At 39.0% G+C, this 144,179-nt stretch overlaps 4 protein-coding genes across 5 annotated transcripts; 2 read left to right on the forward strand and 2 right to left on the reverse strand.

The window, feature by feature from the left end:
• Nucleotides 1-32,406: 32,406 nt before the first annotated feature.
• LOC111147235 (P2Y purinoceptor 3-like) lies at nt 32,407-33,510 on the forward strand. Its single transcript, XM_022503158.1, has one exon. The coding sequence runs from the start codon at nt 32,407-32,409 to the stop codon at nt 33,508-33,510; it is 1,104 nt and encodes a 367-aa protein (XP_022358866.1).
• A 12,060-nt stretch (nt 33,511-45,570) lies between these two features.
• Nucleotides 45,571-64,087, reverse strand: LOC111146083 (major facilitator superfamily domain-containing protein 1-like). The gene is made up of 9 exons (XM_022501469.1): nt 64,042-64,087; nt 53,567-53,758; nt 53,007-53,118; nt 51,843-51,899; nt 51,332-51,488; nt 49,969-50,066; nt 49,288-49,400; nt 47,547-47,594; nt 45,571-46,038 (listed from the first exon to the last, which is right to left on the reverse strand). Exons 1-9 carry the CDS (start codon nt 64,085-64,087, stop codon nt 45,977-45,979), a joined length of 885 nt encoding a protein of 294 aa, XP_022357177.1. The 3' UTR covers nt 45,571-45,976.
• Nucleotides 64,088-65,482: 1,395 nt separating this feature from the next.
• Nucleotides 65,483-66,586, forward strand: LOC111147231 (P2Y purinoceptor 3-like). The gene has a single exon (XM_022503145.1). The coding sequence runs from the start codon at nt 65,483-65,485 to the stop codon at nt 66,584-66,586; it is 1,104 nt and encodes a 367-aa protein (XP_022358853.1).
• Nucleotides 66,587-75,956: 9,370 nt separating this feature from the next.
• Nucleotides 75,957-99,389, reverse strand: LOC111147930 (major facilitator superfamily domain-containing protein 1). Of its 2 annotated transcripts, XM_022504197.1 has the most exons (16): nt 99,132-99,389; nt 98,511-98,563; nt 97,263-97,375; nt 95,074-95,116; nt 94,695-94,762; nt 93,024-93,132; nt 88,555-88,657; nt 86,641-86,739; nt 86,081-86,192; nt 84,917-84,973; nt 84,406-84,562; nt 83,043-83,140; nt 82,362-82,474; nt 80,621-80,668; nt 79,057-79,114; nt 75,957-77,772 (listed from the first exon to the last, which is right to left on the reverse strand). In XM_022504197.1, the coding sequence occupies exons 1-16, from the start codon at nt 99,301-99,303 to the stop codon at nt 77,769-77,771; spliced, it is 1,407 nt and encodes a 468-aa protein (XP_022359905.1). In that variant the 5' UTR covers nt 99,304-99,389; the 3' UTR covers nt 75,957-77,768. The 2 variants fall into 2 exon arrangements, with proteins under 2 accessions (XP_022359905.1, XP_022359898.1); XM_022504190.1 differs by lacking the exon at nt 75,957-77,772 and having other exon boundaries at nt 78,647-79,114; nt 99,132-99,378.
• Between the last annotated feature and the right edge of the window lie 44,790 nt (nt 99,390-144,179).

Consider the following 144,179-nt stretch of genomic DNA (forward strand, 5'->3'; position numbering starts at 1 on the left):
TACAGCATACACGGCCTCACTAGCATCTACTCCTATGACATAGGCAGCTTCTCCAGCACCCAGTTCCCATGGTGTACAGCATCTGGCAGTTCACAGTGGCCAAAAGCTTTCCCCAGCACCCCTTCAGGCAGCATCAGTAGCAACACGTATGTCCATGAATGACTTTCCCCAGCCTCCCTGTGGGTCACCTTGAGGTGAGTTCCAAGGTATGGTACCTTCCTATGGATGCTTTCCTAAACCTCAAAGGGCATATTTCCAACAATTCTGTCAGAACAGCACAGCACCTAAATTCTTAGATAAAGAGAGAGTGGGAGGGAGGGGCAGAGGGAGAGAGAGAATCCTAAGCAGGCTCCACGCTCAGCATGGAGCCAAACATGGGGATCTATCTCACGACCCAAAGATCATGCATGACCTAAGCCAAAATCAAGGGTTGGTACATAACCAACAGCCACCAAGCTGCTCCTGAATGATATATGGTTTTGATCCCTGTCTATTGTAAATATTCATATTAAAGTAAATTTTAAATGATGTGAAGCAGATATCTCGAAATATGACTCTACAAGCATTTTTGTTGTCCTCATCATCCAACTGATGTTCACATCTTTATTAGCTCTATACACACCTTGAAAAGGTAAAGAGCATTTCTTAAGCCTCTAGCAAGAGACAGGAACTCAATCTTCACAGAAAACCTACTACTGACCCATTTTATAGATGAGAATACTAGCTAGGGGAGCTAAGCCATTTGATCAATATCAAGTAGCTAATAAGCAGCCAAGCTAGAATTTGAATATTGGTCTTCATGGTTCTAAAGTCCAAAGAATTCTAGAACCATGAACAACGAATGAGAACAGAAGAAAAATAATCCAAAAATAATACTCTGACCCTAAAAATGAGATCCACTTCAATTCAACTGTTCAACATTTGTCTGTTTGTACTAAAGTAACATTTTAAGATGGCATCAAACCTTTTGTTCCAGAAATTCTGCTTTAAGGAATCCAAGTAAGAAAAGTCAATAAGCTGCAAACATATATGAACCAAAAACATGGGCAAACCCATATGTCTATTTACAGGTTGAGTAAGTTACGGCACAGACCCAATATCAAATATTATGTAGTCACTAAAAATAAACTTTTCTAGAAGTTTCAATGAAATGGAAAGTGAAGAAAATCATGATACAGAACACTGTAAAATGTAAAATTAATTATGTAAACATACAACACATATATACACATTATTTTTTAAAAAATAAAAGGCCAGATTTACACAGATTAGTTCAGCCTAATGGGAATGCAAAGAAATTTTTTTTCTGTACAGTTGTCTGTTTTCTAAAATATCCAAAGTAAGCATCATTATACTTATAATAATAAATGCAAGCTGTTTGTAATAAAGTACTTTTCAAACTTTCTAAATAGGCAAATATTTTATTTTCCAAATAATTATTCTATAGGAAATAATTTTAGAGATGTATAGTTGTATTTATAAGGAATATTTATAAGACCAACATTCTAATGTTAGTTCAATAGCCAAAATTTACATTATCATATGCAAAGCATGTATAAATTTAATCATAGCCCTACTAATCAATTTATATATATGGATAACAACCTAGAAAACCTGACCTTAACCCATGATACAGAATTCTTATTTCAACTTCTGAGAACTATGATAGTAAGCTCCAAGTCTCTCTCTTCAGTTCACTTCCTTGAGTTGAATTTTTGTTATAAAGACAAACCCAGAAACTATTAGTTCTCTATGCCTGAATGCAGCCTTTCTCCCTGTTCCCCCTGATAATGGCATTCAGCTCAGGGCAATAGATTATGATAATTTAAACCACACACTTATTTTAATTACTTTCCACATTTTCCATTTGCCATCTTGTCAGAACAATGTATGAATCATAGTGAACAATTAGTGCACTGGAAGAAAAGATGTGCAAAGCTAAATGAAAGCCTAGCTCAGTTAGCTGCTCAGGCCAATGTCATGATGATTCTGACAGTCACATTTCCTTAAGACTGAAGCCACCAAATTACATTTGACTTGCTCTTCATGAGAGAGAGAAGGTCTACTGATTCAACTACCAAGAGCTTCCTCTCACTTTCCCTAGGTTTTTGAGGAACCACACAGAGCAAAGCCATGTACTAAGAAAACTTCTTCAGGACTAACCTAGGACTTACCTTCCCATCTTCACATTGCCTAGTGCAGCCCCTGCACAAAGCTGGTATTCATATATGCTGAGAAGATTAACCTACATGGCATACTCATTTGGTGAGGGAGAAAAGCTGTTTGCAGCAGTCTAGGATTTCTTCCTTGTTCTCAACAATAAAAGATCAATGTGTTTATGTCTTGTGGAATATGCAATTGCCAGCTGACTGGTGGTTTAGTTCTAAGAAAAGAAAGGCTTTGTTGCTTAGGTTTTCTCAACTGGGAATAACTTCTATTTTTGTAAAGCTATAGAACCATTGGGGTTTTTCTGGTGGCTTTCACTTATTTAATTCAGGAACCATGAGCAATAGAATTTTTACTCTGTTAACATTTGGGATTCTAAATAAGACGTGGATATGAGTAAATAACAAGCCAAAATGGCAACTGAAGGGCAACAAAACCCTTCCTACTGAAACCTTCTTATTTATAATCTTTCCAGATTCCAATAAATTACCCCACTGTTTACTGCTTTGGATTCAACCGCTGAAAGGATCTGATTAAAAGGCAAGAGTATAATCTGAAATAAATAATAATATATTGGCATGAAACTTTATAGTTTTGTTCTTATAAACTTTTTAAAAAGATATTTAAATTATATATTTTTTTAAGATTTTATTTATTTTTTTTGGCAGAGAGAGAGAGAGAGATCACAAGTAGGCAGAGCAGCAGACAGGGGGGAGGGGGGGAAGGGAGCCCAATGCAGGGCTTGATCCCAGGACCCTGAGACCATGACCTGAGCCGAAGGCAGGCACTTAACCCACTGAGCCACCCAGGTGCCCCAGTTCTTATAAACTTTTAAATTCATTCTGAATGTGTTTTGGAATTATGAGTGCTGGTTAAGCTTGGATTTGTTACTAGGAAGTGATATGCCCTCTAATAGAGAGTTGTGTTCTGAACCATGTTTATGAGTTTTGAGCTTCAGTGAAGTGGTTAATGAGTACGTTTAACCACTGTACTTAAATTATCTAAAAATTCCAACTAGCACCTGGCAAGATGGAAGGGAGAAGGAAACTCTATCTTAGTTGCTAAGAGAGATTACAACGTTATCCCACTGATTGGGAAAAAGAGTACCTGGGAAAGAGAGAGATGAAGGCCCCCACCACTATGTCACCTTTCCTTTTGGCTTCTGTTAAAAATGGAAAGGAAACTCTAAAGGGAACTAGGTTAGAATTATGAGATAATGGCTTCGCTAGCAGTTATAGCACAGTTAATGAAATGATTCACTAATTTGAAATAGTCATAGGTACTACAACATGGAATTTCAAGAAATTCTGGAGCCACACTGGTCTACCATAGCCAAGAATAGCACCCAACTCTGCACCAACAAATAGTAAATTCAAGGAGTGGCTATAACAAAACTCTTGGGTAATTTTTCCAGAAACCACTCTGGAGTACTCTCCAGATACCTGCCTAGTAAAATGAAGAATTTCTGACCACCTGCTTCATAGTAACACCACTTCCTGGCCTTACACTTCACAGACTTTTGCTGACTTCCATATAAAGGTGACCAGAACATGAAGCATATAGAAATAAACCTTGATGAAATACTGAAAAGGCAACTTTAACAAAATGATAGATAGATAGACATAGAGATAGAGATAGAGAACAATAAGAAGGCTGGAGCTTAAAGAAAGAGAAAAGAGGGAAGGGGTTATGGCCTTCTAGGAATTTTCATTTTATCATTAAGGTCCAATTCAACTGCTCTCATCTTTTGAAGACTTCCCAAATGTACCCCCTCACCACCACAATTAATTGGTTCCGTGTTTCTGTAGCATTTCCAGTATGATTCCTAACAGCAATTTTGCTCTATATTGAGCTCAGCAGACTTTCATAAAGAGCTAGGTAGTTTCTGTTGCAGTTATTCAACCCTTCCATTTTACCATAAAAACAACCACAAATATATAAATCAATGGGCATGGCTGTGTTCCAATAATTTTATTTCCAAAAACAGGTGGCAGGATGGACATGGTTCATGGACCATAATTTGTCAACCCCTGCTTGATATCATATTTATTTCTGTATTATCTCTCACTCATCCTACATATTCCTTGACAGCTTATCACATGCATATTGAATCCTCTGTGATTCACACACAGTAAGTGCTATGGACTGAATGTTGTATCCACCCCCCCCCCCAAAAAAAAATCCTGCGTTGAAAGTTAGTCCTCAATGTGATGGTATTAGGACATGGGGCTTGTAGAAGATGATTAGGTCATGACAGTAAAGTCTTCATGAATAAGATTAGCACCGTTATAAGAAAGATCCCGGAGAGCTTCCTCTTTCTTCTTTCACCTTGTGAAGATACAACAAGAAGACAGCCATCTATGAACCAGGAAGACAACTCTAACCAGATACCAAATACGCCAGTACCATAACTTCTTAAAACTGTGGCAAGTTAAGTTTCAGTTGTTTATAAGCCACCCAGCCTGTGGCATTTTTGTTATATGCAGCTAAATCAACTAAGACAGTAAGGGATAAATAAGTGTTTTCAGAATATATAAACTGACAGAAGCTATAAGAAAAAGCATTGTCTCATGCCTTTCTGAAGTCCAGATCAACAATGACTATCAGACTTCTCTTATTTACAGCTGGGAGCAGAATAATTCCTCAGCAATTACAAGCATCAGTTTAAAAATTCATAGAGAAGTTCTTCTATGACCCTGAATATAACACAGCCCCTTTTAAAAAGCCAGAGGTATTATTATAACACCACCTCCCATCTCCAGCCCCTCAAACCTTTACCATGGTCCGTTCTACGTTTCAATGTCCAAAGAGCATTGTTTGGCAAAGATTGACAAGATAAGAAACAACAAATTTTGGAGAGGTTGTGGAAAAAGGGAAACCCTCTTAACACTGTTGGTGGGAAAGCCAGTTGGTGCAGCCACTTTGGAAAACAGTGTGGAGGTTACTCAAAAAGTTAAAAATAGAGCTACCCTGTGACCTAGCAATTGCACTACTGGGCATTTACCACAAAGATACAGATGTAGTGAAAAGAAGGGCCATATGAACCCCAGTGTTCATAGCATCAATGGCCACAGTTGCGATGCCCTTCAACAGACAAATAGATAAAGAAGATGTGCCATACATACAATGGAGTACTACTCAGCCATCAGAAAGGATTTTTTGCATCAACATGGATGAAACTGGAGATTATACTAAGTGAAATCAGTCAATTAGAGAAAGACAATTATCATACGGTTTCATTTATTTGTGGAACATAAAGAAGAGTATGGAGGACATTAGGATAAAGAAGGGGAAAATGAAGGGCAGGAATCAGAGACGGAGACAAATGTGAGAGACTATGGACTCTGGGAATCAAACTGAGGGTTTTAGAGGGGAGGATGGTGGGGGGATGGGTGAGCCCAGTGATGGGTATTAAGGAGGGCATATATTGCATGGAGCACTGGGTGTCACCACAAACAATGAATCATGGAACACTACATCAAAAACTAATGATGTACTGTATGGTGACTAACATAACATGATTAAAAAAAGAAGAGTATTCTTCATGACACAAAAAAGAGAAAAATAAATATAGATTGAGAAGATCAAGTTTTTTGCTGAACAATCAACATTATACTAACCACTTTTAAACTGTTTTCCCTATCACAAGAACATTTTCATCTATTTTCTTCCACTACTGCATGCTTAGGTAAGCAAAACCAAACTGTACTAGAAACTTATTTAAAACATTGTAGAATGACGTTTTAAATACAGTTTCAATAAACTTTAGGAGTCAATACTATAAAGACTTGAAATATAGTGACTCATTAAAAAAACACTCCCACTTAGAACCTTCTCTAGTGGCCAGTCACAACTTTGGGCTGCTTTGATTTATGACATTGGCCACTGTGGCCCAGCCATTTAATCTTATAATCAACATCAATCATCAATTTTTATTACAACATTTTGCAGGCTGAGCAAAAGATATTTCTCCTGAGGACAAATCAGGCACCCCAAAGTGACTCTTGCAAATAAATACTATTGGCCATAACTTGCTGGGCTACAGTTCACTCACAGCAATTCATTCTATAAATGCCACAAAAACCAAAGGCAAGTGTATAATTTTTAAAAATAAAAAAAAATGTCCAAAGAGATTCATATAATATAATGGCTATCTAGTGACTGAATAAAGATTTTTAGTGGTTCAATGACAACATGTACATTCACTTATGCCTCCAATGGTTGTCATCCAAAAGATATTAAGTGTGTCCAAATATCCTTCAAGACAGATCATAACTCACCATTAAGATGATGCAAAGCCCTATTAGGCTGACAGGCAGACTTCCCCATTGGTTCAAGGTGATCATCTCTGAGCTTGCACTCAATAGTGAAAAAGTAACAGCTAAACAAAAGACACTATGCAGAATGGCTAATTGCCAGATATACCACCAATAAATCAGCTGGACCCCATTAATAAGTAATGGTGCTCAATTTTCTGTTAATTCAGATACTCCCTGCAAACCCAGGGAGCTCTTTAAAAGTGACTGCAGTAATAATTTCCCTTTATGTAAGTCAAATAAAATTATCATTTAATCCTAGAGTTGTATCCTGTAGAAATAATCATTATGATTAATTATTAAGTATTTCTCAGCACAGATTCTAGGAAACCAGAGTCCTGGGTTCACTATTCCAGCCTGGTTATCAATATGCATGCAGCTTGTTGTCTCTAACTTCCCATGTTGCTGTTGATAAAACAGGAAAGCCCAAAATATTACATAAATAATATATAAGTCTAGATTTAATCACTATTGACGATAAGAACAAAATAGTTTGTTTCATCTGACAATCTCTACATGCTTACTTGATTCTCCAGATTTGACCATGTCTGGCACAAGAGGGATATAGAAAAGTGTTTTTAAACAAGAAGGATATAAAGAAGTGCTCAACAGGGAACCCAAGGGTTTGCTGTTAATTTCTGTGAAGTGGAAGTGGATCCCTTAATCTTGCAGTTTTTCCTCCAAAAAAAGCACTTCTATATTTTGCTTTTTTTTTTTTCTTCCTATCGGGCAGAAGAAATGATGAAATACTGTCTCTCCCTGGAGAGTAACATGTTCAGAACCAATCTAAGCAATTGCTATGACACTGGTCAAAAATACAGTAAAAAAAAAAAAAAAAAATGCTAGTGTTTCTATAGCATCTTTTTTCCCCCTGCATTACTAGGATTTTATCTCCGGCAAAGGATTTCAATGTCAACACTTGAAAATATCTTAGCTTTCTTGCTGCAAGGAACAAACAAGAGGACGTATGCAACAGCACTCTGTAGAACAGTAGAGTGTCATATGCATGCTGGACATGTGTAGGATATTATTACTAATACAGTTTAGTAATAATAATAATATGCACTTAAACTGTCCATAAAAGTAGCCCTCCACAGTCTATTAATCCAAGCCCTGTCTGCAGCCTGGTATTTATATGTGCAGCATATCCTTTGAGAGCTATTCTAGACTGAATGCATACATTTTAAAAATATAATCACTCCCAAATTACAAATTATGAATTATTTTTCAAAAGACTACAGTGGCTATTATAATGGGTAAACATATTTAAAGAACATTAGAGTGTGGTGCAAAAACAATGAATACTGTTACGCTGAAAAGAAATAAAAAAAAATTTGTCATGACAAAAAAAAATAAAGAACATTAGAGCTTTTTAAAAACTGTATTAAGAAATATCACAGTGATGGGGCGCCTGGGTGGCTCAGGGGGTTAAGCCTCTGCCTTCAGCTCAGGTCATGATCTCAGGGTCCTGAGATCAAGCTCCGCATCAGGCTCTGTTCAGCAGGGAACCTGCTTCCCCTTCTCTCTGCCTGCCTCTCTGCCTACTTGTGTTCTCTCTCTCTCTCTGTCAAATAAATAAATAAAATCTTAAAAAAAAAAATGTCACAGTGATTGTTTTGTTGGTCTTCAAAAGACTGAGTTGAGATATATAAAGATAGATAGATAGATAGATAGATAGATAGATATTGAGTTATCAGAGCCTTCTTCTTTGCAAGTTGACCAAATGGCATCTCCCAAACTCTTATTTTCCTGGGTCTTGTAAGACGATTTCATCTTCCCCTACCCATATGAACCATGAAGATAACTCAATAAAGTCAGTGCTTGGAAAGACACTGGGATCCAGACAATGTGAATTTCTAGTACCTAAACCACAAGAATTCCTGCTTGTTTTAGTGTTACTTTCAGTACCCAGATATTTTTAAATAAATACATAAAAATTTTCTCACTTTATCTTTAGTACTTGAAATCTATTTTAAAAAGGATCAGGACCTTTTGTTCAAATTAATAACTAGCTTATGATGTGCATAAATTTGCTTAATTGAGTTCAAAAGGCTCAAAGTCTAAATATATAAGATAAAATAAATGAATTACTGCTACAACTCTAAAGCACATTTAAATTCAATGTTCAAGACATGAAGAATATTTTCCTACCATCTTTTAAACCAATCAAGGTAACATTTTGGGTCAGAGAAAATAAATATTCAAATGACAGTTCCTATTTTGAGTTCTTATAGATGGATTACCAACCAGGGATGAACTTAGATTTCTCCACAAAGCCCAGTGAAGAATGCAGGTCCTCAGTCTTGGGGCAAGATCACCATAAGCGCATAGGTCATTATATGTACCCAGAACATCCCATGTCCACCAAAGCACCAGTTTTTCCCATCACCAAACAAAATCCTTGGAAGACCTGACAGACTACGAGAACTACACAGATGTTGCCAAGTCCCCCAATGATTTTGTTTCACGCCTGCTATATTATACATTATACATTTCCAACACTGCACCAAAGAAACCCACTGGTGACATAGACATAAAGAGCTACAATTTGCATGATTTTTCCATCAGAAGCAGAGTTTCCTAAACAGTAGCAAATGTGTCATGATTTAAGATAAAACACAAATGAACCTTCAAATGAAATTAGTAGTTACATATTTATTTTCATGGACATTTAAAAAATATGACTATCAAACCAACTTCATATTTTTATTACTTAAGATGTGACTATTCTTAAAATTTTTAAATTCAAATATAAGTTGACACATTAAAAATTAAAAATATGTTAATTTAAATTTGAATTTTAGAATTTTAAGAATGTAATAGTAGGTGGATATGGCTTAAAAGATGATGATGGTTTGCAAATTTCTGAATATTTAGAAGTGCCAAGGCCTTTTGTTGTTACTAAGAATGTATCCGTTTTTAATATTTAACGTTAAAGATGCCAAAAGTTTAAATTGAGAAATTTACAGGTGTAAGTAGTCCTGGGGAATTTTCCCCCTTGGGGTCCCTTAATGGCCTATTCATTGATAGGGTGAATATGAGTAATAATCCTGATATTTGTGTGCTAAGCTGTGACTACAGACATTTACATATATATCTAACATATATGTAAATACATTTTACATATATGTAAATACATAGAAATTATATACATTTCTCTATATAGAAACATTCAAGCTTAAAACTGTGGTCATGCACAATGCAGGCAAAAAATTTTTTTAGTTCTCAATTTTTAAAAAATTTTAAAAGGTTCCTGATGCCCTGCTGGGCTGAGTGACTGAGACCTGAGGCATGTGTTCTGATCCTTCCCAAGGGCTCATCTGCAAAACAGGGGCAATTATAATCCCCACTTCAACAGGTCATGGTCAGGTGTAAAGGAGTGATTTCTAAAAAAGCTTTTTAAATAAATATGTGTGTGTGTGTGTGTGTGTGTGTGTACACATATAGATGTATGTTTGTGTGTGTGTGTGTGTGTGTGTGTATATATATATAATTCTATTATTATTATAACCTTTATATGGGAAGGTCCACAGTTTTCCAAGAGGATTTAAAAAAGAAAAAAAAAAAAGACTTCTCTGCCCCTAATTTTAGGCTGCAATTGAGCTCACCTCCAGGGAGTTCAGGAGCAGAGCAAACTGCAGGGCCAGACCCATGTGCCATAGCACCTGCACTCAGCAACAGTTATCCCAATAGTTACCTGGGGTCGGCATTTGGCTTCCCAACTCCTTTACCTGCAACAAAGTCTGCAGGACAATGAAGCACAGAGCTCTTCCCCAGGAAGACAACAGAGGGCTGCTACAGAGGATCAATCAGTGGCACATGTGGACCAGGCTCATTGAGGGAGCTCCTGAGGTAGTAAGGGTTGCAAAGGGGACACTGAAAAATGTGGGAGCTAGGGGGGACACTGTGTCAAGGGTCTCAAACTCAATTGCCTTCTGAGGCTGAACAGATCATAAACAAAACCAGACAAATTTGGGCCATGCTGAACTGGCAAGCAAATCCATCAGCTAAGAGAAACAGTCATTGTCCAGTACTAGCTGACTGTCATCAAATGAGACATCGTTTCATTTGTCACCAAATGAAACTGACTTTTCAGGAGAAGTTGGAAGTCATTTTTATGTGAAATTCCCCACTTACTAATCAGGAACTAATTCCCCCCAAAATGTTAAATCCTCTGCAAGCCAAAAAAAAACAAGTCTGTGGGCCACTAGCCATTCTAGAGCTGCCATTTTGCTAGCACTATGGTCCCAACCCAGGAGACAAAGGGAGAAAAACCAAATCACAATGAGACTATTTTTAGGCATTTTCTAATGTCACACCAAAACAAAGATAGCCAGATTGTAAGCTAGAGCTGACAACTCCCTTACAGGAGTGTTCAGAAGACTGACCAAAATGCTAGTTTTCATAACCGTTTACCAGTGTTTTCCTTTGGCCCGGATCAGTGTAGTACCATTACCCACTGCCCTCACGGCCCTGGATTTTGAAGTAGGACGACAAACCGAACACCGCTGCAAACATGCCCCTCAGCCACCTGGCTTCCTAATGAAGAACTAAGAGATTGTCTGCATTTCCCAGCCTTCCCCTTAACCTCTGAGATTCGGGTCTCATTAAAGACCAGGCCCGAAGCATGGCGCACTGGCAGCGTGAATGCAATGACGTTCACCGGTTAATTCCCGTTCAGGCAAAGCTAAATGGGGCCGGCTCATCTCTTGCTCTGCACATTTCACTGCAGTTGGGGGTACTCTGGAATCCAAGAAAGAAGTTTCCGAGAATACCCCATCCGCTGCACACCTGACCCCAACACCACATCTGTTCTCCCAGGACCCGTTATTTGTGAACAGTAACTTCATGACCTGCCTTTCCGTCCTGGAGGATGCCTTCCTGGGCAACAGGCACACAGAAGTGCTACAGCCATGAACTTCCTCCTCCAATGCAACTGCAGCCACGGCTTGTCAGGCGGAGGTGCTCTCCGCCCTCATCCTCGTGCGTCGCGCCTGGCAGCGGAGCGCGAGTCGCATTGGCTGCTGCCTCCTCGCTCCCACAATGCCCAGCACCGGGCACAGTGTCCGCAAGGGCCGCGGGGAGGACTGGCTGCCTCCCACGCGAGGAGGCGAGGCGGGGCGAGGCGGTGTTTTCCCTCAGGAACGGAAATGATTAGTTCCCCCAATCTTGTGTGTCTAGTAAGGAAGAGAGGCAAAGGTTTTGTGGGCTTATCTGTCCTGGTGAACCAGCAGCACTGTTTGGAAGATCATGAGATGTCTGTGCAGGGTTGTTAAGATCTAAGCTATGAAACTCGAACGTATTTTCCCAAGTATTTGGAGGCCACATTTTCCCCCAGTTCTACAAACCCTACTTAATCCAGTTTAAAAAAAAAAAAAAAAACACAAACATATAATAAGGTATCAGATATACTTAGTTTACATTTCAGCTATTAGGTGGTTCCTTATACACTATATGCTAAGGAATTTTTTTTTTTACTGGTGAGTTGTTGGTTTTTTTTTTTTTAAAGCATATTTTCTAGCTTAACAGTTCCAGAAACACTTTCAGTTCTACTTTTCAACTAGTATTGCTTACTAAATGCAAGTTGTGATGTATGTATGCATATGTACATATATACATATCTTAGTCTAACTGTATTTTAGAAATATGTCCTTAACTCTCAATGTAGACTCAAAAAACAATAGCACTGAACAAATATTAGAGCTCAATCTTCCCAAACCCTTTATGAAAGAGAGAAAGAAAGAAAGAAAGAAAGCCAATATTCATCTGGAAAACTTTACTCTTCAGGAAACACAGGTGGATAGGCTTAGATGAAGAAAATATTATAATCACCTATTACCAGGAGAAAGCTTTTAAATAAGGAAGAACTTGCCCTACTGGGTAAAGCAAGTAAGATTAAAAAGACCTCGATGAAAAAGGCAATTACAATGAAATATCATCCCGTGTATGCTGGGCTCAGGAAAAAGACATGCCACTGTGCAGCATTGTACAAAAATCCAGCCAACATAGGTATGTTAGCACCAATGGGAGAAAAGCTGAACAGACATCTTCCTTCACTCAGTTCTCTAAACAGAGACAAGACCAAGGAATAGGGGAGGGACTGTGGAAATGATTCCCAAAATCAGTCCTTCTTTTTCAATGACTGAAAGCCTCAAATCTGACAGTACCAGCTCCCTTTTCTAAAGACCACCATCTGGAATGAAATCTATCTCATTCTGTGAGTGACAAGGCCCTCATTATTACTGACAGACTTTTTTTTTTAGTGTGTTTGAACTCCCAAAGACTAAGCAAGAAATCTCTTGCCAGCCCAATTGAGACGCAAAAATAGTGCCTGCTTGTACCTCCTGTGGTCTGCTGCACAGCCTCCTGTGTGACCATGTCCCAGCCCATAGGACAGCAGCTGGACAGGGTAGAGGGAGAAAAGTACAGGGAGGACACCTGAGCAGAGCTGAGGGTAGTGTGTCTGAGAATAAGCCCCACAAGTGGGGCATGCTAGCCTGGCAATCCCAGAGCAGAAACACCTGGAAACCAAAGAGCAGCACAACAGGGTCGTAAAGTGCTCTTACAATGCCAGTCCTGTAGTTATAAAAAAAAAACCAAAAAAGTTGGGGTAATCTTACAAACACAGCTTGCCTGTCCCCAGACCCTCTCTATAATCTGTTTTCTGCCACTCTCCTGACCCCCAAACAGCAAAGATGAGAATTCATGTTGGCAAAGCTCAGGATCCAGGAGTTGCTATGACCTTCCCTCTGAGAAATGGCTATAGAAACAGCAGCCTGGGGATAGGGAGGGAACATAATGTTAAAGCAGCAGCCAGAAAGCAAAGAAGGAATGCTGGAAGGCCACATTCCTCCTGTCCCTCCGTTCTTCCTGAGAAGTAGCTACACAAATAACGAGCCAGTCACTTCCCCAAACAGTTTAGTTCCCTGAGTATTGTTTAGTGCCAGGTTACATACCGAGGGGACAGTTCTTTCTGAGGGAAGGGGGAGAGTGTTCAAGAGAACTTTTAGAACACAGGCAAAATTGAGCTGGCCAGTAATAATGATGAGGATAACAGCTAAATGTACTGAGTATTTACACAGTTTAATTAACTATGTTCAGTGCTTATGGGATTATATAATGTAATATAATTATGAAATGAAATTGACAGGCAGGAAGATGCATAGAGAAAGCATTGCAAGAAGGAACAGCATGAGCAAAGGTAAGGAAGAGAGGAAGTGTTGTCACATTCAAGAAATGATGAGGTGAAAGAAATAATGAATAGGTAAGAGAAGAATTGGGGCAGGAATAGCAATATGCTTCCAAGAAGCCCTCCCTCATGGAAGTTTCCCATTCTGATTACTGCTCTGTATATAGTCCCTTCCACACTTAAAATGTTCACTTTGCAGGATGTGTCTGCCAAGATTATATTTGGTTGGAAGTATCAGATACCTAAAATAACAGACAGATGGCAGTTTATTGCTCTCTCACATAGAAGCCCAGAGGTAGGCTGCCCAAGGCAGTTCCATAAACACAGGGCCCCAGGCTCCTTCCAGACTTCACTCCTCCATTCCTTGGTGAGGCCCTCATCTGCAAGGTCCAATATGATCACAGGAGCTCCAGCAGTTACATCCACATCCAGTGAGCAAGAAAAAGACATGAAGAAGAGGAGTCAAAGGGGACACGGTGGACAAATAAGGATCTCAGTAGCTGTCACAGAACAGTTCCTTTTACACAGCATTGTCCAGCCTTAGTACTGGCCACATTTATCTGCAAGGGAGGCTCAGAGATGCATCTTTTCTCTGGGTGGCCATGTGCCAGCTAAAAACTAGGAACTCTGTTACTGAAAGAGAAGAGGAACACAGATGCTGGGGGACAAGTACCAGCCTCTCCATAGTAATTTATATCATCTTGCTTGCCTCTAGAACATTTTCTTTTTTATTAACATGTAAGGTATTATTTGTTTCAAGGGCCTAGAACATTTTCTTTGACTCAACTAGATCACAACTTCCTTAAGAGTAAAGACTATCTTCTACTCTTTAACACATTTCATGGCACCTAGTACATACCAAGCATCCAATAAATGATGTAGAAAATAAACTGATGAATAACAAATGAAACAAGCAAATTCATAAAACCTTGGTAGACTCTACTTTCATGGCTGAGCTACACACAAATAGTGTGACCATATGATAATGAAACTGATTTTTTTCCAATATGTATCATGGGAAGATAAAGACTTTAAGAGCCATAATCATAATATCAGTAGAAACAGAATTTTTTTTAACAAACAAACCAGCCCCTGTGTACCCAAAGGAGAGTCTTTATTGTCAATGCAATCTTTATAGCCTCATGAACACTGTTTCACAATAACCAATTATGTTGAATTTTCCATCTTCCAAGGGTCTATTTGGAATTTGGAAGCATGGAAAAGTGATCCAGAACCAAGTCTGATAAATAATAAGCTAGGTCATCCAGTATAATACACTGAATTACATTAATAATTACACTAATAATTATATTATTACATTTTTAGATAATGGTAAAGTAACTGGACCAAATCTCTCACATGCTTTAAAAATACCTATGGGACAAAGAAAATAAAAGAGTACACTGATTGTGAAAAGCACTGAGTATTTTATAGAATTGTTTTGGGTTTTTTTAATCATTGAATCACTATATTGTACACTTGCATCTAACATTGGATGTGAAAATAAAAGCATATTCATGATAAAAAAATAATAAAATAAAAAAATTTTTAAAAATAATAATACTAAAAAAATGCCTGTGGGAAGTAATTTTAGGAGGGCAATTCTGAAATCTTTTCAAGAATGATGAATTACCTAAATGTCACAAATAGTAGTTACTTATCATATTTATTATTTCAGAAGAATAATAATTCAGACATAGATAAGCATATTAACATGATATATATATATTTATTTGTCCTATTATTAATGAACAGGATTATGCACTATAGATAATGCAAATTAGATTTTAAATTTATATATACATATATGTTTATACATATACCACACATACATATTATATATATTCAAAAATATTATATGATATATATCATATATACACACACACACACATATATATATTTGCACAAATACACACACATCTGTGTCCCCCTATTATTTGATGACTAGGATAACCCAGAATGGATAAACAAAATGTTTACCAATCCAGACCCTCCATAATGTAAAGCATTTACTGGGCTCAACTTTACTATACACGGTAACTAAAAAGCAAACCAAACCAAACAAATAAAAAGAAAATACTCTGATAGGCAAATAAAAATACAGTAACAATACATAATTAGTTTAAATCATGTAATAATGGTTTTTTTTTTTCTCAGAGAAATTGAAGGTAGTTTACAGACATCAATTTTCCTTGGGGAAAACAAAGGCCATATCTCTTCTGCCAGCAATTCTTGGCTGTTCATGCAATGCTGAGCCATTATCTGATCTGTGGAGAATTTTATATTAACTAACAAGGAAAAAATTGAATCAATAATGTTGCTTAGAGTGGACATAGCACTTCTCATCTTCCTAGCACTTTACCAACATTGATGAATTAAACCCCCCACCATCCCAGTGAGACTAAAACAAAGAGTCCTACTCTTTCACTCGGGGAAGGAGGCAGAGAGAGGTCCAATTAGCTGCCCTCAGCAGTGTGGGGAGTTAGGGTCAGGGCCAGCGCTGAGGTGAGAACTGCCTTGTAGGGGAATGAACACCCAGCACACTCAAGCCTTCCACCGCACTCCTCATACCATCCTCAGAGAACAGGCTTCAGGCTCAGGCGCCCCACTGTCTGAGGCAGCGTGGAGAATGTGTTTTCAAGTCAAATATCTATCAATCAACACACATTGATTTTCTTTAATTATCTCCACAGAGCAGACTTGATTCTGAGGAGCTTATGTGATTTGAAAAATGTATCACCTATTTGTCAGACATGTATAATTTATGAAGTCCTTTCACTCAAGGTCTGTAGTCCAAAGCTGGCAATTTGTAAGTTATTAACATGTTATTAGACATACCCTACTAAGATTTGCAGACTTTCAGCCCCTTACACAAAAACAAGAGAAACGCTACATAAATTTTCACTTTCACTATTAAGCTCAGAGCATTCTGATTCTAACACCACCCTGTGAATCCTCCCCAAGGAACTACCTGATAAAAGAAAACTATCAAAAAATGATCCTTACTTTAACAGTCAAGCTCTTTGGTTTAAAACAAGACTCCTTCAGATAGACTTCTACTTTCCTAGACTGTGTTTCAGTACTTTTTCCCCACGCATAGTGCTTGCCAATTCTGATATTAAACTTAGAAGAAATGCTAAGGATTTTTTATTACCCACGTATGCTCCTGAATTGGAGCACAGATCAACTGTTTTACAGGTACCTGACTTAAAAACAATGATTAATACTTACTTCATGATTCCCTTTACACTAGGTGTCACTTACTAAATACTAAGTAATATTTAATTTAGGGATGTCCAAAACCCATGGTAGGAATTTCCATTAGTCTGGTGAGATAATTAACTTTATACCTATTATTGTCTTATGATAGCAGAATAAATAGACATATCACCATTCATAAAGAGGGATAAGTAGGTGTTAGGGTGCAACCTGATTCATTTAATCTCTACAATTCTAATTTCAGGTTAGTGAGAGTTAATAAATATGTATTGATCACGTGTCCTAGGAACTGTGGGGATTGAGCAGAGAATGAGACCAACACAGACCCCAGAGAGGGGGTCAGGGCCAATGACTTAAAGAAGCACCTAGAGCTTAAAGCTGAAGGGAGATGAGAGATAAAGTAAACCAGGCAGAGCTGCTGATCTGTGAAGACCCTGGAAGGAGAGAACAGGGAATATGATAGGAGAAGACAGAAGTTCAACAGGCAGGGGAGAACCTGGGTCCTGATGCTGCAGGGCTGCAGGTTGCCAGGGGCTTCATTCTAAGGATAACAGGAGGTCATTAGAGAATTTTGAGCACACAGGTGGTAGAAGTGGGGGAAGAGCCTCTGGGATATGTGAAACAAATCACTGTGAACAAAAAGTTCCCGGTTGTCCAACTCTTTTTCAAAGCCAATCTCGAATCCGAGTTTGAGGTGATGTTTTTAAATTTAATAGAAAGAAAAGGTCACCTTCTCCAAATGACACGAAGTAAACCCAGACTTCTAGAAGTTGTTTTTCACATGCGATGCTATTACATTGCTTGGAGGTTGGTGGGAGGAAAAGGGAGCTAATAGGGAAGGCGGATGAACTGTTGTATTATTAAATATTTCCCATTTGCGAAAAAGCATAAAGAAACAATAGTGAGTACCCTCATGTTCACCAGCAAGATTTAGCTACAGTTAACAGCCTACAATACTGGGGTTTTGTTTTTTGAGAAATCATACATTATAGATGTAAACTATTCCCCCTATGTATAACTTCCCTTCCTTCCCCAGAGGTAACCATTATTCCAAAATTCTTGTGTACCCTTATTCTACATTTTATTTTTAGGATTATTATAAATGTGTATATCTATATATATGTAGTATTGCATTTTGTTTTTGAATTTTAACTAAATGGTTTCATACTGTATATATAATTCTGAAACTTGTTTTTTTTTCACCTAATGTGTTTTTGAGATATAGTCGTATTGATACACATAGTTCTAGCTCACTCAATTTAATTGCTGCATGAATATTGCATAATCGTACTACAATATATTCATCAATTCTCCTATTGATATTTGGGCATTCTTTTTTTTTCTTCTGATCACAAACAATATTGCAGTAAATATCTTGTCTTTATCTATCTCCTGATGCACATGTAGGAGAGTATCCCCAAGGGACAGTATCTTTGTAAAAATGTTTTAACACATTAGAGAAAAGTAGCCCACTAAATTGAACTAATATCCTAATTGCTATAATGACAACAATGACGGTGATATGTTTAGGTTATTGGAAATAGTTCAAAGTCACCATTTTCAGCAAACATATGGGAAAATATATGAAATCACTATATGGAGATGAATGGGCATGTAGAGGTCAACCAGAACTTGGTCAAGTGTTTAATTCAGTAGCTGAAGCTCTGCAGGGTCTGATCTAAGCTGAAAATCTGTTTGAAAAGAGCTGAGTGTTTCTAATTTAAGACACATGCCAACTAGACCTAAATAGCAAGGAAAAATGGGAATAGATGTACTGAGAGAGAAAAAAAAAATCTTGACAGGTTCAGGTTAGCTTCTCACTGAACAAGTTTCCCATAACCCCTGAGGCTCATCCAACATGAAAAGTTATACAGAATTAGTTGCAGATGGATGACATTTTCAAAGTCTGATTTCATTTCTCAATTTTTTTCTTTCCAAAAACTAACAGTTTAGGGCCAGGCTGGAGTCAGGATTTCCATTCACATCTTACTGCTTGTTGCTTTTTTTCATCATCACTCATCAACAATACTCAAACAACCACCTTGTCAGAACTTGCCCTCTGGCTAAGTGAACTGAGAATGAAAAATCCTTTTAAACTGAACAGTAGTCTCATGTGGGCAAGTGGCAAGGCTTCAGTTTGGAAGAAATTAAGTACAGGATCCATCCCCTCAAAGTTGGCTGAGGGTGAAGGTCTTCGATCTTCCCACGTGCCTACAGAGTGCAGAGTAATGCTTTCAAACAGCCCTAAGATGCCCCACAAATTGAGCCCTCAATTCTGCCACCACTCAGACCATCATTCATCATGTACTTGCTATCAGAGGAGTGCAGACATTTTTTATTTATAATGAACTTGGAGATAATCTCATTTGAACCCCTTGTTTTGCTGAAATGGGAGCCCAGCGGTATTAAATGTGTTGCCCAGGCTCACACAGTAAACTGCTGGCATACAAAGACTCCAGATCTTACATTTCATGCTCTTTTGTCCTACATTATTTGATTTGCACATAATGCTAATACATCATAACAGTTAAAAATACTCATTCTTTTTAAAATTTTCATTCATCACATATTGCCATAACTTTTCAGCAAGGGTATTTTAGGTCTTCAGTAGAAAATTCCTGTGGAAGATTATATTAACATTCTCAATCATTTGCTCTGCCTTTCTGCGAGAGGATTAAACCTCCTTATTGGCATCAGGTTTGGGTGATTTACTCTGACCAATGACATGTGACTAGAAGTGAAGCATGCTATTTCTAAGCAGAAGCTTTAAAAGCTATTTCATGTTTCCTCTATCTCTCTTTTTCTCTCTGCTATAAGACAAGCATGTCCCAGATTGGGACTACTCCTTCAGCCTGGATCCCAGGATGAAGAAGAGACACAAAGAAGACCTGAACCTGACTCACAATTAGCACATTGTGAGTGAAAAACAAGACTTTGCGATTGTAACCAGTAAGAGAGCTCTTTGTTATTGCAGCATAATCTGGTAAAAGCTGGCTCTTAGAGTTACCAACAAAAGGCAAAAACAACAGGGGTGCTTGGGTGGCTCAGCAGGTTGAACATCTGACTTTTGGTTTCAGCTCAGGTCATGATCTCAGGGTCTTGAGACCAAGCCCCACATTGGGCTCCATGCTCAGAGGGTAGGTACTCTGTTTGAGATTCTCTCCCTCTGCCTCTGCCCTTCCCTCTGCTTGTGCGCACACACACACACTCTCTCTCTCTCTCTCTCTCTCTCTCTCTCTTTCTCTCTAAAACAAGAAAATACATTTTTTTAAGAAGCAAAAACAAAAACAACATGTTTGGTCAGTTACCATAAACAACTCAAAAAATTGTGAATAGAGAGACTAACACAATACACTATTTTTAAAGATGAGAACAAGCCAAAATTCATGTTTTTTCTTTTATGTATTCACTTCCACATTGCACAGAACTTCCTTTCCAAGAGCAGTGTGAAAAGTTGGTGGTTGGATTACTCCCGGTGCTTTTTACTTATCCTTCTCAAGAATGCACATCTCATATCAAAGGTAACAAGACCTTTGCATGAAATTAAGATTACTCTAAATTGCTCTAAATTGGTTTAGAACTCTAAATTGGAGGTTAAAGAGAAGAAGCCAGAGAGAAGCCCAACACTCCCAGAGTCAAGGCCTTGGAGGATGAAGGCTCAAGCTATTTCTCTTTATGCCCATCCATGATGGTAGTCATCCAACAACCACTACCTCAGAAACTAGCCCGTTATTGTCTGTATGAATCCAGCAATAAAGTCCATTCTGCTGGGATGGGAGAGGTCACATGACCCTCAGCAGAGCAAGCCACTTGTCTCCTTCCCTTCTAAGAAAGGAAACAGAACAATCCCTCATTCAGCTAAGATCCACTAAGTATCTATTATGTGCAAGGCACTACTAGGCCCAAGGATACAAAGAGTAAGACAGACAAGGTCCCTGACCTCAATTAATTTACATTTTAGTAAGAGACGCACAACAAACAAGCAAAAGAATAAACAAACACAGATTTCATAAAAAACAAACATATGTATGTAATACACACACACACACACACACACACACACACACACACACACACACACACATAAAGTAAACAAGGAACAAGGTCCTATAGTAAGGGATTACAGCACAAATTGTTTCAGATAGTAAAAAGCCCTCTCAGAACTAACATTTTAGCTAAAATCTGAAGGATATGATGAATTCAGCCATGCAGAGAAAAAAGCTATGGTAAGTGTGTTCCAAGCAGTGGTGGCAGGAATTGTAGAGACTCTGGTGCATGAACTAGCATGATATGTTCAAAGAACAGACAGGCTTTCAGGGAAATGGCCTTGTGATTTGAGTCCTAGGACCAAACGCAACATCAGAACAATCTGGACTAAGGGAATGTCAGGGAGTGGACTATGGGCAAACAGTCCCATTTACAGAAGTTATGAAGAATGTTGAGCAGAGAGACAGATTTGGTGGCGGGGGTGGGGGTGTGGAGGAGGAAATTAGGAGCTCACTCTTGGCCACACTAAGTTGATGAAATCTGTAAATATCCAGATAGTGCCAAATGGGCAGTTGGATACACAAGTCTGGAGTTCAGGAGACAGAACTGGGCTGTGGGTATCGATTAGGCAGTTATCAAGATATATTTAAGTGGCATGAAAAAAATAGGTTTCATATACTGGTTGGGTATTATTCTTATAGAATCACAGATTTATTTTTCTCAAATAAACCTATAACAAGAAAGCCAAGGGGTGCCTGGGTGGCTCAGTGGGTTAAGCCTCTGCCTTTGGCTCAGGTCCTGGTCTCAGGGTCCTAAGATCAAGCCCCCCGTCAGGCTCTCTGCTCAGCAGGGAGCCTGCTTCCCCCTCTCTCTCTGCCTGCCTCTCTGCCTTCTTGTGATCTCTCTCTCTCTCTGTCAAATAAATAAATAAAATCTTTAAATTAAAAAAAAAAAAAGAAAAAGAAAGCCAAGAAAGGGTTCTAATGGCTTCTGACTAGAAATTAGGTTTATGAATTTATGTAGAAATAGAGTTATGGAATAAAGTTAGTGAGGTCTTCAACAGAGCAGGATGGCATGCAACAACTTAGCTACATAAATCCAATCTTCCACCCTGACATAGTCTAATATATACAATTTCTTATAATAGACACATAGTGAATAAATGCAATTCCTCACAACAAATATGTAAAGCAAGCTTTGCAGTAACCATAGCCTCAGGGTTAAAGATTATATTCCATAGATGATCACAATAAACCTCTGCAAGAAAGAAAGAAAATATCCCAGGAGATTTCTTTACCTCCCCAGCAAATAAACAGGCTAGAAATTCAATTTCACATGGAGAAGAGCACGTATATATAGATATAACCTTAAGAGGATTTTTAACCCATCTGACTAATAAAGTTTATTCTTTGTGAATTTACGTATTTGTAAATATTTTCCAATCTTGTCCCTTATCTTTGGAGCAAAGGATAAGGAGAAGCTTGGTCGTCTGCATTCTCAGATACATTTATGTCAACAATTATCCCTTCTATCAAGAATTCCCATTCAACACTCTTACTAAATTCCATGCCTACAATTTCAACTACCATGTTAGTCAAGGTTAACTCAAAATGTCCTGGGCTATGCCAATTTGCTTTCACAATGGACTGAATAAAATCACCTTGAGAGTAAATATAGACATGGAAGGGGACAAGGTCTGGAACTGGGCCCTGAGGATCAAGTTGAGGAGGGCAATACAGTGAATAAGACTGAAAAGAGTGAAGTAGGAGACATACTAGGGCATTATCACACCAGAGAAGTTGTTCTAGGCATTTGTTGTTTTTGCTGCCTGGTATTCATTCCCTTTCCTGTAAGAAGACCCCAAATGTGTTTTAGGAGAGCCACCGCCCCCTCGCTCTAAATATACGGAATTTGGATGAAGCTAATTATCTCCACTGGGTCAGAGGGTAGGAGCATTTAACCAAAGCCTCCGCCAATCAATGCAGTCACAATGGTTGGTTCAGAGATAAACAAAGAACTTAAAACAAGACAAGAGGAGCAATCAGTGCTAATCCCAGGAACTCCTGGCTGAGGCATAATTTTTCCTGCTGGATTTGCACATCATTAAATGAAAGAGTGGTCTGTGACAGCCATCCTGTCACTAAAACCGAAGAGTACATATGAAAATGAAGCCAATTTGGAAAAAGTGGGGCCAGGAAATATAGAGAAAAAGCAGTCTTGGTAGCACCATCTATAAAAGCCAGCCTTATGATGTCAATGATTATATGAGCAATAAATTATTGTTTTACTTGGTCACCTTTGGCATGGGTTTCCCTCACCAGGAATGAAATCCTAACTAGTGGAGAAAACTGTTTCAGTGACTGCAGCATATGCTGGTTAGAGATTTAAATGGAGTCAGGAAAGTTCCCATAGGATTTGGCAACACGCAGGCTAGTGAGAGCCTTGACAAGATCAGCTGCAGTACAGTGGCGGGTTGGAAACCAGATTCGAGTGGTCCTGTGGAATGTCCTCCCGGCACATGCATTACTAGTCATGGCTCCCAGCTGGTATAACAGAGCAGAAAGGGCCCTGGACAGAGAATCAGGATGTCTGGAATCAGACACAGCTCAGCCATTAACCATCTACCTGAGCTTGGACAAATTGCTCAGTTAAGAGTTTCCTCATCTATCAAGTGATTACACTTGCTTGGTACCCAAGGGCCCCTATGGCTCTAAAAATCTTGGTATGTTCTTATTCTCAGCAAATTTATTCTGTTCTGGAACGTAGGGAAAGAAGTAGTCATCCGAATCCACTCGGGTCTTCTTAGCATACTCTCCTATGCTGCTAAATTAAACTCTCCTTGGCTCAATCTTCATTTTGTAGAATCATTTCATTGAAGGCCTTATCATCATTGTGGTTGGCCTGTGTAGACCACAAGGGTGTGCCCCTGCCTCTGGCATTCCAGACTGAGTCTCTCCTCTGTGGTCACCCATGGCTGACACATCCCCAGTATCCTCTTTGTCTTAGGGTCTCGTGCTAGTCTCAGAGTTTACTGAAGATATTTGTTATGAACTCCGCAGTATCTCACCCAGATACTTTTACAGGTCTTTTGATCCTCTAAAAGGCAAAGATTTTTGCTGAATAAATCAGCTTTCATTCTTGTCAAAGTCTTTTCTGACGAATGGTGAATGCGCATTGCTCTTTACTTCACACTGCACACTGGTCCCATTGCAAACTCAGCTTTGTCCATGAAGCAAAACATACACAAAAGGTCAGCAGTGTTGAAATGCATCTTCCTTATTTAGTGCAGAAGAGGAGAGGTTAATTTTTCAACACGGTAACATACCGTATATATCAGCACTAACAATCAGGTTTTATTTCCCTGAGTCAGCTTTAAAAATAATGTTGACTTTTATGGTCGATACATTATAGATCACCATATTTATGTCAGAACATATTGGCATGAAAATAAATCAATGAAAATATTAATACAGGAGCCTCATGTTTAAATGAAACCCCTTGCCACTCCAACACCTTCCCGTCGTATTTTACTGCAGTACTTTCTGAGACCTCACCTCTAACATGTTTTACTGAACGTGACATCAAGCCCTATTTTCATTCTCTATGACTACTGTTTTTAATCTGTCTTGCATATGATAAGGTTCAAAAAATATCCACTTTGTTCTTTTACCATATACATACATAACTGCATTCCATCATTAGTAGGACTGTCAGCTTAAATTTATGGTTTACGTATGAACGAAATATCTCAGAGTCAAAGCTCTGACAGGCATACTATTAATAACTGAAACTCTCTGTGTTGGAGACCAGCTTCAAATATTATATTTGCTATCCACAATTGTTTTAGAGTCATGAGAAGTTTCTATTCTAAGTATGTGTTCTAGAAAGCAAGTTCATAATTTGGACATTATTAAAGAATGCTTGGTGAAAAAGAAAATCCATTCTCATAAGTGGGTCTTCTCTTTCTGAGTAACAGTGAATACCTGGGTCAGTCAGAGTCTCTTGGAACATTTCTTTGGCTCTGTGTGCAGAGTTAGCCAACTGCAATAGTAGTAGAAGCCAAAGGATGCCCAGAGGGAAAGCGGAGCCAGAAGAAGCAAGGAAGAACCAGAAACTGACTAGAGAGAAGCAATAAAATAGAAAAATAATAAACAAAAGGTTGAAAGCATTGGTTGGTAGCAACAGAGAGTAAAGTCACTGGGGTTGTCCTTAATCCCTCCTTCACCTCCATATTTAATCATCATCAAGTCATGTTCATTTACTTCCTAAGTATCAGCTGAATCCATCATTTGTCTGTTGCCACACTTACCACTCAAGTTAAAGCTACCATCTTTTTCCTCTTAAACTAGAGCAAATGCCTCCAAACTACTTTACAATTCTGCCTGTTCTCCACCCTTCAAAAAGTATCTAATCTAAAGTTGTGCATTTCTCATACACTTATGTGTACACACACATACAAACATTAAACCCATTAGTGGGACAAAATCACTTAGATCTAAATGTGGAAAGCTAATATGCTAATATAGGGGAATATCTTTATGACCTCAAAACAGAGAAAGATTTTTTTAAGATTTTATTTATTTATTTGAAATAGAGACAGAGAGAGCACACGCTCAAGTGTACAAGCAGTGGGGAGGGGCACAGGGAAAGGGAGAAGCAAACTTCCCACTAAGCAGGGAGCCCTATGTGGGGCTCGATCCCAGGACCCTGAGATTATGACTTGAGCTAAAGGCAGATGCTTAACTGACTGAGCCAACCAGTCGCCCCAACAGAGAAAAATTTTTAAGCCAGATACAAAAGCATAAGCCATAAAAGAAAAACTGATCATTTCAACTATGTTAAAATTGAGAACTTCTATTCCTTAAAAAATACGTATAATACATATATACACACACATGTCATTAAGCCAGCAAAGTCACAGAGTAAAAAAATATATATATTTATAATAAGAATAACTGAAAAGACTTATCCAAAATGTGTAAATAACTCCTAAAAATCAGTAACAACAAAAACAAGACAACACAATATAGAAAAATGAACAAGAAAAACTGGAAGAATGACTTCACGCAAACAGATAGGGGGTCAGATACAGCAAGAGACCCTCATTTCCCATGCAAAAGCAACATAGAAGTGCATGTAAAGGAAGAGGCCAACACCTTATAGGGCAGAAAAATGGGTTTGGAGACAATATGCATTCTCTTCAGTGTTTCCTCTTTCTGATGTTCTTCTCCACTCAAAGGACACACCCACCACCATGGTCTGGCCAGTGGGAGATAGAAACTGGTAAACAAATGCCTCCTTTCTTCTGGCCCTGGGAGAACCTTCTTTGGATGTGGTTGATTCAAGATGATAATCTCTTGGGATTGAGCACTAAATTGCTTTTTGTGGGGGCCAACTCAATAACCCATCTTTGAGTCCTCCTATTAGTCCTCCCTCATTCACCAGGTAATTCCCCTTTGTCCCTCACTCTTGCTCCCTAGGACTGTACTTCTAATAAAATAGTTGCACACTAAACCTCCACTCTGCTCTCTGGGAGACTCAAGCTAAGACAACAGCATTCTCACACCTCCCCCATGTGCTGAGTGTCCACAGCCATTGTGGATTCTTTCTACCACTGCCCCCCACCTTAGCAACACTATAGCAACAGGAAGGGCTCCAGTGATGGACAGCATGTCAGCATGTTAGTGATTTTAAACAGCAATCTGTGAGGGGAACTTGCTGCCTGAGGGTAAGTGTGGATGGAAGGAGCGGTCCTTGGATGCAAGCCCTCCACTGGGCAGATGCCTTGGGCAACTTTCCCACTAGTCCTAGAGCCCCAGGCTCTGCTACTGATCTCTGCTCTTGCCTCAAACTAAACCAGCTTTCTACATTTCTTGACACAGAACACAGGGAAAGACAGACTCAGCTGTACTGCATTTAAAGATCTTTGTCTGATGCCAAATGAAAGGAAAATGAAAAAGTTTCATAAAGATCCCCTTTCAAGGTTGTGAGCCCAAAGGCAATGATGAACTTCTACAAGCACAGGACAATATAGCTACAGTTATTTTTACTACAATGTTAATGTTAAAAATTCCGATTTCAAAGTTAGTTTGAGGAGATCACACAATTGTACAGATGGGGGAAAAATTAATTTTTTAGTAGTGATTATTTTTCTAGACAAAGTAACATCACTTTCAGAGCAGCCACCTAGGCTGTTGTGACAGTACAATGTCAGAGCAATGCTTCCCAATCACTCCCCATGTTTACACTAATTTGAAGTTGCCAATTATGTCAGATCCCTGTCAACAGAAAACAAAAATGTGCAAGCTGCTATATAAATTAATTATTGAAATAAAGCATTCACTGTCTCTAGACAATCCTCTAAATTATTTAAAGGATCCAGTTTGCTTTCCTTGAAGGAAAAAAAAAGCCTTGGATTCCAATGTTTTGGGACAACTGAAATATGTAAGAGGAATCCAGGTACACAGCTGGGGAAAGCCTACAGTATAAAAATATAGTAAAAAATCATTAAATAGCTAATGTCAGTGCCTTTTATTTTAAGACTCAGGTATAGTTTAAAACTGGATAGAAGGCTGCTATATAGGTCTCATTCTTGATAGGTTTTTTTTAATTCTATTTATTCTGTTCTCTCTTTGCCATTATTTCCAGATGATGCTTTTTAAACTAGGGTTCTGTCATCTATAACAAAGGCACTACATAAAGTTACTTCAGGGATGACCTGCTCTTTTGTTTCTGTGTCTTCTTTGTTGTATGACTTGGGGGTTAGGGGAGAGAAAACATTTCCTGGAAATGTGGGAATGAGCTGAGTCTCTGCTTTGTAAAAGAAGTCCAGACTTTCCCCCAAATCATCACAGATAGGACTTCCATCAACCTCTCTGAACCTCAGCTCACTCAGCTGTAAAATGGGGTGGGGGGGATGACTGCCACATTGCCTGTCTCACGAGATCTTTTTAAAAATCAATCACAATACTAGGCTGCTTTTGGCTGTCTGTATCTCCATTTCATTGAACCGAGCATAGTAACTGTAGACATAAGACAATTAAGAGGTTGTTTGGTGGGGTTTCCTATATGTCCTCAATGAATTATACCTCGTCCACAGCTGCTGTTCCTGGACCTGAGCCCAACCCCAGTTTCTACTTCCTTCCGTGGGAGGGGGTGGGGATTGTAACCGGTCGGTCTTCATCGCCACCCACTGGTCTGCTGGCCAAATGACACCAAGTTATCTAGTGAATTTGAAACATAAGAAAAGTAATTCAAAGTAAACCACCAACTATTTTCATCCACCACCTCATAGAATGTACCTGGGGGCCTCATTTTTTTAAAAAAAAACTTGTCAAAAAATCAAATAATTACACTGTGGTATTCATCTTTGTAGTTTATCTTTGTAAATTCATCTGTGTAATTCATCTTTGTAAATTAAGAAATACACATATTAATCAACAGTTTTGCAGAATAACTTGTAAAAATGAACTTTCACTGTCTGAAGGTATTTATGAGACTCCATTAAGTAGTTCCATCTGTTTAAGCAAGAAAAGTCTCCAGATATAGGTAAAATATTAAATATTAAAATCAATTCATAGATTTAAACATGTATAATACAATAGTGGCATTTTAAAATGAAAATGAGCAATGCTCACTCCTTTGGCCTAGAATCTTTTTTAAAGATTTTCTCATTCAACAATCATTCCTCCACAATCAAAAGGCAGTAACATAGGGGGTGCCTGGGTAGCTCAGTGGGTTGAGCCTCTGCCTTCAGCTCAGGTCATGATCTCAGGGTCCTAGGATCAAGTCCTGGGATCAAGCTTCACGTTGGGCTCTCTGCTCAGCAGAGAGCCTGCTTCTGCCTCTCTGCCTACTTGTGACTTCTGTCTGTCAAATAAATAAATAAAATCTTTTTTTAAAAAGTAACATTTTGTCGTTACTCAAATTTATTCGTCACTTTTCTTTTTTCTGAACTCTTGAAATATGTATCTTATAAACTTGTTAAAGGAGAGAGAACAGTTCTTTCATCACAGGTGTGCTTTTCCCTGGGGGATGATAGCTATTTTAGGCCATTAAGATGACAAAGACTTCCCCATCCCTTTTGAAAGATGTCCAGTGTGATACCGAGATCACTACTGCTCTTGGGAAGGCTTGATGAGGCCCCTGTCTGTATAGCAGGGGGCCACAAAGAGACCCAGGCTCTTGGAGACTCACAGTGGGAAGACCCTGGGCTCAAGGTCAGAAGCCATCATACCCACTTAACTATACACTGGGGACACCTGCTTCATTCTTTCCATAAGGCCCATCTTCCCACTGAGCCCATTTAAAAGAAACAAATTCCAACCCTAAATTGTGTCAGTCTTTTTGAAAGCTCTTGGGGAAATGGTGATAAAGAGGGGAAACTGTATAATGCAGTACACACTTTCCAAAAGTGCGGACTTCTCCTTAGAATCCCATTCATCATGGCAGATGCCCCCTCAGTTCTCATCTATTGTAAAACCCCAGCCTGCCTCTCCTCCACTCCTTTCCTTTATTCTATGAATAGCTACATGGCCCTTCAGTTCTGCATCCCAGTGAATGGGGAGAATTAGAAGTTCTAGGGAGGCAAAAAAAAAAAAAAGCCAGGGGTGACACAAGCCAGGAAAGAGAGGCTTCTGGGAGGAGGGGATGGTCAACACTGTCAGGGCTTTCAGCTAGTGAATTAACCCTTTATGACCTGACTTTTTCTTCTTCCTCTTCCTTTCTCCATAATAGCAACCTCAATGATACACTAGTCTAAACACCATGTAGTTCTCTACACTTATCCCTTGACTAAGATGGTCATCCTCTCACCTGAAAAGCTGTCTCTCCACAATAGGTAGGCCTTGAAGTACATATACAGTATCAGCCTGCTCAAGCTGCTGTAACAAAATACCAGACTGGGTGGCTTAAACAGTGGAAACATTTCTGGAAAGTGAGAAGTCCCAGATCGAGAACTGCAGGGTTTGGTGTCTGTTGAGATCTCTGTTTCAGGCCTGCAGGCCACCTTCTCACTAAGTCCTCACATAAAGTCAATGCTCTGCTGTCCTTCATTACAAAGACACTAATCCTACAGAATTAAGGTCTCACTCTTATGACCTCATCTAACCTTAATTACTTCCTCACTCCAACTTCAGTCACATTAGGGGTTAAGGGTTCAACACCTGAATCTGTAGGGGACATAATTCAGACCACAGCAGAAGTTAATAGCCACAGAGAAACAAGGGACTTTCTCCAATTATGGGATAGCAAAGGCACACTTGCCCTCCCATCCTCCCACACAAACAAAAGAGCTCAGGTTTTCAGGGCACCATAGTCCCTAGCAAAAGAGGAAGGTGTGAGAAGAAAGCTAAAATACGTTGGGTTTCTCCCTTGCGGCAGGCCAGTGGGTGCTGTGTGCCTTTCTTCTAGCTAATTCTCATGGCAACCTCACCTCACAGAGAGACTGCCCCATTTTACAGCTGAAGAGACCACAGCTCCAAGAGACAAAGTGGCTTAGTTCAAACTGTGCTAGTGGCCCCTGGCAGAGCTAGATCTGAGCACTTTCCACCACGCCACAAGGCGCTCTGAGGGAGCAGAAACCCACAATCCACATCAAGAACCAGCATACTAGATTAGAGGGCCTAGTGAGCCCCATAGAGGGGTCTTCTCTAACCCTCAATTTCCTCAGCAGTAACCTGGAGCTAATAATGCTTCCTCCACAAGCTTGTTCTGAGGATTAAATAAGCTCACAGTGTGAACTAACTGGCTGAGCCTGCACTAAGCCAAGTTGGTTCCCCTCTTTGTCTTCCCTCTGAGAGCCCACACCAAGCTGGGAAGGCAGCTTCGCTGAAAATAACTAGGCATTTGCCAACCCCCCACATGAAAGATTACAGGGAACAAAATGAGAGAAAACTACATTCCTTTTACTCACCCAGCCAAAAAGCTTTGCTCTCCTTAGTCAGGTAGATTGTAAAGCCAGTTAACAAGGAGGTGAGCCCTCTGGCAAGCTGCAGCCTGGAGAGCCACTGTCCCCCAACCTCAGAACATCAGGCCCAACGTTCAAGCTTTAGGCTTTGGCTCAGGCCCTGGCCTCACCACCTACTCACTCCGTCTCAGGGACACCCTCGACTCCTCCTCTGGTGCGTGCCCCATGTCCACGCAGTCCTGTCCTTCCTGCCTCAGCAGCATCTCCAGAGACCGACCCTCCACCCACCCCGCATGGCCTCACTTGGGGAACTGAACAACCCTCACCTGCGTACACTGCTACAGCTCCCTTACGGTCTGGCCGCTCCAGGCCTGGCTCTCAGCTGCTATTGGGGATCTTCCTCACACACAGCCCATCCCATCACCATCTTGCTGAAGAACGCCCACCCTCCTTCTGGGGGCACCCCCACGCTGGCTTCCCTGCCACCCCAGGAAATGCGGAGGCCTTAAGCTCCACTGCCTTTCGTGGGCTGCCTCCCCAACCCCAAGGAAGGCCCCTCACCCTTCTTTGCCTAGCGAGCTCCTCTGTTCTTTCCCCAAGCAGCTCAAACAGCAGCTCAGCAGAGAACTGCTGATCCTGCTGGTCTTCACAGCATTTTGCTGACCATTCTTCACATTGTTACAATTAGCTGTATTGGTTTCTGTCTTCCCCACCAGACTGAAATCCTAGAGAGTAAGAGCTGTATTTTATTCATCTTTGTATCCCTAGTGCCAGACCCAATAGATGCTCAATAAATGTTTGTTGACTGACAGAGTGAATGAGGTCTCTGTTCCTTTTGTTATGAATAAAGCTCTGCGTTACAGCTTATAGTCAGCCCTTGGTAGCACTGTGCTATAGCTTTTGGTTGACACTCAATCTATGCCAGTTACCTATTTGAAACCTTTCTCTCTTGCCCTGTATTAGCTTGTCTTTCTGAATGTCAAACCCTAGAAATAAATTTTTCATTCCTATAGGCTCCATGGTGGTTGGCTGACCAACCCACTGACTTCCCAGCGTGACAGAAATGTGCAGGCTCCACACACAGTTTCCTCCGCTATCTGGATCTGCCTACTGGATCTGCTTCCTCAGCAGAGATGGGAGTATGGAAGAAGCTGCACCTGACCTCATGGCTTAGATTTGGTTTTGGATGTTCAGGATGCTGAGGTGGTTAATAAGCAAATCAGCCTCGGTATTCAAATATGCAGTTAAGAAATCTCGAAAGAGATACAAATCCAAATGCCCTTGGAGATTTCCTGACTCTATACAAAGGATTCTAGGCAGAGGAGTCACAGTGCTTGAGGTTGTATGCCCTGTTGAAATTACAGCACCTCCCTGCAGCATGTGTACTTGAGCTTCCTAATCACATCCCAGCCTAGAGCAGAAAGCATACAGGATAGTGGAAGGTCAGCCCTTTGGAGCTGGTAAGTCTACAAGCCCTGCTTTAAAAGACTCCTGTGCCCTTGGGTTTAATTTTTTTTTTCTTCCTGGAGCTGGCCTATGTCAAACAAGGACTCTGACCAGACTGGGAACACAGAGTTGAATGCCAGATCAAGGGAGAACCTAAGACACACGCAGCCAAGTTCATGATGCTATGCTGCCCATTTTGTTTCCTTCCAGGTAAAGCACAAGCAGAAGCAGCTGTGCTTCCGGAGGGAGCATCCCAGGAAATGGAGACGCTGGATACTAATGCCTCGAGGGACCAGCAAGTCTGCAAGTTCTCGGAGGACTACAAGCAAATCTACCTGTCCCTGACCTACAGTGTCATCCTCATACTAGGACTACCCCTGAATGGCACGGTCTTGTGGCTCTCCTGGCGCCAAACCAAGCCTTGGAGCTGTGCCACCATCTACCTGGTGAACCTGATGGTAGCTGACCTGCTTTACGTGCTGACGCTGCCCTTCCTCATCATCACCTACTCCCTGGGTGACAGGTGGCCCTTTGGGGAGCTGCTGTGCAGGCTGGTGCGCTTCCTGTTCTACACCAACCTTTACGGCAGCATCCTGCTATTGACCTGCATCTCCGCACACCGCTTCCTGGGCGTGTGCCACCCGCTGCGCTCGCTGCCCTACAGGAGCCGCCGGCACGCCCTCCTGGGCACGGCCACCACCTGGGCCCTGGTGGTCCTCCAGCTACTGCCCACCCTCTTCTTCTCCCACACAGACTACATCGATGGCCAGATGGTCTGCTACGACATGACCGGCCCAGAGAATTTTGATCAGTTCTTTGCCTATGGCATGGTTCTGACACTGTCTGGCTTCGCCTTACCTTCGTTGGTCATCTTGGTGTGCTACTCGCTGATGGTGAGGAGCCTGATCAAGCCAGGAGAGACCCTCAGGAGGACAGGCAATACAGCCCGGGCCAAGTCCATCCGGACCATCTTGCTGGTGTGCGGCCTCTTCACCCTCTGCTTTGTCCCCTTCCACATCACACGTTCCTTCTACCTCACACTCCGCTTTCTATCTTCACAGGACTGCCAGCTCTTAATGGTGGCCAGCATGGCCTATAAGATATGGAGGCCTCTGGTGAGCATGAGCAGCTGCCTTAACCCAGTCCTGTACTTTCTATCGGTTGGGAATAACAGAGTCAGGCTCTTCCAGGAACTCAGGCATAATAAGGTGGGTGAGCAACCAGCTGGAGCCAAGGGAGAGAAACCCAGGGGTGGCCAGATCTGGGTACTGACAAGATGAAGTTTGGGGAAAATGAGCTCCAAGATGTTGATAATGACTTGTCTGAACACAGTCATGTGGTATCAGGAGAGGGGCTCAAGATCTCTGAGCAGTATCCTGCTACAAAGGATTTTATACTGATGTTAAGAGATTGTAAAGGAAGAGTATGGAGACAGCCACCAACACAAAGGAAAACTCTCATTTTAATCAGAGCTGGAATTTAGCTCTTATCACTCAGGCCTAAGCTTGAACATCACCTCCTCAGAAGCTCCTACCCACCCTAGTTAACACTGACCTCTTTCCTCATAACCCAGTCACTATTTCCCTATCTATTGTCTTTTTAGCACTTATTAGTGCCTGACCTTGTTAACTGGTTTACTCATGTACAGTCTGTTTCTTCCCCCTAGAATTAGGTTCCAACAGGACAGGGACCTCATCTGTCTGACTGCTATACCCCTAAGGTGCCTCCGCAGCAGGGCCCCGCACACAGTGAGTGTACAATCAACAGGAGTGGAATGAATAAGTAATGAGTGGATGCATGGATAAGTGAACAAAGCCCTTACCACGGAAAAGCACTTTACATGCAATAATTCATTTGTTCCTCACAACAGCCCTTGGAGGTGCGAACTACTGTTAGCCCCGTTTACAGATAAACAACGAGCCTTAAGTAACTTGCCCAAGGTCACCCAGCTGCAGAATGGTTAGATCCTCATGCTGGATGGAAGCTTTGAACCCAGGCACCGGCCTCTGAAGCACAGGCTCCTAAGACGGACGCATATGGCCCAGTCCAAACGCTGCTCAAGAGCCAGCCGAGCGCACCTTGGCAGCACCCGCTCCTCGTTCACATCAGCTCAGCTCTCACACAGCTGCTCGCAGGTGCAGACCACGGGGTATACAGCGTGCGTTCTTTCACTATACTTCTTAACCAGGGTTCTAAGGTTAGAAAAAAACTCTGCAGGGCAAAGTGGAAAAAAAAAGCAGGGCAACGCAAGTGCATGAATGGCGATTCACCTTATCCTTATTTGAACATAATGTTTATGACAGAAAAATTTTACCACCGTATTTAGTCATAATATGATGTTCATTCTTAAAATATATATATATATAAAGGGACACCTGGGTGGCTCAGTTGGTTAAGCTGCTAAGCATCTGCCTTTGGCTTGGGTCATGATTCCAGGGTCCTGGGGTCGAGTCCCACATCAGGCTCTCTGCTCAGTGAGGAGCCTGCTTTTCCCTCTGCCTGCCATTCCCCCTGCTTGTGTGTTCTCTGTCTCTCTCTTTCAATCTAACAAATAAATAAATAAAATCTGTAAAAAAAAAAAAAAAAGATCCATGGTAATCTGAAAAGATAACCTTAAAAACCTCTCATATTTGAACAATAATGATCTCCAAGGAGTTCTCAGATCTAAACATACATTATTTAATAATTCATTATAATCTCCCTATGAAGAGGTAGATAAGCCTTTTTAATAAAAACCAAAGAATAACCCGTCATTACTACCCCACTCTAATTACAGGAAGTGTCTGAGTAAGCCATGTATATGTCTACATTATAAAATTTTATTCTGAAAGCGCAGTTTATTGCTTTCAAAGGCACACAATAATTAGAACTAGACAAAGTGTTGCCTAGCAGAATTCTTTAGGATAATTAATTTAATGAAAGGCAAGGATGTTTTCTCATTAGTAGGTCAGCTGTTTCCACATAAGTGCCTCTATAGCAGCTAAAAGAACTTAAAACTGTTTGCTCGTTTGAATATTCTCAGCTCTCTTGCTTATATTATTCATTTTTGTCCCTTCCTTTGCATAGCACACACAGAAGAGTCAGGTATCCAAAAGTCCCAATTGTCACACCTTACAAAATAATACGGTTTACATTACTGGAAAAATGGTGCACGAGGCTCCTCAATAAAAACATAAAGCCAGGAGTGCCGGAGTGGCTCAGTGGGTTAAAGCCTCTGCCTTCAGCTCAGGTCATGATCCCAGGGTCCTGGGATCGAGCCCCACATCGGGCTCTCTGCTCAGTGGGGAGCCTGCTTCCCCCCTCTCTGCCTGCCTCTCTGCCTGCTTGTGATCTCTGTCACATAAATAAATAAAATCTTAAAAAAAAAAAAAAAAAAAAAAAAAACATAAAGCCATCCCGTGTGTCCCCTTAGCACTTACCTCGAATGTACACCAGCCTGCCAACCCTGGAGGTGGGAAGAAAATTAATCTAGAATCCTCAGGTTACATCACCTTTATCTAAAAAGCACGTGCTTTAACACCCCAATTCAAAGTTTTCCAGCCTTTAGTCTTTGTTAACTTAGGTGCTTGCAATTATTTCTCTGATCTATATAATGTTAATTTTGCTTCTGCAGAGTCTTCCAACCTACTTAACAGCAAAGTATAAGCATCCATTTTTAACTTAGTTCTGTATAGTTGGGATAAAAAAAGTTTAACTTGGTTGACATCACATCCTGGTTTTCAGGGACAATTATCTCAAGACAAAACTCAAACTAGACTACTCCCTTTGAAAAAAAGACCCACTTGTAATGGGAGCTGGGAACCCAATATAAGTCAAGGGGATATTCCTGACTCCTCTGTGGTCACTGGAAAAAAAACTCACCCACAGAAGGTACAATAAGACTAGAAGAAACAAAAGTTCTTCCTGGATCTAGTCATCCAATGCCCACCATCCTGGTAAAAGCTGGGATCTTCAAATATGTTATTGCCCTGGGCCTCAAGAATCTTGCAAAATCTGCCTGGCTGTTCGGAAAAAAACTGAAGGTCAGCAAATATTACCATGTTCCAAACAGCATGACAGGGGCAGTAGCAGATACCCATATCTTGGCTGTAGCCACATACAAAAGTGTCAAGCATGGGGCCAGCCCTTAAGGACATTATAGACTATTGGAGAAACAAAACTGAAATGTTCAACAGCAATATGAACATTAATTCCACAGTTTCAGCAGCTACAGAAGAAATCATGCCAGCTGTTGATTAACCAAAAATAAACAGTACAAGCAGTACACATTAGGGAAGAGCAGGGGTAAGAATACTACTACTGACTGAGAGGGCCATGGAAGGCATCATAAGCATGCAGAAGGCTGGTGAAATTTCAATTAGCATAATTTCCCAAACAGTGTTCGAGAAAAGGAAAAATCTGTGAGAGCCCATGTTGGTGCTTGAAGAGGAGGAGGAGGAGATAATGCTGGAAAGGTGAGCTGAATTGTGATTACGAAGGCCACCCCAGAGCCGGCCAAAGAACCACTCAAGGCACAGGGAATCTTTGGGGGCATTTAAGCGGGAGAGGGATATGATCAAAGCTGTGACCCAGAAACTTAACCTGGCAGCCTCCATGTTTTGAATGAATTAGAGAAAAGAAACAAAACTGTCACAGCCAACTTGTGTGAGGTCCCAATTGGCCTTTCTTTCCTTCAAAGCCAGCCTACACACCACCTCCACATTTTCTTTAAAAGAGCATTTTTCTTATACGACATTCTCCCCAGCTCTGTCCATGCCCTCTCTATATCCTCACTTCTACAGGACAAAGCCCAGACTTCTCATGCAGGCATACTACACCTATCACAGTCCAGTCCCAACTGAACTTTTCAATTCACAGCTCTCCTGCCACACCATGTGGATTTCTACCCCTCACATGTTGACCACTCAATACCTTCCCCCAAACCTTCTCCACATGCTTAAGTACCCTTCCTCCTCCAGATGCCATCGGTCTCACTCTGCACTGCTGATTCTGCCATTGCCTTATCACCGTGGAGTTGAGGATGGTCTCCTTTCTCATTCCAGGTCTGTTTTCTCTCACCCACTAGTTCATTTTCCAATCTATACAACATGGCATGTTAGCAACATTTTGAACATAGTAGACACTCAGTAGGCAATGGTGATGCTGATAATGAAGAAGGCAGTCCACATTTAGAAGACCACTACAGTGAGCCAAGCATACAGATAATGGGCATGAACAGAACTAAAAAGACTGTAAAACATTAGATAGAATTAAGAGAAATAAAATACTCCTTTAGATGGGTGGTAAGGAGACAGAACAAAAATGACTCTAAGACTCCAAGCCTAAGGAATCAAAGGAATGATAAACTAGCACCTAGCACATAGTAGGCACTCAACAGTCAACGGCAAAGAAAAAGGAAGGTGGGGGGGAATCTGTACACTGCAGGGGAGAGTTCAGATTCAGACAAATTAAATGTGAGCGGCTAGGGAGGCCTCAGCGGGAAATGCAGGATAGAGGTTCAGAGACAGCTTAGGCTCAAACTCAGTTTACGATTAACCATCCAGGGAAATATTCAAAGCTGAAGATGTAAAGGGTACCACTGATAAAGAAGGAAAGAAAGAACGAAGGACCTAGGAGATATGGGAACCATAAAAGTCTTGACAGGTAACACAGGAATGTTAATCCAGGTGGTGCTGGATTCTAGAGTGCTAGAAAATCAAATGAGGGAAGAGTTTCAAGAAAGAGAGTAATTAACCAAAGATGTCACATGAAACAGACTAGTCAAAGAGAATAAACAGCTGTCTCTCAGAAAACAATTCAAATGCCACCTCTTCCAAGAAGCCTTCCCTGACCCTGCATCAGAACACCCTTTCCCTTCTCTCACCCACTACCCACACCCAAGAAACATCTCCCCTTCTACCAAGTATGAGCAGCAATATTTAAATCCTCTTACTTCCCCTCCTCCAGGATCTAGCAGACTTCAACATATGGGTACCCACTAAATCTTTGTAGAATAAATGAACACACAGCAAATGGTTCTCCTGTGTATGCTTTTCTGGAATTACTGCCTAAATCCAATTTATGAATGTGTGCCTATAAAATTAAATCATAAGTTGTCTGGGATTTATTTGTTCCAACACTCACCAACTCCAATTCAAAGCAATTCCGGAATACACAATACCTGTAAGCATGCTCACTTTTTAGCCCATGTTTTAAAAACAATAAAAAGTAAGGGAAATGTTTCACAAAGTTGTTTGCAGTTAAGCATAACTTAACCTAACCTTATAAAGTTATGTATTCTCATTATCTTTTACGTTCTTGTAAACCGGCCAAATCTCTTTAGTATTTCAGTTTCTCAACTTTTTGTTTTGTTGAGATTTTTTTTTTTAATGTATCAAACAATTTCAAAGGTAATGGCCTTAAGAAGAAATTCATGACGAGAAACAGAACTTACGTTCTTGCAGCTAGCTATAGCTGGCAATGTTTAAAGTGGTTAAACCGTGAACAAAAAGCAAAAAGAGCCACTTCAAGAAAATTAAAGAATCACAGAGTCTGAGAATGTTCTACTCTGCAAGTAGAGAATCACATTAACAACGAGACCTTTATAAAGCGTTAACCTCACGATCAAAAAAACAAAAAACAAAGAAACAGCCACTAAAGACTCCTCCTTATGTTCTCTTACTTTATAGCCTACTTTCTTGCAAGAACAGGCTACACTTCTTTAGTGTAATTTCTACCATGGATTCATACTTCAAATCATTGCAAGCTGGCGGCTCTTTCCGGTTAAATGGCCCCCCCATCTACTGAAGCTGGAAATTTGGGAGTCGTGCTCAATCCCAGCCTCTCCCTCATCTCCCATAATCACATTGTCAGTTCAACCTCCCAAGCATCACTAGAACTTGTTTTTTTCATCTCCTTGTCACTGCTTTAGTTCAAATTCCCATCACCTCTCATGGGCGTCACTGCTCCAACCTATTAAACATCCTCCTGACTCTAGATCTGTTCCCTCAACCTCTACTTCATTTCCTCCCTTCTGCTCCTAGGGTCACCTTTCTGAAATGTAAACACTCTCTTAATCCCCAACAGAAGTATCTTCCAAAAATTCCCATTGTCTTCCAAAACTTTCCATTTGCCTTCAGGATTAAGATCATGCTGAACAAGGGAGCACCTGTGTGGCTCAGTCAGTTAAGCCTCCAACTCTTGGTTTTGACCCAGGTCATGATCTCAGGGTTCTGGGATCAAGCCCCAGGTCAGGCTCTGCACTCAGTGGGAAGTCTACTTCTCTCTCTCCCCCACCCCGCCTCTCTCCGCACTTGTATACACACTCTCTCTAAAATAAATAGGTAAGTGTTAAAAAAAAAAAACAAAAACAAAAAACCATGATGAACACAGAATGAAAGGGCTTCACCAATCTGCCTCATATCAAAACTTTCAAGCTAAACTCCCCCTGCATCCCCTTCATTCCATTTTCATTACCAGCAGGCTCACTCAGGATTAGCTTCATGATCTCTTGCCCTCCCCACTCTCTCCTCACTCCTTCCCTGCTTAGGTGAATCATCCTACTTACTCTTTATGATACAGTTCAAAGACTATCTCTTCTGGGAATCTTTGACGTATTCTAGGTCTTCTGAACCCCATTAACCATCGCTCTAGGACAGTGCTCATCACACTGTAACACAATCACAGAACCACTGATCCTTTGTCCATTTCCCCATGCATCCATGCAACTCTTGAGGAAGACAGTCAACATTTTCCACATCTCTCAACAGCCACCTCCAGTAAGGAACTTTAGGTTCAGTGATGCCAGAAACAAATGATGACACAGAAATCTATGCATATCTTATATTATCAAGCATCATCACATTGTTATAGCATCATGCTCGATTTTTCCCACATCTGGTTTCCTTTGAATTAAAAGATGATGTCAAACATACATCCCAATTTCAGAGATGTTTAAGGTGAAATATTATAGTCTATGAGATACAGCATATTAAGTAACATGATCATAAAAACTTTATGTAGTCATCAGACTAGAATAGCATTTTCCCGGTTCAAGTGTCGAAAATAAATCAAACTTAATTCTTAAATGAAGATACCACATGTACATTACCTTAAAATATTGTAATATTTTCCCTATGAAATGATCATTGAGTAACTGTTTGTTCTGTATCCTAATTGTGGTAGCCTGAACACAAATCTCTACCTATTAAAATTCACAGAACTATAAAATAAAGTTAAAGCCATGGAAAATACTTCTAAACATCCACTAAATATGTCTGTCCTCTTAGGCTCATTCCCCCACTTTCCATCCACCAAGTCTGGACTCCACCTCCAAAGACCCCACCAGAACCCAAAGAGGACACATTTCTCCTCTGACACTTTCACTCCATCTAATGATCAGCGACCCTAAAATCCGTGATAACCTGTCTCCAGGCCCATCTGCCCACTTCCTCTGTGTTCCAGCCCAGGCTTCCCCTTGCTAATACAGGGCCTGTTCTCCTTCCAGTCATTTCTCTCCCAGCGCAGTTGCTGCTCAAGCCCAGCCATTCTCTTCTCAACCTCCTCCTCACTCACTCCATCAACTACCCAACTCTTGTGCACTGTACCCTGTGAAATCTGGGCTCTAATGCGGGCAGGAGGGGGGAAAAAGAAGAGGGGTTCACCTTGTGTCCTGACACTTGTATTTACCTCTTCCCCAGGGCAGGCAGGATCTGCTTTGAAAGGTTAAAAACTAACTGAACATGCTAAGACACAGAACCTGAAATAGTCAGATTTCCCTCAGAAAACTGAACAAGCTTCAATACTGGGGGAGGAGGGAAGGAGTTGGATAAACCTCGCAAGAAGCTTAAAAGTGTCATCAGCCCACACTTTCATCTGTTCGTGAACAACCCACTGTGTCCTAGAAATTTCTCAGCATGCTCTATTTATTTGCCAGAGTGCCCAAAGGAATCCGAGCAGAATCCTAGGAGAGCCATATTCTCCAATTCATCAACTAAATGCAAGGAATGGATGGATATTTCTCTAGACAGTGTTTCAGGTCATCATCCACCAATGAATATATATCTAATATGTGGTAATCGACCATATCCGTATGTTTCATAAATTAAGTACATGAGTGCTAGAAGAAACTCTAATGATACTCCATTTTGCTGATCAGGAAATGGAAGCACAGAAAGTTACAACCTAGTAAAACTTAGGAGACGAGCATAGAAGATGATCTTCTTCAAAGAGACCAAAAAAGACAAACTTCTACAAAGGACATACTAATCCCAAACAGAAATACCACTGATTTTCACTACACAATTAATTTGCAAAGATATGGAGGAAAAAAATCATTTTAAGAAGCTGAGTGAGTTAGGCAGGGTCACTGACAACATGTGGTACTGATAAAGATCCACCAAGGAGAAGACATATATACTTGAGTACATGACCTTATATAGGAACAGCTCATGAGACTATGTGGTAATAAGTTTGTAAACAGTTTGGTTGTCTGGCCTACCTGCATGATGTCAAGGACTGTTCAGTATTTCCTACAAAAGATCAAAGTTTTCCCCCATTAACTTCTAGAGAGCAAATCTCTGTTCGGGGCCTGAACTCAATTTTCCCCTGGTGCACTCCAAGAACAAGTTAATGGAAGGGAGTATGAGGGAGTATGAGGCTGAGGTTGAGACAGTCCAGAAATCATGGATAGTCTGCAGACAACTTGAAGCTGTACTGTGCCACCAATGAGATCAGAAAGTGTGTTATTAGCCCTTACCCCATTCTCTATTCTGTCTCTCAAGGTTCCCTTCACATGCAATTTTTTTCCAGTCAATGCAAATTCTAACTCAGGGACCTGTTAATTCCCACCTACGTCTCCAAAGTTCTTTGAGAAACACTATCTGTTACCTTCCTCCTTTCTGAAAACCAACTACCACTTTCCTCAAAAGTAGCACTCAAACTTGTATTTAATTTTCTTCTTTGTGGGATTTTAAAAGCTTCTATTACAGTATTTACTGTTGAAAAATTAGAAAATATAAATAAGCCAAAAGAAAGTCCTCATCCAAAGGCATTTACATACATATCCTTCAGACACGTTTGTTTGTTTTTATAAAAACAGCAGCATTCTGGGGGCACCTGGGTGGCTCAGTCAGTTGAGCATCTGACTTGATTTTGGCTCAGGTCGTGATCTTGGGAATTATGGGATCAAGCCCCAAACGGCTCCACATTCAGCGCAGTCTGCTTGGGTTTCTCTCCCATGCAGGCAGGCTCTCTCTTTCCCTCATAAATAAATCTTTAAAAAAAAAAAAAAAAAAAGCAGCACTCTGAATCTTCATATAATAATAATAATGCCATCATTCCATGTCAATGCTCTCTAATGAAACCATTTAATGACTGTTTTAATATTTCACTTAAAGCATATGATTATGATGTACTTAACAAATTACCTATTCTTATAAACGTGGGTGACTTCCTATTTTAGGCTATTATAAAGCAATCTTGCTATGAAAACACTTTCTTAAAATACATTTATGTGTATATTTGCCTGGTGGTTCCCTTGGGGTAAATTATTAGAAATGAAACTGCTATGCCAAAAGGTATGAAGCCCATCATCATTCCCTTTATAGGTCTTTTTATTCATATTGCCAAATTATCCTCCAAAAACTTATTTCATTTTATTCTTTTTATTTATATATCATTCAAAAAAATATTTATTTTGTGCCTACTTTTGCTAGGAACTATCAACACAATCATAATGAACACATTAGACATGGTCCCTGCCCTCATGGAGCTTACAATCTAAAGGAAGAGCGAGACGCCCCCACCCACACTATCACAAATTCTTCATTATAAGCTGAGGTGAACAAAGAAGGAAAAATACGGGGCTTTTCAAAAATCACAAAAATTTTAGAAGAACTTGATATAGCCTGAAGGTCTGGAAGAGTTTCCCTGGGAAAAATGCGTCTGAGCTGGGGCTAAGGTTTCTGTTGTAAATCAGGTAAAACCAGGTTGTAAAGAATCCTGGATGAAATATTCTAGGCAAAGGGAACAGCAAGGACAAAGCCCCTGAAAAGGCAAGGAAGAGGACCCATCTGAAAAAATGTAATGAAGCAGCTCGTTATGGCTGAGGCACGGAGGCAGTGGAAAGAGTAAGGCAGGGGCCAGACCACACAAGCCCTCCAGCAGCAGCAGCAACTGGCTTCTTCCACTCTCACCAGCTGGTAAAGCCAACATTCAATAATCTGGGCTACAAAAGTCACATGGCAGTCAAAGTCAAAAGAACAAACAATGAATAATGACACAATAAAACTGTAAATCAGAAAAATGGATGTAAATAAACTTGACCTGAACAAGGAATGTACTTTCAATCTGTCCCAGAACTTTCAAGCATACAATCTTATGTCCTATATTTTGAACAATACAACTAGCTAAATATGACAGTTTAACAGTTGTCTAAAATATCTGCATACTCCTGGAGAGCAAAACACATGAAAAATTCTTTGACTTTAATATATAATATGCTAAAACTAAGTCAATTAAAAAGTTTTTAAGTTTGTCAAAAGAAATTTTATAATTGTATTTTATTTAACCTGGAAATCATACATGTTACTTAGGTTCTACTCTGGAGAAAACAGTACTCCATTGATTTTCAAAGGCAAATTTTCTTTACTCTGACGTTGATTATCTTACAGAAATAGTCTTCCAAATAAATAAGACTTAAAATCAGTATTTTCATATTTTTTAAAATAAAGTTTTAGAAGACATCAAGTATTCCTTTTGCAGTGTTTTTATTCATGTAGATATGCAACTATCATAATTTAAAGGACACTTTTTAGTAATTAATTAGATTATAAGAAAAAACTGTACAGAAAGTTTATACCATAAAATTATATCCCTAAGTGATCAGTGTCCTCAATAATGGAGAGATAAAGAAGCTCAAGAAAACCTCAGCAACCTCTTCTAACTAAAGATAGCAGAATACAATCTGCTATTTGTAAAAATGAAGAGACTGCATAAAAGATATCTTTCAAATATTCCCTACAGAAACATGGAATGCCTATTAAAATAACATTGTTTATTCTGTATAAAATATCCCTTCTACCCTCTCAAAAGCTTTTTTTTGTTTTAAGATTTAAAAAAAAAAAAAAAAAGCCATATCCTTAAGAAACATCTTCTGAAAATTATCTCAATGCCAGATCCAAGTTTTCCATTATTTACTGTCCTTACCAAAGTTCACCTGCATATTCCAGAGGAACTTTCTAAACTTTACTGTTGATTAGCCTAGTCTAAAGCAGAATTCATTAGCAATAAACAGTACATAAGACACAAGCTAAAATATTCCTCACAAACATACTCTGAAATAGATGCTTTTGAAATATAAATATAAATTTCCAGACCATTATTATTCCTGATTAAACTCTAGATTTAAAAAAAAAAAAAAAGTGAGGTTTTCAGACCAATGATGTGTGCAGCTCATTCTCATGACACAGTCATTTAAGTTTCTCATCTGCAAAACAATGCAGTAAATTATCAGAAGGGGGGAAAAACAGCAGCCTCATCTGGTTTACAAAATAAAAACCATTAGCATTACAAAACACATACTGCCAAATGTTAAAGGTTGAACACTTTGCTGAATAAACTCTTAAATCTTCTTGATTATAAAAGTAACATTAAGATCAACATAGAAAATCTGGAAAATACAGAAAAACAAAAGGAAAAAGTATGCCTGTAACCTTACCATTCAAATAGAATTGTTAGTATTGGGGGTTTTTTCTTTCAGTATTTCTTCTATTATATACAAGTATGTAAATAAGAAATACACGTGCCTGCATACTTTTTCCTGAACAAAATCAGAATATTACATTTGCATTTTAATCTTTTGTCTACTTAACATGTGGCATGGTAAGCAACTCTGATTTGGTGCAGGGAGGGAATTACTTCTGACTTTTAAAATCCTCAAACATGACTGTAACAATGTATTATATGGATGTGTCATCATCTATTCAACCACTTCCCTACTTTGGGACACTCACGCTGTTTCTAATTTTTTGACATAACAAACAAGACTGTCATAAAGATACTTAAAACCTGTAACATTTCTGATTATCTTCTCAAGATATATTTCTAGAATTACTATGTTAAAAGGAAATTTGAAATGGCCAAGAATCACCTCCCAAAAAATCCTTTGTTCTACAAGATTTTAACCTATATAAAATTCACAAAACTTATAGTTACATAATATATGTTTACAAATAAATGTTTTAAGTCATAAAAAACTGAGTACCTAAAAAATCAGAAATCATAATAACAGGAAATAGAATCACTATTACGTTTTAGCATACACTTATGGAAAAAATAAGTTTAACTTAATGCCACACTAGATACTTAATTTGTTCCGAGTCAGAGAACAGAATATTAGTAGCGGGAGAAGATGAAAAGTTATCTCAAATAGTTAAGAAAAACAAAAGATAAGACAATGGAAGGGTAAGCCCAGAACATAAGCTTAGGACAAAGACCTTTCCTCTAATAAATTACAAATACTACAGGTCTCCCTTTCTCTCAAAAAGCAATTTAAAACCCAGTTATTTTTCCCCCTTCACTTTAACCCTTGATATCTACCCTATTTAAATTTTCTATAAACAAGAATTTTGTTGTAGTAGTTCCCAGATAATCGCTAGCTCTCGAATCTCAAGACGACTAGTTTCTTAAGAGCCCAAACCTGATACTTGGAAATAAAATGCTAATGTTTCAGATTTGCAAAAGGAGAGAATTTTTCTCTTTCAGTACTTACTCAGCATGAGAAAGTTTTATTTCTTCCCTTTGTCTTGCAGAATAATTTAGGTTCCCCCCTAAAATACAAATAAGCATAGAACTTTTTCTACACAACTATTAAAAGTAAAATTCACACACACACACACGCACACACACACACATGCATTGGTATACCTTAAAGTAACAGAAAAGGCAATGGGAGATGACAAAGAAATGGTTTATCTCCTGGGGCCTTCCCAAGGGAAAAAATGTTTTTTAAGAATCTTTATATGAGGGCGCCTGGGTGGCTCAGTGGGTTAAGCCTCTGCCTTCGGCTCAGGCCATGATCTCAGGGTCCTGGGATCGAGTCCCGCATCGGGCTCTCTGCTCGGAGGAGAGCCTGCATCCACCTCTCTCTCTGCCTGCCCCTCTGCCTTCTTATGATTTCTCTGTGTGTCAAATAAATAAATAAAATCTTTAAAAAAATAAAAAAAAAAGAATCTTTATATGATACAAATACAAATAACCACTTCTTAATTTGAGCATTTTTTTTTAAGTTTGGACCTACATACTTCTTTACATCTTGTTAACTCAGACATTGTATTAATAATCAGTAAATAGTGGAAATTAAGAGAAATGAAAGGAATGACCTAAAATCATTTAAACAGCAGGTTTACACATTTTACTAAGTACCTAACAACCTTTAGGGGCAACCTAGTTAGAAAAATTAATAAGAGTAACATCAAAATCTTATACAGAAGAAAGAAAGAAGTACAAATGCATTTAAAAAATACTAGCAAAAGAGGGGCGCCTGGGTGGCTCAGTGGTTTAAAGCCTCTGCCTTCAGCTCAGGTCATGGTCTCAGAGTCCTGGGATCGAGCCCTGCCTCGGGCTCTCTGCTCAAGCGGGGAGTCTGCTTTCCCCTCTCTCTCTCTGCCTGCCTCTCTACCTACGTGTGATCTCTGTCTGTCAAATAAATAAATAAATAAATCTTTAAAAAAAAATACTAGCAAAAGAAAAAAAATCTGTAACACCTCATTCTGTATCAAACACTTTCAACCTTAAAATACAAACTATAACTATAAATTTGCTTACTTATTTTTTTATTAACATAAAATGTATTATTTGCTTCAGGGGTACAGGTCTGTGAATCATCAGTCTTAACGTAATTCACAGCACTCACCATAGCACATACCCTCCCCTGTGTCCATAGCCCAGCGACCCCATCCCTCCCAGCCCCTCTACCCACCCCCCACTTCCGCTTACTAATTTTTTTAAATATGAGACAATAACACAGTAATGGCTTTAGGTTATTTTAAAACTGCCATACTTCCTTATGCTAACATAAAAAGAACATCTAAAATTTTCTATTACAAAACTTAAATTGAACTGGCCAGAAAGAACATGACAATGATTTAATAAGTCTGAAGTTCCAAAATGCATAGTTATATGTTACATAATGAAATGTGTTTCCATGAACATATGAACAGATTGTCATTATTACATGAACTAAAGCACTGGCCTCTAAAGAGGCATGCAGACAATCCAGGGACCCCACAAGATGATCCACGATGGTTTAAGAAGAAAATGTCTGAATTCTACTTACGTCGGGCACGATTCACCACATAGAGTAAGACCACAGATAAAAGTGACACTGCAAGTGAAAAAAATCACAGGGTCCTTAAAAAACATGTACCTCTTCCCAACGATTCCTATGTAATCATAATTACAAAGTAAAACTCAGATAAATCTTCATTGATTGGCATTTAAAAATAAAAACACTATTCCCATTATTTTCCAAAAACCACTAAAAATTAATTGCACACCATTTTTTTCCCATGGGCTACATGAGCCCAGGGATAGCAGGACCAGAAAAAAAGCAGTTGAGAGAAGGGATGGAGCTGATCCACCCAGAGATCACCCCTGCTGCTCTTTACTCTCTAGTTTAAGTGTTAGTTTTCCTGGTACTTCCAAAAACTCCTGCCAGCCCCCTAACTGTTTATCTTTTTACAGAGAACCGAACAGAAACAATCCTTTCAGGATTTTAAGTCTGAAAACACCACATCCATTTTACAATTTAACCAAGTGTTAGAATGTGGTCATCTGACTCCCAGAAGCCCAGAAAGCCCAGAGCCAGTGGAAACCTCAGAAAGTCATGGCTTGTCTTTTTACCATAACAAGTAAGGCACACTAAATTTACTTTAGGTTAATATGGCAACAAAAACAATTCTAGGGGCGCCTGGGTGGCTCAGTGGGTTAAAGCCTCTGCCTTCAGCTCAGGTCATGATCCCAGGGTCCTGGGATCGAGCCCCGCATCGGGCTCTCTGCTCAGTGGGGAGCCTGCTTCCTCCTCTCTATCTGCCTGTCTCTCTAACTACTTGTGATCTCTATCTGTCAAATGAATAAATAAAAAAATCTTAAAAAAAAAAAAAAACAATTCTAAATAGCATGGTATTTGGTTTAAGAACCAAATATATATAGAGTTGTGGACTGAAATTAAACCACCGTCGCAGCATCAAACAGACATAAACACTTCCATGACCTGAGTATTTTGAATTCTACATGATTCACTTTTTAAAAACAAATAACATATTTTTAAAATTTGATGTGTTTACTTCTAAAATTATGGGATAATAAAATGCATTCAGGCACATCATAAACCACATTTCAAGTATAAACTGTCTTTTATCCATGTAAATGTAAATGATAAAATCATTGCTGGGGTTTGCCATTTTAAACACATGTCAAAGCATAAAAGACAACTTGATATGTTTATAAGAATTTATAAGATGAATACAACTATCTGTATGGTGAAGCCTACCACAGGAAAAATGTTTATTTTTGTAGTTTTCAACAGTTTCCTAATACTTCCTATTTTTAACCAATAAATCATTACAGGTAAACGTTAAGTAACCGGGCCAAGAATAAAAGCAACTTAAAGTTGCCTTATGGATAAACCATGAGCACTCACACCTGAATCTTATCAATGTCCACACACTCACACCAGGGACATACTCACCACTCTTTAAAATGGTTTCACTTTAAAGAGGATAATGTTTTCTAAAAACCATAAATATCTAAAATAGAATAAGAAGCAGATTCTACTACTACTTTTAAAAATAAGAATCTCCTTTAAAAAATGCCTGTGAATCTTCACAGAACCAGAAAGCCACCAGCTGGGAAACTCTGATGCACAGACTAAGAAATAGGCAAATCTGGGAGATACATCTTAGGGATTTGGTTTAAAAGAGGGAAAAAGAGAATAATAACAACAAAAACCTAGAAGTATAAATGAAAACATTGTTATCCATTAAAAGAAACTAAATGTTGCCATATCACATACTTACAAGAAACACAAGCAATGAAGAAAACTTCTAAAAACAAATATCCCCGAGTATCCAATATCATGCCAGCAATGATGGAAATGATTGCCAGCCCAAGATTCTGAATGGACTGCATGCTACAATTCAAGAAATATAAAGACACATCTTCATACACACAGTAACAGTTCACTTTAAATATCAGTATCTATAAATTACATACTATTAGTGTTAAGAGGTGTTTTTACCTAGGGATGACCTGATCAGGTATTTTTATCCCATGACTATTTCTGCTACTAGATGTTATGCTCAGAGGTAAGGGAGCCTGTCTTATTAAATGCAATATAAGCTCAACATTTTCCTGCTGATTGAAAGTAAGAGCTAAGTGAATACCAACCATGGGTGCAGTTTCCCCCTTTTGCCCTTTGGGTCAGACACCAGAACTCAAACTTCTCACTAAGAAGCCCTCAGATAAAAAGGCAGTCAATGGCAATGTCAGAAATAACTTCTGGATTAGCTTAATACCAACTCTCTTGCTGGAAGACTAAGGCATTTCTGTTGCCACAATAATATCATAAGTAGGTAAACTGACTTTTCTGGTGGTTTCCAGGTTCAGAGCTGTCCCAGAAGCATGATGATGACTAGGTTCAGGAGACCTGGAGTTTCATGATTGCTATAGCAGGGAGACATTATGGTGTAAACACTTACAAGCCATATGCAGTTCCCAGCTGGTGTTCAGGAACTACAAATGCCACCATCGGCCACAATGCACAAGCAAGCAACGAATAAGAGAGTCCCAGGAGACACTGCAGAAAGTGACACAGAAAAACGTAAAAGTCTTTTAACATTAACCAAAAGGTGATTTTCCTTTGATGCAGATTAGCCAGAGTGACATAACAGCAAATATATGAACATTCATGCAAATTTTACTGCAATTTTGCTAAAACTCATTTGATAGAAAAAAGTCTAGACCCTAACAGTATCCCTCTAGTGACAAAACACACTATCTTAACCATATTATATTATATGCACACATAACTTACTGGTCCCAGGGTACAATCAAGGACTAAGCAAGAAAATAAAGCTAATTTGCAAAAAGTTACTACCAATGTTTCAGGCAAGGTAATTTTCCAGTATTTATTAACTACAAATTAAGCAATCAAGGCAACATCACACCAACAGTCCATTATCTTACTTCAGATCATCAACACCTAACTGGAGGGCAAGGCAGAAAACTATCACCTAATGCTGACTTTTTCTTTCGTTAAAAAAGAAACCTTATGATTTAAGTTTAAATAAGATCATCTACACCTATGATACTGGCAAAGATTGAAATTGGGCCAATGCCCACCATGGCTAGGATACTAAAAACACACACACATTCGTATATTATTGGTAAAACTATAATGGGTAAGAACTTCTTAGAGAAGAAGTTTCACAATGTCTATCAAGATGTTAAATGTGCAAAGCCTCTGCTACAGCATTTATACCTCCAGGAATCTGTCCTACAGAAATTTTACTAAGTGTACAACAAACATATATGCCCAAAATATTCTTTTATTAATAGGTAAGAACTGTAGCACTTGAGCCTGTGGTCTTTAAAATGATATTCTAAAGGATAGTAACAAAAACCTGACGATGAATTCATTATCACTTTTTAACTGCCTAAAGGTCAAAGACAAAAGAATGCAAAATCATGAATCCTGGGCTGACAGACTTTTTTTTTTTTTTGCGTGCCACCTATGATGGAAGAATTTTTTAAAGAAATACAGGAAAATAAATGGAACTGGTAAGCAATTTGGCTTTTAAAAGACTACTTTATTTCAAATTCTATTTCAGCATTGAGATTACTACGTTAAATAAGCCAAATAAAATTAAAAATATCTTATTCATTAATAATTAACATTTATTTACTTTAAAAATAGTTATTTTGTAGAGACTGCAATCACAGCATTGTTCCTCCTACTGTCACAAGCTCGACTTTCAGAGGAGCAGAGTGTGGCTCCTGACGTGCACTTGACAGAGTCCTCCCTGAAGCCCTGTGCCCTGTGAGCGTCTACAGTGACATTACCATAGCAATCCAAGGGTTCCACAGCGTGAAGGCCAGCATGATGTGGGCAGCGAGAGTGGTCACCACGGCACACAGAACCCAGATGATGTTCTTTCCTGTTTTATCCACCAGGATCCCAAATATTGGGGACATGGGAGCTGATATGACATATACAATACTGCCCAGAGAATCAAAAGATATTTAATGAAATGTATCACAGCTCCCAAAAAAAAAAAAAAAAATCCAAAAAGTTCCTAAAACTATTAGGCAAAGCAAATCCTAGCTTGTTTAATTAAACATTCTTCTAAAATTGTCATCAGTAAACAGAAATTTAAATATTAAAGAGTGGTCCAAGATTTCTTCGATTTTCCGTTAATGCGTAGATGGTCTCTCAGGATCGAGTGGCAACATGCTCTTGGTTTCACATTACAGATGTTAAGTCACGTGCCTTTTTTGTCTCTTAGAACATTTGCTTATAATTAAGGACACACGCTATGCACACAACAAGCACTCAAGAGGATTAATGAAATACCTGTTAATAGCACTTGCTGCCTGGGAAGAAAATCCAAATTTTTCTGTAAAGAAAACTCTAAAATACAGAGAGAGAGAGAAATAAGCACTTTAGAAAACTACTCTGTTTTTAATAATTAAAGGCAAAATAAAACTACATAAAAGTAACTCTAAGTTTAGTCAACTTTTCCTTCTTGATACTGTTATCCCACCTTATATAACATTCATCTTTAAGCAACTGGTGCTAAAGCTTTAGGGTTTACATAAATATTTCACTAGCTAAGTAAAATACGCTGATGTGGATTTTTTTCATTTTATTATTCTTTCTTAAAAGATTTTATTTATTTGAGAAAGAGAGATAGAGAGGGACACAGAGAGCACAAGCGGATGGGAAGTACGGAGGGAAATGAGAAGCAGGCTCCCACTGAGCAGGGAGCCCGATGCAGGGCTCAATCCCAGGACCCTGGGATCATGACCTGCGCTGAAGGCAGACGCTTAACTGACTGAGCCACCCAGGCACCCTGATTTTTTTCATTTTAAATAAGCACCAAACAGTATGCATAAATTTTCAGAAAACCAAATGAATTATTACAACACAAAATTAAGAGTGCTTTTTTTCCATAAAGTGGGACTGGACAGGTTCTTTGCAAACAGAGTTTCAAATTATTGAAAACAGTCTGAATTTAAAGGTTCCGATTATAAAGACGCACCCCTATAAGCACACTCACACACTGCTCTGTTCGAACAGCTGCCAGTGGAAAGAAAGAGGTAAGTGGTAACACAAAAAAGAATTTGATTTTGAACCCCGGCATATTTATAGTCCTAGCAAATGGAAATGTGCCCAGGCATAATGAGCCAAAGTACTGTTTCCATTCTCAAGAATAGGCTTCCAAACAAAAGAATAAAGAGGAAATAAAAAAGAATACTAATCTGATACAAAGCATTAAAATAAATCTACATTAGGCATCAAAAACTATTAAGTATTTCATCAAAAAAATAATGAAAGTTATTATGCCAAATATTAAACCTTAAGAAAATCAGTTATATCCCAGGATATAAAATAATTCCTATGTAAATATAAACTATAACCAAAAAATCAAGATTTATAACTAACAAAATTGTATTTGTGTGATTAAATTCTCATTATAATTTAGCCAACAAAAATGCAATGCTACAGAATACTCACTTCCCAAGTCCAATAAAAGGGAACACTGCCACATAATAGCAAACACAGATGATAAATATCAGCCAGAGGGGTAAGGAGAAGTCCTTCACATCAGTTACCTTAATAACTTCACCTTGAAAAGAAAAGGAAGAAACTACCAGCATCATTTTGCATATCTAGGTCAAAATTGTTTTTCTTTTATCGTGTGATTAACCTTTGCCATCCAGTTTACAAAATACTTTTCTCAGTAAATTACTGGAACATAGCTTCTGGGAAAACTTAAAAAGACATTAGAAAAAACAAAATCTAATATTAGTGTCTACTCTCCTGCTGTCTTCCAGGAACACTCATCATTTTGCAAATACACAAAGTGCAATCAAGAATGTAAATTCTGCCAAAAGCACTTAAGGGGAAAAAAAAAAGTACCCCAAAACTTAGATAAGTAGGAACAGATTAGAAAGTATAACATGTATTAAGCCTCACTGAACTTATAACACTATATTAGGAACTTACCTCATTATAAATTATCTTCAAAGGTCTGCAATTCCCCAAAGCCCCCCTTTTCCTGCATTTAGACCTACCTGTTTTTCCTTGTGCTTTATGAAGGATTCTCTCTGCTCTCTGATCCAAGTAAGCGAGAACCAAGGCACAGATTAGTGAAAGAATACATGTTATACCCCCTACAATAAAAAAAGAGAGAGAGAGAGAGAGATTTTTAAAAGAGAGCGACTGAAGGTTCCCAAGAGGCAGTAGCTTAGAGTAACAGCAGAAAACTTAGCAAATGAAACAGATAGCATTTAGACACATGAAGAAAATCCTACAATTACTAAATCAGGACAGAAGGAAAGAAACAGCATGTGATAAGTACTCAACAAACAAAAGTCACTCTTATTGTATTATTTCCTAGTAGAAGGTTGTAGACTAGAGGGAAAAGACTAGAACATACTAGGCTAATCTTGTAATACAGAATAAAAAAATTAAATACAGAATTTAAAAAAGTGGATGACAGCTAGCAAATCTGTACTGATTTCTTAACTAAGTCTAAGCACTGATTACTGACAGATGTAAAGTAAACAAGGAACAAGGTCCTATAGTAAGGGATTACAGCACAAATTGTTTCAGATAGTAAAAAGCCCTCTCAGAACTAACATTTTAGCTAAAATCTGAAGGATATGATGAATTCAGCCATGCAGAGAAAAAAGCTATGGTAAGTGTGTTCCAAGCAGTGGTGGCAGGAATTGTAGAGACTCTGGTGCATGAACTAGCATGATATGTTCAAAGAACAGACAGGCTTTCAGGGAAATGGCCTTGTGATTTGAGTCCTAGGACCAAACGCAACATCAGAACAATCTGGACTAAGGGAATGTCAGGGAGTGGACTATGGGCAAACAGTCCCATTTACAGAAGTTATGAAGAATGTTGAGCAGAGAGACAGATTTGGTGGCGGGGGTGGGGGTGTGGAGGAGGAAATTAGGAGCTCACTCTTGGCCACACTAAGTTGATGAAATCTGTAAATATCCAGATAGTGCCAAATGGGCAGTTGGATACACAAGTCTGGAGTTCAGGAGACAGAACTGGGCTGTGGGTATCGATTAGGCAGTTATCAAGATATATTTAAGTGGCATGAAAAAAATAGGTTTCATATACTGGTTGGGTATTATTCTTATAGAATCACAGATTTATTTTTCTCAAATAAACCTATAACAAGAAAGCCAAGGGGTGCCTGGGTGGCTCAGTGGGTTAAGCCTCTGCCTTTGGCTCAGGTCCTGGTCTCAGGGTCCTAAGATCAAGCCCCCCGTCAGGCTCTCTGCTCAGCAGGGAGCCTGCTTCCCCCTCTCTCTCTGCCTGCCTCTCTGCCTTCTTGTGATCTCTCTCTCTCTCTGTCAAATAAATAAATAAAATCTTTAAATTAAAAAAAAAAAAAGAAAAAGAAAGCCAAGAAAGGGTTCTAATGGCTTCTGACTAGAAATTAGGTTTATGAATTTATGTAGAAATAGAGTTATGGAATAAAGTTAGTGAGGTCTTCAACAGAGCAGGATGGCATGCAACAACTTAGCTACATAAATCCAATCTTCCACCCTGACATAGTCTAATATATACAATTTCTTATAATAGACACATAGTGAATAAATGCAATTCCTCACAACAAATATGTAAAGCAAGCTTTGCAGTAACCATAGCCTCAGGGTTAAAGATTATATTCCATAGATGATCACAATAAACCTCTGCAAGAAAGAAAGAAAATATCCCAGGAGATTTCTTTACCTCCCCAGCAAATAAACAGGCTAGAAATTCAATTTCACATGGAGAAGAGCACGTATATATAGATATAACCTTAAGAGGATTTTTAACCCATCTGACTAATAAAGTTTATTCTTTGTGAATTTACGTATTTGTAAATATTTTCCAATCTTGTCCCTTATCTTTGGAGCAAAGGATAAGGAGAAGCTTGGTCGTCTGCATTCTCAGATACATTTATGTCAACAATTATCCCTTCTATCAAGAATTCCCATTCAACACTCTTACTAAATTCCATGCCTACAATTTCAACTACCATGTTAGTCAAGGTTAACTCAAAATGTCCTGGGCTATGCCAATTTGCTTTCACAATGGACTGAATAAAATCACCTTGAGAGTAAATATAGACATGGAAGGGGACAAGGTCTGGAACTGGGCCCTGAGGATCAAGTTGAGGAGGGCAATACAGTGAATAAGACTGAAAAGAGTGAAGTAGGAGACATACTAGGGCATTATCACACCAGAGAAGTTGTTCTAGGCATTTGTTGTTTTTGCTGCCTGGTATTCATTCCCTTTCCTGTAAGAAGACCCCAAATGTGTTTTAGGAGAGCCACCGCCCCCTCGCTCTAAATATACGGAATTTGGATGAAGCTAATTATCTCCACTGGGTCAGAGGGTAGGAGCATTTAACCAAAGCCTCCGCCAATCAATGCAGTCACAATGGTTGGTTCAGAGATAAACAAAGAACTTAAAACAAGACAAGAGGAGCAATCAGTGCTAATCCCAGGAACTCCTGGCTGAGGCATAATTTTTCCTGCTGGATTTGCACATCATTAAATGAAAGAGTGGTCTGTGACAGCCATCCTGTCACTAAAACCGAAGAGTACATATGAAAATGAAGCCAATTTGGAAAAAGTGGGGCCAGGAAATATAGAGAAAAAGCAGTCTTGGTAGCACCATCTATAAAAGCCAGCCTTATGATGTCAATGATTATATGAGCAATAAATTATTGTTTTACTTGGTCACCTTTGGCATGGGTTTCCCTCACCAGGAATGAAATCCTAACTAGTGGAGAAAACTGTTTCAGTGACTGCAGCATATGCTGGTTAGAGATTTAAATGGAGTCAGGAAAGTTCCCATAGGATTTGGCAACACGCAGGCTAGTGAGAGCCTTGACAAGATCAGCTGCAGTACAGTGGCGGGTTGGAAACCAGATTCGAGTGGTCCTGTGGAATGTCCTCCCGGCACATGCATTACTAGTCATGGCTCCCAGCTGGTATAACAGAGCAGAAAGGGCCCTGGACAGAGAATCAGGATGTCTGGAATCAGACACAGCTCAGCCATTAACCATCTACCTGAGCTTGGACAAATTGCTCAGTTAAGAGTTTCCTCATCTATCAAGTGATTACACTTGCTTGGTACCCAAGGGCCCCTATGGCTCTAAAAATCTTGGTATGTTCTTATTCTCAGCAAATTTATTCTGTTCTGGAACGTAGGGAAAGAAGTAGTCATCCGAATCCACTCGGGTCTTCTTAGCATACTCTCCTATGCTGCTAAATTAAACTCTCCTTGGCTCAATCTTCATTTTGTAGAATCATTTCATTGAAGGCCTTATCATCATTGTGGTTGGCCTGTGTAGACCACAAGGGTGTGCCCCTGCCTCTGGCATTCCAGACTGAGTCTCTCCTCTGTGGTCACCCATGGCTGACACATCCCCAGTATCCTCTTTGTCTTAGGGTCTCGTGCTAGTCTCAGAGTTTACTGAAGATATTTGTTATGAACTCCGCAGTATCTCACCCAGATACTTTTACAGGTCTTTTGATCCTCTAAAAGGCAAAGATTTTTGCTGAATAAATCAGCTTTCATTCTTGTCAAAGTCTTTTCTGACGAATGGTGAATGCGCATTGCTCTTTACTTCACACTGCACACTGGTCCCATTGCAAACTCAGCTTTGTCCATGAAGCAAAACATACACAAAAGGTCAGCAGTGTTGAAATGCATCTTCCTTATTTAGTGCAGAAGAGGAGAGGTTAATTTTTCAACACGGTAACATACCGTATATATCAGCACTAACAATCAGGTTTTATTTCCCTGAGTCAGCTTTAAAAATAATGTTGACTTTTATGGTCGATACATTATAGATCACCATATTTATGTCAGAACATATTGGCATGAAAATAAATCAATGAAAATATTAATACAGGAGCCTCATGTTTAAATGAAACCCCTTGCCACTCCAACACCTTCCCGTCGTATTTTACTGCAGTACTTTCTGAGACCTCACCTCTAACATGTTTTACTGAACGTGACATCAAGCCCTATTTTCATTCTCTATGACTACTGTTTTTAATCTGTCTTGCATATGATAAGGTTCAAAAAATATCCACTTTGTTCTTTTACCATATACATACATAACTGCATTCCATCATTAGTAGGACTGTCAGCTTAAATTTATGGTTTACGTATGAACGAAATATCTCAGAGTCAAAGCTCTGACAGGCATACTATTAATAACTGAAACTCTCTGTGTTGGAGACCAGCTTCAAATATTATATTTGCTATCCACAATTGTTTTAGAGTCATGAGAAGTTTCTATTCTAAGTATGTGTTCTAGAAAGCAAGTTCATAATTTGGACATTATTAAAGAATGCTTGGTGAAAAAGAAAATCCATTCTCATAAGTGGGTCTTCTCTTTCTGAGTAACAGTGAATACCTGGGTCAGTCAGAGTCTCTTGGAACATTTCTTTGGCTCTGTGTGCAGAGTTAGCCAACTGCAATAGTAGTAGAAGCCAAAGGATGCCCAGAGGGAAAGCGGAGCCAGAAGAAGCAAGGAAGAACCAGAAACTGACTAGAGAGAAGCAATAAAATAGAAAAATAATAAACAAAAGGTTGAAAGCATTGGTTGGTAGCAACAGAGAGTAAAGTCACTGGGGTTGTCCTTAATCCCTCCTTCACCTCCATATTTAATCATCATCAAGTCATGTTCATTTACTTCCTAAGTATCAGCTGAATCCATCATTTGTCTGTTGCCACACTTACCACTCAAGTTAAAGCTACCATCTTTTTCCTCTTAAACTAGAGCAAATGCCTCCAAACTACTTTACAATTCTGCCTGTTCTCCACCCTTCAAAAAGTATCTAATCTAAAGTTGTGCATTTCTCATACACTTATGTGTACACACACATACAAACATTAAACCCATTAGTGGGACAAAATCACTTAGATCTAAATGTGGAAAGCTAATATGCTAATATAGGGGAATATCTTTATGACCTCAAAACAGAGAAAGATTTTTTTAAGATTTTATTTATTTATTTGAAATAGAGACAGAGAGAGCACACGCTCAAGTGTACAAGCAGTGGGGAGGGGCACAGGGAAAGGGAGAAGCAAACTTCCCACTAAGCAGGGAGCCCTATGTGGGGCTCGATCCCAGGACCCTGAGATTATGACTTGAGCTAAAGGCAGATGCTTAACTGACTGAGCCAACCAGTCGCCCCAACAGAGAAAAATTTTTAAGCCAGATACAAAAGCATAAGCCATAAAAGAAAAACTGATCATTTCAACTATGTTAAAATTGAGAACTTCTATTCCTTAAAAAATACGTATAATACATATATACACACACATGTCATTAAGCCAGCAAAGTCACAGAGTAAAAAAATATATATATTTATAATAAGAATAACTGAAAAGACTTATCCAAAATGTGTAAATAACTCCTAAAAATCAGTAACAACAAAAACAAGACAACACAATATAGAAAAATGAACAAGAAAAACTGGAAGAATGACTTCACGCAAACAGATAGGGGGTCAGATACAGCAAGAGACCCTCATTTCCCATGCAAAAGCAACATAGAAGTGCATGTAAAGGAAGAGGCCAACACCTTATAGGGCAGAAAAATGGGTTTGGAGACAATATGCATTCTCTTCAGTGTTTCCTCTTTCTGATGTTCTTCTCCACTCAAAGGACACACCCACCACCATGGTCTGGCCAGTGGGAGATAGAAACTGGTAAACAAATGCCTCCTTTCTTCTGGCCCTGGGAGAACCTTCTTTGGATGTGGTTGATTCAAGATGATAATCTCTTGGGATTGAGCACTAAATTGCTTTTTGTGGGGGCCAACTCAATAACCCATCTTTGAGTCCTCCTATTAGTCCTCCCTCATTCACCAGGTAATTCCCCTTTGTCCCTCACTCTTGCTCCCTAGGACTGTACTTCTAATAAAATAGTTGCACACTAAACCTCCACTCTGCTCTCTGGGAGACTCAAGCTAAGACAACAGCATTCTCACACCTCCCCCATGTGCTGAGTGTCCACAGCCATTGTGGATTCTTTCTACCACTGCCCCCCACCTTAGCAACACTATAGCAACAGGAAGGGCTCCAGTGATGGACAGCATGTCAGCATGTTAGTGATTTTAAACAGCAATCTGTGAGGGGAACTTGCTGCCTGAGGGTAAGTGTGGATGGAAGGAGCGGTCCTTGGATGCAAGCCCTCCACTGGGCAGATGCCTTGGGCAACTTTCCCACTAGTCCTAGAGCCCCAGGCTCTGCTACTGATCTCTGCTCTTGCCTCAAACTAAACCAGCTTTCTACATTTCTTGACACAGAACACAGGGAAAGACAGACTCAGCTGTACTGCATTTAAAGATCTTTGTCTGATGCCAAATGAAAGGAAAATGAAAAAGTTTCATAAAGATCCCCTTTCAAGGTTGTGAGCCCAAAGGCAATGATGAACTTCTACAAGCACAGGACAATATAGCTACAGTTATTTTTACTACAATGTTAATGTTAAAAATTCCGATTTCAAAGTTAGTTTGAGGAGATCACACAATTGTACAGATGGGGGAAAAATTAATTTTTTAGTAGTGATTATTTTTCTAGACAAAGTAACATCACTTTCAGAGCAGCCACCTAGGCTGTTGTGACAGTACAATGTCAGAGCAATGCTTCCCAATCACTCCCCATGTTTACACTAATTTGAAGTTGCCAATTATGTCAGATCCCTGTCAACAGAAAACAAAAATGTGCAAGCTGCTATATAAATTAATTATTGAAATAAAGCATTCACTGTCTCTAGACAATCCTCTAAATTATTTAAAGGATCCAGTTTGCTTTCCTTGAAGGAAAAAAAAAGCCTTGGATTCCAATGTTTTGGGACAACTGAAATATGTAAGAGGAATCCAGGTACACAGCTGGGGAAAGCCTACAGTATAAAAATATAGTAAAAAATCATTAAATAGCTAATGTCAGTGCCTTTTATTTTAAGACTCAGGTATAGTTTAAAACTGGATAGAAGGCTGCTATATAGGTCTCATTCTTGATAGGTTTTTTTTAATTCTATTTATTCTGTTCTCTCTTTGCCATTATTTCCAGATGATGCTTTTTAAACTAGGGTTCTGTCATCTATAACAAAGGCACTACATAAAGTTACTTCAGGGATGACCTGCTCTTTTGTTTCTGTGTCTTCTTTGTTGTATGACTTGGGGGTTAGGGGAGAGAAAACATTTCCTGGAAATGTGGGAATGAGCTGAGTCTCTGCTTTGTAAAAGAAGTCCAGACTTTCCCCCAAATCATCACAGATAGGACTTCCATCAACCTCTCTGAACCTCAGCTCACTCAGCTGTAAAATGGGGTGGGGGGGATGACTGCCACATTGCCTGTCTCACGAGATCTTTTTAAAAATCAATCACAATACTAGGCTGCTTTTGGCTGTCTGTATCTCCATTTCATTGAACCGAGCATAGTAACTGTAGACATAAGACAATTAAGAGGTTGTTTGGTGGGGTTTCCTATATGTCCTCAATGAATTATACCTCGTCCACAGCTGCTGTTCCTGGACCTGAGCCCAACCCCAGTTTCTACTTCCTTCCGTGGGAGGGGGTGGGGATTGTAACCGGTCGGTCTTCATCGCCACCCACTGGTCTGCTGGCCAAATGACACCAAGTTATCTAGTGAATTTGAAACATAAGAAAAGTAATTCAAAGTAAACCACCAACTATTTTCATCCACCACCTCATAGAATGTACCTGGGGGCCTCATTTTTTTAAAAAAAAACTTGTCAAAAAATCAAATAATTACACTGTGGTATTCATCTTTGTAGTTTATCTTTGTAAATTCATCTGTGTAATTCATCTTTGTAAATTAAGAAATACACATATTAATCAACAGTTTTGCAGAATAACTTGTAAAAATGAACTTTCACTGTCTGAAGGTATTTATGAGACTCCATTAAGTAGTTCCATCTGTTTAAGCAAGAAAAGTCTCCAGATATAGGTAAAATATTAAATATTAAAATCAATTCATAGATTTAAACATGTATAATACAATAGTGGCATTTTAAAATGAAAATGAGCAATGCTCACTCCTTTGGCCTAGAATCTTTTTTAAAGATTTTCTCATTCAACAATCATTCCTCCACAATCAAAAGGCAGTAACATAGGGGGTGCCTGGGTAGCTCAGTGGGTTGAGCCTCTGCCTTCAGCTCAGGTCATGATCTCAGGGTCCTAGGATCAAGTCCTGGGATCAAGCTTCACGTTGGGCTCTCTGCTCAGCAGAGAGCCTGCTTCTGCCTCTCTGCCTACTTGTGACTTCTGTCTGTCAAATAAATAAATAAAATCTTTTTTTAAAAAGTAACATTTTGTCGTTACTCAAATTTATTCGTCACTTTTCTTTTTTCTGAACTCTTGAAATATGTATCTTATAAACTTGTTAAAGGAGAGAGAACAGTTCTTTCATCACAGGTGTGCTTTTCCCTGGGGGATGATAGCTATTTTAGGCCATTAAGATGACAAAGACTTCCCCATCCCTTTTGAAAGATGTCCAGTGTGATACCGAGATCACTACTGCTCTTGGGAAGGCTTGATGAGGCCCCTGTCTGTATAGCAGGGGGCCACAAAGAGACCCAGGCTCTTGGAGACTCACAGTGGGAAGACCCTGGGCTCAAGGTCAGAAGCCATCATACCCACTTAACTATACACTGGGGACACCTGCTTCATTCTTTCCATAAGGCCCATCTTCCCACTGAGCCCATTTAAAAGAAACAAATTCCAACCCTAAATTGTGTCAGTCTTTTTGAAAGCTCTTGGGGAAATGGTGATAAAGAGGGGAAACTGTATAATGCAGTACACACTTTCCAAAAGTGCGGACTTCTCCTTAGAATCCCATTCATCATGGCAGATGCCCCCTCAGTTCTCATCTATTGTAAAACCCCAGCCTGCCTCTCCTCCACTCCTTTCCTTTATTCTATGAATAGCTACATGGCCCTTCAGTTCTGCATCCCAGTGAATGGGGAGAATTAGAAGTTCTAGGGAGGCAAAAAAAAAAAAAAGCCAGGGGTGACACAAGCCAGGAAAGAGAGGCTTCTGGGAGGAGGGGATGGTCAACACTGTCAGGGCTTTCAGCTAGTGAATTAACCCTTTATGACCTGACTTTTTCTTCTTCCTCTTCCTTTCTCCATAATAGCAACCTCAATGATACACTAGTCTAAACACCATGTAGTTCTCTACACTTATCCCTTGACTAAGATGGTCATCCTCTCACCTGAAAAGCTGTCTCTCCACAATAGGTAGGCCTTGAAGTACATATACAGTATCAGCCTGCTCAAGCTGCTGTAACAAAATACCAGACTGGGTGGCTTAAACAGTGGAAACATTTCTGGAAAGTGAGAAGTCCCAGATCGAGAACTGCAGGGTTTGGTGTCTGTTGAGATCTCTGTTTCAGGCCTGCAGGCCACCTTCTCACTAAGTCCTCACATAAAGTCAATGCTCTGCTGTCCTTCATTACAAAGACACTAATCCTACAGAATTAAGGTCTCACTCTTATGACCTCATCTAACCTTAATTACTTCCTCACTCCAACTTCAGTCACATTAGGGGTTAAGGGTTCAACACCTGAATCTGTAGGGGACATAATTCAGACCACAGCAGAAGTTAATAGCCACAGAGAAACAAGGGACTTTCTCCAATTATGGGATAGCAAAGGCACACTTGCCCTCCCATCCTCCCACACAAACAAAAGAGCTCAGGTTTTCAGGGCACCATAGTCCCTAGCAAAAGAGGAAGGTGTGAGAAGAAAGCTAAAATACGTTGGGTTTCTCCCTTGCGGCAGGCCAGTGGGTGCTGTGTGCCTTTCTTCTAGCTAATTCTCATGGCAACCTCACCTCACAGAGAGACTGCCCCATTTTACAGCTGAAGAGACCACAGCTCCAAGAGACAAAGTGGCTTAGTTCAAACTGTGCTAGTGGCCCCTGGCAGAGCTAGATCTGAGCACTTTCCACCACGCCACAAGGCGCTCTGAGGGAGCAGAAACCCACAATCCACATCAAGAACCAGCATACTAGATTAGAGGGCCTAGTGAGCCCCATAGAGGGGTCTTCTCTAACCCTCAATTTCCTCAGCAGTAACCTGGAGCTAATAATGCTTCCTCCACAAGCTTGTTCTGAGGATTAAATAAGCTCACAGTGTGAACTAACTGGCTGAGCCTGCACTAAGCCAAGTTGGTTCCCCTCTTTGTCTTCCCTCTGAGAGCCCACACCAAGCTGGGAAGGCAGCTTCGCTGAAAATAACTAGGCATTTGCCAACCCCCCACATGAAAGATTACAGGGAACAAAATGAGAGAAAACTACATTCCTTTTACTCACCCAGCCAAAAAGCTTTGCTCTCCTTAGTCAGGTAGATTGTAAAGCCAGTTAACAAGGAGGTGAGCCCTCTGGCAAGCTGCAGCCTGGAGAGCCACTGTCCCCCAACCTCAGAACATCAGGCCCAACGTTCAAGCTTTAGGCTTTGGCTCAGGCCCTGGCCTCACCACCTACTCACTCCGTCTCAGGGACACCCTCGACTCCTCCTCTGGTGCGTGCCCCATGTCCACGCAGTCCTGTCCTTCCTGCCTCAGCAGCATCTCCAGAGACCGACCCTCCACCCACCCCGCATGGCCTCACTTGGGGAACTGAACAACCCTCACCTGCGTACACTGCTACAGCTCCCTTACGGTCTGGCCGCTCCAGGCCTGGCTCTCAGCTGCTATTGGGGATCTTCCTCACACACAGCCCATCCCATCACCATCTTGCTGAAGAACGCCCACCCTCCTTCTGGGGGCACCCCCACGCTGGCTTCCCTGCCACCCCAGGAAATGCGGAGGCCTTAAGCTCCACTGCCTTTCGTGGGCTGCCTCCCCAACCCCAAGGAAGGCCCCTCACCCTTCTTTGCCTAGCGAGCTCCTCTGTTCTTTCCCCAAGCAGCTCAAACAGCAGCTCAGCAGAGAACTGCTGATCCTGCTGGTCTTCACAGCATTTTGCTGACCATTCTTCACATTGTTACAATTAGCTGTATTGGTTTCTGTCTTCCCCACCAGACTGAAATCCTAGAGAGTAAGAGCTGTATTTTATTCATCTTTGTATCCCTAGTGCCAGACCCAATAGATGCTCAATAAATGTTTGTTGACTGACAGAGTGAATGAGGTCTCTGTTCCTTTTGTTATGAATAAAGCTCTGCGTTACAGCTTATAGTCAGCCCTTGGTAGCACTGTGCTATAGCTTTTGGTTGACACTCAATCTATGCCAGTTACCTATTTGAAACCTTTCTCTCTTGCCCTGTATTAGCTTGTCTTTCTGAATGTCAAACCCTAGAAATAAATTTTTCATTCCTATAGGCTCCATGGTGGTTGGCTGACCAACCCACTGACTTCCCAGCGTGACAGAAATGTGCAGGCTCCACACACAGTTTCCTCCGCTATCTGGATCTGCCTACTGGATCTGCTTCCTCAGCAGAGATGGGAGTATGGAAGAAGCTGCACCTGACCTCATGGCTTAGATTTGGTTTTGGATGTTCAGGATGCTGAGGTGGTTAATAAGCAAATCAGCCTCGGTATTCAAATATGCAGTTAAGAAATCTCGAAAGAGATACAAATCCAAATGCCCTTGGAGATTTCCTGACTCTATACAAAGGATTCTAGGCAGAGGAGTCACAGTGCTTGAGGTTGTATGCCCTGTTGAAATTACAGCACCTCCCTGCAGCATGTGTACTTGAGCTTCCTAATCACATCCCAGCCTAGAGCAGAAAGCATACAGGATAGTGGAAGGTCAGCCCTTTGGAGCTGGTAAGTCTACAAGCCCTGCTTTAAAAGACTCCTGTGCCCTTGGGTTTAATTTTTTTTTTCTTCCTGGAGCTGGCCTATGTCAAACAAGGACTCTGACCAGACTGGGAACACAGAGTTGAATGCCAGATCAAGGGAGAACCTAAGACACACGCAGCCAAGTTCATGATGCTATGCTGCCCATTTTGTTTCCTTCCAGGTAAAGCACAAGCAGAAGCAGCTGTGCTTCCGGAGGGAGCATCCCAGGAAATGGAGACGCTGGATACTAATGCCTCGAGGGACCAGCAAGTCTGCAAGTTCTCGGAGGACTACAAGCAAATCTACCTGTCCCTGACCTACAGTGTCATCCTCATACTAGGACTACCCCTGAATGGCACGGTCTTGTGGCTCTCCTGGCGCCAAACCAAGCCTTGGAGCTGTGCCACCATCTACCTGGTGAACCTGATGGTAGCTGACCTGCTTTACGTGCTGACGCTGCCCTTCCTCATCATCACCTACTCCCTGGGTGACAGGTGGCCCTTTGGGGAGCTGCTGTGCAGGCTGGTGCGCTTCCTGTTCTACACCAACCTTTACGGCAGCATCCTGCTATTGACCTGCATCTCCGCACACCGCTTCCTGGGCGTGTGCCACCCGCTGCGCTCGCTGCCCTACAGGAGCCGCCGGCACGCCCTCCTGGGCACGGCCACCACCTGGGCCCTGGTGGTCCTCCAGCTACTGCCCACCCTCTTCTTCTCCCACACAGACTACATCGATGGCCAGATGGTCTGCTACGACATGACCGGCCCAGAGAATTTTGATCAGTTCTTTGCCTATGGCATGGTTCTGACACTGTCTGGCTTCGCCTTACCTTCGTTGGTCATCTTGGTGTGCTACTCGCTGATGGTGAGGAGCCTGATCAAGCCAGGAGAGACCCTCAGGAGGACAGGCAATACAGCCCGGGCCAAGTCCATCCGGACCATCTTGCTGGTGTGCGGCCTCTTCACCCTCTGCTTTGTCCCCTTCCACATCACACGTTCCTTCTACCTCACACTCCGCTTTCTATCTTCACAGGACTGCCAGCTCTTAATGGTGGCCAGCATGGCCTATAAGATATGGAGGCCTCTGGTGAGCATGAGCAGCTGCCTTAACCCAGTCCTGTACTTTCTATCGGTTGGGAATAACAGAGTCAGGCTCTTCCAGGAACTCAGGCATAATAAGGTGGGTGAGCAACCAGCTGGAGCCAAGGGAGAGAAACCCAGGGGTGGCCAGATCTGGGTACTGACAAGATGAAGTTTGGGGAAAATGAGCTCCAAGATGTTGATAATGACTTGTCTGAACACAGTCATGTGGTATCAGGAGAGGGGCTCAAGATCTCTGAGCAGTATCCTGCTACAAAGGATTTTATACTGATGTTAAGAGATTGTAAAGGAAGAGTATGGAGACAGCCACCAACACAAAGGAAAACTCTCATTTTAATCAGAGCTGGAATTTAGCTCTTATCACTCAGGCCTAAGCTTGAACATCACCTCCTCAGAAGCTCCTACCCACCCTAGTTAACACTGACCTCTTTCCTCATAACCCAGTCACTATTTCCCTATCTATTGTCTTTTTAGCACTTATTAGTGCCTGACCTTGTTAACTGGTTTACTCATGTACAGTCTGTTTCTTCCCCCTAGAATTAGGTTCCAACAGGACAGGGACCTCATCTGTCTGACTGCTATACCCCTAAGGTGCCTCCGCAGCAGGGCCCCGCACACAGTGAGTGTACAATCAACAGGAGTGGAATGAATAAGTAATGAGTGGATGCATGGATAAGTGAACAAAGCCCTTACCACGGAAAAGCACTTTACATGCAATAATTCATTTGTTCCTCACAACAGCCCTTGGAGGTGCGAACTACTGTTAGCCCCGTTTACAGATAAACAACGAGCCTTAAGTAACTTGCCCAAGGTCACCCAGCTGCAGAATGGTTAGATCCTCATGCTGGATGGAAGCTTTGAACCCAGGCACCGGCCTCTGAAGCACAGGCTCCTAAGACGGACGCATATGGCCCAGTCCAAACGCTGCTCAAGAGCCAGCCGAGCGCACCTTGGCAGCACCCGCTCCTCGTTCACATCAGCTCAGCTCTCACACAGCTGCTCGCAGGTGCAGACCACGGGGTATACAGCGTGCGTTCTTTCACTATACTTCTTAACCAGGGTTCTAAGGTTAGAAAAAAACTCTGCAGGGCAAAGTGGAAAAAAAAAGCAGGGCAACGCAAGTGCATGAATGGCGATTCACCTTATCCTTATTTGAACATAATGTTTATGACAGAAAAATTTTACCACCGTATTTAGTCATAATATGATGTTCATTCTTAAAATATATATATATATAAAGGGACACCTGGGTGGCTCAGTTGGTTAAGCTGCTAAGCATCTGCCTTTGGCTTGGGTCATGATTCCAGGGTCCTGGGGTCGAGTCCCACATCAGGCTCTCTGCTCAGTGAGGAGCCTGCTTTTCCCTCTGCCTGCCATTCCCCCTGCTTGTGTGTTCTCTGTCTCTCTCTTTCAATCTAACAAATAAATAAATAAAATCTGTAAAAAAAAAAAAAAAAGATCCATGGTAATCTGAAAAGATAACCTTAAAAACCTCTCATATTTGAACAATAATGATCTCCAAGGAGTTCTCAGATCTAAACATACATTATTTAATAATTCATTATAATCTCCCTATGAAGAGGTAGATAAGCCTTTTTAATAAAAACCAAAGAATAACCCGTCATTACTACCCCACTCTAATTACAGGAAGTGTCTGAGTAAGCCATGTATATGTCTACATTATAAAATTTTATTCTGAAAGCGCAGTTTATTGCTTTCAAAGGCACACAATAATTAGAACTAGACAAAGTGTTGCCTAGCAGAATTCTTTAGGATAATTAATTTAATGAAAGGCAAGGATGTTTTCTCATTAGTAGGTCAGCTGTTTCCACATAAGTGCCTCTATAGCAGCTAAAAGAACTTAAAACTGTTTGCTCGTTTGAATATTCTCAGCTCTCTTGCTTATATTATTCATTTTTGTCCCTTCCTTTGCATAGCACACACAGAAGAGTCAGGTATCCAAAAGTCCCAATTGTCACACCTTACAAAATAATACGGTTTACATTACTGGAAAAATGGTGCACGAGGCTCCTCAATAAAAACATAAAGCCAGGAGTGCCGGAGTGGCTCAGTGGGTTAAAGCCTCTGCCTTCAGCTCAGGTCATGATCCCAGGGTCCTGGGATCGAGCCCCACATCGGGCTCTCTGCTCAGTGGGGAGCCTGCTTCCCCCCTCTCTGCCTGCCTCTCTGCCTGCTTGTGATCTCTGTCACATAAATAAATAAAATCTTAAAAAAAAAAAAAAAAAAAAAAAAAACATAAAGCCATCCCGTGTGTCCCCTTAGCACTTACCTCGAATGTACACCAGCCTGCCAACCCTGGAGGTGGGAAGAAAATTAATCTAGAATCCTCAGGTTACATCACCTTTATCTAAAAAGCACGTGCTTTAACACCCCAATTCAAAGTTTTCCAGCCTTTAGTCTTTGTTAACTTAGGTGCTTGCAATTATTTCTCTGATCTATATAATGTTAATTTTGCTTCTGCAGAGTCTTCCAACCTACTTAACAGCAAAGTATAAGCATCCATTTTTAACTTAGTTCTGTATAGTTGGGATAAAAAAAGTTTAACTTGGTTGACATCACATCCTGGTTTTCAGGGACAATTATCTCAAGACAAAACTCAAACTAGACTACTCCCTTTGAAAAAAAGACCCACTTGTAATGGGAGCTGGGAACCCAATATAAGTCAAGGGGATATTCCTGACTCCTCTGTGGTCACTGGAAAAAAAACTCACCCACAGAAGGTACAATAAGACTAGAAGAAACAAAAGTTCTTCCTGGATCTAGTCATCCAATGCCCACCATCCTGGTAAAAGCTGGGATCTTCAAATATGTTATTGCCCTGGGCCTCAAGAATCTTGCAAAATCTGCCTGGCTGTTCGGAAAAAAACTGAAGGTCAGCAAATATTACCATGTTCCAAACAGCATGACAGGGGCAGTAGCAGATACCCATATCTTGGCTGTAGCCACATACAAAAGTGTCAAGCATGGGGCCAGCCCTTAAGGACATTATAGACTATTGGAGAAACAAAACTGAAATGTTCAACAGCAATATGAACATTAATTCCACAGTTTCAGCAGCTACAGAAGAAATCATGCCAGCTGTTGATTAACCAAAAATAAACAGTACAAGCAGTACACATTAGGGAAGAGCAGGGGTAAGAATACTACTACTGACTGAGAGGGCCATGGAAGGCATCATAAGCATGCAGAAGGCTGGTGAAATTTCAATTAGCATAATTTCCCAAACAGTGTTCGAGAAAAGGAAAAATCTGTGAGAGCCCATGTTGGTGCTTGAAGAGGAGGAGGAGGAGATAATGCTGGAAAGGTGAGCTGAATTGTGATTACGAAGGCCACCCCAGAGCCGGCCAAAGAACCACTCAAGGCACAGGGAATCTTTGGGGGCATTTAAGCGGGAGAGGGATATGATCAAAGCTGTGACCCAGAAACTTAACCTGGCAGCCTCCATGTTTTGAATGAATTAGAGAAAAGAAACAAAACTGTCACAGCCAACTTGTGTGAGGTCCCAATTGGCCTTTCTTTCCTTCAAAGCCAGCCTACACACCACCTCCACATTTTCTTTAAAAGAGCATTTTTCTTATACGACATTCTCCCCAGCTCTGTCCATGCCCTCTCTATATCCTCACTTCTACAGGACAAAGCCCAGACTTCTCATGCAGGCATACTACACCTATCACAGTCCAGTCCCAACTGAACTTTTCAATTCACAGCTCTCCTGCCACACCATGTGGATTTCTACCCCTCACATGTTGACCACTCAATACCTTCCCCCAAACCTTCTCCACATGCTTAAGTACCCTTCCTCCTCCAGATGCCATCGGTCTCACTCTGCACTGCTGATTCTGCCATTGCCTTATCACCGTGGAGTTGAGGATGGTCTCCTTTCTCATTCCAGGTCTGTTTTCTCTCACCCACTAGTTCATTTTCCAATCTATACAACATGGCATGTTAGCAACATTTTGAACATAGTAGACACTCAGTAGGCAATGGTGATGCTGATAATGAAGAAGGCAGTCCACATTTAGAAGACCACTACAGTGAGCCAAGCATACAGATAATGGGCATGAACAGAACTAAAAAGACTGTAAAACATTAGATAGAATTAAGAGAAATAAAATACTCCTTTAGATGGGTGGTAAGGAGACAGAACAAAAATGACTCTAAGACTCCAAGCCTAAGGAATCAAAGGAATGATAAACTAGCACCTAGCACATAGTAGGCACTCAACAGTCAACGGCAAAGAAAAAGGAAGGTGGGGGGGAATCTGTACACTGCAGGGGAGAGTTCAGATTCAGACAAATTAAATGTGAGCGGCTAGGGAGGCCTCAGCGGGAAATGCAGGATAGAGGTTCAGAGACAGCTTAGGCTCAAACTCAGTTTACGATTAACCATCCAGGGAAATATTCAAAGCTGAAGATGTAAAGGGTACCACTGATAAAGAAGGAAAGAAAGAACGAAGGACCTAGGAGATATGGGAACCATAAAAGTCTTGACAGGTAACACAGGAATGTTAATCCAGGTGGTGCTGGATTCTAGAGTGCTAGAAAATCAAATGAGGGAAGAGTTTCAAGAAAGAGAGTAATTAACCAAAGATGTCACATGAAACAGACTAGTCAAAGAGAATAAACAGCTGTCTCTCAGAAAACAATTCAAATGCCACCTCTTCCAAGAAGCCTTCCCTGACCCTGCATCAGAACACCCTTTCCCTTCTCTCACCCACTACCCACACCCAAGAAACATCTCCCCTTCTACCAAGTATGAGCAGCAATATTTAAATCCTCTTACTTCCCCTCCTCCAGGATCTAGCAGACTTCAACATATGGGTACCCACTAAATCTTTGTAGAATAAATGAACACACAGCAAATGGTTCTCCTGTGTATGCTTTTCTGGAATTACTGCCTAAATCCAATTTATGAATGTGTGCCTATAAAATTAAATCATAAGTTGTCTGGGATTTATTTGTTCCAACACTCACCAACTCCAATTCAAAGCAATTCCGGAATACACAATACCTGTAAGCATGCTCACTTTTTAGCCCATGTTTTAAAAACAATAAAAAGTAAGGGAAATGTTTCACAAAGTTGTTTGCAGTTAAGCATAACTTAACCTAACCTTATAAAGTTATGTATTCTCATTATCTTTTACGTTCTTGTAAACCGGCCAAATCTCTTTAGTATTTCAGTTTCTCAACTTTTTGTTTTGTTGAGATTTTTTTTTTTAATGTATCAAACAATTTCAAAGGTAATGGCCTTAAGAAGAAATTCATGACGAGAAACAGAACTTACGTTCTTGCAGCTAGCTATAGCTGGCAATGTTTAAAGTGGTTAAACCGTGAACAAAAAGCAAAAAGAGCCACTTCAAGAAAATTAAAGAATCACAGAGTCTGAGAATGTTCTACTCTGCAAGTAGAGAATCACATTAACAACGAGACCTTTATAAAGCGTTAACCTCACGATCAAAAAAACAAAAAACAAAGAAACAGCCACTAAAGACTCCTCCTTATGTTCTCTTACTTTATAGCCTACTTTCTTGCAAGAACAGGCTACACTTCTTTAGTGTAATTTCTACCATGGATTCATACTTCAAATCATTGCAAGCTGGCGGCTCTTTCCGGTTAAATGGCCCCCCCATCTACTGAAGCTGGAAATTTGGGAGTCGTGCTCAATCCCAGCCTCTCCCTCATCTCCCATAATCACATTGTCAGTTCAACCTCCCAAGCATCACTAGAACTTGTTTTTTTCATCTCCTTGTCACTGCTTTAGTTCAAATTCCCATCACCTCTCATGGGCGTCACTGCTCCAACCTATTAAACATCCTCCTGACTCTAGATCTGTTCCCTCAACCTCTACTTCATTTCCTCCCTTCTGCTCCTAGGGTCACCTTTCTGAAATGTAAACACTCTCTTAATCCCCAACAGAAGTATCTTCCAAAAATTCCCATTGTCTTCCAAAACTTTCCATTTGCCTTCAGGATTAAGATCATGCTGAACAAGGGAGCACCTGTGTGGCTCAGTCAGTTAAGCCTCCAACTCTTGGTTTTGACCCAGGTCATGATCTCAGGGTTCTGGGATCAAGCCCCAGGTCAGGCTCTGCACTCAGTGGGAAGTCTACTTCTCTCTCTCCCCCACCCCGCCTCTCTCCGCACTTGTATACACACTCTCTCTAAAATAAATAGGTAAGTGTTAAAAAAAAAAAACAAAAACAAAAAACCATGATGAACACAGAATGAAAGGGCTTCACCAATCTGCCTCATATCAAAACTTTCAAGCTAAACTCCCCCTGCATCCCCTTCATTCCATTTTCATTACCAGCAGGCTCACTCAGGATTAGCTTCATGATCTCTTGCCCTCCCCACTCTCTCCTCACTCCTTCCCTGCTTAGGTGAATCATCCTACTTACTCTTTATGATACAGTTCAAAGACTATCTCTTCTGGGAATCTTTGACGTATTCTAGGTCTTCTGAACCCCATTAACCATCGCTCTAGGACAGTGCTCATCACACTGTAACACAATCACAGAACCACTGATCCTTTGTCCATTTCCCCATGCATCCATGCAACTCTTGAGGAAGACAGTCAACATTTTCCACATCTCTCAACAGCCACCTCCAGTAAGGAACTTTAGGTTCAGTGATGCCAGAAACAAATGATGACACAGAAATCTATGCATATCTTATATTATCAAGCATCATCACATTGTTATAGCATCATGCTCGATTTTTCCCACATCTGGTTTCCTTTGAATTAAAAGATGATGTCAAACATACATCCCAATTTCAGAGATGTTTAAGGTGAAATATTATAGTCTATGAGATACAGCATATTAAGTAACATGATCATAAAAACTTTATGTAGTCATCAGACTAGAATAGCATTTTCCCGGTTCAAGTGTCGAAAATAAATCAAACTTAATTCTTAAATGAAGATACCACATGTACATTACCTTAAAATATTGTAATATTTTCCCTATGAAATGATCATTGAGTAACTGTTTGTTCTGTATCCTAATTGTGGTAGCCTGAACACAAATCTCTACCTATTAAAATTCACAGAACTATAAAATAAAGTTAAAGCCATGGAAAATACTTCTAAACATCCACTAAATATGTCTGTCCTCTTAGGCTCATTCCCCCACTTTCCATCCACCAAGTCTGGACTCCACCTCCAAAGACCCCACCAGAACCCAAAGAGGACACATTTCTCCTCTGACACTTTCACTCCATCTAATGATCAGCGACCCTAAAATCCGTGATAACCTGTCTCCAGGCCCATCTGCCCACTTCCTCTGTGTTCCAGCCCAGGCTTCCCCTTGCTAATACAGGGCCTGTTCTCCTTCCAGTCATTTCTCTCCCAGCGCAGTTGCTGCTCAAGCCCAGCCATTCTCTTCTCAACCTCCTCCTCACTCACTCCATCAACTACCCAACTCTTGTGCACTGTACCCTGTGAAATCTGGGCTCTAATGCGGGCAGGAGGGGGGAAAAAGAAGAGGGGTTCACCTTGTGTCCTGACACTTGTATTTACCTCTTCCCCAGGGCAGGCAGGATCTGCTTTGAAAGGTTAAAAACTAACTGAACATGCTAAGACACAGAACCTGAAATAGTCAGATTTCCCTCAGAAAACTGAACAAGCTTCAATACTGGGGGAGGAGGGAAGGAGTTGGATAAACCTCGCAAGAAGCTTAAAAGTGTCATCAGCCCACACTTTCATCTGTTCGTGAACAACCCACTGTGTCCTAGAAATTTCTCAGCATGCTCTATTTATTTGCCAGAGTGCCCAAAGGAATCCGAGCAGAATCCTAGGAGAGCCATATTCTCCAATTCATCAACTAAATGCAAGGAATGGATGGATATTTCTCTAGACAGTGTTTCAGGTCATCATCCACCAATGAATATATATCTAATATGTGGTAATCGACCATATCCGTATGTTTCATAAATTAAGTACATGAGTGCTAGAAGAAACTCTAATGATACTCCATTTTGCTGATCAGGAAATGGAAGCACAGAAAGTTACAACCTAGTAAAACTTAGGAGACGAGCATAGAAGATGATCTTCTTCAAAGAGACCAAAAAAGACAAACTTCTACAAAGGACATACTAATCCCAAACAGAAATACCACTGATTTTCACTACACAATTAATTTGCAAAGATATGGAGGAAAAAAATCATTTTAAGAAGCTGAGTGAGTTAGGCAGGGTCACTGACAACATGTGGTACTGATAAAGATCCACCAAGGAGAAGACATATATACTTGAGTACATGACCTTATATAGGAACAGCTCATGAGACTATGTGGTAATAAGTTTGTAAACAGTTTGGTTGTCTGGCCTACCTGCATGATGTCAAGGACTGTTCAGTATTTCCTACAAAAGATCAAAGTTTTCCCCCATTAACTTCTAGAGAGCAAATCTCTGTTCGGGGCCTGAACTCAATTTTCCCCTGGTGCACTCCAAGAACAAGTTAATGGAAGGGAGTATGAGGGAGTATGAGGCTGAGGTTGAGACAGTCCAGAAATCATGGATAGTCTGCAGACAACTTGAAGCTGTACTGTGCCACCAATGAGATCAGAAAGTGTGTTATTAGCCCTTACCCCATTCTCTATTCTGTCTCTCAAGGTTCCCTTCACATGCAATTTTTTTCCAGTCAATGCAAATTCTAACTCAGGGACCTGTTAATTCCCACCTACGTCTCCAAAGTTCTTTGAGAAACACTATCTGTTACCTTCCTCCTTTCTGAAAACCAACTACCACTTTCCTCAAAAGTAGCACTCAAACTTGTATTTAATTTTCTTCTTTGTGGGATTTTAAAAGCTTCTATTACAGTATTTACTGTTGAAAAATTAGAAAATATAAATAAGCCAAAAGAAAGTCCTCATCCAAAGGCATTTACATACATATCCTTCAGACACGTTTGTTTGTTTTTATAAAAACAGCAGCATTCTGGGGGCACCTGGGTGGCTCAGTCAGTTGAGCATCTGACTTGATTTTGGCTCAGGTCGTGATCTTGGGAATTATGGGATCAAGCCCCAAACGGCTCCACATTCAGCGCAGTCTGCTTGGGTTTCTCTCCCATGCAGGCAGGCTCTCTCTTTCCCTCATAAATAAATCTTTAAAAAAAAAAAAAAAAAAAGCAGCACTCTGAATCTTCATATAATAATAATAATGCCATCATTCCATGTCAATGCTCTCTAATGAAACCATTTAATGACTGTTTTAATATTTCACTTAAAGCATATGATTATGATGTACTTAACAAATTACCTATTCTTATAAACGTGGGTGACTTCCTATTTTAGGCTATTATAAAGCAATCTTGCTATGAAAACACTTTCTTAAAATACATTTATGTGTATATTTGCCTGGTGGTTCCCTTGGGGTAAATTATTAGAAATGAAACTGCTATGCCAAAAGGTATGAAGCCCATCATCATTCCCTTTATAGGTCTTTTTATTCATATTGCCAAATTATCCTCCAAAAACTTATTTCATTTTATTCTTTTTATTTATATATCATTCAAAAAAATATTTATTTTGTGCCTACTTTTGCTAGGAACTATCAACACAATCATAATGAACACATTAGACATGGTCCCTGCCCTCATGGAGCTTACAATCTAAAGGAAGAGCGAGACGCCCCCACCCACACTATCACAAATTCTTCATTATAAGCTGAGGTGAACAAAGAAGGAAAAATACGGGGCTTTTCAAAAATCACAAAAATTTTAGAAGAACTTGATATAGCCTGAAGGTCTGGAAGAGTTTCCCTGGGAAAAATGCGTCTGAGCTGGGGCTAAGGTTTCTGTTGTAAATCAGGTAAAACCAGGTTGTAAAGAATCCTGGATGAAATATTCTAGGCAAAGGGAACAGCAAGGACAAAGCCCCTGAAAAGGCAAGGAAGAGGACCCATCTGAAAAAATGTAATGAAGCAGCTCGTTATGGCTGAGGCACGGAGGCAGTGGAAAGAGTAAGGCAGGGGCCAGACCACACAAGCCCTCCAGCAGCAGCAGCAACTGGCTTCTTCCACTCTCACCAGCTGGTAAAGCCAACATTCAATAATCTGGGCTACAAAAGTCACATGGCAGTCAAAGTCAAAAGAACAAACAATGAATAATGACACAATAAAACTGTAAATCAGAAAAATGGATGTAAATAAACTTGACCTGAACAAGGAATGTACTTTCAATCTGTCCCAGAACTTTCAAGCATACAATCTTATGTCCTATATTTTGAACAATACAACTAGCTAAATATGACAGTTTAACAGTTGTCTAAAATATCTGCATACTCCTGGAGAGCAAAACACATGAAAAATTCTTTGACTTTAATATATAATATGCTAAAACTAAGTCAATTAAAAAGTTTTTAAGTTTGTCAAAAGAAATTTTATAATTGTATTTTATTTAACCTGGAAATCATACATGTTACTTAGGTTCTACTCTGGAGAAAACAGTACTCCATTGATTTTCAAAGGCAAATTTTCTTTACTCTGACGTTGATTATCTTACAGAAATAGTCTTCCAAATAAATAAGACTTAAAATCAGTATTTTCATATTTTTTAAAATAAAGTTTTAGAAGACATCAAGTATTCCTTTTGCAGTGTTTTTATTCATGTAGATATGCAACTATCATAATTTAAAGGACACTTTTTAGTAATTAATTAGATTATAAGAAAAAACTGTACAGAAAGTTTATACCATAAAATTATATCCCTAAGTGATCAGTGTCCTCAATAATGGAGAGATAAAGAAGCTCAAGAAAACCTCAGCAACCTCTTCTAACTAAAGATAGCAGAATACAATCTGCTATTTGTAAAAATGAAGAGACTGCATAAAAGATATCTTTCAAATATTCCCTACAGAAACATGGAATGCCTATTAAAATAACATTGTTTATTCTGTATAAAATATCCCTTCTACCCTCTCAAAAGCTTTTTTTTGTTTTAAGATTTAAAAAAAAAAAAAAAAAGCCATATCCTTAAGAAACATCTTCTGAAAATTATCTCAATGCCAGATCCAAGTTTTCCATTATTTACTGTCCTTACCAAAGTTCACCTGCATATTCCAGAGGAACTTTCTAAACTTTACTGTTGATTAGCCTAGTCTAAAGCAGAATTCATTAGCAATAAACAGTACATAAGACACAAGCTAAAATATTCCTCACAAACATACTCTGAAATAGATGCTTTTGAAATATAAATATAAATTTCCAGACCATTATTATTCCTGATTAAACTCTAGATTTAAAAAAAAAAAAAAAGTGAGGTTTTCAGACCAATGATGTGTGCAGCTCATTCTCATGACACAGTCATTTAAGTTTCTCATCTGCAAAACAATGCAGTAAATTATCAGAAGGGGGGAAAAACAGCAGCCTCATCTGGTTTACAAAATAAAAACCATTAGCATTACAAAACACATACTGCCAAATGTTAAAGGTTGAACACTTTGCTGAATAAACTCTTAAATCTTCTTGATTATAAAAGTAACATTAAGATCAACATAGAAAATCTGGAAAATACAGAAAAACAAAAGGAAAAAGTATGCCTGTAACCTTACCATTCAAATAGAATTGTTAGTATTGGGGGTTTTTTCTTTCAGTATTTCTTCTATTATATACAAGTATGTAAATAAGAAATACACGTGCCTGCATACTTTTTCCTGAACAAAATCAGAATATTACATTTGCATTTTAATCTTTTGTCTACTTAACATGTGGCATGGTAAGCAACTCTGATTTGGTGCAGGGAGGGAATTACTTCTGACTTTTAAAATCCTCAAACATGACTGTAACAATGTATTATATGGATGTGTCATCATCTATTCAACCACTTCCCTACTTTGGGACACTCACGCTGTTTCTAATTTTTTGACATAACAAACAAGACTGTCATAAAGATACTTAAAACCTGTAACATTTCTGATTATCTTCTCAAGATATATTTCTAGAATTACTATGTTAAAAGGAAATTTGAAATGGCCAAGAATCACCTCCCAAAAAATCCTTTGTTCTACAAGATTTTAACCTATATAAAATTCACAAAACTTATAGTTACATAATATATGTTTACAAATAAATGTTTTAAGTCATAAAAAACTGAGTACCTAAAAAATCAGAAATCATAATAACAGGAAATAGAATCACTATTACGTTTTAGCATACACTTATGGAAAAAATAAGTTTAACTTAATGCCACACTAGATACTTAATTTGTTCCGAGTCAGAGAACAGAATATTAGTAGCGGGAGAAGATGAAAAGTTATCTCAAATAGTTAAGAAAAACAAAAGATAAGACAATGGAAGGGTAAGCCCAGAACATAAGCTTAGGACAAAGACCTTTCCTCTAATAAATTACAAATACTACAGGTCTCCCTTTCTCTCAAAAAGCAATTTAAAACCCAGTTATTTTTCCCCCTTCACTTTAACCCTTGATATCTACCCTATTTAAATTTTCTATAAACAAGAATTTTGTTGTAGTAGTTCCCAGATAATCGCTAGCTCTCGAATCTCAAGACGACTAGTTTCTTAAGAGCCCAAACCTGATACTTGGAAATAAAATGCTAATGTTTCAGATTTGCAAAAGGAGAGAATTTTTCTCTTTCAGTACTTACTCAGCATGAGAAAGTTTTATTTCTTCCCTTTGTCTTGCAGAATAATTTAGGTTCCCCCCTAAAATACAAATAAGCATAGAACTTTTTCTACACAACTATTAAAAGTAAAATTCACACACACACACGCACACACACACACATGCATTGGTATACCTTAAAGTAACAGAAAAGGCAATGGGAGATGACAAAGAAATGGTTTATCTCCTGGGGCCTTCCCAAGGGAAAAAATGTTTTTTAAGAATCTTTATATGAGGGCGCCTGGGTGGCTCAGTGGGTTAAGCCTCTGCCTTCGGCTCAGGCCATGATCTCAGGGTCCTGGGATCGAGTCCCGCATCGGGCTCTCTGCTCGGAGGAGAGCCTGCATCCACCTCTCTCTCTGCCTGCCCCTCTGCCTTCTTATGATTTCTCTGTGTGTCAAATAAATAAATAAAATCTTTAAAAAAATAAAAAAAAAAGAATCTTTATATGATACAAATACAAATAACCACTTCTTAATTTGAGCATTTTTTTTTAAGTTTGGACCTACATACTTCTTTACATCTTGTTAACTCAGACATTGTATTAATAATCAGTAAATAGTGGAAATTAAGAGAAATGAAAGGAATGACCTAAAATCATTTAAACAGCAGGTTTACACATTTTACTAAGTACCTAACAACCTTTAGGGGCAACCTAGTTAGAAAAATTAATAAGAGTAACATCAAAATCTTATACAGAAGAAAGAAAGAAGTACAAATGCATTTAAAAAATACTAGCAAAAGAGGGGCGCCTGGGTGGCTCAGTGGTTTAAAGCCTCTGCCTTCAGCTCAGGTCATGGTCTCAGAGTCCTGGGATCGAGCCCTGCCTCGGGCTCTCTGCTCAAGCGGGGAGTCTGCTTTCCCCTCTCTCTCTCTGCCTGCCTCTCTACCTACGTGTGATCTCTGTCTGTCAAATAAATAAATAAATAAATCTTTAAAAAAAAATACTAGCAAAAGAAAAAAAATCTGTAACACCTCATTCTGTATCAAACACTTTCAACCTTAAAATACAAACTATAACTATAAATTTGCTTACTTATTTTTTTATTAACATAAAATGTATTATTTGCTTCAGGGGTACAGGTCTGTGAATCATCAGTCTTAACGTAATTCACAGCACTCACCATAGCACATACCCTCCCCTGTGTCCATAGCCCAGCGACCCCATCCCTCCCAGCCCCTCTACCCACCCCCCACTTCCGCTTACTAATTTTTTTAAATATGAGACAATAACACAGTAATGGCTTTAGGTTATTTTAAAACTGCCATACTTCCTTATGCTAACATAAAAAGAACATCTAAAATTTTCTATTACAAAACTTAAATTGAACTGGCCAGAAAGAACATGACAATGATTTAATAAGTCTGAAGTTCCAAAATGCATAGTTATATGTTACATAATGAAATGTGTTTCCATGAACATATGAACAGATTGTCATTATTACATGAACTAAAGCACTGGCCTCTAAAGAGGCATGCAGACAATCCAGGGACCCCACAAGATGATCCACGATGGTTTAAGAAGAAAATGTCTGAATTCTACTTACGTCGGGCACGATTCACCACATAGAGTAAGACCACAGATAAAAGTGACACTGCAAGTGAAAAAAATCACAGGGTCCTTAAAAAACATGTACCTCTTCCCAACGATTCCTATGTAATCATAATTACAAAGTAAAACTCAGATAAATCTTCATTGATTGGCATTTAAAAATAAAAACACTATTCCCATTATTTTCCAAAAACCACTAAAAATTAATTGCACACCATTTTTTTCCCATGGGCTACATGAGCCCAGGGATAGCAGGACCAGAAAAAAAGCAGTTGAGAGAAGGGATGGAGCTGATCCACCCAGAGATCACCCCTGCTGCTCTTTACTCTCTAGTTTAAGTGTTAGTTTTCCTGGTACTTCCAAAAACTCCTGCCAGCCCCCTAACTGTTTATCTTTTTACAGAGAACCGAACAGAAACAATCCTTTCAGGATTTTAAGTCTGAAAACACCACATCCATTTTACAATTTAACCAAGTGTTAGAATGTGGTCATCTGACTCCCAGAAGCCCAGAAAGCCCAGAGCCAGTGGAAACCTCAGAAAGTCATGGCTTGTCTTTTTACCATAACAAGTAAGGCACACTAAATTTACTTTAGGTTAATATGGCAACAAAAACAATTCTAGGGGCGCCTGGGTGGCTCAGTGGGTTAAAGCCTCTGCCTTCAGCTCAGGTCATGATCCCAGGGTCCTGGGATCGAGCCCCGCATCGGGCTCTCTGCTCAGTGGGGAGCCTGCTTCCTCCTCTCTATCTGCCTGTCTCTCTAACTACTTGTGATCTCTATCTGTCAAATGAATAAATAAAAAAATCTTAAAAAAAAAAAAAAACAATTCTAAATAGCATGGTATTTGGTTTAAGAACCAAATATATATAGAGTTGTGGACTGAAATTAAACCACCGTCGCAGCATCAAACAGACATAAACACTTCCATGACCTGAGTATTTTGAATTCTACATGATTCACTTTTTAAAAACAAATAACATATTTTTAAAATTTGATGTGTTTACTTCTAAAATTATGGGATAATAAAATGCATTCAGGCACATCATAAACCACATTTCAAGTATAAACTGTCTTTTATCCATGTAAATGTAAATGATAAAATCATTGCTGGGGTTTGCCATTTTAAACACATGTCAAAGCATAAAAGACAACTTGATATGTTTATAAGAATTTATAAGATGAATACAACTATCTGTATGGTGAAGCCTACCACAGGAAAAATGTTTATTTTTGTAGTTTTCAACAGTTTCCTAATACTTCCTATTTTTAACCAATAAATCATTACAGGTAAACGTTAAGTAACCGGGCCAAGAATAAAAGCAACTTAAAGTTGCCTTATGGATAAACCATGAGCACTCACACCTGAATCTTATCAATGTCCACACACTCACACCAGGGACATACTCACCACTCTTTAAAATGGTTTCACTTTAAAGAGGATAATGTTTTCTAAAAACCATAAATATCTAAAATAGAATAAGAAGCAGATTCTACTACTACTTTTAAAAATAAGAATCTCCTTTAAAAAATGCCTGTGAATCTTCACAGAACCAGAAAGCCACCAGCTGGGAAACTCTGATGCACAGACTAAGAAATAGGCAAATCTGGGAGATACATCTTAGGGATTTGGTTTAAAAGAGGGAAAAAGAGAATAATAACAACAAAAACCTAGAAGTATAAATGAAAACATTGTTATCCATTAAAAGAAACTAAATGTTGCCATATCACATACTTACAAGAAACACAAGCAATGAAGAAAACTTCTAAAAACAAATATCCCCGAGTATCCAATATCATGCCAGCAATGATGGAAATGATTGCCAGCCCAAGATTCTGAATGGACTGCATGCTACAATTCAAGAAATATAAAGACACATCTTCATACACACAGTAACAGTTCACTTTAAATATCAGTATCTATAAATTACATACTATTAGTGTTAAGAGGTGTTTTTACCTAGGGATGACCTGATCAGGTATTTTTATCCCATGACTATTTCTGCTACTAGATGTTATGCTCAGAGGTAAGGGAGCCTGTCTTATTAAATGCAATATAAGCTCAACATTTTCCTGCTGATTGAAAGTAAGAGCTAAGTGAATACCAACCATGGGTGCAGTTTCCCCCTTTTGCCCTTTGGGTCAGACACCAGAACTCAAACTTCTCACTAAGAAGCCCTCAGATAAAAAGGCAGTCAATGGCAATGTCAGAAATAACTTCTGGATTAGCTTAATACCAACTCTCTTGCTGGAAGACTAAGGCATTTCTGTTGCCACAATAATATCATAAGTAGGTAAACTGACTTTTCTGGTGGTTTCCAGGTTCAGAGCTGTCCCAGAAGCATGATGATGACTAGGTTCAGGAGACCTGGAGTTTCATGATTGCTATAGCAGGGAGACATTATGGTGTAAACACTTACAAGCCATATGCAGTTCCCAGCTGGTGTTCAGGAACTACAAATGCCACCATCGGCCACAATGCACAAGCAAGCAACGAATAAGAGAGTCCCAGGAGACACTGCAGAAAGTGACACAGAAAAACGTAAAAGTCTTTTAACATTAACCAAAAGGTGATTTTCCTTTGATGCAGATTAGCCAGAGTGACATAACAGCAAATATATGAACATTCATGCAAATTTTACTGCAATTTTGCTAAAACTCATTTGATAGAAAAAAGTCTAGACCCTAACAGTATCCCTCTAGTGACAAAACACACTATCTTAACCATATTATATTATATGCACACATAACTTACTGGTCCCAGGGTACAATCAAGGACTAAGCAAGAAAATAAAGCTAATTTGCAAAAAGTTACTACCAATGTTTCAGGCAAGGTAATTTTCCAGTATTTATTAACTACAAATTAAGCAATCAAGGCAACATCACACCAACAGTCCATTATCTTACTTCAGATCATCAACACCTAACTGGAGGGCAAGGCAGAAAACTATCACCTAATGCTGACTTTTTCTTTCGTTAAAAAAGAAACCTTATGATTTAAGTTTAAATAAGATCATCTACACCTATGATACTGGCAAAGATTGAAATTGGGCCAATGCCCACCATGGCTAGGATACTAAAAACACACACACATTCGTATATTATTGGTAAAACTATAATGGGTAAGAACTTCTTAGAGAAGAAGTTTCACAATGTCTATCAAGATGTTAAATGTGCAAAGCCTCTGCTACAGCATTTATACCTCCAGGAATCTGTCCTACAGAAATTTTACTAAGTGTACAACAAACATATATGCCCAAAATATTCTTTTATTAATAGGTAAGAACTGTAGCACTTGAGCCTGTGGTCTTTAAAATGATATTCTAAAGGATAGTAACAAAAACCTGACGATGAATTCATTATCACTTTTTAACTGCCTAAAGGTCAAAGACAAAAGAATGCAAAATCATGAATCCTGGGCTGACAGACTTTTTTTTTTTTTTGCGTGCCACCTATGATGGAAGAATTTTTTAAAGAAATACAGGAAAATAAATGGAACTGGTAAGCAATTTGGCTTTTAAAAGACTACTTTATTTCAAATTCTATTTCAGCATTGAGATTACTACGTTAAATAAGCCAAATAAAATTAAAAATATCTTATTCATTAATAATTAACATTTATTTACTTTAAAAATAGTTATTTTGTAGAGACTGCAATCACAGCATTGTTCCTCCTACTGTCACAAGCTCGACTTTCAGAGGAGCAGAGTGTGGCTCCTGACGTGCACTTGACAGAGTCCTCCCTGAAGCCCTGTGCCCTGTGAGCGTCTACAGTGACATTACCATAGCAATCCAAGGGTTCCACAGCGTGAAGGCCAGCATGATGTGGGCAGCGAGAGTGGTCACCACGGCACACAGAACCCAGATGATGTTCTTTCCTGTTTTATCCACCAGGATCCCAAATATTGGGGACATGGGAGCTGATATGACATATACAATACTGCCCAGAGAATCAAAAGATATTTAATGAAATGTATCACAGCTCCCAAAAAAAAAAAAAAAAATCCAAAAAGTTCCTAAAACTATTAGGCAAAGCAAATCCTAGCTTGTTTAATTAAACATTCTTCTAAAATTGTCATCAGTAAACAGAAATTTAAATATTAAAGAGTGGTCCAAGATTTCTTCGATTTTCCGTTAATGCGTAGATGGTCTCTCAGGATCGAGTGGCAACATGCTCTTGGTTTCACATTACAGATGTTAAGTCACGTGCCTTTTTTGTCTCTTAGAACATTTGCTTATAATTAAGGACACACGCTATGCACACAACAAGCACTCAAGAGGATTAATGAAATACCTGTTAATAGCACTTGCTGCCTGGGAAGAAAATCCAAATTTTTCTGTAAAGAAAACTCTAAAATACAGAGAGAGAGAGAAATAAGCACTTTAGAAAACTACTCTGTTTTTAATAATTAAAGGCAAAATAAAACTACATAAAAGTAACTCTAAGTTTAGTCAACTTTTCCTTCTTGATACTGTTATCCCACCTTATATAACATTCATCTTTAAGCAACTGGTGCTAAAGCTTTAGGGTTTACATAAATATTTCACTAGCTAAGTAAAATACGCTGATGTGGATTTTTTTCATTTTATTATTCTTTCTTAAAAGATTTTATTTATTTGAGAAAGAGAGATAGAGAGGGACACAGAGAGCACAAGCGGATGGGAAGTACGGAGGGAAATGAGAAGCAGGCTCCCACTGAGCAGGGAGCCCGATGCAGGGCTCAATCCCAGGACCCTGGGATCATGACCTGCGCTGAAGGCAGACGCTTAACTGACTGAGCCACCCAGGCACCCTGATTTTTTTCATTTTAAATAAGCACCAAACAGTATGCATAAATTTTCAGAAAACCAAATGAATTATTACAACACAAAATTAAGAGTGCTTTTTTTCCATAAAGTGGGACTGGACAGGTTCTTTGCAAACAGAGTTTCAAATTATTGAAAACAGTCTGAATTTAAAGGTTCCGATTATAAAGACGCACCCCTATAAGCACACTCACACACTGCTCTGTTCGAACAGCTGCCAGTGGAAAGAAAGAGGTAAGTGGTAACACAAAAAAGAATTTGATTTTGAACCCCGGCATATTTATAGTCCTAGCAAATGGAAATGTGCCCAGGCATAATGAGCCAAAGTACTGTTTCCATTCTCAAGAATAGGCTTCCAAACAAAAGAATAAAGAGGAAATAAAAAAGAATACTAATCTGATACAAAGCATTAAAATAAATCTACATTAGGCATCAAAAACTATTAAGTATTTCATCAAAAAAATAATGAAAGTTATTATGCCAAATATTAAACCTTAAGAAAATCAGTTATATCCCAGGATATAAAATAATTCCTATGTAAATATAAACTATAACCAAAAAATCAAGATTTATAACTAACAAAATTGTATTTGTGTGATTAAATTCTCATTATAATTTAGCCAACAAAAATGCAATGCTACAGAATACTCACTTCCCAAGTCCAATAAAAGGGAACACTGCCACATAATAGCAAACACAGATGATAAATATCAGCCAGAGGGGTAAGGAGAAGTCCTTCACATCAGTTACCTTAATAACTTCACCTTGAAAAGAAAAGGAAGAAACTACCAGCATCATTTTGCATATCTAGGTCAAAATTGTTTTTCTTTTATCGTGTGATTAACCTTTGCCATCCAGTTTACAAAATACTTTTCTCAGTAAATTACTGGAACATAGCTTCTGGGAAAACTTAAAAAGACATTAGAAAAAACAAAATCTAATATTAGTGTCTACTCTCCTGCTGTCTTCCAGGAACACTCATCATTTTGCAAATACACAAAGTGCAATCAAGAATGTAAATTCTGCCAAAAGCACTTAAGGGGAAAAAAAAAAGTACCCCAAAACTTAGATAAGTAGGAACAGATTAGAAAGTATAACATGTATTAAGCCTCACTGAACTTATAACACTATATTAGGAACTTACCTCATTATAAATTATCTTCAAAGGTCTGCAATTCCCCAAAGCCCCCCTTTTCCTGCATTTAGACCTACCTGTTTTTCCTTGTGCTTTATGAAGGATTCTCTCTGCTCTCTGATCCAAGTAAGCGAGAACCAAGGCACAGATTAGTGAAAGAATACATGTTATACCCCCTACAATAAAAAAAGAGAGAGAGAGAGAGAGATTTTTAAAAGAGAGCGACTGAAGGTTCCCAAGAGGCAGTAGCTTAGAGTAACAGCAGAAAACTTAGCAAATGAAACAGATAGCATTTAGACACATGAAGAAAATCCTACAATTACTAAATCAGGACAGAAGGAAAGAAACAGCATGTGATAAGTACTCAACAAACAAAAGTCACTCTTATTGTATTATTTCCTAGTAGAAGGTTGTAGACTAGAGGGAAAAGACTAGAACATACTAGGCTAATCTTGTAATACAGAATAAAAAAATTAAATACAGAATTTAAAAAAGTGGATGACAGCTAGCAAATCTGTACTGATTTCTTAACTAAGTCTAAGCACTGATTACTGACAGATGGCCAAAGGGAAAAAATTACATAAGCAAAGTCTGATTCTGTGATCATCGTATCTTCCTCTTGATTCCTTCCCAAAGTCTGTAACCCTTGCTCCTACCCTTTGGCAACCCATAGGGTCCCACCCTCCCACAGCACAGCTAGCCAGGCTCTCCTTCCTTTGTGTAATCAGCTCACTAATTACTCACTAATGCTGATCTGATATCATTAAAGCAAATCAGGATAAAGAGTAAATAAAGTTTATACTTCTCAAGATCTTTAAAAGAAGCTCAGTAAAATAAATGAATCTTTAATTTCATAATGCAGTCTAGTTGAAAATTGCTAAAATAAAAGGAGATATGGGTTCTACTTCTGCCACAAGTTGAATGATATTGAACACAGAACTTAATCTCTCAGGGCTTCAACTTCTCCATTTGTAAAATCAGAGGCTTTGACTTGATGGCACAGATCTTTTCTGGTGCTAAAATTCTTTAAAATTCTCAAATTCTCCAGTGTGGAGAAGACTGGAAGGAATACTGAAGAGCATCTGAGAGTAAGAAAAAGAGGTTTTAAATAAGGCAAGGGATCTGAGAGGGCAGGAAGGAAAGGAGAAGCCTCTAGATTCAGGTTGCCTGTTCAAGATTTCCTCTCCACTGCCCTCTTTCTACCAAGCTATACCATGAAATTATAAGGAATAAAAGATGGCACAGAATGTTCACCTCACCATCCACAGGTCTTTGTAGGGCTCTGCAAGTGACCCTCTTACCCACTATGGGGCAGTTACAAAAATCCACTGCTCAGAGAAAAGCACAGGGAATTCCAGAAGGTCCCATATGTTTCTTAGTGATCCACCCAGCAACCAGCACAACCAAGTCTTACCTAACAGAACTTAGGGCCAGAAGGGACCTATACACTTTTAGTCAAACACCTGAAATTTTACAAAAAAGAAAACTGAGACACAGAGGTTAACTTCCTTGTCCAAGATGACAGAACTAGTTACAGCCAGGACTAGAACCCAGACTCCTGACTCTCAATTTAGTGGATTTCCCACAACATTATATCCCTTCTAACTTCTCTAAAATCTTAGCTCCATAGTATTGTAATTGAACCTTGATCAAAAGGAAATAATTATCCCTCTGCTACAGACTAGTAACACCTTACATGTATAAAGTCAGTTTTCAGAGTTTTCAAATACACTCTCTTATTTGCTCACCATGACAACGCTGAAGTAGACAAGGTGGGACTAAATACTCCATTTTAAGAAAATGGAAATAGTAACACAAACTGCGTGAATGATTCACTATTTCTAGTTAGGTCCAAGAACTTGTGAACTATTCAGGCAAAACTATAACCAAAGTGGTCTAATCCCAATTCCAGTGTGCTTCCTGCTCTGCCACATAGTTCCTATGACATACTTTCAGAAGAGATAAAACAAGGGACATCAGGATCCACTAACCAATCATAAGTGTGACCCCAAGGGTTGTGTGACCAGCAGAACCCAATGAAGCTTCAACCTTAGAATACAGCCATCCCATGAGATTCATGTTTACTGTACTTCCCTGAAAGAGAAAGAAAAAACATTTCATTTACATTTACTCTGCCTCGTTCAATAAAGGATATGAGGTGGCTAAGAGAAACAGGTCAAACAGGATCCAGATTAAACAAGAGATGAATTTTTTTTAAAAAACATGACTAGGAAAAAACTAACTAAGATAAGCCCACAGATAAGATTACTGCACACAAAAAAATGCTAATATGTAGAAAATGCTAGTACCGAAAACAGCACAGTACATTTAGAATTTTCTAGCAGCAAAAGCAAAAATGAAACAGCGAGTGACAAAATTCACAGGGTATCTAAGAATAAAATAAACTTTCACTCAGAAAAAGCACAGCCTTTGCTTATAGTTATATCTCAAAAAAAATTGATCCTATCCATAAAAAGACAATAAAAGTTATAGAAGATAATATCCTCATTCGCTCGTTCATTCAGCAATTATTGAGCTCTGATTGAACCCGTCACTGTTCCAGGTACTGGGAATATAACAAAGGACAAAACAGAAAAACCTCCAGCTTTCATAAAGCTTACATTTCAGTGGACTAAAAGAGGTAAAACATGTAGTATATTAAATTGTGGTATTTTTAAAAATAAGGGGGAAAAAAAAAAGCAGGGAAGGAGAACATAAAGGGAGATTGTGCCTTTGAGTAAAAACTTGAAGGAAACTAGCCACAAGGTGATCTGGGGAAAGGACAGAGCATTTAGGCTGAAGGAACAGCCAGTGCACAGACCCTGAGAATGCATACGGCAGCATGCTCAAAGAACAGCATGGAGGGCAGAGACTAGAACAGTGTAAATGAAGAAGAAAGAACATGAGATGATACCCCTGAAGAGGAAATGGTGGGAAGGCTGGCTATAGGTAATAATATGGACTTCCAGCTTTTATTCTATGTAAGATGAGAAGCCACTGGGGTTTTGAGTAGAGAAGTGGCAGGATTCCATGCATTTTAACAGATTTGCTCTGGCTGCTGTAGTCAAAAGAGACTACAAGTGGGAATGAAGGCAGAAGTGAGGACATAAATTAAGGGGCTACTATAATAATCCAGAACGATGATGGGTCTTGGTCTAGGGTAGCTAGCAATGGGCATGGTGAGAAGTGGTCACAATATGGATATATTTTGATGGGAAAGCTAACAGGACTTGCTAATGGAAAATACATGTTGAGGGGGGCAGTAATTTAAGATCACACCTAAGGTTTTGCCCAAGCAACTGGAAATAAAGAGTTGCCCATAAGTGATGATGAGAAAACTGCAGCATAAGCTGGTTTGGAGGGTAGTAGGTAGAAAATCAAGAACTGACTTTTGGCCATGTCAGCTGTGATGTGCCTACTAGACATCTAAATGGAAATGTCAAGTAGAAAGCCGCATTATAGGGGTGTGGAATTCAGGGAAAAGGCCTGGACAAGTGATATAAATATAGGACCAAAGACATGTTATTTAAAACTGCAAAACCAGGTAAGATCACAAAAGATGGGAAGTGTCAAAAGAAAAGAGAAGATATCCAGTAACCATGCCCTAGGGCACCCCCACATTTACAAGTTCAGAAGACTGACATAGATCTAGCGAAACAGGCGAAGTAGTAAAGAGAAAGACAAGAGGGAAACTGAGACTGTAATGTTCTGGAACCCAAGAGAAGAAATCAGGGTAGGGGGAATGTCAACTGCGCTAAATGCTATTATTGACAGGTCAGACACTAAAGACTGAGAAATGAACATGTCCTCAGCAATATTCTCACAGCAAACACAGTAGCAAATTTCACACAGCTGTTACTTAAAAAATGCTAGCCTATGGCATTACTCAAATGAGCAATAAGGTATAAATGGAGACTTACTGGAAGCTTTCCTCAATATCACTGAAAATAAAAGCTTCTCAAAGACCAGTATGTTGCCTTAAAAATCCTTTAATCCTAAAATGCCTAACATGCCATGGCTTAGCAAGTCCTCAATAAATATACTTTGAAATAATGAGCTTAAAAGTAACAAATTACAAATGAAAATCAAAAGGGTGCTGGACTCCAACCCCCAATAAGATATAAAAAATGAAAAGTGCACTGCCTAAAGGTACAATGGTAACATAACAGATCAAGTGTCCAAAACCAGACAAACTCACAGCTCAGCCTATAGGAAAATGATGAAGAGGTAAAGCCAGAATCTCTATGATCATTCCGAATATGCACAGGGAAAAGGGAAGCACAAAAGCACTGAAATTCCATCTACCCCAGCAGCTCTGTAATGAAATCCTTTGGTCCCATGGTTCTCAAAAAGACCCTAAGCACAGAAATCAGATCAAAGCTGAACTGCCCTGGCTAAAGATGAGGTGGCTGCTTGAGGTCTGGCTTACTCTACCTCGTCCTCAAGTCCTTCCATCACCCCCCAGTAACCTCCGCCCTGCATCCTCAAAGCCCCTGAGATTCCTTTCTAAAAACTTAAGGCTCCTCAGAATGCAGCTCAATGGATGAGAGCTAATTTGTGACCACACAGAAAAGAATCTGAAGACCACCAGTAGCCACAATGATGTCACCAAGATTGTATCTTACTTCTTTCTTCGATAAGTTATTAGACAATGAAATTCACAAACTGTCACAGACATATCTTGACCTCCACAAGATACATAATGAAGTACTCAAATATACTTGTGGATAAAATTTAGACAATATGAGAAAACACACTAGCTATGAATTACAAATTAAAGTCATATTTAGGTGTTTCCACTCAAAAATGATTTTTTAAGTAATAATAGTCTCTACTATCAAAGCTATAATGAAAAGAATCCTTTCATATCCCATAGATGGGGGATGTAAACATCACTGACAGGATAATATGAAACTACTAACCTAAGAAACCCTAACAAACCCTCTTTACTCAATCCCATTCCTAGCGACCTAGCTTCAGGAAACAATCAGAGATGCAGACAAGTTTTATAGTGTCACACAATAGCACTATCTATAATGGTTGAAAAATTAGAAAGAACCTACATGTATGAAAATCACAACAATGTTATGAAAATTACATGTATAATGAAATAGTACATTAAAAACTTTTTGTATTGGATTTCTTCCCTAAGACTATGGTGCAACCATTTTCATGCCGTTAGCTAGTCTTTGGAACCTTCATTTTTCAATGGCAAGGGTTTTTTTTTTAAAGATTTTATTTACTTATTTGACAGAAAGAGAGAGAGAGAGAAAGATCACAAGCAGGTGGGCAGAGAAAGAGGAGGAAGCAGGCTCCCCATCAAGCAGAGAGCCCAATGCGGGGTTTGATCCCAGGACCCTGACATCATGACCTGACCCGAAGGCAGGGGCTTAACCCATGAGCTGTCCAGGAGGAGGCAAGGTTTGTTAAAAAAAACCTCTACTCATAGGAGTTTATAAGGGAAAAAACCTAACAGGGTCTGGGATGGCCAAACACTTCACAGGTTACATTAATAAAAGTACAATGTTGTTTCCCTGGGTACCCACTATCAGACCAAACCTGAAACACCATGAACATCTCCAGGTTCCAAATGCCGGGGAAAGTACTGAGTGGCTACAGTAAGCCCAGGCAGAGGGGAGCACCAGCACCACAGAGCTGAAACCCATGTCATGTGGCTTAGACAACCACAGGAAATGAGCATTTCTGATGGAGAACTTAAAAGTTGCCTTTATAAGCAAAGTGCTGGTGCACGAAAGAGGAAATAAATATTAACTGGAGGGCAAAAGTGGGAGCAATGAGAAAAAGCTACTTGCAGAGGCAGATTTTATCTCTGCGTGAGGCCGAACTTTACAAAGTTAACTGAAGTACAGGAGCTGCTCTATCACACAGTGAGCTTCCAATCACTAGAAATGTGCAGGTTTCGTCCGGAAGCCTTGCATACCAGGGAGTCCAAAAATGGGCAAAGAAATTAGATGACAAAACCTGTAGGATCCCTCCCAGTGCTCACATTTTCTTTTTTTTTTTTTTTTTAAGATTTTATTTATTTATCAGAGAGAGAGAGGGAGAGAGAGCGAGCACAGGCAGACAGAATGGCAGGCAGAGGCAGAGGGAGAAGCAGGCTCCCTGCCAAGCAAGGAGCCCGATGTGGGACTCGATCCCAGGATGCTGGGATCATGACCTGAGCCGAAGGCAGCTGCTTAACCAACTGAGCCACCCAGGCGTCCCTCACATTCTTTTAACTAATGAATGCTCAAATAGTATTTTTAGACTGTTTCCTAAGTGCTATAAGGTTAGAAATGCCTTAAACTAAAGGTAAACGCTATACTATAGTCTACAGACATAAAAAATCAATACCTAATATGGCAAACGAAAACATATTTCATCCCATTATTTTTAAGAGATGATTACAAGATTAAATCTCTTACTTCCTATTTGGCTTCATTAGGTTTGTCATACTTACAATTCTAGCCATACTAAGTTGGAGTCCAAACACCAAGTTTAATTCTTTGCCTTTAAACCAACTCACAGCATATGTATTCTGGGCAACTGCTAAGGACTCCCCACCAATCCTAAAAATGAGAAAAGGAAGAAAAATTACTGCTTTTACAGAAACACCACAGTTAGCAATGTAAATTTAAAATCTGGACACCCCTCCCATCAAAAGGTTGGCTCTATTCCCCACCACTGGATCTAAGTGGGCTTGAGACTGTTTCAATCAATATAGTATGGTGGAAGTGGTGCTGTGTAATCAAAGCAGACATCTGCCTTTTCATTCAAACATTCACACTTGAAGCCTTTAGCCATCTTGTAAGAAGTCCAACTACCCTCAGTACACCATGCTATGAGAAAGCCAAGCCACAGAGAGAGGCTGCATTTAGGAAATGCATCCAGCAGTGCTAGTCTTCAAGCTGCCCCAACCCCAGAATGAGACCCGTGAGTCAACAAGCTTTTAGATGATTCCAGCACTCAACCTTCCATGAATCTTTTGAGCAGAGGCTCTAGACATCTAGTGCATAGACAGGCTATCCATGCTGTACCCTGTTCAAATTCCTGACCCACAAAGTCCACAAACACATTGTAACAGCTCTATAACACTAAGTTTTGGGGAGTGTGGTATGTTGCAATAATAAGCATGACCTGTAATAACAGGAGTCTGGGTTATACACCACCTGTGCTATATAAAATGTTCATGGGGGAAGAGTGGTTCATACTTTGTGGAAAGACAAAAAGGCACATTTTTCAGGTCAATATCTTCCATATTTCAAATTTTCCTATTTCCTGGGTTTTAACTTTTCATTTTGTCACTTTCGTTTTGTAAGACCACTCCCCCTCTAGGCCTTTAGTTAGGAGATTCTCCTTCCATATCCTAACACTGAGTCCTTCTCACTCTGTCCTAATCCAAAAATACTCCCATTCTCTTTTACTAATCCAAACCCCTGACTGATGTCAAGACATACTTCATCCATGAAGCCATTTCTGACTATACCTCTGTCTCTGGATCCCTTTCATATTTTTATATACCATTTGTTTTCTTCTCTTTCATTTAGAGCACTTTTGGGGGTATATCACATATGTCTACATGTCCCCAGTACTTACAAAAAAGCTTAAATGAGTGATGTCATCTGCAGCTCTCAGGGCAGGAAGCCCAAGGCTGGACACAGAATGAACTTACTGAAGAGACATTGAAATTCATAAAGAATAATCATTCTATTGGTTATTTTGCTCATTCAAGCCTCTTTAACAGGGTTCAAAAGGACCTGCATGTTATCCACCAAGAAACAGCAAAATGTCCATAAGTCACCAACCTAGAAATGGTTGGTCTATACTTTTCTAAATGAGGTTTAAATCAGTCTTCAGTACAACAAAAGACAAAACACCCAGGAAAAATATCATTTCTGGAGAACAACTTAATATTCAAAGCCCAGAGTTAACTATGACCACTCAAAATTGTTGCTCACTTTAAAGGAAAAGTAAGACAATAAACATTCTTGTGTATATATAGCTAGATTTCAAGGATTTGAGGTAATTCTCCACAACAGACAGTAATATGTTTTTGTGAATCTTTATTAAATTGATAGGTAAACAGTGAAATAGTAATATATTAGGATGAATGAAATTATCCATAACTTACCCAAACACAAACCTTCCAAATTCCATCAGCCAAAAAGCATTAAATATTCCACCCAGAGCAAAAATCACCTAGAATGTAGAATATAAATGAAGAATCAATGAAAGAGTAAACTTAAAAGTATTCAAGAGAAATAAGTAACTTATAATGAATCACAACTTCTATAAGTCTTTAACATTCCCTCTTAGTAAATCTGTAAAATTTAAATATTAATGTTCAACTATCTCAAGGCTTAAAATGGACTATACATTATGCTACACAGGCATTTGTGGAGTCTGCTTAATTAAGTCAGGCATTCAATAAACACATTTTTGCTGGTGGAATTAGACAAGAACTCAAAAGTCACTGTTACATAATCAATGAAGGTTTTGGACCTTCTCACCTGTCCAATGCAAACAAAGCAGCTAAAAATAATGGTGCCCCATCTGTTAGAGAGAGAGAGAGAAAGAGTATGAATTAAGATAAGTATGTCACCAAAACCCTTCAGTAATAATTCTTCAGTCTTCTTTGACCCCTATATTCCCTCCAAGGAAAGAAAAATGAAGTACTAGTCTGCCTCTAAAGTCAGCAGCTTTCCCAGGCTACATGTTAATCTAAAAAGTCTTGACTTCTAAGGGGATTCAGAGACTTCAGTAATGGCATGTTTAACTTAAACCATTATCTGTTAAACAAACAAAACTTGTTAAATAATCTTCAAGAAGTTCCCAGGGTTCCCACTTAAAAATCAACATTCTTGGGGCACCTGGGTGGCTCAGTCAGTTAAGTGTCCAACTCTTAGTTTCAGCTCATCATGATCTCAGTGTGGCATCAGGCATCAGGCTGGCATCAGTCAGGCATCAGGCTCTGCCCTCAGTGAGGAGTCTGCTTAACATTTTCTCTCTCTCCCTTTGCCCCTCCCCTGCATGCACATGGGCATTCTTTATAAAATTACTATTAAGAGTTTAGAATTTATTCCAAGATTAAGTAATTTTAACTGGTCATAATTCCTGGTAACTAAAAACTCTTTATTGATTTTTGGTTTTGGGTTTTTTGAGTATAGTTGATACGGTATTTTAATACTTTCAAGTATACAACACGGTGATTTGACAAGTTTATACATTATACTGTGTTCACCAGAAGTACGGTATCTGTCACCACACAACACTATTACAATAATATTACCTATATTCCTTATGCTGTGCCTTTTATTCCTGCAATTTATTCAGTCCATAACTAGAAACCTGTATTTCCCACTCCCCTTAACCCATTTTGGCCAACCCTCCAGACCCTCCCTTCTGGCAACCATCAATTTGTTTTCTGTATAGGTATGATTCTGTTTTTTGTTTATTCATTTGCTGGTTTATTTTTTTAGATTCCACATATCAGTGAGGTCATATGCTATTTGTCTTTCTCTGTCTGACTTATCCCACTTATCACAGTAACTATTTTTAAAAGGATAAATACAAGTTAATACAATTACAAATCTGTCTACTCACACATTCTATACTCCAAATGTCTGTTTCCCCACAGTAATATTTATTTATGGGGAATAATATTTATTACTCCCCAGAGTAATAAAACACCGGTATTTTAAGAGTCCTTAAAGATTCTATGAGTAAACCATACTTCTGAAACTCAAATCCCTCTCCATATCCTTGTGAAATGGCCATCCCACATTCTACTGAATGTTCTCTAGCACTAGAAAACTTGCTGTGGTCCCAAGGCAATTCATGGCCCCTCATCAAACTGATCAAGGAAATTCTTCGTCATACTAAGCAGAATCTGTCCCCCTGAAGTTTCCATCCCTAATTCCATCACTTCAGACTAAGCAAAACAAATTTAATTCCTCTTTAATACTTAACCCTTCAAAATTTTTAAGTCCGCAAGTCTATACACTTTCAGTCTCTTCAATCCTTTTCCATTGGACATGGCTGGAAGATCCTTCATCATTTTTCCCTCTGCCTTCTGAAAATATTCTGCATCCCTCATGGAAGTTTCCATTAACAATATATACACAACCATAAGGATGAAAAGTGACAAAGCTTAAAATGTTATTCCTTCCTCAGCATCTAAAAGAAGTGGCCACAAAAAGTTCAGTGCCCAAGGGCAGAAAGAGAAAATCTCACTGGGACTGTGAGAGGCAAATACTATATATGCGCCAAATACTATACATCTTTCTCAGTCCTCATAACCACCTCGTAAGGCAGGAATTATTACCATACTTTACCAATAAAGAAACTAAAACTCAGGAAGCTAGCAACAGCTCAGAATAGGAAGTTGAGCAAGTGGCAGCAATGGCATTCAGACCCTGGTTTGCCTGATCCCAAATAAGAATATAATTTGTACTTTTAGATAACTGAGTTACCATATTTCATGAGTAGCACTTACTAGTTCCAACCTTAACTGAAATACCAACCAAGTTTCAAAAGCCAATTCCAGGAATATATAAAAACCATTAAAAAAAAAAAAAAACTAATGTAGATTATCATAGTCAATACAGAATTTTAGTCAGTTCTTATAGAAATACCTTAATCTAGTTCCATGATTTTCTAGTAATATTTTACGCATAGGTGAGATGTTTTTCAAGCTTACCGTATTCCAAATACTCGGTCAATCAAAAAGCCACCAAAAAAACACAAAACTACATTTGGCCAAGAATACCAGGCATATAGCAGCATGAATTTCGTTGTATTCACCTGCATATCCTATATGGGAAGAAAATGAAACTATTTTTTTTCCAAACAGTTAAGTTTATCAACAAATCAAAACATTCTTTTTGTGTAGGACAGGCGTTTTCATAATCATTTGTAGTTACTAACTGCTTTAAGAATCCCATGACAGCTGTGGCCCCTCCCCCAGAAAACTGGTCACACCTGGGATCCCTGGAAACTTGATGGATCCACATGCCTTTCAGAGGCTTCAGGGAGTCCAGGATCAATTAGATCCCCCCATTACTGGGACCATCTCCATCTGCATCTGCCTCTATCTACTACATTCTTATCCCCATTATACTATATGCACTGGTGCTCTCTTACCCCAACATGGAAAAAGACAATCTTAGTCCATCCCTACCCACCCCCCACTAAATCCTACCTTCTTTCCCTTTCATTCTAGAATGTGAAGGGCCAATCTATTTCTTCCTGTCCAAAGGTAAAAACCTTAAAAAGGAAGAAACTATCTAAATACACAAGAAACTATAAATATTAAATGTATTTTTAGAAAACCAAACTAAAAATACTGACATGGAGAATCCTCTGCAGTTGGCATCCACATTTTAAAAATGAAGGAATAAAAAAGACTTATTTAAGAAACAAAAAGCTTGGGGCGCCTGGGTGGCTCAGTGGGTTAAAGCCTCTGCCTTCAGCTCAGGTCATGATCCCAGGGTCCTGGGACCGAGCCCCGCATCGGGCTCTCTGCTCAGCAGGAAGCCTGCTTCCTCCTCTCTCTGACTGCCTCTCTGCCTACTTGTGATCTCTGTCTGTCAAATAAATAAATAAAATCTAAAAAAAAAAAAAAAAAAGCTATTCTACCGAATCATTTGTCATTCTGATGATTATGCAATTGGAAAGGGAACTGCCAACAAAAATCTGCTAATAATTTTTGGCAATTCTGTGGAAATAGGACTTAATTAATTAAAGTGTAAAACAGTATCTAGTCAGAAGTGCGATAAATAAAGTCTTTGTGGTCACTCATTCCAACTCAAGAACACTCCTTACTACATATGGATTTTACTACAGATGTTAAAATGATTCACTGAACAATGTTTCAGACTAGGCAATCTGAGACCTGGTGATGCTTCAACAGCTAACTCCAGAGAAGCAAAGTGAAAAACCAACTTACCCGTTTAACCTGAGTCTGAAGGGCAGCAGGATTATCATAGCAAAAATAGCTGCCTAGAATAAGGAAGAGCAAACATTTTATAAGTGATAATACTGCCTATAGAGAAGTTTCAGGTTGCAAATATTATTCAATGTTTACATTTACTTTCAATGTTTATATGAAGGGCTCCAGGACTGACACCACGGACCATTTCCCTTCCACTAATATTTTCTGCTACCTATTAGTCATTTAAAAGGGGAATATTACTTAGGGGTAGGTAGTTCAAGCTCTCTGAATTCCTTCTTAACAGTGTATCGAAAGCTTTGACAAAATAGGGATTCCCTCACATCTATGGCCCCAGGGGGCGAGCTGCCAAGCCTCCGGGACTTCTTGAAGGGCAAAAGAGTGGGACAAAACTCGCCCAGCTCAGTCTCCTAACCTCTACCTCCGAGATGCCGAAGGGCTAGCAACGTCCGCAAATTTGAATGGAGTCGCAAAGGGGTGAGGGAGGAAGTTCAGGAGTTTAGGTCAGAAGCTGCACTGAGGCCGCGTGTCAGCTCTGAGCTCAGTGCGGATTTCGGGGATACCACACATGAGAACTTTTGGATCATCAGCCCCTCCCCACCCCGCCAGATGCCTCACCGAAGCCTAGGAAGCACATCAGCAACAGCACCAAAAGCCGGTGCGCCAGGCGACTAGGGTCGCAAAGGGCCGGCAGCGCTCCAGGGACAGGAGAGGTGGCAGGGGCACCTCTGCCAGCCTCACTGGGGCCGCCTTCCAGCAGCGCTCGCGCTTCCTCATCGTCCTCTTCCATTGGGCCGGGGGAAGACCAGGACGCGAGATAAACTCCGAGAGAAAACCAGGAGCCTAGGAGCCTGAGAAGTCTGTGGTCACGTGGCCACTGTAGCTCACGTGACGCGGCGGCGGATCTCGCAGAGCTGAGATCACGTGAGTGGCCGTGATCACGTGGCGAGCAGAACCGGCCGGGGAGGTAAGGAGGAGGCGGTGTTTCGCCATTCGTTCTCTCTGAGATTCTGTTAAGGTTCCCATCTTCGGCCTTCCACCGTGGGGAGCACTGTCTTTTTGTTTCCTGCCCTGCCCTTATTGCAGACTCTGCGCAGCTCCACGGGGAGAAGTGTGGGCCTTGCGTCCGCATCGACGCCAAGGTCCTGCGTGCTCCGATGTGGGCTGGAGACCCGAAAAGACGCGCCGCCCTTCTCGCAGCGTTGCTCTCCTCGGCCTCTTTGCTCTCCATATTAACGCATTTGATTGAATACCTATTGATATGTCAAGTGACATGCCAGGTACTGGGATACAAATGAAATGAGACGAGCTCTCGGACCTCTGAGAGTTTACGGTTTAGTTGGAGACAGTGACAGAAACTTCTACTTTAAAGAACTAGGATGAGGGGCGCCTGGGTGGCTCAGTGGATTAAAGCCTCTGCCTTCGGCTCAGGTCATGATCCCAGGGTCCTGGGATCGAGCCCCGCATCGGGCTCTCTGCTCGGCAGGGAGCCTGCTTCCTCCTCTCTCTCTCTCTCTGCCTGCCTCTCTAACTACTTGTGATCTCTGTCAAATAAAATAAAATAAAAAATCTAAAAAAAAAAAAAAAACTAGGATGAATGGATGAATGTGGTGAGAACAGTGACTTAAATCAGCACTAAATTTTATTGAAATGGCCAGGGCAGGGCATTTGGGAAAGGGAGAACGGGTGCACACTTTAATTAGCTTTAGAGAAAGTAGCATAGAGGGGATGGGAAATGCTGAAGCTACTTGAAGTTGGTATCTAAACAAGATTTAGCAAAAATGAGCCGGTCGTGCTGCCTGTTTCAGGGGATGAGTTACGGGGAGAAGGGGAGGGGTGGGTAGGAGGGATCATAAAAGATGCAAGCATGAAACAAAACTCTGTGTGTGTGTGTGTTGATTTGGGATTGTGAGAGAAGGAACTCAAGAGTAGAAACACTAAATGTGTTCCATGCAAGGATTTCTAGCAGAATAGCAAAAATACAAGATTTGTGTTTTAAAAATTCAATCAGGCAGCATCATTCGATCTCCAGCCTTTCTGCGTGTTTCCAGACTTTACAAAAAGAATTTTGAGGGTGAATCCTAGAGGTCTAATTACAGTGATGATTGCTAGGTGTAAGAATATCAGAGGTGGCAAGGGCCTGCAGTGGGGAAATAGGGATGGAGCAAAAGAGACAATAAGTATTTAGGAGGTGAAATGGGGATGACTTTGTGAATAATAGCATAGAAGGTTTGAAAGAAAAGGATTCGAGAATGTCTCCCAGATATCTAGCACAGATCTCAAAAAGAGGTCAGAATATAGAAAGAGAGGAGAGTGGGGGAGAGTGTCAAAGGAGAAAAATTAGCTTGAAACTTTTGCCTTTGAGATGCCTACACTTGAAGTATCCATTTTCCACCTTCCATTCTTTCTTCAGTTCCAAAAGAGTAGCCCCCAGTCTAATGAAATTGCTTTGCCAAGATGACTAACAACTCCATCTTTCCAATTACAGTGATGGCTTCTCTGTCTTCATCTTACTGGACTTTGCAGCATCAGTTGTTGCCGTTGACAGTCTCTTCCTTTATGACCCCCTTGACACTACCTTTGCCTTGCTTTCCTTCTAGTCTACTAGGCTGTCACTTGCTGTCTAATTTGTCAGCTCCTCTTCTTTGACTTGAATTCTAAACATTACAGTGCTCCAAGACCCAGCCCTGGGCTCTCTTTCACCATCCAGTCCCATAACTTGAAAGATCATAACTATCTCTGGGTTGTCCTTTAGGTAGCTGTCACTCTGCATGGCTCTTGAGCACTTGAAGTGTGGCTCTAATGGAGATGTACTGTATGTGTAAAATACCAGATTTCAAAAACTGGTATGAAAGATATGTTAATTTTTATACCGAATACATGTTAAAATGAAAACATACAGATATTGGGGCAAATAAGATGTTGCAGTTAATTTTACCTGCTTTTCTAATGTAACTAGAAATTTTTAAGTTGTGTATGTAGCTTACATACATACATGTATAAATGTCTACAGAGAGAGGGAAAAATGTAAAATGTTAACATTTAGGGGATCTGGGTTCCAGGTATATGGAAAATCTTTGTACTAGTTTTTCAGCTTTTCTGTGAATCCTATTACTGTATGACAAGCAAATTGACTTCCTTTTTAATTACCAGGTGTTGGAAAAATAGGAATGAGGGCATAGGTATAGACTTTATCACCTGGAACACAAAGCCATCAGATTGACCAGCCATTTTCATTGGTGTGGGGAGGGTGCAGCCTCTGAAGCAAAGTTAGCCCCACAGACAGAAAAGACGGTAGGGTTTTCTCGAAAATCTTAAGATCTAGATTCACAGATCTTTACTTCTTACCACTCCACCAGAGGGCTATGTGGATCAGAATATTCCCTTTATCTCCATTCTATGCAGAAGCCAAGCTGAAAACCTCATAGTCCTTTTCAGTCCCTTCTTTCCCTCTCTGGCCCACATCCACCCCACCTCTCCCCACCAGCAATGCAAGTTTCTAATGCAGGGCAAGAGTGAGGAGTGTCTGGTTCTGCTTGGGATCCCAGAAGCAGTAATAATTGAGCTTGATCTCCAAGAATGAAGAAGATTGAGGAGGAATGGGGGGGGGGGGCAGGGAAAGGGGTAAGTTATTTAAGGCAAAAGGCAAAAACAATGTCATATGCAAAGGCTTAGAAAAAGATACAAAATCACATCAACTGCCATATCAGCTTCATCCAACTCTATGTGGAAAATGTACAAAGAAAGCTTTGGAAGTCTGATAAAAATAATTAGATTGATTTAAATCATGGGACTAAGTAGTGGAAGATAAGATTGTCCTTACATGGAGGACATGGGGAGATGGAGAAGAGAAGGGAGTTGGGGGAAATTGGAGGGGGTGATGAACCATGAGAGACTATGGACTCTGAAAAACAATCTGAGGGTTTTGAAGGGGCGGGGGATGGGAAGTTGGGTGAGCCTGGTGGTGGGTGTTATGGAGGGCACGTTTTCCATGGAGCACTGGGTATGGTGCATAAACAATGAATTCTGGTACACCGAAAAGAAATTTAAAAAATAAAAAATTATTTAAAAAAAAGATTGTCCTTATATTTTAGAATTGAATTGGCACTGGGTGTTAAACAATGAATCATGGAACACTACATCAAAAACTAATGATGTACTGTACGGTGACTAACATAATAAAAAAAATTTTTTTAAAGAATTGAATTGGCAAAACTGGTGGCCCAGATAATGGGAAGGCATCCACTAGACAGTCTGGGGAACCTTGGCTAATTCATCTACTTATTCTTTGACTGCCTCCTTTAGTTTTTTTCCTCTTTTGGTTTGGTTTGGTTTGATTTTGGGGCATTTTTTCTTTTTTTTTTTTTTGGCATTACCATCATGACCTGAGAATCTGTGCTTCCCACACATTTTGCCTGGTACCTTGCCTTTGACTGTCTCCAGTTGGAGAAAGCTCTTCCCTCACTTCTCAATTTTGGGACTCAGGTAATGCTATTTTTTATTCCTTAACATTTCTCTCAGCAATATGTTTGCAAGGAAGTCCACTCCGAATATTGCTTCCTTTGACCAGAATATAAAATTCAAGCCTTTATAAAGAACTATGGCATGACATAAAGTTGAAATAATGTCTTTGTTAAGCATGATTTAAAAGTTGATTGAAATAGAAGTGATTTTTCATTAAGAAAAGACACTTAGTATATGATTTGGACTCATTGCACATTTCTACACCTTAATTTTTCCATGAGTAAAAATCATACTTGTGACCTGCATATTTTATTGGGCTTCCAAGGTGATTGTGGGATTTTTAAGCATGCTAATGTTGTTTGTATGGAAAAAAAAATGAATGACAGCGAGCAATAAATAACTAGTCTTAATGTTTCTTAGATACAAAGTTTTGCATCTAAAATAATTAAAGCCAAAGAGCAGTCTTTATGGATCTGACCCTCTATGGCCAAACTTCTTTTATAAATATCTAAAAGAATGTTTGCATGCTCAATAAATAACGCTTTTTATTGGATAGAAAAATACCTAAGAAGCATTGATTTATTTTATTCACCTCCAGTGGAATAATTCTGATGTTTTCCTCATTTGTGGAAAATTGGAGTCCTGAAAGAGCAGAATCAATAATTCACTGGGGTTTCAGTATAAATTAGTAAAGAAAAATTAGACCATAAATTGCTATATAACCTACTTGGAAGAACTGGTTAAAAGAAGGAAAGAGAATGCAAAATATATTATTTATGCAAATATATATGACTGTTCCACTGAATGAAAAAATTAATTAAAAAAATACAAAAATTATAGACCTATTAGAAATATATGAGGCAATATGACAAAACAATAATAAAGAGATACACAATAAAGAATTACAAGATGAAGAGGAAAAGATAAGAAAACACCAAAACCAGCCCCTTGGAAAAACAGCGTAATAAAGTAAATATAAGAATGGCTCTAAAGAAGCACAAGAGATTTCTTAGTGGGAAAGGAAAGAGAGAGCTCTTACACCTCAGAGGTCAGAGCCATTGACCCTCAGATCCCAGTGAGACATTTAGAACCAAAACATGCATGAGTGTAAAGTGTAAAAGTAAATACATGTGTTTCTATTCATACACAGACCCCCAGATTGGCACAATCTTATTAATCTGTTTTGAAAATTAATTAAAGAGAAGAGACCTGCCCCCAAAGATAGGAAATTGAGTATGCTGGGATGAAGAGGAAGAAGGCTGATATATTGGGAACAAAGATAAGTACCATGGCCAAGATGAGATGCCGTCTCAAACTTCCCTAAATTTCTAATGCCATTGACTGCATTTATGCCCTACAGACTTCAATTTTTAAGAGATGTCTCTCTTACTGTGATAATTTTTAATGTATGCATGCATTCCTGTTTCAATCTAGTTCTATTTTCTCTATGTGTCCATCTGTGCTTTCATCCATATGCCTACCTCTACCTATACATTTATTTATCTATTTATCTACTATGGTTGTGGAATTGTTTTATAGACTAATTGCAAAAATAAACTCACCATATCTTCCTTCCCTCATAACAGGTAAAGGGGCTCGGGAAAGAATAGGTAATATTGAATTTTCTAATTGGAAAATTTTAAAGGAAAATATATATGTATACAGACATATACATATTAAACAACAAAAATTGTGCACATACTTATGAATTACATGTTGAGGAAGAGAAAGACAATGAGAAAAAGACAAAAATTAAGCTCTTGGAGGAATAGGTATAGGAAGCATATATGGACACATCTTACACAGGTTGTGGTTTACTGTCTCAGCTCATTCTTTTCACCCAGCCTGTGATAATTTAAATGTTTCCTTTGCCCCTGGCATGATGTGAAGCTTTGTCAGTAGAAGACACAGGAGAGACATCTCAGGCTGGAAGGATCTAGCCTGCAGTTGGTTGTGCTCGCTCCAGGGCTTGGCATGCACAGCCTCTCCAGTGCCCGGTATTTTTACCTGGTATTTTATCCGGTATTTTCCTGCAGCACAGGTAAAAAAAAAAAAAAAAAAAAAAAAAAGGAAAAGAAAATCAAGGAACCCACAGCTTAATAGAACAAATAAATCTGTAAAGTTATTACTATAACAAAGCTATAAAACAGAGATGCCTCTGAAGTTTAGAGTAAGAAGAAAAAGAAAAGGATAAGAAAAATTAAAATGACCAGCCTGTTGGAGGAACAACAACAGAAAGGGAAATGTGAGCATCTACTCTAGAAGCAGGGCAGATTTTATAATTTGGGAAGTGGTAAGTTCTTCTGTACTCTGAGCTTGAAATTTAAGTCAATACACACCTATGTCAAACAGACCTTGTAAAATCTTTTTTATTTATTTGACAGACAGAAATCACAAGTAGGCAGAGAGGCAGGCAGAGAGAGGGGAAGTGGGCTCCCTGCTGCACAGAAAGCCCAATGCAGGGCTCGATTCCAGGACTCTGGGATCATGACCTGAGCTGAAGGCAGAGGCTTTAACCCTCTGAGCCACCCAGGCGCCCTGCAGATCTTGTAAAATCTTGAACACTCTTACTACACTCTGGCCCACCTGCTGTCATCTATTCTAGAATAATTTGTGAGTTCTGCAAAATAGCACATTCGGTGTGTGATTCAGTTCATACATCTAAACCTAAACACAATTTACTGTTTCAGATCCCTATCTTTATCTCTCTCTACCTATCTATCTACTGAGAGAAGTGACCTGCCACACACACAGTACATTAGTGAATATGTCAGGAGTGTGGGCCCAGGGAAGGCAAAGACAGGTGTACCTGTCTTAAAATGCCATCTTTGTCCATCTCTACCATTCCCAATTCTCCACAGATTTCTAATACTAAAAATTAAAATATTTCCTGGATTAGGTCAAAAAACAGCATTGATACAGATGTCAATTGTTAAAAGTTGTTTCTGTCTGCCTAACAACAAATCCTGGAAAATCCTCCATATCAGTTCCTACAGATCTTACTTATTCTTTCTTTCGATACTTGCATAATACTATATCATATATATGTACTGTAGTTATTCAACCACTTTCCTATATTGGGACACTTATGAAGCTTTCAGTATTTTGCAATTACAAATCAGGTCTCAATGAAGAATCTTTGCATATGTATCTTTATATTGCTGGAAGTTTGTGTTCAGGCTAATGCGCAGTTGCTGAGTCAAAGGATAAGTGCATATATGGCTTTCTTAGATATTCCAAATTTCCCGAGAGGGATCATAACATTTTGTGTTGTGAATGTACCTGTTTCCCCAGAGCCTTACGGAGAGACTGTATTGTCAAGCTTTTCAATTTTTGCCTGTTTGGGTTGGCATATGCAGCATAGACTTATAAAAATAACTTGAAGAAATGTATACAATAGTGGGTATAAGTTTTTAAAGGCAGAAATCATTTGCTTTTGGATTGGCGTATTCACCTGTTGAGAGCATCTGTCTCCTGATGGTCTTTGTTACTCTCAGAGGGAAGTCTCTCTCACACAGCCACTAAAGCTGTTTGGCCAGTAGGTGGCACTCTAGTGCTACTTTAAAGGGTAGATTCTAGCACAGCCCTCTCCATTCACAAAGCTTAGGACGATAACTAAAAATCCATGGTCTGTGTTCACTAGAGTTTCTAAGGGATAAGTCTTTAAAAACAAAACCCAAGGGTAATATGCTTAGCAGGAAAGAGCTTTCCGAGGGGCTAAAGAAAAACAATTTAGCACGTTCTGATTTAAACAGCGTGTGGTAGTTCTGATCCGGTAACAAAAATTAACTAAATTAAGAACAATGGGCAAAGAGAACTAAACCATGATCATGTGGCTCTTTAACATATGTAAGTATTAGCAGATTTGCATTTTTGTCCTTGATGAAATGACCTACATAAGTCCACAACAATTAGAGGGCGGCCTTACCTGCACTCTATAGACACCCTTCTCCCTTACGCCAATCTCCAAACATGAAATGCAAATGTGTTAGTTTAGCTCATGCAGTCCCTTTCCTAACATTACTTTCGTAAAACTGATCTTGACATGAATTCCTAAAGTATTTTTGCATTAAGAAAAATTGACAAGGATGATCTTAAGAACCAGAGAATCCTTACACGGATTACTTTGGACTAAAAGAAGACAGAAATCTTAGCAAACTTAGAGTATTAAACTATAGATCTTGAATATTCATTACTTTCTTCAAAAAATGGGTAATTTTCCTTTTTCTTAAGATTTTATTTATTTGACAGAGATCACAAGTAGGCAGAGAGGCAGGTGGCGGGGTGGGGTGGAGACAGATGGCTACCCGCAGAGAGCCTGATGGGGGGCTCGATCCCAGGATTCTGGGATCATGACCTGAACTGAAGGCAGAGACTTTAACCCACTGAGCCACCCAGGCGCCCAAAAAAAGCAAGTAATTTTCAAATCAAAAAGAAAGAAGGTTGAGTTCGCAGATTAGAGCTGTATTGTTTATCTTCAGTATCAGGCATATTCATTATTAAAATTAATTAAATTGTCATATAGATTATATTTTAAAATATTTTATCAGTGCTCGCTTTGGCAGCACATATTCTAAAATATTTTATCAGCAGAGTCCTAGCAGAAAAATGAGAGCATAAGCGTAGGATACATCAAAATAGGGTATAGCAAAAACAGTTGTAATAAAGACCGCAAAAGACCGCCAAACTCCCATTCTAGAATAAGCACAATATTCAGTAAACATTACCATGATGAAACTGACAACATGATACACACTGAGTTCTGATACCAACAGTTAAGTCACTCCTTAAAACAACCTTTAGCCAAGTGTGGCTAAGAAATCATCTCCATTCTGAATTTCTTTCTCTGCACTGTGGAAGTTCTGCCACACATTTTTACCTGCTGGCTCAGTCCCATTTGGGTCATACAGCCTTTGTACCAGTTGCCTGACAAGTCCTGAGTTCTTGCTTATGCTCTTGTTCCAAGGTCACCTGAAGTGCTGTCTTCACAAAGGAATTCCCAGGAGTGTCCTCTTCCTTCCACCATGCTTGCTCAATGTCTGTTGCTAATCATTTGTGACCGCAGGACTGGCTCATCTCTTTGTGTGTTTGTGTGAGGCCCTGTGGCTTCTGTGTCTCTGATTTGAGCATTCTAAGTTTTCTGGCCATAGCCTCTGTTCTCCTCACAAGCAGTTATAGAAGGAGGGGTTTTCAGATCTGCTCTGTAAATATCAAGCTTTTGGGGGGGGGGGAGGAGATTAAACTATATGGGTAGTAGAAAATGACAGTGAGTTTATAAGAGTTACCATTTTATTACCTTCCATTTCTTGAACAAGAATTTCACTAAGTCTACCTAGCAACCTTGAATTTAGAAGTTGAACTGGTAAATCACAACTGAGAGGAATAATATTTTACCTAGAACTTTTGATATTTTTCAGAAGTTGAAATTTAAAATCAGCTAAGTGTTCCTGAAGAATCTATTACCTCTCTAGTCTGCCTATGCATTTCGATGAGCAAGTTGAAGCAATCTGAACATTTCTTTTTTTTAATCTAATAAATACTCATCTGCCAACTATTTATACATACAAAATAATATCGACTGCTTGCTGTGTTCCAGGCAGTTTTAAGCACTTTCCTGGTATTATCTGACATAATCCTCACAACAACCCCATGAGATAGGTGCTCTGAATATTCCCATCTTATAAATAATGAATTTCTAGTAATCATCAGAGAAATGCAAATTAAAACACAATGAAAGGGAAAAAATAAAAATAAAACACAGTGAAATAACATTTCACACCTGTCAGAATGCCTAAAATTAAAAACACAAGAAGTAACAAATGTTGGTGAAGATGTGGGTAAAAAGGAACCCTCATGCACTGCTGGTGAGAATGCAAACTTGTGCAGTCACCATGGAAAACAGCATGGAGTTGTCTCAAAAAAAACAAAAATAAGATTATTATATGATCCAGTAATTCAACTACATTATCCAAAGAAAATGAAAACACTAGAATTTAAATACATTTATTTAATTTAATGTTTTAAATTTAAAAATCACAAGGCACCCGTATGTTTATTGCAGGATTATTTACAAGAGCCTAATTATGTAAGCAACCCAACTGTCCATCTACAAATAAATGGAGAAAGATGTGTTATACATGTACAATAGAATATTACTCAGCCATAAAAAAGGAATGAAGTCTTGCCATTTACAACAACATGGATGGACCTAGAGAGTACAATGCTAAGTGAAATAAATCAGAAAAAGAAATATCCTATGATTTCACTTACGTGGGAATATAAGAACAAAACAAATGGACAAAATTTTTTAAAAAGAGAAAAAAACAGGGGCGCCTGGGTGGCTCAGTGGGTTAAGCCGCTGCCTTCGGCTCAGGTCATGATCCCAAGGTCCCGGGATCGAGTCCCGCATTGGGCTCACTGCTCAGCGGGGAGCCTGCTTCCCTTCCTCTCTCTCTGCCTGCCTCTCTGCCTACTTGTGGTCTCTCTCTGTCAAATAAATGAATGGAATCTTTAAAAAAAAAAAAAGAGAGAGAAAAAAACAGACTCTTAAATACAGAAAAGCTGTGGTAACCAGAGGAGACGTAGGTAGAGGGATGGATGAAATAGACGAAGGAGTACACTTGAAATAGATTGAGAGTTGACTTATCTTGATGAACACTGAGAAATATATAGAATTGTTGAAAAATTATATTGTAGGCCTGGAACTAATATAACAGGGTTAATTATATTAAATAAATTTAAATAATTAGTGAATTTCTAGCTATGTAAGTAGGAAAAGGTAGAATGAGGAAACCATAAGTAAGCCAGAGCAGGCAGGGTAGATCATCCCCAGTGGACCTACACAATACCCAGGTAGAGTATCTCTCAGTAATGTAGTCTGATGAAGGAGCCTGTGTCCTGAGGAGGCTTAGACTGGGTGCCCATTCTGTGGGAGAGGAAGCTATTCACCCTACTAATTAGACTGGGCTGGTAAAGAGGTAAAACAGAAGAAACAGTAAACCCTGACAGGGCTTCCTGTGACCAGGACTTCCAAGACTTGAGAGCAGAGAGAGAATAAAGACCTTATTTCCATCTTATATGGATAAGGCAAACTCTCCTTTATGCTCTCGCTGCACTGGGCCAGACTGCAGCTTATAAAGGATTCTCCTGGGAGGCAAGGGCTCCCTAGTGAGAATAAGATACAAGTAATTCATCCTAAGGAAGGCAGAGGGTAGCATGTGAAATGACTGGATGACAGTTCCATGTTCCTGTTTGATTTTATGCCTTGTAGAGGCTGTGGGAGAAGTGCTCCAGCCACAGGCATTTATAATTTGCGTACAAGCAAGCCTGACTTCCAACTGAAGCTCTGCTTGCAGGCTGGCTGTGACCACCAGAGCCCACTGGGCCTGCACACAGGGTGACCTGAAAGTTCCAGACAATTAATACCACCTCTATAGTTGGGTGATAAATATCACATCCTTCTTGCTACTTGAGTAGATAACCCTGAAGTGCATGTTCCCCATGAGAATTTTGCCTCACTTGTCCACTCTGGTAACTTATTTAATAATATATCCTTTTAAGGGCCATCATTCCTACCCTTCTTCATGTCTTCAGGGATCATCTCTTGTGTTGGGGATCTTCAAGACTCCCCTCCCCCAGGTTCAGTGATTCACTAGCAGGATTCACACAACTCAGTATATAGTCATACTTGTGGTTATGATTTATTACAGCTAAAAGCAAAAAGAAAAGGCGCATGGGGTAAAGCCCAAAAGAAACCAGAAACAAGCTTCTAAAATGTCTCCTCCAGTAAATCACACAGGATGTGATTTCTTCCCACAGCAACAAGTTGGGATGGCATGTTCAAAAAGCTGTCGCTAGGAAGGCTCAATAGAGACTCCGTGCCCAAAGTCTTTAATGAGAGTTGGTCGTATAGACACCGTCTGTGTGGCATGTGCCCAAACCCCAGACTCCCAAAAGGAAAGTAGGTGCTTAGTACAAACCACATTGTTTACCTGAGGTTTAGGCACAGTGAGCCATTCATACAAGGATTTTGGGAACCCTCTCAAAATCCAAGTTCCCTGAATCCAGCCAAGGGCTGACCTTGCAGGCAGTCCCCTGGATAGCAATCTTAGGACTGGTGTGTTAATGCTTTTATCCACATTAAAAGTATCCCAAATAAATGTCTTTCCCTCAGATCTTTGTGTCAGGGTTCACTTAACCCAGACCAATCCTGGAGTATGCTCCTTCTCTGAGATTACTGGCTAGTTATCAAGTCAGAAACTCAATATATTTGAGTTTGAAACTTACTAATGTTTCACCCTTTTTCAAAATGCTTTGGATTCATATACAATAATATTACACACACCAAAAAGAACTGAGAATGTGGTATAGCGGCTAGATCTCTGTTCTGGGAGTTAGGGATCTTCAGTCCTTTTACACTTCACGTAAGGATTGGCTAACCTCAGTGGATTTCAGGTTGTTGCTATCAATAATCCCTTGTAAATTACTGTTTTCATTCATTTGGGCTATTATAACAAAATGCCATAGACTGAATAGCTTAGAAATAACATCAATTTTTTTCTTAAAATTCTGGAAGCTGGGAAGTTTAAGATCAAGATACCACCAGATTCAGTATTTGGTGGGAGTCCACTTCTTGGTTCTTTACACTGTGTCCTTAATATGACAGAAGGGGCAAGGGAGCCCTCTTGGTTATCTTTTGTAAAAGTACTTTTCCCATTATTATTTCCCATTTATGGGGATCTGCCCTCATGACCTGAGCACTTCCCAAAGGCTCTACCTTCTACCATCATCATGTTAGGGATTAGATTTCAACATATGAATTTTAGGGGAAAAGCAAACATTCAATCTATAGCAATTCCCTACCACCATAAGCCCATTTCTTTGATTTTTTTTTCTAAAAATTTTAATCAACTTTATTGAGGTATAATTTACATTCATTAAAATGTGTCCTTTGTCATTGTGCAAATCAATGATTCATGATAAATTTATATGACTATATAATCACCACCCCAATCTAAACACAATAGATGTCACCCAAAAAGTTCCTTCATGGCCCATTACCTTCAATCTTTTCCTCTACTCCTAGCACAAATACTAGATATTTATTTATCTTGTTTTTCCTTCTTTGTAATTTTCCTTTTCTAGATTTTCATGTGAGAGGAATCATACAATATGTAGGTTTTTTTTTCTACCTTCTTTCACTTGGCCTAAGCCATTTAAAATTCATCCATATTGTTGTGAGCATCAGTAGTTCATCTTTCTGTTGCTGAGCAGTATTCCATTGAATGAATGATCTATTTATCCATTCACCTGTTCATGAACACTTGAGTTTCTTCCAGTTTGGGGTATTATGAATAAAATTGCTAAGGACATTCATGGGGAAAAAAACCTTTGTAAACATGTTTTTATTTTTCTTGAGTAAATACTGATGAGTAGGATTGCTGAGTTGTGTGGTAAGTGTATGTTTAATTTTTTTTTAAATTTCTTTTCAGCATAACAGAATTCACTGTTTATGCACCACACCCAGTGCTCCATGCAATACATACCCTCCTTAATACCCACCACCTGGTTCCCCCAACCTCCACCCCCCCGCCCCTTCAAAACCCTCAGATTGTTTTTCAGAGTCCATAGTCTCTCATGGTTCATCTCCCCTTCCAATTTCCCTCAACTCCCTTCTCCTCTCCATCTCCCTATGTCCTCCATGCTATTTGTTATGCTCCACAAATAAGTGAAACCATATGATAATTGACTCTCTCTGCTTGACTTATTTCACTTAGCATAATCTCTTCCAGTCCCGTCCATGTTGCTACAAAAGTTGGGTATTCATCCTTTCTGATGGAGGCATAATACTCCATAGTGTATATGGACCACATCTTCCTTATCCATTCGTCCGTTGAAGGACATCTGGGTTCTTTCCACAGTTTGGCGACCGTGGCCATTGCTGCTATGAACATTGGGGTACAGATGGCCCTTCTTTTCACTACATCTGTATCTCTGGGGTAAATACCCAGTAGTGCAATTTCAGGGTCATAGGGAAGCTCTATTTTTAGTTTCTTAAGGAATCTCCACACTGTTCTCCAAAGTGGCTGTCGGTGGGAATGCAAGTTGGTATGTTTAATTTTTTAAGAACTGCAGGACTACTAGGCAAACCAGCTATGCTTTTTGCATTCCCAACAGAAATGTATGAGAAATCCAGTTGTTGCAGATCCTCATGGACTGGATATTGTCAGATGTTTTTCGTTTTAGACATTCTAATGGATATATACTAATCACTCATGGTAGTGTTACCTTATATCTCCCTGATGACTATCCATATTGATTGGGCAACTTTTCATGTGTTTATTTGGCATTCATGTAATATAACTTCTTTGGTGAAGTGTCTGTTCAAATCTTTTCCCCATTTTTAAATAGCGAGTTGTGTTCCCAATATTGTAAGAGTTCTTTATTCATTTAAGATACAAGTCTTTCATCATATTATATTTTGTAAATAATGTTTTCCAACCTGTAGCTTCCATTTTTATTTTCTTAATGAAGCCCTTTTAAAATAGCTTTATTGAAATATAACTCACATATCTTAACATTCACCATTTAAAGTATGCAAGTCAGTGGATTTTAGTATATTCACAGAGTTGTGCAACCATCACTTCAATCTACTTTTAGAACATTTCAACATTCCAAAAATATACCTTGTACTCATTAGCAGTCACTCTCCATATCCCCTTACTGACCCTTCCTTACCCACCCAGGCTCCTGTAACCACGAAACTATTTTCTGTGTCTCTGGATTTGCCTATTTGGAACATTTTATACAAATGGTATCATATAATATGAGTATATTGTGGTTAGCTCCTTTCATTTTGTAAAATGTTTTCGAGTTTCATCCATGTTATAGCATGTATCAGTACTTCATTCCTTTTAATTGCCAGACAATAGTGCATTGTGTGAACATACTATATTTTCTTTATCCATTCATCAGTTGATGGACATTTGGATTGTTTCCACTTTTTGGCTATTATGAATAAAGCCTAATACAAACATTTTTTTTAAAAGATTTCATTTATTTGAGAGAGAGAGAGTGAGCGACTGAGCGAGCACACAAGAGGGCAGGGTGAGAGGGAGAGGGAGAAGCAGACGCCCCACTGAACAGGGAGTCGACTCAGGAACTCAATCTCAGGATCCTGGGATCATGACTCAAGCTGAAGGCAGATGCTTAACCAACTGAGCCACCCAGGCACCCCCTGCTATGAACACTCTTTGTGGACATATGTTTTGAGTTATCATTAGTAATGTCTAAGGGTTCTAACTTCTCCACATCCTTGTCAATACTTGTTTATTATCTTGTCTTTTTTTTTTATTTATTTAATTATTTGTCAGAGAGAGAGAGAGAGGGACAGAGAGCAAGCACAGGCAGACAGAATGGCAGGCAGAGGCAGAGGGAGAAGCAGGCTCCCTGATGAGCAAGGAGCCCGATGTGGGACTCGATCCCAGGACGCTGGGATCATGACCTGAGCCGAAGGCAGCTGCTTAACCAACTGAGCCACCCAGGTGTCCCTATCTTGTCTTTTTTATTTTAACCATCTTAGTGGGTGTGAAGTCTATTCCTTTGCTTTACATTTCCTAATGGCAAATGAAATTGAGCATCTTTTCATGTGTGAATTAGACTCTGTAAATCTTTGGAGAAATGTCTTCTGATCTTTTCCCATTTCTTTTTTTAATTTTTTTTTTTTTTTTTTTGAGGGGTGGGAGGGGGGGGGGAGGGGTAGAGGACGAGGAAGAGAAAGAGAATCTTAAGCAGGCTCCATGCCCAGAACAGAGCTGACAGGGACCTCTGTCTTACAACCCTGAGATCATGACCTGAGCCAAAATCAGGAGTTGGACGCTTAACTGAGCCACTCAGGAGACCCTCCTTTTCCCATTTTTAATGAGATTGTCCTAATATATATTATTATATATGAAAGTTCCTTATCTATTCTGGACATAAAACCCTTATCAGGTATATAATCTGCAAATATTTTCTCCCATTCTGTAGGTTTTACTCATACTGTTTGCAGATCAGAAGTTTCAAATTTTGATAAAATTCAATGTATAAACTTTTTCTGTTTTCACTTTAAGTTTTGTCACATCTAAGAAACCATTACCTGATGTGAGGTCACAAAGATTTACTCTTGTTTCCTTCTATGAGTTATAATTTTATTCCTTACATTTGAGTGTTTGATCTATTTTGAGTTAACTTTTGCGTGTGATACAATAAAGGAGCATATTTTTTTTTTTTTTGCATGTGCATATGTCATTTATCTAGTACCATTTGTTGAAGGCTATTTTTCTCCCATTGAATTGTCTTGGCACCCCCCTCAGAAATCAATTGATCGTAAATGTAAAGGTTTATTTTTGGACTCTAAATTCTACTCCAGGGATATGCAGTTCTATCCTTATGCTAACACTATACTGTCTTTATAGTAAATTTTGAAATCAAGAAGTGTGAGTCTTCTAGTTTGGTTCTTTTTCAAAATTGTTTTAGCTATTCTGGGTCCCTTGCATTTCTTTATGAATTTTCATGTCAACTTGTCAGTTTCTCTAAAGAAAAAAAAATAACCAGCTGGGATTTTTAGTAGTGGCTTCATTGAATCTAAATCAGTTTGGGGAATATTGCCATCTTAACAACATTGTCTTCTTCGCGGGTGGGAGGTAGGAGATGAATTGTGTTTTATTTACATAGCATATGCCAAATAGAAACAAAGGAAGCAACTCAGAAAGGTCCAAGGTAATCAGCCATGTATTGTCTTCTAACCCATGATTATGGGATGTCTTTCTGTTTTTTTAGATTGTATTAAATTTTTTCAACAATGTTTTACAAGTTTTAGTATACAAATCTTTTACTCCTGTTAAATGTATTTCTTACTAGTCTATTCTTTTTGATGATTTTGTAAATGGAACTGTTTTCTTAATTTCATTTTCAGATTGCTTGTTTCTAATGTATACAAGTATAATTGAGTTTTATATATGAAAATGATCCTTTATTTGCTAGTTCTTGTTTGTTTTACTGGACTCCTTAGGATTTACTATACACAAGATCATGTCATCTGCAAATAGAGATCATTTTATCATTTTACCTCTTCCTTCCTAACCTGAATACCTTTTATTTTTCATGCCTAATTGCCCTGGCTAGAACCTCCAGTAATGTTGAATAGAAGTGGGAAGAGCAGACATCCTTGTCTTGTTTTACTATTAAGTATAATGTTAGCTTTAGGATTTTTTTGTGTGTGTATGTCCTTTATCATGTTAAGAAATTTCCTTCTTTTCCTAGTTGCTGAGTGTTTTTATCATGAAAAGATACGAATTTTGTCAAATTTTCCTGTGTCTGTTGAGATGAGCATGTGATTTTTTCTTTTTATCCTATTTAGTGTATATTACATTAGTCAAATTTCCTAAGTTAAATTAAACTAACCTTGAGTTCCTGGAATAAATCCCACATGTATGTGATGTATAACCATTTGCATATGTTTATGGATTCACATTACTAGCATTTTATTGAGGATTTTTGCCTCTGAATTCATAAAAGATATTGGTCTATATTTTCCCTTCCAGTGATGTCTTTGCCTGTTTTTTTTAATTAACATATAATGTATTATTTGCCCCAGGGGTACAGGTTTGTGAATCATTAGGCTTACACATTTCACAGCACTCACCATATCTTTGCCTGGTTTTGATATCAGGGTAATCCTGGCCTCATAGAATGAATTGGAAAATATTCCAACCTTTTTTATTTTTGAAAATTTGTGAAGGATAGGTATTAACTCTAAATATTTAATATTTAATGTTAATGTTTTAAATGGTTTAAATATTTTAAATGTTAAATGTTTTAAATGTTTAATTCACCAGTCAAGCCATGTGGGCCTGGGCTTTCCTTTGTGGGAAGTTTTAAAATTACAAAACTGGTATTTTAACTTGTTATAAGTCTATTCAGATTTTCTCTGTTTTGTTGAGTTACTTTCAGTAGTTTATATCTTTTCAGGAATTTTTCCAATTTATCTCTCAAATTTGTTGGTATACAGCTTTTTTAAGTTATCCTTTTATATTTCTTATTATTTCTGTAAAGTTCGTAGTTGTGTCCCCTCTAGGATTCTTGATTTTTGTAACTTAAGTCTTCCCTCTTCTTTCCTTAATAATAATAGTATTTCCATTTTCTTGCTCAGAAGACCGACTTTTTGGTTTGTTGATTGAATTGTTTGTAAGTATTCTATTCTTATTTCCACTCTAAACTTTACCATTTCCTTTGTTCTTGCTTTGGGTTCAGTTTCTTCTTTTCTCCAGTTCCCTTGATGTAAAATTAGGTTATTGACTTGATATCTTTCTTCCTTTTTCATATCAGCCTTCAAAGCTATAAATTTCCCTCTAAACACAACTTTAGCTGTATCATATACATTTTCTTTTTGCTTAATATTTCACTTTATTTTTTATTAAGTGTTTTATTTTAATTCCAGTATAGTTAACATACAATGTTATATTAGTTTCAGGTGTACAATATGATGATTGAACAATTCTATATATTTCTCAGTGCTCATCACGATTAGTGTACTCTTTAACCCCCTTCACCTACTTAACCCATCCTCCCACCTACCTCCCCTCTGGTAACCATTAGTTTGTTCTCTATAGCTAAGAGTCTGTTCCTTGGTTTGTCTCTGTCTCTCTCACTTTTTCCTTTGCTCATTTGTTTCTTAAATTTCATGTATGAGTGAAATCACGTGGTATTTGTCTTTCTCTGACTGATATATTTCACTTAGCATTATACTCTCTAGCTCCATCCATGTTATTGCAAATGGCAAGATTCCATTCTTTTTATGACCGAATATTCCATTTATAAATACACACACCTTTTCTTTATATTATCATCAATCGATGGACACATGGGCTGCTTCCATACTTTGGCTATTGTAAATAATGCTGCAATAAACACGGGGTGCATGTGTCCCTTTGAATTAGTGTTTTTGTATTTTGGGGGTAAATGCCAGTAGTGTGATTACTGGATCATAGATAGTTCTATTTTTAACTTTGAGGAACCTCAATACTGTTTTCCACAGTGGCTGCACCAGTTTACATTCCCACCAGGGTTCCTTTTTCTTTACATCCTCACCAACCCTTGTTTCTTTTGTTTTTTATTTTAGCCATTCTGACAGGTGTGAGGTGACAACTCAATGTAGCTTTGATATGCATTTCCCTGATAATGAGTGGTGTTGAGCATATTTTTATGTTTCCGTTGACCATCTGGATGTCTTGTTTGGAGAAATGTCTGTCCATGTCTTCTGTCCATTTTTAATTGGATTATTTGGGTTTTGGTGTTGAGTTGTATAAGTTCATATATATTTGGGTACTAAGCCTTTATTTTATATGTCATTTGCAAATATCTTCTCCCATTCTGTCAGTTGTTTTTTGGTTTTGTTGATTGTTTCCATCACTGTGCAGGAGCTTTTTATTTTGATGTACTCCCAGTAGCTTATTTTAGCTTTTATTTCCCTTGCCACTGGGGAGAACTGTTGCTACGCCCATGTCAGAGAAATAACCAACCGTGCTCTCTTCTAGGATTTTCATACTTTCAGGACTCTCATTTAGGTCTTTATTTCATTTCTAGTTTGTTTTTGTGTATGGTGTAAGAAAGTAGTCCATTTTCCTTCTTTTGCATGCAGCTGGCCAGTTTTCCAACACCATTTGTTGAAGAGGCTGTCTTTTTTCCAGTAGATATTCTTTCCTTCTTTTTTGAAGATTAATTGACTGTATATTTGTGGGTTTATTTTTGGGTTTTCTCTTCTGCTCTATTGATCTATGTGTCTGTTTTTGTGCCAGTACCATACTGTTTTTATTACTACAGCTTTGTTGTTGTTTTTTTTTTTTAAGCTTGGAAAATTTGTAATCATTTAATCTTCCAGCAAATGCCACCATTCCCAAAACCAGATACTTAAATTATTAGTGTTAAAAAAAGAAGTTATATTTAAAATCACATTATTTACAAAATTCAGTCCTTTGTGACCAACCATTATGTCGTGTAGATACCAAATTTAAAAAAAAAAGTTTTGCAACCTCTAATCTTTTCAAGTAAACTTTAAAATAAAAAGAATGACATGATAAAATTTAAATATTCCTAATTTATTCAATACAGAATATCTAATATATGCTAAAAAATTAAATATTTTAATATTTTGTTTTAAGCATTCAGTACAAGAGGCACAATTTTAAGTAATCTTTTTGAGTAGAACAATAATGCTTAATTTGGAAATTTCAGTCACCAAAATTTTTAGAAAAATTGTTATATTTTAAATAATGTATATATGTCTTTGGTGGGATATTATGCTCTTGATAATTTGCTACAGAACATAGTGAAATACATTTTTTCTATTAAAAAAAGATCATTTCAATCTTTGTGGTTCACATTGCCTTCTTTTTTTAATCAAGATAGAGTTGTTACTGAGAAAACAATGTTAACTTATCAACAAAAAAGTGTTTTCTTTGATTGAAGCAAACTCTATGTTTGAATAGTCTGAAAACCTATTGAGTGACCTATATTGAAAAAATAATCACACCTGGGATTTGTGTTTCTTTGGACAGCAGGTAGTTGAGTCTTATGTTTGGGGGGGGGGGTTGTTTTGTTTCAGCATTTAAATACACATCAATATCCCTCGGCACATAATTTGCATATAAGCTCTATGGAAGATAATAGGATTGTCAATGTTAAATTTACACAGTGTAATAACTGTATTTTATTTATGGAAGTGATACCCTACAGCTTTGTAATGTAACTTTATAAGTCTGTAATTATGATACCTCCAGTTTTGTTTTTCTTTTTCAAGATGGCTTTGGCTACTTGGGGTCTTTTGTGGTTCTATACAAATTATAGGATTGTCTGTTCTAGTTCTGTGAAAAATGCTGTTGGTATTTTGATAGCAATTGCATTAAATGTGTAAATTGCTTTGGGCAGTATAGACATTTTAACCATATTTGTTCTTCCAACCCACGAGCATGGAATGTCTTTCCATTTCTTTCCATTGTCTTGAAATTCTTTCATCAGTGTTTAACAGTTTTCAGAGTACAGGTCTTTCACCTCTTTGATTAGGTTTATTCCTAAGTACTTTATTGTTTTGGGTGCAATTCTAAATGAGATTGTTTTCTTGACTCTTTTTTTTTTAATATTTTATTTATTTATTTGACGGAGAGTGAGATCACAAGTAGGCAGAGAGGCAGGCAGAGAGAGAGGAAGAAGCAGGCTCCCCGCTGAGCAGAGAGCCCGATGCGGGGCTCGATCCCAGGACCCTGAGATCACAACCTAAGCCGAAGGCAGAGGCTTAACCCAATGAGCCCCCCAGGCACTCCTAAATGAGATTGTTTTCTTAATTTCACTTTCTGCTGCTTCATTATTATTAACATATAGGAATGCTACAGATTTTTTTTTAAGTTTTTTATTCCTAAGTAATCTCTACACTCAGTGTGGGGCTTGAACTCATAACCCCGAGATTAAGAGTCACATGCATCCCCAATTGATCCAGCCAAGGGCCCCTGAGTGCAGTCAATTTCTGTACACTGGTTTTGTATCCTGCAACTTTACTGAATTCATTTATCAGTTCTGGTAGTTTTTTGGTGGAGTCTTTAGGGTTTTCTGTATATAATATCTTGTCTTCTGCAAATAGTGACAGTTTTAATTCTTCCTTACCAGTTTGGATGCCTTTTATTTCTTTTTGTTGTCTGATTGCTGCGGCTAGGACTTCCAGTACTATGTTGAATAAAAGTGGCGAGAGTAGGACATCCTTGTCTTTTTTGTGACCTTTGGGGAAAGTTCTCAGTTTTTCCCCATTGAGTATGATGTTTCCTGTGGGTTTTTTATATAAGGGCTTTATTCTGTTGAGGTATGTTCCCTCTAAGCCTACTTTGTTGAGGGTTTTTATCGTTAATGGATGCTGTACTTTGTCAACTGCTCTTTCTGCATCTACTGAAATGATCATGTGGTTTTTGTCCTTGTTGTGATGTTTCACATTAACTGATTTCTTATAAATTTTAGTGTATTGTATTTTGTTCCATTTATTTCAAAGTACTTTCTAATTTCCCTTGTGATTTCTTCTTTGACCTACTAGTTATTTAGGAGTATGTTGTTTAATTTCCACATATTTGTGAATTTCCTAACTTCCCTTCTATTATTGCTTCCGAGTTTATTCCATTGTGGTTGAAAACATGCTTTGTTTGATTTAAATCTTTTAAAATTTACTGACAGTTTGTTTATGGCCTACGATATAGTCTATCCTGGGGAATGTTCCATATGTACTTGAGAAGAAAGCTTATTCTGCCATTGTTGAGTGTAGTGTTTTATAGATATCTGTTAGATCTAGTTGATTTATAGTGTTATTCAAGTCTTTTATGTCATTCTTGATTTTCTGCCTACGTCTTCTATCCATTATTGAAAGTAGGGCATTAAAGTCTCCAACTATAGTTACTGAATTGTTTATTTCTTCTTTTATCACATGGCCTTTCCAGAAGTCTCATCATCTTGCCTTTTGAAAGTATATATACTTTTAATTTTGATAAAGGTCATTTAACCAATTTTTTTCTTTAATGTTTTCTGCTTTTTTGTATCTTATCTAAGTTATCTTTTCCTTACTAAGATCACAAAAAACTTGCTCTTGTTCTTTGTTTTTATAAGTGTTACCATTTTAGCCTGTATATTCAGATCGATCTGGTTATTTCTAGTTAACTTTTATATATGGTTTGAGGTAACAAAGTTTTTTTTTCTTTTTATACATCCAGTTGCTCCAGTATTTTTATTGGAAATGTAATCCTTTCCCCATTGAATTACCCTAGTACATTTGTAAAAAAAAAAAATTAATTAAACATATACATATGGGTCTACATCTGGATTCTCTATTGTATCCCACTTATCTGTATGTCTATTCTTATGCTAAAACCATTCTGTCTTGACTAATGTAGCCCTGTTATACATCTTAAAATTAAGAATATAAATTCTACAACTTTATTCTCCTTTTTCAAAGCCATTTTGGCTATTCTGATACTTTGAAATTTCATACTTTTTTATTTTTATTTTTTTATATTCTAAAAGAATTTCTTTTCACTTTTTTTTAAATTTTAAATTTTGGTAGTTAACATACAGTGCAATATTGGTTTCTGGAGTAGAATCCAGTGATTTGTTACTTACATACAACACCCAGTGCTCATCACAACAGTGCCTATCACCCATTTAGCCCATGCCCCCACCCACATCCTCATCAACCTTCAGTTTGTTCTCTATCATTAACAGTCACTTATGGCTTACTTCCCTCTCTCCCTTTTCCCTCTTCCCATATGTTCATCTGTTTTCTTTCTGACTTAGCATAATACACTTAGCATAATACACTGTAGCTCCATCCATGTCATTGCAAATGGCAAGATTTCATTCTTTTTGATGTCTGAATAAAATTCTTTTGTACGTATACCACCTCTTCTTATCCATTCATCAGTGGATATAGCAGCATTATCAACAATACCCAAACTATGGAGAAAGCACAAATGTCCACATATATTTTAGAATCAGCTCATTAAATTATACAAAGGAGACCTATGATGTAAGAATAACATTAACATTAAATTCAAACCAAAATTACAGATAGGAGGGATAGAAAATCATTAATCTGGAATCAATCCTTCACCCTTTCTGTATAAAGGTCTGTATAAAGATATGACTAAAACTGCAGACTCATAGCATTGAAGTGTAATGGGGCAGTGGGGTCGGGGGTGGGGAGGGAGTGCGGTTCTGAAGCCCTTGTTTGGGCTCAATTCTGTCACATACATCATTTAAAATCCCCGAGTCTTGGTTTCTCCTGGACAGAACTAATAATTTTATCCATTCTTTTCTGGTTATATAAACTACCCCAAAATTTAGTTGTTTAAGCAATAACCAATTTATACTATAGGACGAAATACTTTATAACTGGGGAAGCCTTGTGAAAACATAAGAGGTTATTACTATTGATGTTCCGGGCTAATTTAATTTTTTTCTAATTCTGACCTATTAAAGTAGAAAGGAGTAAAATAATATCTTACAATGCACTAATGGCACAGTTCTCAGCTATTGTATTCCTGGCCAATGTCTAACTGCCAGTATCCCATGTTCACTCTAAGATGTGAAATCACTCACCAAATAAACAAAAGGACAACTCCTTCCCTCTCTCCAGATAATGCAAACTATGGCAGGTCAGTTCCCCTTGGAAAGAAAAATATGAAAAAGATGTTAAGGCGAGATGATAGAAGGGAAATAGAGATAAGAGGAAATGTAGCTCATTCTTTCCTTCCCCACAAAGAACCATGGCTCCCAAGCTTTTTAGATCTTGTCAAATATTCCTACATGGCTCACAGATGATCCAGGTTCTAGCCTCTCCCTACCATTGACTTTTACTTCATCTTAGACAAGTCAGCTTCACCTCTTTGGGCTTCAGTTTCCTTATTTTTTTCCAAGTTTAATTATGGTGTGGCTTACAAATAAAAATTATAAGTATTTAAGGAATATAATGTGATATTTTACATTATGTATAAATTGTGAAATTATTACAGTATCAAGGTAATTAATATATATCTGTCCCTTCACATAGTTTTCATTTTGTTTGTGTGTAGTGAGAACACGTGAGATCTACTCTTTTAGCAAATCTCAAGCATACAATACATTATATTGTATCTTAGGTCTTCAGAAATTATTCATCTTTTAACTGAAAGTTAATACCATTTGGTCAATATCTCCCATTTTCTCCCATCCCCACACCAGCCTCTGATTACAACCTTTCTACTCTGTTACTATGAGTTCCACTTTTCTTAATTCCACATGTAAGTGACATTGTGTGATATTTATATTCCTGTATTTAGCTTATTTCACTTAGTGTAATGTCCTCCAGCTCATCCATGTAGTTGCAAATGGCAGGATTTTCTTCTTTTTTAAGGCTGAATAATATCCCATTGTATATATTTATATATATTTACAGCATTTTCCTATCCATTCATCTCTCAACAGATACTTAGGTTGTTTCCATATCTCAACTACTGTGAACAATGCTTCAATATAAAAGAGGAAATTTAACTAAATCTATATGATTCCTTCCAGTTCTAAAATTTTATGACCCAAAGGTAGCAGTGGCAAGTCCCTATTAGTAAAGCAGCTTGCATACCCATCCCTAATATATGCATACTTAGTTTCAAAAGGAACATATGCACACAGTACTAGTATCTTACAGCAATGAACACACATATATGAAAAATCTCTAGTCACAATGCAGACTTTCTCAATAAGGATAATGAATGTGAGGGACGCCTCGGTGGCTCAGTTGGTTAAGCGTCTGCCTTCAGCTTGGGCCATGATCCCAGGGTCCCAGGATCGTGTCCTGCATTGGGCTCCTTGCTCAGCGAGGAGTCTGCTTCCCCCTCTTCTTGCCTTTCCCTGTGCTTGTGTTCTCTCTCTGTCTCTCTCTGACAAATAAATAAATAAAACCTTAAAAAAAAAAAAAAGGATAATGAATGTGAATCCATTTTTCAGGTAGTATTCTTAAATCTTAAAGATTTATATGTTGGTTTTGTTGCTGGGTTTTCTTTTTTCTCATGCTAGGAGAAAGAGGCATGACTGCCTGGCTATTTCCATGTTCATTGTCTTGCTATATTACTTAGCTGAGAGTAAACAAATGACACCTGTGTTCTAAGACACAACAGTCAGAGAGGTAGAGATCAGAATAATAAGTAGTACACTAAATGGGCCTATGTACTGAAAAGAGTTAACATAACATGCCTAAGCTGCTGTCCTTGAGAACACCTACTTGCAAGGTTGGCTCTTGACTGGTATCTGGGAACATAGATTTCACGAGGGGGTTCCCACCCATTAGCTAATAAATGTGGCTCACTGTGCCAAATTGTTTATGCAAATAATGTAGTTTATGCTGAACATCTGTTCTCCTTCTGTAAGTCTGGAATTGGGTATATGCTAGATAAAGAGTGTTATGTGATCAGCCCTCGAGAAAAATTCTGGGCATTGACTCTCTAATGTACTTCCCTGGTTGGCCACATTATAAATATATTGTCACATCTTGATGTTGAGGGAATTCAGAGTGTCCTGTGCAACTAAACTGGGAGCAGAGTTTTAGAAGCCTATGCCTGGTTTTCTCTAGACTTCACCCAATGTGCCTTTTCCCCTTGCTGATTGTGTTGTATATTCTTTCTCTGTAATAAATCAAAACCGTGACTCTGACACTCTGAGTCCTGTGTATCCTCCTAGAGAATAATTGAACCTCGGGTGGTCTTGGGGACCTCGTGACATGGCCTGCTAACAGTTCTTGACATAAACTTACCCCATACTGTAGGCCTCCCTTTTTTGGGTTATTTGAAAAGAAGTAGCCTTTGTCAAATTTCATGTGTGAAAACAAAAATAAGACCACATACTGTATCTTAAGAACAATATCCAAATAAGGCAATACAAATCTATGCTATTATAATACCCATGCAAGTTTTGTTTTTCCATGACTTGAGCTTACTGTGTACACATTGGATGAACTCAATAAATGCTTGCAAACTAAATAACATACATTCTACACATGCAATATGAAAATGGAATATTTTCCAAATTTTTTGTAATTTTTCCAAATGTATAATTAAATCAGCTCTTAAATTAGCATTAGGGAAATTGGATGCTTTTTAATTATGCTGCCAACTATCCTTTAGATGAACTAGATGCATTTTTGTCCAGACTTGCTCTAACACTGTCTAAAAATAAACATCTCTTACTCATTAATATGGACCTAATTATAAATAATGTTCCCTTTTATGAAATTACTTTGTATTTAGACTCTCTTAGTTTGGTATATATTGAAGTACCTCTTAAATTAATTGAATTGGGGCACCTGGGTGGCTCAGTGGGTTAAGCCTCTGCCTTCGGCTCAGGTCATGATCTCGGGGTTCTGGGATCGAGTCCTGCATCGGGCTCTCTGCTCACCGGGGAGCAAGCTTCCCCCTCTCTCCCTGCCTCTCTGCCTACTTGTGATCTCTCTCTCTGCCAAATAAATAAATAAAATCTTCAAAAAAAAATTAATTGAATTATGCCACCCTATTTGTAACCATGCTGGTGAAATAAGCATGAGATTATTTCACATTATTATTATTATTAATTATTATTATTATTATTATTATTAATCCACATAAGATTAAACAGAACTCACAGGAATTACATTGAATTTTGTTTTAAAAAGCCAATACCAAAATATTACAAAAGTATGTTTCCATTTATACAGCATTCTTGAAATAACAAAATTATAGAGATGAAGAAAAGATTAGTGGTTGTCAGATTTGGGACCTGGGGGAAGGAGGTGGGTGTAAAAGATAAACAGAATATGATTATTAATCAGGAATGTAGAAAGATGAAATCCTACATGTCACTTATTTTTAAAATATTTATCATTACACATTTGATCTTTTTCATTTCCAACCATATATAGTTTTCACCTTGGTGATGACCTTGCTGGGTGGGAAACATAATATCTTTAATACATGAGTTAAATCTAAGATGATGTTCAAATGGACTGCAGGTAACTGTTTATGTCAATAATAAATACAGTAGATTACTTTTAAAACCCATACTTTGGACTTTTTATTACAGATGCAATTGCTGACTTACTGTAAATCAATGTGCTTAAAGTGCCATATGATATCAAATGTTTAGCTTAACAGCATAAAATTGAACCAAAACTGTAAAACATGTTTTATAGGTGCTATAAAATCCGGAGACTGGAGGTCCCGCTTTTTTGCATTACTCTGATCCATCAAGTCCACTGAAAATTCCAGATAACCAGTACACTTGGGAATTGCAAATTGGCTTTCAGAGTTTTACTCACTTTGGTTATTATGACCTCCAGAGACAGCATGTTCTGTTTCCTAATATGAAGAGAGAAGCATAGGCTAGTATAGGACCCACAGACTTTAAACATTATATCCTTTAAGGTACTCTTCTGTTAGTCCATCTTGCTGATTCTGGCCTCATCCTCATCCCTCCACCCAAACCCCTTGTGGGCACCTCTTTAGCACCAGAAAAGAGGCTAATTGATAGAGGGAGAAGGTATTCATTGCTTATCTCAAAATGTTTGTTTCTTTTAAAAAAATTGTTTCTGCCAGTAGTGGACGTTCGTTCATTCAGTAAATTGAGTTATTCCTCCACTTTACGCGTTGTTCTGTGATTAAGCAATGGAGAAGAGGTAGAGTCAGTGAGGAAGTGAAAATGGAGAAATGTGAATGGATGTGAGGAACTTTTAAGGTACAGGGGCAGTCAGACTTGGTGGTGAAAGTGGGTGAGAAAGAGAGAGAAGTTAGAGATGATGTCCGTGTTCTTGGCTTGGCCACTGGGTAGATGGTGGTGCTGTTACCTGAGAGAAGAGTACAGAAAAGGAAGCCGGGGCTGTGAAGAAGGGAGGATATATTGAATTTGAGATACGCATAGATAATCTGGTGACAATTTCCAATAGCAATTGGCTATATGATACAGATTAAAAGGCGTCACCTGTTGTAAACACCATCAATGGTGTGTTCTGTTGTTGTAAATCCAGTCCCTTCCATTATAAAACTGTGTATCTCATGGTTCCTTTCAAAGAATTATCTGATTCATCCCTCCATCTTTATTTATCCATCCAGCCTTTAATTTTTAAGCTTAAACCATCTATTGCTCAACTTTTAGAACTTGGAAAGTCTGCTACTTTTCCTCTTCAATCTATGGAATCCAGAACTGAAAGTAATACCATAGTATATTATCAGAAACTGAGAACAATCAGTAAATAAGTCTATGACAGGTTAGTAAAGGGGCAAAGTAGAATAATATAAAATGTATTAATCCAAAAAATGAAAAGAAAAATTGAAAATGTAACACAAAGTAGGTGGGTTAATTAGAAAAGAGTAAGAGTCTCTATAAACTCAACTAAGTCAATAATTAATGTAAATTGGCTTATCCAAGTAAAAAACTAAAACTGCAATACTGACTAAAAAACAATAGACGCTCTTTTTATTGAAGTACAGTTGACACATGAATGTTACATTAGTTTCAGGTATTCAACATAATGATTTGACACCTCTATATATTATGCTATGCTCAGTGCAAGTGTAGCTCCCCTCTGTCAGCATAAAACATCATTACAGTATCACTGACAGTTTCCTATGCTGTACCTTTCATCCCCATGACTTATTCATTCTATAACTGGAAGCTTGTACCTCTCACTACCCTTTACCCATTTTGCCCACCCCTGCAACTCCCTCTCTCTGGGAGACACCAGTTTGTTTTCTGTATTTATGGGTCTGTTTCTGCTTTGTTTGTTCATTTGTTTTGTTTTTTAGATTCCACATATATCTGAAATCATATGGTATTTATTTTTCTCTGTTTGACTTATTTCACTTAGCATAATACTACTTCTAGGTCCATTTATGTTTTTGCAAATGACAAGATCTCATTCTTTTTGATGTCTGAGTAATACAATTATACGTACTTTATGTATACAATTATATATATATATAATATGTATATATATGTATATATAATATGTATATAATATGTATATGTATGTATATATATATACATGGAGATATATATACACACACACACACACACACACACATACACATTCCTCTTTTTTATCCTTTCATCTATCAGTGGACACTTAGGTTGCTTCCATATCTTGGCTATTATAAATAATGCTGCAGTGAACATAAGGGTGCATATATCTTCTTGAATTAAAGTTCTCTTTTTCTTTGGGTGAATACCCAGTAGATCATGTGGTATTTCTCTTTTTAGTTTTGGGGGAAACCTCCATTCCCTTCTCCACAGTAGCTGTATTTATTTACATTGCCACTATCAAAGCGCCAGAGTTTCTTTTTCTTCACATCCTCACTGACACTTGTTACATCTTGTCTTTTTGATTCTAGCCAGTCTGACAGGTGTGAGGTGATATCTCATGTGGTTTTGATATGCTTTCCCTGATGATTAGTGATGCAGAGCATCTTTTCTTGTGTCTGTTTGCCATCTGCGTAATGTCTTCTTTGGAAAAATGTCCATTCAGGTGTTCTGCCCATTTTAAATTGGACTATTTGGGTTTGATTTTGTGTGTGTGTGTGTGTGTGTGTGTGTGTGTGTGTGTGTTTTGTTTTTGTGTGTGTGTGTGTGTTGAGTTGTGTAAGTTCTTTATATATTTTGGATGTTAGCCCCTTTATTGGATATCTCATTTACAAATACCTTCTCCCAGTCAGTAGGCTGGCTTTTTGCTTTGTTGATGGTTTCCTTCTCTGGGCAAAAGCTCAGTTTGACTTAGTCACATTTGTTTATTTTAGCTTTTCTTTCCCTTGCCTGAGGAGACATGACTAGAAAAATGTTCCTAAGGCCAATGTCAGAGAGATTACTATGTTTTGTTCTAGAAATTTTATGGTTTCTGGTCTCACATTTAGGTTCTTTTTTATTTATTTATTTTTTTTAATTTCTTTTCAGTGTTCCATAATTCATTGTTTATGTACCACACTCAGTGCTCCATGCAATACGTGCCCTCCATATACCCACCACCAGGTTCACCCAACTTCCCCTTCCCCTTCCCCCCCCCCCTTCAAAACCCTCAGATTGTTTTTCAGAGTCCATAGTCTCTCATGGTTCACATTTCGGTTCTTAAACCATTTTATTTGCACTTATTTTAATGTGTTGTGTAAGTTGTGGTCCAGTTTCATTCTTCTGCATGTAGCTGTCCAGTTTTGTCAACATCATTTATTGAAGAGATTGTCTTTCCCCCATTGAATATTCTTGCCTCCTTTGTCATAGATTAACTCACCACGTAAGTGTGGGTTTATGTCTGGACTGTCTGTTCTGTTCCTGCATCTATGTGTCTCTGTGTCAGTAGCATAACTGCTTTGATTACTGCAGCTTTGTAGTGTATCTTGAAATCTGGGGTTGTGATACCTCCAGTTTTCTTCTTCTTTCTTAAGAGCACTTTAACTCTTTGGAGTATTTTGTGATTCCATACAAATTTTAGAATTTTTTTCTAATTCTGCAGAAAATGCTGTTGATATTTTGACAGAGATTGCATTGAATCTGTAGATTGCTTTGGATCTGGTTGCTCTTTTAAACCATGACTTTTTTTTTCTGTGCCCCAGGGTGACCAGGGCTAGTATGGGCTGGGGACTTAGGGGTTGCTGAGGTGACAGACTGGCTATGGCACCTGGACCCTGCTCACATCTACACTGTCAAGGTGGAAAGGTAACATAAACTGTGGTGCTCACCAGCTACCCTGAACCTGAAAGAGTTCCAGAATCTCCCCTGTCATTTGCCAAGGTTCTAGGGATGGTTGCTTTATATTCTAGTTGCAGCATTTTTTTCTGTGCTGCAAAGCAGATGAATTTACTCATGGTCCCTAGGTACTGTCCTTCCTCACTGCAGTTCATGGCATCAGGCATGGGGGTTTCCTTCATTACTGTGTCTCCATCTCTCTTGCCATTCACTCTGTGGTCTCTATCTTTGGTTGTGCACAAGCTGTTAGGTCAGTGCCCAGTTCTTTTTCAGGAGGAATAGCTCTATAAATAGAGCATGTGTCCATGGAGGTGGTAAGTTCAGGGTCTTCCTATGTCACCATGTGGGACCCTCCCACTCAACCATAGAGACATTTTAAATATAAAAACACAGAAAGATTGAAACTGAGAGATTAGAAAAAGAGTCACTATGCAAACATTCACCACAAGGAGCTAGTATAGCTATCCTAATACCAGACAGTGAGGCAAATTGTGAGGCAAAAAGCATCACCCAAGAGAAAGAGGGATGCTTTATGATGATCAGAGAGTCAGTCCAATAGAAAAATAGCACAATCTCAAATTCTTGCACACCCAATAACTTAGCTTCAAAATACAAAAAGTAAAAAAAAAAAAAAAAAAAAAAAAAAAAAAAAAAAAAAAAAAAAAAAAAAAAAAAAAAAAAAAAAAAAGACATCTGAAATTGATGGAGGGAAATCATTGATCAAGTTCAAAACTGATCTGAAGAGTGAGTTACTAACTAATTACACATTTGCCCAACTTTAACCTTCAAAGGATTTGCACCATCCTTTTGGGGTATCTCCTCTCCCACTGCTTCCCTGACTTAGGGCTTTGGCCCTGGAGTTCACCCATTTCCTTTCACCCAAGGGGGAAAAAAAGCATCCCCTTACTTTTCTGTAGTCCCTGGGACCTCCCTTAGGGCCTAGTTACTCCTGTCTCCCTAGAATTCTTTGTACTTCTGCTATCTCTGTAGGCTGCTGTATAATGTGCCTCTAGTGGTTCAGTAAGTAAACAGCCTCTCTTGCTGAGGGTAGGACTGGGGGGGATGGGTGAAACAGTGGGCAGACTGTCATTAACAAACCTAGAAATTACTATCTTGAGATACTAATCTGTGGAGTTTTCCCCCCACTTCCTTATACAATAAGCAAGTAGCCCCATGGAAGAGTAAAATTAATAGGGATTGAAAGAGCTGAGAATAGTTCGTGCTGAGCTTTGTGACTCTGAAATAGCTTTTGAGAATCAAAAAGTGAGGTTTGAATCAGGAAGCACATGAAGAAACATGGAGCAAGGAGAGAGACTAGAGGAATTGCCAGACAACCACATCCCAGTGCCACATTACCACTGCTTCCCCCAGGAGGCCCTCAGCAGGCTACGTACCCCTGGAGGCATTTGCCAAGCCCCTTCCATACTCTCCTGGATTGTCATCCTTTCCACTTCAGTGTTTTAGGGTTCTCATGGGCCGCATGTATATGTTAGGAATGCTTTCAGCTGCAAGCAACAAAAAAAATAAAATTAGCGGTACCTTAAACATTAGAGGTTTATTTTTTCATGTAATAAAAAGGCTAGGGGTGGGCAGTTGCTCTGTAAAAATACAGATTTCCCCAAGAATCCTGAGACCAGGATTCAGTTACTTCTGGAGTGATCTCCAGGGATATATAATTCTAGACTCTTCCTGAGTGATCCTAATTTGCAACCAAATGTGGGAGTCACTCTTCCCTAGTTAACTGCACTGCTGTGCTACCCCCTTTTCTCAGTTTTCAGAGTCCTTTAGCTTCCAAAGGAGTCAGCAGCACTACCAGTGAACACTTGATTCATTTATTCATTCAAATGGTCAACAAACAGTAATTGTTCACTTTTTATATGACAGACACCAGTTCTATGAGAGGTTGTGAACTGGGCTTAGAAACATGAAGATTTATTAACATTCTCAAAGTAGGTAGAATTTCTATAGAATCTATTTTAAGTACTTTCCTTTTCCCGTTGAGGAAAGATGGGGTAATTATCCAAGTAAACATGATGTATTAAACACCTTTTTTGTCTCCATTTCCTCTCAAAACCTCTTCCCACAATATAAAGATTTTGTTGAAGGCAACAAGAATGGAAAGGGAGATGTGAACACATCTCCCATGGCAATTGAAAAACAGATAACCAGTGATGAGTGACTCAGAGACTGTGTGTGGGGTGCAGAGAGGATGCAGGAAGCTAACAGATTGGCCCCATAGAGCTCCTGAAAGGCACAGGATTGGAGGTACAAGGAACTGTTCCAGAGCTGGGGTGTTGGTTAAAAGCCTATGCTAAATGCAGGGAGATCCCTAGATCCCTTCCCCAGCCTACCCCATGAGGCATCTCCATCGTCCAACAGAAAACATACTGGAGAAGGAGACTGAGAGCCAGTCAGCATTCTGAATGAATGGTGAGAACCACTAGTAACTTTTCCCCCAATGCTTCTGAGAATCCTGGTGGCCTAGCTTAGACACCTGAGGCAGCAGCCTAGGGGAACTGAGTTCTTCAAAGAAAAAATTTGTAGACAATGATTACTGGGAATCCTAGTCAAACCTAGAAATTCAGAGAAAACTGAGACAGCACAAAGAGCAGAATAAGCTGTCAGGAAAATCATATCTTCAGGGAAGTAATAAAAGATAATTCTATCAACAAAAAAAGAATAGATGGGCTCATAGGAAAAAATGAGTTCTCAGTTTTAAAAAATATAAAAGCAGAAAAAAAATTTCAGTAGAATCCAAGCATGCATTAAGTGAAACTACCTGCAGGTGTATTCCACCAAAATGAGGGAATAAATCAGGAAAAAGAAGACATGGGATTCAAGAAAAAGGAATCCAATTCAAAGAAGTTGGATGACACGTCAGAGCAGGAAGCCAGTGGGCTCCAGAGGGAATATGTTAAAAATTTAAAAATCAACAGAATACTTGACATACTTTAGTTATTCTTTTAAAGATTTATTTACTTATTTTAGAGGAGGGGGGATGAGGGCCAGGGAGAGAGAATCTTCAAGCAGACTCCCCACTGAGCACAGAGCCTGATGCAGGGCTCAATCCCATGACCCTAAGATCATGACCTAAGCCAAAACCAAGACTTGGACCCTTAATCAACTAGGCCATCAAGGTGCCCCAAATTTGAACTATTAAGAGGAGATTAACAGTTTTGGCAAAAAGTTGAAGGAACATTAGGGATAGGTATAAATCAAACCTTAAGATAATTTTGTACTCAGGGAGGAAAAAAAAGTTGCATAACAAAGGAAACATTATTAGTGCATGTTGCACGACTTAGCTGGGGAAGATATTTACAATAATCAAAACAGTGTTAACTTTGAATACTGATTTAACCAAATATTATGATATATTTATGTTGGACGAATGAGGAGAACAAGGGTGCTGAATCTTCATCTTTTATAGGAGGAAGTCAAGAGTTTAACTCTGAAAAGTCAATAGGGAAGCATATTATTTAGATGCATGGAAGAAAGATCCAGAAGAAAGCATAGCCAGTTGAAAGTGACACTTCCGTGCCTCTGATGAGTAGGGCCATGTGGGAAATTGTAGTCTGTCAGACCACAGGGAATTTTTCCAGTCAACAAATCCCAGACTTTTGTGATTCTTTCCCCCTAGTTCACTGGGTTCAGCCAGAGTCCTCCCTTGAGGTTTGCCAAGTGTAAGCTCTAAGGAACACACAAACACACACAATGAACTTCATCTGAACTTTGTTCATCCTTTTTTTCTGAGCCAAAATTGTCATAACAAACAGGGAAAGGGCCAGAGCCCACACAGATAAGTGGGGTGTTAGTGCAGCAGGTCTGTTTTCTGAGCCTCTTTCATCTGTGTTTCCTATCAACGTGAACTCTGAGTGGCTTCACTAGCCACCCCAAATACCAGGCACTCAGTACACGTTTGAATGAACGAATGAGTGAATGAATGGACAACAAATGAACCCATTATTTTTCATATATTATGAATGCCTACAAGCCAGGACCAACACTGTCTTGCCTCTAATGCTTTTTTCTGATTCACTCAGATTTAATGGCCTATTGTGTGTGTTGTTATATATGAAATAGGCACCTCTAAGGTACAAGGAACTCTCCTGTCTTCAAAGATTACAATCTGTTTGGGGAGGCAAAATGTGAATAAACAAGTTTAAGCATACAGCCACGGACAGCTGAGCAGAGGGTGCAAAGAAGCTACTATGGGATTTGAGCTCATAACCTGAATATGGCTCTGGTTCAGGGAAGCGTGACTTTCCCAGTACTGGCTGCAAAATCCCTAGGGTGGTCTCCAAGCATTTTGCTCACAGTGGAGCTGGGAAATGGGAAGATGGGAAGAAAGTGTCATACCAAGTAACACTCTTGTTGACAAAAGTCAGCAAAGCACAGATTTGGTTGGTATCCCACAAGCAATCTCATGTTTGCTTTAGTACTTTCACTCTAAAGAAGAAAAATAACAGTTCCTCTGGTGATGAAATCTCACCAATCTTTCCCTCCTGTCATGAGAGAGGTACCACTGTTTGCCTGCTCTGCTCCCTCCATGACTGCAGATGTCAAGTGATTTCCCCCATTTGGGTATTTCTTCCCACTGGAACAATGATCAAAGACATTTTTTAAAAGATTTTATTTATTTATTTGACATAGATGGGGAGAGCACAAGCAGGGGGAACAGCAGGCAGAGGGAGAAGCAGACTCCCCACTGAGCAGGAAGAGTGATGTGGGGCTCGATCTCAGGACCCTAGGATCATGACCTGAGCCAAGGCAGATGCTTTGCTGACTGAGCCACCCAGGCACCCCCAAATGATCAAACCATTATACAGGAGTAGCTAAGAGAACTTTCACTGCTTTGGGCTTCTTTTGGTGTTTTCTAGTTCTGGAACTCTTTGTCTCAACTCCTATGTTCTCCTGTGGCACCACATTCATGGCCAGCCCCACCAATTCACATGAGAGTAGCCCCTTCCATTTTCTAGGAGGAATATCCTGATAGAGCAGAACTCTTTCTCTTACTCTGCACTTCAGATTTAGAGGTTCAGACCTCAAGACATAAAGTCTTCATTTCTTTAGCTCTGGCTGCTTTACTTTTATTTACTTGTATAGAATATCCAGAGATGCAGTATTCTTTCAGTTTTGTAAATATTTCTTTTTAGCAAAATGCACACCTTTGGCATTTAAATGTCCCTTCCTTTGGGAAATAAGATAATTACAAGAGGAGTTGAACCTTTAAAAGGTCCTTAAATTCTATAGGATGGTTCCTTCTGTGTGTGTAGTGTGCTCAGTTCTAACTATGTGCATCCAGAACAGAGCCTGGCATAGAGAAGTCTCTGGATAAATATTTTTAGATCAATGAAAAATCAGAACCTTTCATCTGATGGCCATAAAGTCATCCTACCATAGTATGAGAGTGTTAGACAGTTCTATTTTGTGTTCTCTTCAAATCTACGTGGCCATCCTGCAAACTCACATAGATTCTACCTATTTTGTTTGAGGCTGCCCTGGGAACCAGCTTATGATGATTAATCTAGTGCCTATATATCTCAAGTGTAAGGGAAAAGGACTCTGTCCTGGCTCTTTCCAAATAATCTTTTTCATAAGGCCAGCTCTAGGATGACAGGGCTGTAGCTACCACTTTCCATGAACTATACAGGCCGTTAGCATGGTTTATCACATAAAAAAATCTCTGTATAGGAGAAAGCAGCTGGAGGTTTCACCTTAGAATTCACGGGAAGAAGGTCCCCAAACCCTGCCCCAGTCATGCTCCATTTAAGGATTCTGCTGTGGGGGCTAAGTACCTACTATGTCAGTGGGAAATGACAGAGATGATATGTGCTTTTAAGGAACTTGCAATCTCATAGAAGAGGCCAGAAGTTAGAGTCCGTGAGGCACCTGAGGTGCACTTGTCCCAGACAACCACAGAGAGTGTCCTCCAAGAACTAAAACCAGGCCAAAGCAGGAGGAAAACAAGAGTGTTCCAGCAGGGGAACAGCAGGTGTTAAGGCTCATAGGTGAGAAATGCTGTAATGTATTGGCCTAAGACTGGAATAAAGAAAGCAACAGAAAGAAGCAGCTGCAGATAAGAAAGGGTGAGGGAAGCAGTGGGCAGATCACACAGGAATCATGTTAGGATATTTGGGCTTTATCTTGAGAGTAATGGGAAGTCATTGAAGTATTTCAAGCTGGTTAGAAACATAATATTTGCAGGGCACCTGGGTGGCTCAGTGAGTTAAAGCCTCTGCCTTTGGCTCAGGTCATGATCCCAACTTTTTGAGGAACCTCCATGCTGTTTTCCAGAGTGGTTGCACCAGCTTGCATTCCCAACAACAGTGTAGGAGGGTTCCCCTTTCTCCGCATCCTCGCTAACATCTGTCATTTCCTGACTTGTTAATTTGAGCCATTCTGACTGGTGTGAGGTGGTATCTCATTGTGGTTTTGATTTGTATTTCTCTGATGCCGAGTGATGTGGAGCACTTTTTCATGTGTCTGTTGGCCATCTGGATGTCTTCTTTGCAGAAATGTCTGTTCATGTCCTCTGCCCATTTCTTGATTGGATTATTTGTTCTTTGGGTGTTGAGTTTGCTAAGCTCTTTATAGATTTTGGATACTAGCCCTTTATCTGATATGTCGTTTGCAAATATCTTCTCCCATTCTGTCAGTTGTCTTTTGGTTTTGTTAACTGTTTCCTTTGCTGTGCAAAAGCTTTAATCTTGATGAAATCCCAATAGTTCATTTTTGCCCTTGCCTTTGGCGATGTTCCCAGGAAGAAGTTGCTGCGGCTGAGGTCAAAGAGGTTGCTGCCTGTGTTCTCCTCAAGGATTTTGATGGATTCCTTTCTCACATCCATTTTGAGTCTATTTTCATGTGTGGTGTAAGGAAATGGTCCAATTTCATTTTTCTGTATGTGGCTGTCCTATTTTCCCAACACCATTTGTTGAACAGACTGTCTTTTTTCCATTGGACATTCTTTCCTGCTTTGTCAAAGATTAGTTGGCCATAGAATTGAGGGTCTATTTCTGGGCTATCTACTCTGTTCCATTGATCTATGTGTCTGTTTTTGTGCCAGTATCATACTGTCTTGATGATGACAGCTTTGTAAGAGAGCTTGAAGTCCGGAATTTTGATGCCACCAATTTTGGCTTTCTTTTTCAAGATTCCTTTGGCTATTCGAGGTCTTTTCTGGTTCCATATAAATTTTAGGATTATTTGTTCCATTTCTTTGAAAAAAATTGAAGAGATTTTGATAGGGATTGCATTAAATGTGTAGATTTCTTTAGGTAGCATAGACATTTTCACAATAATTATTCTTCCAATCCAGGAGCATGGAACATTTTTCCATTTCCTTGCGTCTTCCTCAATTTCTTTCATGAGTACTTTATAGTTTTCTGAATATAGATTCTTTGCCTCTTTGGTTAGGTTTATTCCTAGATATCTTATGGTTTTGGGTGCAACTGTAAATGGGATTGACTCCTTAATTTCTCTTTCTTCTGTCTTGTTGTTGGTATAGAGAAATGCAACTGATTTCTGTGCATTGATTTTATATCCTGACACTTTACTGAATTCCTGTACAAGTTCTAGCAGTTTTGGAGTGGAGCCTTTTGGATTTTCCACATATAGTATCATATCATCTGCAAAAAGTGATAGTTTGACTTCTTTTCTGATTTGGATGCCTTTAATTTCTTTTTGTTGTCTGACTGCTGAGGCTAGGACTTCTAGTACTATGTTGAATAGCAGTGGTGATAACGGACATCCCTGCCATGTTCCTGACCTTAGCGGAAAAGCTTTCAGTTTTTCTCCATTGAGAATGATATTTGCGGTGGGTTTTTCATAGATGGCTTTGATAATATTAAGGTATGTGCCCTCTATCCCTACACTTTGAAGAGTTTTGATCAGGAAGGGATGCTGTACTTTGTCAAATACTTTTTCAGCATCTACTGAGAGTATCATATGGTTCTTATTCTTTCCTTTATTAATGTGTTGTATCACATTGATTGATTTGCAGATGTTGAACCAAACTTGCAGCCCTGAATAAATCCCACTTGGTCGTGGTGAATAATCTTTTTAATGTACTGTTGGATCCTATTGGCTAATATTTTGGTAAGAATTTTTGCATCTGTGTTCTTCAAGGATATTGGTCTGTAGTTCTCTTTTTTGATGGGATCCTTGTCTGGTTTTGGGATCAAGGTGATTCTGGCATCATAAAATGAGTTTGGAAGTTTTCCTTCCATTTCTATTTTTTGGAACAGTTTCAGGAGAATAGGTATTAATTCTTCTTTAAATGTTTGGTAGAATTCCCCTGGGAAGCTGTCTGGCCCTGGGCTTTTGTTTGTTTGGAGATTTTTGATGACTATTTCAATCTCCTTACTGGTTATGGGTCTGTTCAGGTTTTCTGTTTCTTCCTGGCTCAGTTGTGGTAGTTTATATGTCTCCAGGAATGCATCCATTTCCTCCAGATTGTCAAATTTGTTGCCATAGAGTTGTTCATAATATGTTCTTATAATTGTTTGTATTTCTTTGGTGTTGGTTGTGATCTTTCCTCTTTCATTCATGATTTTATTTATTTGGGTCCTTTCTCTTTTCTTTTTGATAAGTCTGGCCAGGGGTTTATCAATCTTATTAATTCTTTCATAGAACCAGCTCCTAGTTTCATTGATTTGTTCTATTGTTTTTTTTTTTTTTTCGTTTCTATTTCATTGATTTCTGCTCTGATTTTTATGATTTCTCTTCTCCTGCTGCATTTAAGCTTTCTTTGTTGTTCTTTCTCTAGGCCCTTTAGGTGTACAGTTAGGTTGTATATTTGAGACCTTTCTTGTTTCTTGAGAAAGGCTTGTACCACTATATATTTTCCTCTCAGGACTGCCTTTGCTATGTCCCACAGATTTTGAACAGTTGTGTTTTCATTATCATTTATTTCCATGAATTTTTTCAATTCTTCCTTAATTTCTTGGTTGACCCATTCATTCTTTAGAAGGATGCTGTTTAGTCTCCATGTATTTGGGTTCTTTCCAAATTTCCTCTTGTGTTTGAGTTCTAGCTTCAGAGCATTGTGGTCTGAAAATATGCAGGGAATGATCCCAGTCTTTTGATACTGGTTGAGACCTGATTTGTGACCCAGGATGTGATCTATTCTGGGGAATGTTCCATGTGCACTAGAGAAGAATGTGTATTCTATTGCTTTGGGATGAAATGTTCTGAATATATCTGTGATGTCCATCTGGTCCAGTGTGTCATTTAAGGCCCTTGTTTCCTTGTTGATCTTTTGCTTGGATGATCTGTCCATTTCAGTGAGGGGAGTGTTAAAGTCCCCTACTATTATTGTATTATTGTTGATGTATTTCTTTGATTTTGTTATTAATTGGTTTATAGAGTTGGCTGCTCCCATGTTAGGGGCATAGATATTTAAAATTGTTAGATCTTCTTGTTGGACAGACCCTTTGAGTATGATATAGTATCCTTCCTCATCTCTTGTTATAGTCTTTGGCTTAAAGTCTAATTGATCTGATATAAGGATTGCCACCCCAGCTTTCTTCTGATGTCCATTAGCATGGTAAATTCTTTTCCACCCCCTCACTTTAAATTGGGAGGTGTCTTCGGGTTTAAAATGAGTTTCTCGTAGGCAACATATTGATGGTTTTTTTTTTTTTTATCCATTCTGATACCCTGTGTCTTTTGATTGGGGCATTTAGCCCATTAACATTCAGGGTAACTATTGAGAGATATGAGTTTAGTGCCATTGTATTGTCTGTAAGGTGACTGCTACTGTATATTGTCTGTTCCTTTCTGATCTACTACTTTTAGGGTCTCGCTTTGCTTAGAGGACCCCTTTCAATATTTCCTGTAGAGCTGGTTTGGTATTTGCAAATTCTTTCAGTTTTTGTTTGTCCTGGAAGCTTTTAATCTCTCCTTCTATTTTCAATGATAGCCTAGCTGGATATAGTATTCTTGGCTGCATGTTTTTCTCGTTTAGTGCTCTGAATATATCATGCCAGCTCTTTTTGGCCTGCCAGGTCTCTGTGGATAAGTCTGCTGCCAATCTAATATTTTTACCATTGTATGTTACAGACTTCTTTTCTCGGGCTGCTTTCAGGATTTTCTCTTTGTCACTAAGACTTGTAAATTTTACTATTAGGTGACGCAGCGTGGACCTATTCTTATTGATTTTGAGGGGGGTTCTCTGCACCTCCTGGATTTTGATGCTTGTTCCCTTTGCCACGTTAGGGAAATTCTCTACAATAATTCTCTCCAATATATCTTCTTCTCCCCTCTCTCTTTCTTCTTCTTCTGGAATCCCAATTATTCTAATGTTGTGTCGTCTTATGGCGTCACTTATCTCTTGAATTCTCCCCTCGTGGTCCAGTATTTGTCTCTCTTTTGCTCAGCTTCCTTATTCTCTGTCATTTGGTCTTCTATACCACTAATTCTTTCTTCTGCCTCATTTATCCTAGCAGTAAGAGCCTCCATTTTTTATTACACCTCATTAATAGCTTTTTTGATTTCAGCTTGGTTAGATTTTAGTTCTTTTATTTCTCCAGAAAGGGCTTTTATCTCTCCAGAGAGGGTTTCTATAATATCTTCCATGCCTTTTTCGAGCCCAGCTAGAACCTTAAGAATCATCATTGTGAACTCTAACTCTGACATATTACCAATGTCCATAATGATTAGGTCCCTAGCCTTTGGTATTGTCTCTTGTTCTTTTTTTTGTGGTGAGTTTTTCTGCCTTGTCATTTTGTCCAGATAAGAATATATGAAGGAGCAAATAATGTACTAAAAGGGTGGCAAAGACCCCAGGAAAATGCGCTTTAGCCAAATCAGAAGAGACCCCAAATCATGGCGGCAGAGCGGGGAGAGAAAGGGGATAAAAATAAGTTCAGGAAAAAAAATTTTTAAAAAAGAAAACAAATTTAAAAAATATAAAAAAGAAAAAAATGTATATATTAGACTGGTGACTAGAACAGGGTCACCCACTTAATTTTGGAGTATTTTGGTCTCTTAAAGAAACTACCTCCCAAAATTTTAATGTACAAAAAACATATATAAGGGTAAACACAATGAAGGGATGGAATATGCCTATAAAGAGAAAAAAAAATTTTTTTAATTTCAAAAAAAGGAGTTGACAAAGTAAGTTGGTTGGGAGAATAAAGAAAAAGAAAGTGGAGAGATTTTGCTTGGTCTGGAGACTAGAACAAGCCCGGAGCTAGATTTAGGGCATATTTTGATCTATTAGAAGAAGTTGTACCCCAAATTTTTTAGAAGAAAAAACCCTATGTGTATACAAAAAATAAAGTTAGATACAATGAAGGATAAAATATGACTATAGGGGCGCCTGGGTGGCTCAATGGGTTAAAGCCTCTGCCTTCAGCTCAGGTCATGATCCCGGAGTCCTGGGATCGAGCCCCACATCGGGCTATCTGCTCAGCAAGGAGCCTGCTTCCCTTCCTCTCTCTCTGCCTGCCTCTCTGCCTACTTTTGATCTCTCTCTCCGTCAAATAAAAAAATAAAAATAAAAAATAAAAAAAAATCTTTAAAAAAATATGACTATAATAATGAAGGTTCAAAAAAGATTATTATTTTTTTATGAAAGGTATTGTTAAGATAAACCAATTAAAAAACGTTAAAAGAGGAAAGGGTAAAAGTTAAAAAAAATTAGATGAAGAAAAAAAATTAAATTAAAAAAATTAAATTAACTGCAAGACTAAGGAGTCATGGAGAGAAAGCCATGAATTCCATGCTTTGCTTTCTCCTTCTCTGGGATTCTGCTCTTCTCCTTGGTACGGGAACCTTGTCTTGGCTGGATTTCTTTTTGATCTTCTGGGGGAGGGGCCTGTTGTAGTGATTCTCAAGTGTCTTTGCCCCAGGCGGAATTGCACCGCCCTTACCAGGGGCCGGGCTGAGTAATCGGCTCGGGTTTGCTTTCGGGAGCTTTTGTTCCCTGAGCGCTTTCCGTAAAGTTCCAGAGGACGGGAATGAAAATGGCGGCTTCCCAATCTCTGGCCTGGAGGAGCCGAGAGCTTGGGGCCCCACTCCTCAGTGCACCCTTAGAGACAAGCGCTCAATCACTCCCATGTCCCTGGCGTCTGGCTGCGCTCCGAGCTCATCCAGCCTGCGACCGGTTCAAGGTAACCCCAAGCTGAGAGCTCACTCATCGGCTCTGTCTCTGTAGCCGGCTTCCCCACTCTAATACCTGCAAGCTCTGTGACACTCAGACACCCCCCCATTCTTCTGTGACCCCGCGGGACTTGGGGCCACACTGACCCCACTTGGGCTTCACCCCAGTTTAACCTCTGGAGCAATGTCCCTCGGAGCAGACTTTTAAAAGTCCTGATTTTGTGATCAGTTGCTCCGCCACTTGTGGGGAGCTGGCCCCTCCCCCCGCGGTCTATCTTCCTGTCGCTTTGGATTCACTTCTCCGCCCGTCTTACCTTTCAGAAAGTGGTCGATTTTCTGTTTCTAGAATTGTTGCTGTTCTCTTTGGTCTCCTGTTGGATTTGTAGATGTTCGCAATGGATTGATAAGCTATCTAGTTTATCTCCTGCTACCTGATGTAGTCTCAGCCTGCTACTTCTCTGCCATCTTGACCCATTGAAGCTTCCTTTTCATTTTTAAGACATAGCCATGTCTATATTTTTTTGGTTGAAATACACATAACATAAATTTTAGCATCTCAACCATTTTTAAAATTTATTTTAAATTTTATTTTATTTTTTAAAGATTGTATTTATTTATTTGACAGAGGGAGTACAAGCAGGGGGAGCAGGAGAGGAAGAAGCAGGTTCCCCATTGAGCAAGAAACCCAATGTGGGATTTGATCCCAGAACCCTGGGATCATGACCTGAGCCAAAGGCAGATGCTTAACCCCCTGAGCTACCCAGGAGCCTTTAAATTGATTTTAGAGAAAGAGGGGGGAGGGCAAAGCAGAAGGAGGGAAAGAATCCTCAAGCGGACTCCCCAATGAGTGCAAAGCTGGATGAGGGCCTCAATCCCAGGACCCAGATATCATGACCTGAGCCAAAATCAAGAAAGAGCCACTTAACTGAATGAGCCACCCAGGTGCCACACTCCATTTTTTTTTTAAATATTTTATTTATTTATTTGAAAGAGAGATCACAAGTAGGCAGAGAGACAGGCAGAGAGAGAGGAGGAAGCAGGCTCACTGCTGAGCAGAGAGCCCGATGCGGGGCTCGATCCCAGGACCCTGGGATCATGACCTGAGCCGAAGGCAGAGGCTTAACCCACTGAGCCACCCAGGTGCCGCCCACACTCCATTTTTAAGTGTACAGCTCAGTGGTATTAAATTTCACATTGTTGCGCAGTCATCACCATCCTCCATCCCCATAACTCTTTTCATCTTGTGAAACTGAAACTTGGGGCGCCTGGGTGGCTCAGTGGGTTAAAGCCTCTGCCTTCAGTTCAGGTCATGATCCCGGGGTCTTGGGGTCGAGCCCCACATCTGAGCTCTCTGATCAGCAGGAAGCCTGCTTCCTCCTCTCTCTCTCTGCCTGCCTCTCTGCCTGCTTGTGATTTCTGTCTGTCAAATAAATAAATAAAATCTTGGAGGAAAAAAAAACTGAAACTCTATACTCATTAAACAATAACTCCCTGTTTCTCCTTCCCCAGTCCCTGCCAACCACCATTATACTTCCTATCTTTATGATTTTGACACTCTAAGTACCTTATATAAGTGAAATCCTACAATATTTGTCTTTTTGTACTGGCTTATTTCACTTAGCATAATATCCTCAAGGTTCGTCCATGTTGTAGCATATTTCAGAATTTCCTTCCATTTCAAGACTGAACAGTATTTCACTGCATGTATACACCACATTTTGCTTATCCATTCATCCATGGGTGGACACTTCTGTTGTTTCTGTGTTTTAGCTATTAGGAATAATGCTGCTATGAACGTGGGCGCAC

This window comes from Enhydra lutris, unplaced genomic scaffold (assembly GCF_002288905.1).
Source record: "Enhydra lutris kenyoni isolate GAN:26980312 unplaced genomic scaffold, ASM228890v2 scaffoldscaffold2, whole genome shotgun sequence".
Classification (NCBI taxonomy): Eukaryota; Metazoa; Chordata; class Mammalia; order Carnivora; family Mustelidae; genus Enhydra; species Enhydra lutris.

Excerpts from the sequence above, each read along its gene's own strand:
- LOC111147930 (XM_022504197.1), bottom strand. The coding sequence starts at position 99,303 with ATGGAAGAGGACGATGAGGAAGCGCGAGCGCTGCTGGAAGGCGGCCCC. Across the intron at positions 98,564-99,131 it reads GATGTGCTTCCTAGGCTTCG|GCAGCTATTTTTGCTATGAT; the intron begins GTGAGGCATCTG and ends TCCTTATTCTAG. Across the intron at positions 86,193-86,640 it reads TAAAGCACAAGGAAAAACAG|GTGAAGTTATTAAGGTAACT; the intron begins GTAGGTCTAAAT and ends TTTCTTTTCAAG.
- LOC111147231 (XM_022503145.1), top strand. The coding sequence starts at position 65,483 with ATGATGCTATGCTGCCCATTTTGTTTCCTTCCAGGTAAAGCACAAGCA.
- LOC111147235 (XM_022503158.1), top strand. The coding sequence starts at position 32,407 with ATGATGCTATGCTGCCCATTTTGTTTCCTTCCAGGTAAAGCACAAGCA.
- LOC111146083 (XM_022501469.1), bottom strand. The coding sequence starts at position 64,087 with ATGGGGCACGCACCAGAGGAGGAGTCGAGGGTGTCCCTGAGACGGA. Across the intron at positions 49,401-49,968 it reads CTGGGAACTGCATATGGCTT|CATGCAGTCCATTCAGAATC; the intron begins GTAAGTGTTTAC and ends CTTGAATTGTAG. Across the intron at positions 46,039-47,546 it reads TGTGGTGAATCGTGCCCGAC|GGGGGAACCTAAATTATTCT; the intron begins GTAAGTAGAATT and ends TTTGTATTTTAG.